The sequence below is a fragment of the Rousettus aegyptiacus genome, unplaced genomic scaffold, assembly GCF_014176215.1.
Source record: "Rousettus aegyptiacus isolate mRouAeg1 unplaced genomic scaffold, mRouAeg1.p scaffold_m13_p_5, whole genome shotgun sequence".
Taxonomy (NCBI): domain Eukaryota; kingdom Metazoa; phylum Chordata; class Mammalia; order Chiroptera; family Pteropodidae; genus Rousettus; species Rousettus aegyptiacus.
The window spans coordinates 28,886,728-29,015,612 of NW_023416308.1; the positions used below are offsets into that span (position 1 = coordinate 28,886,728).

Here is a 128,885-nt window from a genome sequence, read left to right on the forward strand (position 1 = left end):
TTTTAAAAGAAGTGAGATTACAAGGGTAAGAAAGATAATTCAAATATGGTTGAATATAACTCGAATTATAGAATCAAGTTGACAAATAAAATATAAGACACAAATATAAATATATTTATTTGATTGAATTTAGTATCAATTATTTGGTTTAAAAAAGCAACGTAATCTATTAGACAAAATAAACACTATTAAAATAATGTAATTTTAATAGTATTGGTTCTATAGGTTTTGTTTTACAATTAGATCATTTTTATTTTATTACTGCAGAAAGTTTATAAGCAAAAGTTTATATCTAGTTTCCTATTTGAGATATAATAATACATAATAAAATGTATGTCAACATGTGTATGTGTATATATATAGGTTGCAAGACTATAAATATATATACATATAAACAAAAAATGGAAAAAACCTATGTATTCATAAACTAGCAAATGGATAAACAAAATGTGTTGTATTTATACAGTAAAAGGAAATGAAGTACTGATAGATGCTATGATATAGTTGAATCTTAAAAAAACATTATACTAAATGAAAGAAGCCAGACACGAAAAGCTACCTAGGACATGATTTTATTTACATGAGGAGTCCAGAAAACATAAATTCATATAGACAGAAAAGTAGATTAGTGGCTTCCTGGAGCTCGGGATGGGAATAAGCAGTGACTATAATAGGAATAAGAGATCTTTCTGAAGTGATGGAAATGTTCTAAAATCGCATCATGGTATTAGTTGCAAACTCTCTAAATTTGCTATAAAACATTGAACTGTATACTATAAGAGAATGAATTTTATAGTATTTGAATTATTTCTCAATAAACCTTTTATTAAAAATGTCAATAGTCTAGGTTTCTTCAAGATATTATACTAGCCATTTGAAATAGTATATTTATTAAATTAAAAATAATTAAAATAGTATTATTCATATTTACAGAGAAATTTGCATTTCAAAAACTGCTTTGCACACATAGTATCTCATTTGAAATTCATAAAAACATAATGTGAGAGGTATAATCATCTCAATTTTATAGATAAAGAAATCTGGTGGTCATAAAATAATTTAAGTAACTTGTTCATTCTCATGCATTAGTCATTGCATGGTCAGGATTCGAACTCATCTTATGATTGAAATTCTTATGCTCTGGCTCTCGTGCAGCATTCACAAATCCTGTAATTGGTTTGGGGAAGAATCAAACCTTGAGAGTTTTATCAAAGTGTCAGGAATGAAAACTTTAAGTAGCATTATCTCAGAGATAATAAGTTAATATTCTCAAGGTATCTGGTAGCTCTTTAAGATGGTCCTGGGCAAAAGTTTCATTGTCTTGTATACAAGGACCAGCTGGATTTGTTTTATTTAAAAAAAAAAAAAAAGTTTCTCCAAACTAATTAGTGAGATAATAATGTTACCTTTAAGTCTTAGGAACTCAAAACAGACTTCAGGGAATCTGGTTCCTTAGGGATGCCAGCTCTGTTTAAGCCTCTGATATCTACTCTTGGGGGGAGGCTATAGCGCCTACAGGAAGTTTCGTAGAATAATGTGGTCTTGTTTGGGAATTTATTTGCACAAACTATGCCTAGTTCAAGGGTAGAAAGTTAGAAACACCACAAGGCTAAAGACTCCAGGACTAAGCCAGTCTGTAGAATTCTTTTTTATTTAGCAATCCAGAAAAGCATTCATAAATGATATAAAAGAGAAAAGAAAAAGCCTGCATTTGACTTGGATCAGAACATTGTTTATAAAACAGTGATAAAACTACATTTTTATTACAATCTTTGCTTTCTCTCTCTCCCTTTATCTTTCCCATCATTCTCTTTCCTCTTTTCCCTTTCTGCTGCAACTCCCCCCCCCCCCCCGCCATTTGTGCTAAGCGGACGAGTTACAAAATTTTCAATATTTCTTTATAAAAAATAAACAAAAATATTGCTTAACCTGCTCAACCACAGACATCATCTATCATTTTTTCTAGTTCATTCTGTTAACTACTGATTCTTCACCACTTTGATGGTTGTGAATCCTTTTAAGGACACAAGATTACAATTGTATATTTCACCAGAAAAATGTATGTGTGTGTGCGTCTTTCTCCCACTTCATAACATGTTGAAAACGATGACAGGGATTAGGTAGAATTGATTCAGAATCATTTAGAACGTACATTGGACCTAAATTTTGATTCCAAATCTATGATCCTTTACCTTCATCTCTTCAAATAATATTTGAGGCACAAACTGAGATCACCTTTTTCGGTTCTCTTCAGATTTAATTATCTATAATTTATTTTTCATTACTTCTAATATATAAATTTGCTCTATGTCCCTCTTTTGTCTAATGACAATAAAGGCACATCTATTGTTAAGGAATTGTGCCATAGGATTACCCATTGGTACCTTAAGATTTGGGATGTCCCCTGGCATAAATGGTCTTATAGATCTTGTTGAAGAGAAAAATTTAAAGTCACCATCTTAGAAAACTTACAGTGGTGTTTTGTCCCTGGAGAGTCATTCCAATGATTAGCATTGCTTGATGTGTCATTTTCTGGTATTCACTTCAGTACTATCTCATACATCAAGTGAACACTCATCACTCATCCTGATAGTCTTCTCCATATCCAGTTAAGTGTTTGACTTACCCTTCGAAGCTTCAGCCGCACAACTGTTTGTTGTTTTTTTTTTTTGTTTTTTTTTTTTTTTTGTTTTTTTTTTTTTTTTTTTTTTTTTTACCATCAACATGAAACCTTGGCTGAGACTTTGAAAAACTCTATTCTAAAACTACCCAACTGTAATCATGTGACTCAGGCTTAGCCTAAGACCTCAGCAGATCTCTATTATTATTTTTATTATTGTTTTGGTGAGGTCTCCGGAAATTACTGTTTGGTAATCTTAAGTGATCTGGAAAATTACTTAATCTTCTATGACTCAGTTTACTCTTTGTAAATTAGAATAATAATAATAGTACCCTCTATAGATTGTTAAGAAGGTTAAAAGGCTTAAATAGTATCTTCTAGGTCAGAGTGAATGCTATTTAAGTATGTTATTATTATTTATTTAAATGTATTCATTTCAACAGTGAATCTGATAAATATCTAGAGAATAGTGAAGCAAAGGGTGGGGTGGAATTCAGAAAGCCCCAGACTTCTTAAGTGCTCCCACCTCTTTTCTTGTGTCCTCTCTCCAGAACACTTCTACCTCTATATACACTCAATAAGTAATCCTCCATTATTTAGTTACATGCCTAGTCTTGAACTTCTCTTTGGTTTCAGAGTCATGCAACCACTGCATTTTAGATATCACCAATTAGTTGATCCAGAGGCTCTTCAGAGTCAACAGATGAAAAGTGATCCTGTTATTTATGTTGAAAAAGCTAGATTTTTATTCAATTATTCACTTAATTCTATAACTCATTTAATAGCACTATGATTCAACTAGTCTTTCTGTTATTGACTAGGACTTTAATTCTACTTTATAAGTGTTTATGAATTTATCATTTATATCAACCTTGCTTGAATGGTTACTTCAGATTCTTATTTTGTTTCTCTAGCTCTAACTCTTCACCCTATAAAGCATAATTTCGCATCACTGATTAAACCTAAATATTTTATTCCTTTGTAAAGGATCTTTAAGAGTACAGACCTCAGATACTTTCTCCTTTGTGAAGACTTCTCTCAAAATCCCAAACGTTAATCATTTTATAACTATCATCCATACACCTTTAATGCTTTAATTATTACATGGTATCATGTATTTATTTGTATTCATTTTCCCTTTAGCTTGTGCAATTCATTTTTTTTATTTTTTCAAATATTTTCCCATACCCCAGGTTGCTATTTTTACTCTGTTGATTGTTTCCTTTGCTGTACAGAAGATTTTTTCACTTGATGTAGTCCCATTTTTCTAATTTTGCTTTTGTTGTCTATGCTTTTGGTATTATATCCATGAAATCTCTGTCAAGGCCGATATCATAAAGATTTCCCTTATGTTTTCTTCTAGGTTTTACATTTTCAGGTCTTACATTTAAATCTTCAATCCATTTGAGTTTATTTTTGTGTATGATTCAAGATGGGAGTCAGCTTCATACTTTTGTAAGTGGTCATACAGTTTTTCCAACACCATACATTGAAGAGGCTATCTTTCCTTATTGTGCATTCTTGGCACTTTTGTAAAAGATCAATGGAATGTATGTTTGAATTTGTTTCTGGGCTCTGTATTTATTCCACTGATTTATATGCCTGTTTTTATGCCTGTATTGTACTGTTTTGATTACTGTAATTTTGTAATATATTTTGAAATAAAGAAGTGTGATGCTTTGATTTTATTTCTCAATATTGATTTGTTTTTTAATGTTTTTTGTGTGCGTGTGTTTCCCTATGAACTTTAAAATTGTTATTTATTTCTATAAGTAATACTATTGTGATTTTTATATGGATTGCACTGACTCTGTAGCTAACTGGGTTATATGGACATATTAACAGTATTAAGGCTTCCAATCCATGGGCATAGAATACCTTGCTGTCCCGGCCCGCGGGACAGTCAAGAGGGACCCTAAGACAGAACGGGGAGGGGAGGGAGACAAGACGACGCAAAGAATGGAGACAAGACAGGCTTTCTGATCAAGTCTCGTTTATTAAGGCTCGCTGCAGGCTTATATAGGGCATGATTGGGTGATGTTGCGTTAGCGGGGCTGATTGGCCAGAGGCATTCAGGATATACGGTGTAACACAAAGGGGCCAGGCGAAAAGACCCGCGAAAAGTCCCTTCGGCGGGAAGCGAGGCAGATACATCCAGGAGGCTTACGTGGCCTTGGTGGGAAGCCCTGCTGAGCAGCCATTTTCGGCCTGGCAGCCATCTTAGTCAAAACAGCCCCCGACACCTTGCCATTTGCTTGGGTCTTCTTTAATTTTTTTCACCAGCATTTTGTAGTTTTCAATATACAACTTTCCTCTCAGATAAGTTTGTTTCTAAGTATTTCATTCATTTTGGTGTTATTGTAAAAAAAAATGGGATTGCTCTCCTAATTTTCTTTTCAGATAGTTCATTGTTAATATATAAAAATGTGACTGATTTTTGTATGTTGATTTTGTATACTGCAACTTAATAAAGTTTATTGATTAATTCTAACAGGTTTTTTTGTGTGGAATGTTTATAGTTTTCTGTATAAGATCATGTTGGCTACAAGCATGACATTTTTACTTATTCTTTTTCCAATTTGTATGTTTTTCTTTGTATATGTGTATGTATGTATGTATGTATGTATGTATGTATGTGTATTTATGTCTAATTGTTCTAGCTAAAAGTGGTAAGACATGGCATTCTTGCTTTGTTTCTGATCTTAGAGGAAAACTTGCAGATTTTCACTATTGTGTATGAGATTAGCTGTGGGCTTTTCATGTATGGCGTTTACTCTTTTGAAGTACTTTTCTTCTATTCCTAATTTGTTGAGTTTTTCTCATGAAAAGTAATTAAATTTTGTCAAATAATTTTCCACATCAATTGAGATAATCACATACTTTTACCCTTTATTCTGTTAGTGTGGTGTGTCATGTTAATTGATTTCCATATGTTGAAGTATTCTTACATCCCAGGGGTAACTCCTACTTGGCCATTGTGCATGATCCTTTTAATGTGTCAGTAGATTCAGTTTTCTAGTATTTTGTTAAACATTTTTGCCTCTATAGTCATCAAGAATATTGGTCTATAGTTTTCTTTTCTTTGGTGTCTTTGGTATCAGAGAAATGTTCTCATAAGTGAATTTGGAACTGTTTTCCCCTCTTTAATTTTTTGGAAGAGTTTGAGAAGGATAGGCATTAATTTGTCTTTAAATGTTTGGTAAAATTCAGCGGTGACATTATATAATTTTGGGCTTTTGTTTGTTAGGAGATTCCCCTATCCCAGCTTTATTGAGATAAAATTGATATATATAACATTGTATAATTATAAAGTGTACAACATGATAATTTGATATATGTCTATATTGTAAAATGATTACCACAATAATAGTAGTTAGTACATTCATCATCTCACATAGTCACATATTTTTTTTTATATGTGGTGAGATCATTTAAAGTCCGCTCTTTTTGCAACTTTCGATTATGTGACAAAGTATTCATTATTCATTCATCCATCTATGGACACTTAGTTTTTTCTATATTGGCTATTGTGAATAATGCTGCAAATTAATATGGAGGTGCAGATATCCCTTCAAGATACTGATTTTGTTTCTTTTGGATATTGTCGGAGCCAGCAGGCTAAAGTCAAACAGCACCTGAAAGAGGGGGGTGAAGCCTAAGGAAAAAAAAGAAGACAGGAAAGTTCTTTGGGAGGGCACACAGTCACTGCTGTAGTCCCAAGTTTATTTAGTACAGGATATTTATACCCTACAGAGTGTGTAAGAAGCAAAGACCTCTAAGTATACAAACAATCGCTGGTAATTACTTAGGAAACTTTGTAGCTATCTTATCATACTCTTTCCCATGATCAAAGAACACTCAGTTTATCTCCCCCAAAGCCAGGTGCACCTCATCCCAAGCCAGCAGACTACACAGCTTGCCAACTCTGCAAAACTCCCAGCTTTACTGGCAGTTAATTTTGCCTCAAAACGGCTCCCGACATCTCCCCCTTTTTTATTTTATAAAAGCCAAAGCTTTCCCAGCTATGGCGCAGAAAGACGGTGCCTGTCTTAGGTGATCCTCCACTAGGCATGAGCCTTACCCATCATTGGCACATGAAAGTCTTGCAATCATGCCCTGTCTTAGGTTGGTCCCAGCCCTGAAGTATTCTTACCCGTCTTTGACTACCAGCCTCTGCAAATGGAAGATGCAACATATAACTGGTTCAAGCCTGAGCCTGGAGACTGAGACCATCTCTCTGCCCGAATCTTTAGCAGGGAATTGAAGAAGTATTTCATCAAAGGAAGAAGCAGACATAGGCCTATAGTTATGCAAAGGCCCAAGGCTAAAACCGAAATAAGCAAATGACCCAAAGGAGACAAGGATGGTAAAAAGCTTTTTAGATGTTGTAAAAATCTTGAAGCCTCTTCAGCTGCATCCAACTGAAGGGGTCCAGCCTCTCTCAGACCCTGTTTCCATGGCCTTTTATTAAGTTCTATAAAAATGCTGGCTTTGTAGTTATTATTAGTTACTATCAGGTTAGTAATTACAAACCACAGCCAATTCCCAGATTCAGCCTCAAGGCCACCACCATCCTGTTATCAGCTATTTCTTCCCTTTTTCTTATCCTGGTCCCTAGAGCAAGAAGTCCCAGAATAGGTCAGGTGTCTGTGCTCTCCCTGCAATGTGTCCTTGTGTGCAAGTCCACACCTACTTCTGATGACTTGTAGCTCCAAACACCAGGCATCCCACTAGGACTGTAGGTGTTTCTCACAACATATCCCCCTTTTCTTTGTGCTGAATATTATTCAGCATCACTGAGAACACAACAGCCCTAGTCTTTTTTAGTCTTTGGCTTTTCGAGAATCTTTTTTAGATTAAACAAAAAAAAAAAAAAAACAAGTAACAAACAAATTACAATCTAAGAAATGACAGATGAGTAAATAACCTATGAATTTGTGGAATAGGATGTAAGTCTTTAATACTATTGACCATGTTTTGTAGCACTGTAATTTTCTGTAATTTAGGAAGCTGTTTTTGAAAAGTGTCAGCAATATGTGTTTGTAAATCTGTAATTAAACCTGAAGCATTACCATACCCTAAAATATGCTATCTTACTTTATCTTATTCAAACATATTTTTATTATATGATATAGGAGTTATACAAAAAGAAGTAGCATTTCAATTGTATTTAAGTTGAACACGTTTTTGTAAATTAACAATTTGATCTCCTAACAATATAACTGTTCGCTGTAATTTTGTTACTTGACTTTGTAATACAGAGTCAATTTGTCTTTGAGAATCCTATAACTGTTTAGCATCCCAGTGTTAGGTTTTAACATGATCAGCAGTCTGTACAGATTGATGTAGAGCCACTCTAGCCACAGCAGCAGCAGCAGTAACAGCGATGATACCCACAACAGCAGCAATCAGCATGTCAGGGAATCTTTTAGCTCTTTTTTTAACAAGGTCTATCAGTTGTTGTAATATCATAGCGGCAGGAGAGTCTTGTCAGGGTCGAGACAATCTAACCGGCATCTATACTCTAGTTTTAGTTTTGAGAATATATAAACTTTCATATGACTTGTTAAAAGGAATAGAAGAGTTAATACAAGTGTAAAAAGAATAATATTTACATGAAACATAACCTAAAGTTTCATTTTACCCCACTTTGTCTTTTATAATGATATAGGCTTGAGCAAAGTGAGTAACGTTTTAAAATCTTTTTATACTTAATAAAAACAAGTGACCTATCCTAGCATTTTGTTCAGAAGTCTGTAAAATTGTCAACCATGTTTGAGCACCCTGTAGTAAACAGTGGTCTCTAGTTTCCATGTAAATTGGCATCCCTTTTGTTCTCACCGTATATATATATATATATATATATATATATATATATAAGTTTTCAATCACTCTCTCTTTTTTTTTTAGGCCTGAGAGGCCATTTAGTATCATAAGATCTAAGTATCTAATCAGAATCATGAACATAAACTACCACTGAAGCATCTTTTTATTCTACTGTCTTATTTAAAGGAGGATTGGGCACATACGCCCAATAATTTTTGAAAATCATCAAGAGTATTGAGAGCATCTGGCCTAATTTCTATTTTTTGAGGAGTAATTTTCTGTTGCAAAATTTTATATCGCAAATATTGATAAGGAACAGAATTTTGTATTTTCTCAGGAGCTATCTTGAGCCTATACTTTTCCAGAATAGTCTTTCCAAATGAAAAAATATTTTCTAATATTTCTTTTCAAGCTTAAAAAGAATATCATCCATGTAGTGATACACAAGTCCCTGAGGGAACTTTTCCCTTACTTCTTGCAAAGGCATATTCACAAATGTTAGGCACATTAAGGTTTTCTTCCCGGCCTCCCAGCCGTAAGGTTAATTGTTGTACAGCAGTTTGCAAACCCTGAACAACTTTCTCGAATTCCTTAGATGTATGATCAGAGCTAACAGCCGACAAATGGGAAATAGCCTCCATTGTTATGGAACCGTGCGGCTTCTTCCTCCAACTGTTTTGCATTTCCGGGGCTTAAAGGCTCCTCTCTATCTTTAGTTAGCATTAGATCAAAAGGTTTCCCGCTGGTCTCCTCAGGTGGTGCAGTAGGTCTAGTCTCATTCTTCTTTTCAAATGGCGGGACATCTCCTATTTTGTCCCGTTTTTCTTCCCCTTTCTGGCTTTCCCAAGCCTTATCCCTCTCATGCCTGGGATCTAAACTATCTCTAATTAAAGTCCACAGACCAAAGGTATCTACAAACACTTTGCCAGGTCCGTGAACATCATAATAATCTTGTAGTTTTTATCCTACTTTTTTTTTTTATGTTTCTAAATTCACTGTTCCCTCCTCAGAGAACCAGGGACAAACTTTCTCTATAAATTCTAAAAACTTACACAATTGTTGATGCCCTACCTTAGCTCCTCTAGCCCGGAGCATACTCTTAAGCATATGTACAAAAAGCATGCGGCCGTTTCCATTTCCCATTTTTCTTTATTTAAGTCGACTTTTCTCTCTTTCTATGTATTTACAAACACCGCAACCCTTACTTTTCTGAGCGTTCACTTCATGCGGTGTCTTTCTTGCTCCCTGACTGTTCCACTGCACTCTCCTCTGCCGTTTACTCGGCTTTATACTGGGCGGGGGGGGGGGGGGGGGGGGGGGGGGGGAGGGGCCTTTCTCCTGTGGTGGCGGCCTTCACCTCAACGTTCCTTCAACGTTCTGTCCCAAGCTTTCAGGTCCCTGTTCAGGCGCCAATTGTCGGAGCCCACCAGCAGAGATCGAACAGCACCTGAAAGAGAGGGGTGAAGCCTAAGAGAAAAAAAAAAGAAGACAGGAAAGCTCTTTGGGAGGGCACACAGTCACTGCTGTAGTCCCAAGTTTATTTAGTACAGCATATTTATATTCTACAGAGTGTGTAATAAGCAAAGACCTCTAAGTATACAAACAATCGCTGGTAATTACTTAGGAAACTTTGTAGCTATCTTATCATACTCTTTCCCATGATCAAAGAACATCCAGTTTATCTCCCCCAAAGTCAGGTGCACCTCATCCCGAGCCAGCAGACTACACAGCTTGCCAACTCTGCAGAACTCCCAGCTTTACTGGCAGTTAATTTTGCTTCAAAATGGCTTCCGACAGGATATATATCCAGGAATTAGATTGCTGGATCTAATAGTAGTTCAAGTTTTAATTTTTTGAGGAACCTACATACTGTTTTCGGTAGCGGATGTATCAAATCACATTCCTACCAGCAATGCACAAGGGAGTTCCCTTTCCTCTTTATCCTTGCCAGCACTTGTCTCTTATTTTATTGATAGTAGCCATTCTAACAGATGTGAAGTGATATTTCACTTTGGTTTTGATTTGCATTAATGATCCTGAGCACGTTTCATGTACTTGGAGGCCATTTGAATGTCCTTTCAGTTGCTGACTTTATCTATAAAATCTGAAAATTTTTTTGTATATACATTTGTGCAATGCCAAATAAACATGCCCATTCAATCAGTTAGAGTGAAAGATCTCTCTCTTTCTCAGATCAGAAAAACAATGTACAATATCTCCAACTCTTTCAGTAAAGGAGAATTTATTACTATTTTAGATTGTTTTACCAATTTCTTCTGAACGAAAATAGACTGATGCTCCTATATAAGCAAGGACCTAAAGGTAAATACAAGGGATTAAAGGAAAGTCATGCAGGAAAAACTACAGGCTATATTGTATGACATAGTTAAAATTAACAAAGATACTTCGATAGGCTTGCACGATAGGTGAATGGTAAAATTCAGTGTTCAGTTGTAAAACTGAACACTTATGAACTACATATGTAAGGACCTGTGTTTTTGTAGAAATGAAATAAAACAAACAAAAAAGAATGGCTCCAGTACTGAATAGCAGAAACCAGTGTGAAAGCTTCTTTACAGTTTTACATATGAAAAAGTTCAATTTCAGATCACAGTATTCTCCATGTAGCTTTGAAGGTTCACGACATGTTTAAGTGCACTGACAAATAGAATAAGAAATGCATTGGCAACATTCCTCATTGTATAACTGTTTGGAGTGCTGAACAATAATAGACAAAAAAGATAGAGTTACTAACAGAATTATCAAGAAGGAACTAAATGACAAGTTAGCAAGAATGTTTATGAGAAAATTAAAATTAAAAAATGAATGATTGAGCTACATTTGTTTAAGGACCTTTTAGTTCAGGGAATATATTAATTTTTCTCTTATCTATATTTCCATAGTTTTTCTCCATTTCCAATAATAGTATAATGGATTTAGAATCCTTGGGTTATAATGCTAGATCTGCCATGAACTATATGTGAGAAATTGAACAAGTTATTTAACTTCCTTGAATCATCATTTGTTCACCATCTACGAAGTGAAAATAGTTTGCCTATCTTACAGAACTCTATTCAGGCTTAACTAAACTTGATTTTGAAAATTCTATATAAACTGTAAATATGTCTCATCTTTTTCCTTCTCTATTTTGATTTCCTTTCCTTTCTTTGTCTTTTCCTTCCTTTCTCAGTTCTCAATACTTTTACTCTTTTTGTCATTTGTTCTTCTCTATCTAATAATAGTAAAATAATACTTGTCCACACACTAGTCAAGTTGCCTGCATTTAGTTCTCACTGCAGAGACTAAACCTCCTTCTGTGGTATTTGTTCCTTTTACAGTCTGAGGTACAATAAGCATTATCCTTTCACTAATATAGTTTGTGATTGTCTTTCTTTTTGTGACTTTTCTGAGCAAGCAGTGGATTTTGGTGCATTAGGTCATTAATCTACTGTCATTTTTTCCTCCTTTTCAGGGTAAAATCTAACTTCTATGGGGATGAAGAATTACACTTTGATTTCAGAGTTCATCCTGTTGGGCATCCCACACACAGGGGGGCAGGAAACTGTGCTCTTTGTTGTGTACTTGATCTTCTACCTCTGCACTCTACTAGGAAATCTACTCACCCTTTTAGCTGTGTTGTCTGATTCCCGCCTCCACACTCTCATGTATTTCTTTCTTTGGCTTCTCTTCTGTGAGCACCCCAAAGATGTTGGCCAACCTGTTACTGAGGAACCGACTCTTTTCCCTGAGTGGTTGCACGCCCCAGGTCTTTTTTTTCTTCACCACTTCTTAAGTAGCACTGAGTGCCTGCTCTGCACAGTGATGGCATATGACCTATTTGCTACCACCTGCGATTCACTGAGGTATAACATCAACCTGAACCACCTGGTGTGTGCTCTGCTGGCTGCTGTCACCTAATTTACTAGCCCTTTTCATGCCGCAATTCTCACTATGCTGATCTTCCAACTGCCGTATTGTGGGCCTAATGAGGTAGACTGTTTCTTTTGTGACATCTTTGCTGTAGACAAATTGGCCTGTGATATCACTTTCAATTGGGACAGTGAGCTTCACCAACATTGTGCCCATGACACGTTTCCTTCCCATCCTAACCTACTACATCTGCATCATCCTTGCAATCCTAAAGATGCACTCTGCTGAAGGAAGCCACAAGGCAGCATCTACCTGTATTTCCCACTTCTCAGTGGTCACATTGTTTTATAGACCCAGTGCCTTCATCTACACCCAACCATCTTTGAATGAGATGTTGGTAACTCCACCGAAAATCTTTGGCAACGTAGTCACCCCCGTGCTGAACCTATCTATACACTGAGAAACAAAGATGTCAAGGGAGCCATGATGAAATTGGCTGGGGGAAAAATCGTTTCAGAAGGAGGTCATTAGTCTACTTGTGGGTAGAGCTGATTTTTTTCTTCCCTATTTGTGTATTAAATTAATTTAAAAAAATGTATCCATGACAGTTGTAAAGATTTTTCTGCCATAAAGACAGCTGAGAAGCAATTCTAACTAATAAAAACGTGTGATATATTCCCCATTTCATAGACCAGGGATCATAAAACATTTTCTCTGAATATCCAGACAGTAAATATTTTAGGCTTTGAGGACCATGCTCTTTCTGTTGCAAATACTGAACTCTGTTATGGTACTATGAAAATAGTCATAGAAAATATGTAAACAAACAGAAGAGGCTTGTTTCAATAAAATTTCATTTACATAAATAGACAGCTGGTAGGATATTCCCCATAGGCCATACTTTGCTGGCCTCTGTCATAGAGGCTACTTGAATTTGAAAACACTTTTTTCAAGGCTATGTCGATAATAGTTTAAGAGTGAACTTGGATGTGGGCTGGGTCCCAGTAGGGCACAAGTTGAATTATTGATCAAAGAGAGTTGGTAAAGAGATAGATGTTAAAAACAGAGTGCATATACTCTAAGAAAAAATTTGAGTACCTCAAGTACACCGAGGAAAAACTACTCATTGAAGCAGATTTATCTGCATATAATCCATGCTAATGCCTAGAAATATATTGATGCCTCCGATCCTTGTACTAGAGATAGTTTCAGGGCTAACTTTCTTAGGCCTGAGGTAAATGGTCATTACTCTTGCCCATAAAAACAATCTCTTCAGAAGTTGCTCATCTTCCTTTAGGTTAGTATCAATTACTCCCTTAACATTTCATTCATAAAACAGCAAACGTGGTTGGCTAGGCATCTTGGAATACTTTTTTTGACAAAATTACTGAGCTCAGTCACAAGATACAGTTATTTTATCTGAGCTTAGCAGAATGTTAGAGAGAGTGACTCTTCTTTTTTTGCCTTTAGTTTGACTGCTTAGTGGTTTGGTGTGTGTATGCATGTGTTATCATGGCTTATTCAGTGGTGGGACCAGGCCCTCTGAGAGGGCTGAGAGGGCAAAAGAATAGTACTAGAAGTCATGGTGTGTTATGCCCTTATTTTCACAGGGGAACAAACTCTGATAGTGTTAGTTCTCTAGTAAGGACCATGCATCTTGAATGTTTTAGTCATGCTCTATGTATTCTGGAAATCTACTTAGTTCTTGTTTAACTATCTGGGATAACTGGACTATTAAGTTAGTATTGGCAACTAGAGTTTATCTTGGCCTGACAGGATAAATAGATATAGGTATAGCTATAGATATATACATATATAGCCTTCTTTCTATCTGTATCGGACTAAATTCTCCTCTCTTATAACCCCCATTAAAAAAAAAAAAAAACCATGATGCCAAACACACAGAACTTTCAAAGGGCATAGTATACTAGAGTTCTTCTTTTGCTATTCCTAATTCTCTGGAAGAATATAAAATATACATTTATTCCAAAGACAGAAGGCAAGTGTTATAGGACACTCGCATAATCATACCAACTACTCATTTTGACCTTTTCTAGAAAGGTTATCATTAACCATGGCTCTTTTGGGCTTGGGTAGAAGGCTGAAAGATATCAATGTCTTATTGTCATTAAACTCAGAGTATGCAAAGTCAGTCACGGGAAGGAAAATCTTCAGTACTTCTACAAAATGATTTCAAATCTCAGTGTGTCTCAATTTTTCCTTCTGGCTCTTATACTTTGATTATACTTATGTTAGACTAATAGTTAAAAAGAAGCATGACAAATAATGATATTGAGATTCAAGTTAATAAAAATGATAGATTGGCATTAATAATACATAGTTGGCTCATCTCGAAATTAAGAAATTATATTTATGTAATCAAATTCTGGTATTTTAAAACAATGTTAAAATACATAGTGACAATTATATCCAAATTTTTATTTCTTTTTCTGAGGATATAGGTTATACACCTGCTTCTGAGAGAGAGAGAACGAGAGAGAGACAGAGAGACAGAGAGACAGAGACAGAGAATGTTTACTAATAGAAGCCTGAATCTTTCACTTTTTAACATTATTTAAAAATTTTTAAAAATATAAAGCATGAAGTGATAAAATTCTAAACAATAGGTTTTGAGAACTGTTTTCATCCATTTGTATGTCCTAACATGTAACGAAAATTTAATCTGTAGTTAAATATATATTTGGTGAACAAACAAGACATAATATTTAAAAAATTATGTGACAATTAATGATACATTATTTTCCATAATCAATTCAAGATAAATTAAATAGGGTGCATCCTTTACTGACTAAGAACATATATGTATGTATATTTTCTATGTTATTTATATTACTAAAGTATTTAAAATAAATATAATATATTTTCATTTATCATTTTAAAAATTATTTTATTGTGAAATACCCTTTGCATATTTTAAAATATTATAAACTTTAAAGAATGTTAATAAATGCGTGTGTACTTTTCTGCCAATACAAGAAATAGAATGTAAGCTACAAATTCCCTTCTTGTACTCCTGTCATCCTTATTCTATCAGAAATCATTAGCAAGGAAATAACTTTCCTTTATTTATGGATTTACCACTATGTATACATTCCTAAACAATACATTATTTATTTATTTTTTTCGGGTTTTGAAATTTGTTTAAATTGACTCATACAGTATTGTTTTTATTCCCCTCAAACTGGGATTCATCGATTTTCATGCTTCGGCTGTACTTTACATCTTACTATTTCTTTATTCATTCTATTGTTGTAAAGCATGTACGTGGTTTTTACTTACTTGTTAAATGACCATTTGCCTGCATGTCTCAAGGACACAGGTTCAAGAGTTTCTCTAGAAGATGCATTAAGGAGTGCAATGGCTAAATCGAAGGGTGTACAAATAGCAAATTTACTAGGTGGTGTCAAACTGCTTTCTGAAGTGACTGTAACAACTATAACCCACCGTTGGTGGATGAGCAATCGTAGGACCAGTGCGGCATGCTTTAATTTATACCTCGAGAAGTAAAGGAAGTAAAAACAGTCCTGAAATAAATACCACACAGGACAAAACACATTCCTGAGAGTTAGTAAAGTACATAGATGGGTCAATGATATGGAATTCTTTCTGCCTCAAAATGTGAAATTTTATCCTGGAATTCTCACATATGGCTTGTTGGCTAAATGATATGGACCACTATATCATAATACTTCATCTTTTCATCTACTTTGTTTTCTTGTATTACCTAAGTACCCTCCCCCAAGCTTCAGAATCATGTAGTCTTGGTTGTTATTTTGCCTTTCTTCTGTGGAGAACCTCTTGCCACTAAAAGGAAGGTGGTCTTTGCCATTGCACAATTTTGTACACCTTTCTGAGGTTATTTTCCTTTATCCAGTGGTTCCCAACCTTTTTTGGCACCATGGACCAGTGCTCCTATGAGAATCTAATGCCTGATGATCTGAGGTGGAGCTGAGGCAGTGATGTTAGTGCTGGGGAGAGGCTACAAATACAGATGAAGCTTCTCCTGCTCCACCGCTCACCTCCTGTGGTGTGGCCCAGTTCCCAACAGGCTATGGACTGGTCCCAGTCCATGGCCCAAGAATTGGGGACCCCTGCTCTAACTATGGTGAGACCAAGCTTATAAGTAGAAGACAGATATTTTAAATAACTGATTAAGAGCATGATCAAATCTTTTCTCTTTTAATATAAGCTAAATTTCAAGGCAAAATAAAGTGAGTTTTTTTGTTGTTTTATTTTTGTCTCCTCAACTGTATAGAAATGGTATAACAGAATTGTCAGCAATGATGTTCTCTTCAACCCATAATTGTTCTCATGCCTGATTTCTCCATCTGAAGGTCCTTAAGCAAATAAAATTAGCTCCAACTACGTAAGGAAAGTAAAAAGCTTTGTGATTATATCCCAGACTCAATATTTCTACTTCACTACTAGCTAATATTGTGATTATTAATGTGATTAAATAGTGGTTTTATCAGGTCAGATTATTCGACTGAACTAGTGGTTTTCCAAGCATAGTTGAAGGAGCCCTAGGGCTCCAGTAAATTTATCATAAGGCTTTCATGGTAAGTCTCATAACAACTTATATTTTATCCAGTTTATGTGTTAGACTTCTGGCCAAGATCCCATTAGAAAAATTTTGAAAGACTCCAGAGTATGTGATTTTCGTGGTCTCTTCCAGAATTTAAAAACATGATGTATATTATTTTCTTCTGCCCATAACTTTAAAGGTGCTGCTGCCTTTTCTTCAGCATCTTTGCCTTAACCTTGCCTCTTCAAAATTCTCTTGAGCTCGCTACACTTGTTAAAAATCCAAGGTACATTTCATTACCTGCCAATCAATTGTGCTCTTCCAATAAAAAGAATTATCAAGAAAATATTTATTATTATATTCGGTCTCATGTGACCTCTTCTCTAGTTGATATATTTCAAAGATATCTACTTTGCTTTACAAATGGCTACACAAAAACTTTGTTGAAATCACTGATTAGATTTGAAATAATATAGAAGGCAAAAGAAAAGTAGATTTTACTGGATGCATTTTATTAACTGCATTGAGTACACATAATTTTATCTCAACCCTTTCTATCTATGACCAAAATATAAGCACTGTACTATTAATATTTCAACTAGAAAATCTCCTGATTCACTGCAATACAACACAAGCTTGGCTCCACAATCTCCTTACAAGAATTTCTAGACATGACTCCTAATAGCAAAGTCTCCTTCCAGAATGTACTGAATCCTTAGAAACACCAGGTATATAGACCTTTTCTCTCTCCTGGATTACCACTACAAGAGGTTTGGCCCATATTTCACTGCTCCATTATTTCCCCAATACATTCATTTAATAGAGTGACTTTAAAATAAGTTAATCAATTAGATTTGAGTTGTTATATAAGGATTAAGATAAGGGCAGATTTCTATAGTTAATGAATTCTTCGAATCTTCGTTTAACTTTCTGAATGATCTTTTAGTGCTCTTAAATTTAATATTTCTTACCTATATTTGATAAGCTCCTATATTACATTTGGTTTTTAATTGTATTTCAGTCATCTTTTATAATTAAGCTATGGGTAACTAATGTAGTATTCTCTATTTTAGCCATATTTTCTATTTGATATTTAAGACATTTTGTTCCTTGACTTATTTCTAATGTTTGGATTTCTGGATACTCAGCAAAACTTCTGTGGATGGATGCTAGTTGATGTGTGCCACATATGTCAAGATCTCCCAGAGAAGGTGAAGATCACCGGATGTGATTCCTGAAACACTCTCTCATTCTGTTTTCTTGGTAATAAACCCAATGGTTTGATCTCCTAAAGTTCAGAAAAGAAGGTAAATTGGTAGAGAACTGCAAAATTTGCTACACTGTGGAGAGGGGGATTTGTTTTTATAAACTATTTGGCAAATATAATAACAACTTATATTTTATCCAGTTTATGTGTTAGACTTCTGACCAAGATCCCATTGGAAAAGTTCAAAAGACTCCAGTTTTTCTATCTATTTATTTATTTATTTATTTATTTATTTATTTTGGAGCTGGATTTGAAGTACTACATAAGTTTTTTCTATTTATTTATTTGTTTGTTTATTTTGGAGCTGGATTTGAAGTATTACATTAGTTTTTTCAATGATGCAAAATCTGTTTCAAGTTCTCTTAAGGCTATTAAGTATATAATGATTTTTATCTTTGTTATCTCTGTCTTTGTTAGTATGCTCAAGCTACTACAAGAGAAGCTCATTTGTGGAGTGATAATGTATTAAAGTTTAGACATTTATTAAGCATATTGAATTCTAATATTCTAACAAGATGAAGAATCAATTTAATTTGATTGCAAAAACCTGAGCAGAGAAAAAAGAGTGATTTCTTCAGCCAAGTGTACATTCTACATTCTATGTTCTCTTTACAACTGTAACTCAGTTGGATTGCTCTAATCCACATTACTCCTGTGTTCCAGGAGTTTTGCAGTGATCTCTCTGATTGGTTTTAGGCCTGGCTCCTGAGTCACTGCACTATGTGAAAGTCCAGAATTGAGGGCTCACTTGATAGTTTAATAGTGACAGGAGAAACTAGGCCTAGACACTTAGGTTATTTGATCACTTGGCACAGGTTGCCTTGGACTATCTCCCCCTCAGACTCCATGGCTTCCAAAGGCACCGATTTCCCATTATTGAAAAGGACAGAATGAAACTGAGTCAGGAAGTCAGATAAGTGTTCAGAAGGCTTTCCCTATATATTATCTGAAAAATTCTTGAGACTCCCTCCCAAGTGATGTTTACTCGCCAAGGAGCTATGATACTTATTGTAGTAATTTCTATCAAAGACTCACTGAATCACAGCTCTGACTCCAAGAAAGACAAGGGGATAGGCAGCATATTTCAGAAAGCAGCGTATCTCAACCTTGCATTATTACTCTAACACAAGTCAACACACCTGGACCAGGCTGGAGAAAGTAGCTGATGCTCATCAAGTTAACTAGGTTGAAATTGCTCTTTTTATGATGCTCAACTATGACACAGTCACTGCTCATTTCTCCTTGAGCTCATGGGCAGAGTCTCCTGATAAATTATAGATTTTATGAAGAAAAATGCCTAGATTCAAATTCTACTCCCTTATGGAAAAAATGAGGACAATAATTCTACTTCCCTCATAGGATTATTGTAAAGATTACATGAGCAATGGCTTTAAATTAATTATTAGGGTGTCTGGAACATATTAAATACTTAAGCAATATCAGCTATATTTTTTATCATTGAAATCTTAAAAATCTTCAGGACTACCTAAAAAACTTTACCACCTTTCAAATGAGGAATTTGAGACCTAGAGAGAGGGAATTATAAGCCCAAATAATTATTACATCAATATTAATTAAACTATACATCTATTAAATTTATTGTATGATCGCTTATTCTATTTTATAAACTGTAATTTTAAATTTATGATTCAAAGAAAGATTATAGATTTTATATAAAAAAATTAAGTTGAAGTTTACACAAGCATCCTTTTCTGAAGTTCTTATTTGCGCTTTTAGGAAAAATGATATCTATTAATGAAAAATTTAACCTCTGTAATATAAAAAAATAGAGAGAGATGAAGAGCAACATGTAGAAATAGAAGAAATATTAAAAGCTAGAAGACTTTGTGTATCTTATATTTATATTTGTATAGATGTTTTAATTTATAATGTACAAGTTTAATCAACATGGCTGTTACTTTAACCACATTAATAGGCTAGTAAATTAAGATACAAAGTGATTGAAACATCCTAAGACACCTCCCCAAAAAATAGAGGTACAAGAAAGATTAGGGGAACACTTACTCTTAAAAACTATTGTGTTTTTCCAGTATAGAATCCTATTTTCTGAGTCTAATAATTTTAAGTCAATTCAATCTCAATGAATAAATACATATTACCAAGGTCTTAAAATATATATCATGGAAAAGATGAAAAGAAAATTTATCCTAGTCCTGTAAAAACATACAATCCAGGGAAACATAAACACACCACACATCTATATATACAGATATGTAACTTGGGTGAGAAATAAACAAGTACTACAAAGGGAGGGCATGGGAGTTCTCTTGACTTTTTCAATTCCTCTTTAAATTCCTCACGTATATGTGTAAAACTTCTTGGAATGGTAGTGCCTAGATTAGTCTTTGTTCTTCATGGGATCACCTGTTTAAGATCCTTTTCTCCCCATGTGTTAGTGATACACCCTACACCTTCCTTTCCTATATTGGTAGACTGTTGCCTTATCATGACATAAAAGTAGTTAATGTAGGAGATAATGAAAGGGCTTTGAAAGGATCATATGAGCCAGGATAGAGGAACTAGGAGTTAGAAGTTAAATAATGAACTAAATGAGTTCAAGTCAGCTTATCACAGAATATCAAATTCTGTCTAATAAAGTTTCTAATTTAAATCAAAGATATGCCCATAACTGGTATCTCTGGCCCTTGTTACAAATGATGTTAATAAACCTGAATATGAGCTTAGATATTTGTGCAATATTATTCTACACAAACTACTTAATTTTATTCTTAAATCAAACCTGTAAAGTTGGTGAAGTGTAAAGTAGGTATTATTATTTGCCCTTAAAACCAGATGCCAAAGAGAGATATTTACAAATAACTTGTGAAGGTAATATTTTCAAATCAATGTACACTGTGTCTGAGAAATGAACTTCAGGAAACTTAATGTATTCTGGTCCAGCCAGACTCTACTATAATCAAAATAAATGTATTTATCCAAAATATAATTTATTATTTAGTGTCTTAGTCCATTCAGGGTGTTATAACAAAAATACCATAGACTGGGTGGCTTAAACAACAAAGATTATTTGGGGTGTCCAAGATCAAGGTGCTAGCAGATCTGTTTTCTCATGAGAGCCTGCTTCCTGGTTCTCAGGTGACCATTTTATTGTTGTGTTCTTACACGGTAGAAAAGACAAGAAAGCTCTTTGGGGTCTTTTTGTAACACTAATTCTATTATTAAGGGTATTTTCCTCATGACCTAATTATCTACCAAAGGCCCTACCTCCTAATAACATCACATTAGAAGGAACAAAAATTTAGCTCAAAGCAGATGGACAGTGTACAGGGTAGGTAAAAAATGTTCCACTACAGAACTATAAAAAAGTCTGTAAGACAAATATTTACAGATAAAATAAGCCCAAGAGATAAGAAACGTAAACAAATAAATTGACAAACTCTAAATATTCTAGTCTCAAGGTTAAACATACCCTCATGTAGGAAGGAATAAAGGAAATGATAGGCAATTGATTTAAAACATTGCTAACCCTCAGGAATACTGTATTGAGAAATGAATGTACTAGCTATTTTTAAAGGTCTGATTTGGTGATTTACTAACTCTGGTCTAGTGAATAGTGTGAAAATATGATAAAACTTCCACCATTCAATGGAAAAAATAAAAATTTAATGTTGGTACTGTCAGTGCCGAGCTGATCAAGAAGGGAAGTTTTCGGTGGTGAGATGTCCATTTGGAAGAATGCACAAGGGGCTGACATGAGAATGAAAAGGCAGGCACCAGCTTTACTGCTGGGAGTGCGCCTCTGTTTCTGCTCTTCTTCTGCTCCCCTTCTTGTGCTCCCCTTATGCTCCCTAGGGGACTGCGTGGTTCCACATATATCAGAGTACAATAGTGACATTCAGTCACACATGCGTGATACAATACCCTGAATTATGTTTACATATTTTAGGCACAGACGCCCTACTACACTAATGTATCATTCTAAATCCAGAGTACTATTTCTAGCTGAGAGCCTGGATCACAGCCAGATCTGTGACCAGCCAGGCATGGGACCCACACGTATCTCCTTTTATTGGAAGAAATTTATTTTTCCTTCTGAAATTATTTTCCTCTTCCTTTTTAATGAAAGCACTAATGTTATATTTTTAATGTTTTATTTGTCAAAATAAGAAGTAGGTAACTCCATATATGTCTAATTGAATATTTTCTTTTATTTGATGACTAATAAAATCCAAACTCTGAGAAAAACTGATTCTGTTCAGCTTGATCCAATTTACCAGTTTTCCTTCTAATTTAGCTTCTTGTTAAGATCTTACTAGAGAGAAACTGTAGCCTGCAGATTTGGCTAGTTAGTATGACTATTATGACTCAGATTTTAAATAGAACTTTTGGCATTTATACTTCCCATGTGTAGAACGATATTTTTCTTAACAATTGTATGTATTTTGGGTTCATGGAAAACTAATAAATTAGGATACTGGTTTTATGCCTTAATTTTATGTGCTTGGTTAATATAAAATGTATCCCTTGGAAGATCAATTCCCTTTCTGTCTGCAGAGGAAATTAAGTTTCCAAGACTACAAAAACAAAGGTCAGATGTCTAGACTGTGATAAATTCACTAAGGTGATACGTATTAGTCTATGTTGTCTCTTGGAATAGTTGTTAGTTTTTTCCTGGTGATGCATCAATACATATTGATGAATTCTATACTCTTATTCTTATTGTACTAATGAATATAAATAACTCAAAGACATTCAAGCTAAGGTATATGTCTAGGAAATGGAATCATTTGGGTAGAATTGGTTTTCAAACCCAAGTCTTTTGATTATTATTTCTATTCACATGCTCCTAGCTAATGTTTTTTTAAATTATTTCATTGAAACACCTTTGAAGACTATGAAGAGAAAATACTACGGAATAGAATGAAGCTGGAAGGAAACGGGATAATGAGGGAAAGATAGTTAACTCAAAATTTGATAAATGTTTATATTTTTAAAGGAAATGGTAAAATACAAGGAAATGACATTTTTAAAGTGCTGAACAGAATAACAGCCTACCTAAAATTCCACACCCAGTGACAATACACTTCAAAAGTAAATATCAAACAAAAAAAATCCAGAAAAACTAATGTAAATAGATAGATAGATTGATAAATAAATAAATAAATAAATAAATAAATAAATAAATAAATGAAATTGTTTCTGGCTGACACACACTACACAAAATTTCTTTAAAAAGGTTTCAGGTTCAAAAATCCATAGTGTTTCTATACTCCAATAATGAAATGTCAGAAAAAGAAGTGAAAAAAGTAATTCCTTTTGCAATTACAACAACAGCAAAAAAAAAATACCTAAGAATACAAAACATGTGAAGGACCTATATAATGAAAACTATAAGACCTTATTAAAAGAAACTAAAGAAAATACAAAGAAATGGAAAGATATTTCATGTTTTTGGATTAGAAGAATCAACATAATTAAAATGACCGTATTATCTAAAGCAGTATACAGATTTAATGCAATCCCCATCAAAATCCCATCAGCATTTTTTAAAAAAAAAAATAGAACAAAAAATCATCAGGCTTGTATGGAAGCACAAAAGACCTTGAATTGCAAAAGCCATCCTGAGAAAAAAAATGAGGCCAGAAGCATCATTCTGCCCGACTTCAAGTTATACTACAAAGTGATAGTAATCAAAATAGTATGGTATTGGCAGAAAAATATGGACCAGTGGAACAGAATCGTGAGTCCATAAGTAAATACATATTTATATGAGCAAATAATTTTCAACAAAAAGAGTCAAAAATATACAGTGGAGAAAGGAAAGCCTCTTCAATAAGTGGTACTGAGAAAACTGGAAAGCTGCCTGCAAAACAATGAAGCTAGACTGTTGTCTATCACCACACACCAAAATTAACTCAAAATGGATTAAGGACCGGAATATAAGACCTGAAACAACAAAATGCATAGAAGAAAGATCTTGGGCTGAAAGAGGATTTTATAAATTTGACCTCAAAGGCAAGGGAAGCAAGAGCACAAATAAATGTATGGGACTACATCAAACTAAAAAGCTTCTGCTCAGCAAAAGTGACCATCAACAATGTAAAGAGACAGCCATCCAAATGGGAAAATATATTTGCAAGCAATGCTTCTAATTAGGGCCTAATATCCAAAATATACAAAGAACTCATGTGAATCAATAACAACAAAAAAACCAAACAATCCAATTAAAAAATGGGCAGAGGACCTGAATAGACACTTCTCCCTAGAGGATATACAAATGGCCAACACATATATGAAAAGATGCTCAACATCTCTAGCTATTAGGAAAGTGCAAAGCAAAACCACAATGAGATACCATCTCACACCTGTTAGAAAGGCTATATTCAACAAGACAAGTAATAACAAATGTTGGAGAGGATGCAGAGTAAAACAACAACCCTCATACACTACTGGTGGGACTACAAACTGGTACGGCCACTATGGAAAGTGGTATGGAGGTTCCTCAAAAAACTAATAATTGAACTACCACATGATCCAGCAATCCCTTTACTGGGTATTTACCCCAAAGACTTGAAAACTCATATTTGAAAAGATATTCGCACACCAATGTTCATAGCAGTGTTATTCACAGTGGTGAGGACATGGAAGCAACCAAAGTTTCCTATGATAAATGACTGGCTAAAGAAGCTGTGGTACCAATGGAATATTACTCAGCCATAAGAATAGATGAAATACTGCCATTTGCGACGACATGGTTGGACCTTGAAATAATTATATTAAGCAAAATAACCCAGATAGAAAAGGTTGAAAAATCACATGATATCACATATGTGGGACATAACCTAAAAGCAACAAATGAACAGGACAGGACAAACAGAGACTCATGAACATGAACAATGGGCTAGTGGTTACCAGAAGGGAGGTAGGGAGGGAGAGAGGAAAAATAAGAAAATAAAGTGTTAAAAATATATGTATATAGAGTATGAAAAAAATAATAAATAAACTGACATTTAAAAATAAAAAAATATATTTTGGCTCCTTAATAATAAATAAATAAATAAGAAAATGTTTTCAGGACAAAGGAAAATGGACCAAAAATAATATCAGTGAAAACATAATAACATTGTATGGTAGAGTTTATAACATATGTAGAAGTAAATGGATGACAACAGTAGGACAAAAGATCAGAGGAGGAAGAAGGATATATATTGTTACATGTTTACTACCTATTATTAAATAATATAATATCATTTGAAGATATAGACTGGATAAGTTAAAGTGCTAAAACTTTTATTAACCACCAAAAGTTGAAAACAAAGAGGAACGTATATGCCAACCATGGAGATAAAATGAAATATAAGAAAAGAATTACATTTCAAAAGGAGGTAGGAATTGGAGAAAAATAAAGAAATAATGGGTGTGACAAATAGAAAGCTACAGAAATATAGTAAATTTGAACTTACCACACCAAAAATAACTTTAAATATAATCTGACCATTCCAACTGAAAGGTAGAAAATGTTTAGGAGAAATAAAACACAAATCAGAAGGGAATGGCTACAAAAACTTATAGAGAAAATGAATTTATCTTTGAGGAGATAAAAGACCCACTCCTTTGTTCTGTTCCCCTTTAACTACATGACTTCAATGGTGACAAATATGGCCTTAATCTTTTTTAGTTTATTTGTTTATAAAATTTGACAAATGCACAAGATCTACTCTGCAATTTTCAAGTATACAATATTATGTTATCAACCATACTTACTGTGCTTTACATTAGATCCTCGGAACTATTCTTGCAACTGAAAATTTATATCCTTTCACCTGCATCACCCCGTTTCACCTTCTCTCCAGCTCTGATCCTACTATTCTCTGTTTCTATAATTTTTTTTTTTTCTTTAGAGACCACAGGTAAACGATACATATAGCTATTTGTCTTTCTCTGTCTGGCTTATTCTACTTAGCATACTGCCTTCCAGATTCACATGTAATTGTTGCAAATAGCAGGATTCTCTCCTTTTTGTTTCTGAATAACATTTTGTTGCATATATATTACAATGAGATCACTTTTGGTAAACACCTAAGGATTGAGGCTGGTTGCCAAGGGAGTCAACCATGAATAGAGGGTTGGAATTTTTAGTCCCACACTTTTGATTTCTGGGGAAGAGAAAAAGGCTAGAGGTGAAATCAATCACCAAAGCCAATTATTTAACCAACTGTGGCTGCATAACAAAGTCTCCTTAAAAACCCAAAAGGACAGTGTTAGGCAAGCTTCCAGGATGTTGAACACAAGCAGGGAGAGTTGTGCTCCTGGAGAGGACATGGAAGCTCTACACCCTTTCCCCATCTGACTGTTCCTGAGTTATATCTTTTTTTATAATAAACGAGTAATCTAGTAAATAAAATATTTTCTGAGTGTTTTTTTAGCTGTTCTAGCAAATTAATCAAAACCGAGGAAGGAGCCATGGGAACCTCCAATCTGTAGCTGGTTGGTCAGAAGCACAGGTAACAACCTGAACTTTACTTTCCATTGGCATCTTAAATTAGGGTGGGAGGCTTACCTTGTAGAATCTGGCACTATCTCGAGGTATATAGTATCAGAATTGAGTTGAATTGTAAGACACCAACTGGTGTCAGATAACAACCTAAATATGTGAGGAAACCCCTCCTCATTGGAAATTGGGTTCAGAACAATGATTACAAGACTAACAGCAGACATTTAATGCTATTTATGTCAAACAACATAGCTCCATTTCTACTTGCTATAACACTATTCACACTCTATTTTTGTCATCACCTAGCTCCTGGCTTTTAGTCCCTGTTCTACCAATACTTAAATTCTCTTGGAATTAGTTTTTTTGTTTGTTCTCCCTGTGTGGCATTTAGAATAACCCTAAGGACTTGACTCACATCTGTCTTACTAGAGATTATTGTTCTGTGTTCTCTTGAGCAAAATGTTTAGTACAGAAGTACATAAGGCTTTCTGCTTGGCTCAAAGTGGCATAAGAGCAGAATCTATTTAGCTATCTTTTAAAAAATTAGTCTATCCCTAGGGCCTGGTGAAGGCCCAGTCACAGAGTAGGAAGTCAAGATAATTTGTTGATTTTGTTTGATTAAATAGACATCTTTGTTGTTAGTTTTGTTTTGTTTATTTGTTTTTTAAAAATCTATTTTCTGGGATGATATCTGTCATGGCAACATGCTCAGGTGTCAATTTTATGTACTTATGAAACAGAAATGGTTGTCTGATTCAGAATAAGCAGGAAAGTGAGGCTTACACTGTCAGTCTCTATATTCTCATGTCTCTTCTTCACCTCTACTGATATTTAACTATCAATTTTTGAAATAAAAATGGAGTACTTTCTAATCTAATGTAATATTTTTGAGCAGGTAAATAAAATTATTGACTTTCAGATCCCTCAATTGCGAATGAATAGCTGAGGTGATATTTTTGATAATGTACTCTTGGTGGATATAATGAATTATGTGGGTGTACTTATAAATTCCAAAAACCTTGCTTGAGCAGATTTATTGAGTGTTTCTGATGATCCTTGGGAGTGTGTTTTAGCATTACCATCCAGGAAGATATGACTAATGCTGGAACCTGCTAGATCGGCAATGGTGAAAGCAGTCAGTTGGTGTGATAATCAGTGTAATGCTCCCCAAATGTGTTCTTGTCCTAATCCCCAGAACCTGTGAATATGTTAGTTTACTAGCAAAGAATAAAGGATGCAGGTGAGTTAAGGTTGCTAATCAGCTGACTTTGAGATGAGGAGATTATTCTAGATGATCTGGGTGTGTCTAATGTAATTACAAAGATTATTATAAATGGAAGAGGGAGGTAGAAGAGAAAACCAGAAAAATGGAACCTGAGATAGAACTCAGTCCTACCAATACCTTGATTTTGGGACAATGAGACTCATTTTGGACTTGTAACCTCCAGAACTGTACGTCAATAAATTGGCATTGTTTAAGCCACTACATTTGTGGGGATTTGTTACAGCAACTATAGGAAACTAATACAGCTGGGATGTCTCTGAGCTTTATTACTGATTCAGATGCCATCCTGGGACTCTCCTGCTCAGCAAGGTTCTGAGAGCTAGGGCCAGAGGGACTAAAATTCCTGTGAACTTGTCAGCTTTGTAGAAAAGATTGGCCTATCAGACTAGAAGTGAACAACAACAACAAAGAAGACAAAGACTTTAGATGCTCACTGGGACAGGGCCTAGAAAGACACCGCAGTGAAGACTCACCTCTCACCTGCTCTAGGAGTGCAACTGAATATTGATTGATCTTGGTCAAATATTCCTTGGCCTCACAAAATAAATATATTTACAGTGCCATAGGTCCAGCCTCTCACAGAATATGAAGATAAAATTTTAACTAAGAATTATTGCACCCTCAACATGCTCCAAGAGATCACAAGTATTTTTGCTAAAACCAGGAATAATTATTTACTAATTGAAAGTCAGCAGACCAATTACTTAAAAGGGATTTGGAGTAATTAAAAAAGAAATATATATATACATATATATATAATATTAAAATTTAGCATTTAAAAATATTTATCGTAAACCAATAAAAAAGAAAGGGAATGGGAGCAGTGTTATATCTTTTCAAAAAATGATTTTTTTTTTTTTTAGGAAAACATCTTAACTCACGATATATGCCAACACGACTGTCAGATGGATGAAGGATTAAACAATAAAATAAAGGCAAACATAACCCAATAATCTAATTAAGAAAATTATTCTATTAAATTGGTTTTCTTCCTATTAATCTAGTCTCATGTCATTTTAATTACTATTAGAATTTAAAAAGGGGGGCACTCTCCTTCCTTACTACACACACACACACACACACACACACAGTGACTGACATATAAATATATGACATATGTCTCTTTCTACACACACACACACACACACATAAATATATATATATAATCTTTCAGTCACTACATAGTCCATATGTACAGTTTTCAGTCTCTCTCTCTCCACCAGTGGAATGTGCTTATATTCACTATGGATAAACCAAATGTCTAATTTTAGAGAATGATAATCCTTCATAAGTTTTCCTAAATTTGTAATTGTATTCTTAGGTAAAACAGAAGTAATAAGCACACAGGGTATGTTAAACAGTACAGTTTAAAATTATAATGGGTCCAAGATATATTTATACCAATTTACAAACCCTAGTCATAAGATGTTTTTTTATGTTTTGATTCTCGGCAACCCTAGGAGCTGGAGAACTTAAAACTTCCCTTTGAACAATATATTAGTATGTAATCTTTCCCTTTTGGGTTTTGAGTTACTATAATGTGAGCGAAGGGCAAGCTGCACTGAGCTGTGTGTCTCCAGATTGTATTAGATAGTCTGCTTTGTCACATCTGGGGAATGCAAAATGCAAAAAAGAGGGTTGTCCAAGGTCACAATGATCCCACTTGTGAACTACCTTACCAAACTGAAAGTAAATCAGTGGGTGCAATATCTATTGCAAGCCCAGAGGGTGGAACGATTAGTGACTCATTTATGTCCTTTTTTTTTTTTTTTTTTTTTTTTTTTTTTTTTTTTTTTTTTTTTTTTACTATTTCTTTACTTGTGATTCAAAAGACTGGGGCATATGGCTTTCTTCTAGCTCTTTAAGTCATCTATGAATCTCTTCCCTATTATTTGTTCCTGTTTGAGAATGGCAGCTATGGTCACTTTCTCCTTTTCAACATGTGTTTGCTTTACAGATAATAGGGATTCTGTTAGTATCTGCAATCTGTGATGCAGTCTGATGAGTCAGTGTTAACTCTACACATAAATTGCTCCAGTTTGGGCAGCTTCATGCATTTGTGTTCTGCAAACTGTGCTCTGTCACCCTCTGGTGGATGTAGAAATATCTACAATTTTAGGATTAAAGGTTCTCCCTGGCTTTAGAAGTCATGAGGGTGTTTGTGTTTGGAGGGGCAGGGATAGAGGAGGAAACTTGGTTTACAAGTTACTTGATAATTTGGAAGAGATGGCAATTTCTACATAAGTATTTATGCACAAATATGTTCACTACTATATTATTTAAGATTTGAAAAAATGGAAATAATTGATATATAAAACAACGGTATTAAAAATAATTATATCCAAGTTAATTGAATTATGTGCATTTCCTTTGAAAAAGATAGGGTGTGTAAACTGCTCTAAGATCAGTAACCAGAAGAGAATATCCAGCTGTTCAAATTCCTTACTGGGGAACACTTCGTGGGGATGTTCATATATACTTTTCAACAGTTTCAACAGGAGAGATAAATCGTTATAGAAAGCAGTGCCTGTTCTTTCTACATCCTGGTAAAAGCATGTCTTGAAGACTTAAACTGGTTAATTGTTTTCAGGTGCTGTTCCCAGACTCCCTGATGCCAAGGAGTATGGCAACCCAACCTTATCTGTCCATTATTTCCACGTATGTAAAACTTAGTCATTGAAATGTGTGTACCCTATTTGTAACTTGTTGACTACAAGAACAAATGTCCTGTTGAGAAGGGCTCCTGATGGTTAACTGAGCTCAAATTTATAAACAGAGCCTAAGAGCCATTGCTAACCAGGGGCCTCTCACACAAGCCTCGCTTTAGAGAGAAGCCTTCAATAAACTGCCTGCTGCTTGCACTGAGCTGCCTGCCTCCTGCGCTGAACTGCCTGTCTGGACTGTGTTCCTGCCATCTGAGCCAACCCTCACAAAGGAGTTCCTGAAATCATATTCCAACAAATAGGACTGAGATTTTCCCTATTCAATATAGGAGCTGCCCAGCTATACCCCTATTAGCATCTTTACTGACCAATCAGAGCAGCTCCACTCTGACCAATCATGACAGTACTTTTTAGATCGAACTGTGAAGTCCTCATCAATCAGGGACCAAGGCCAGGGACTTCTTTCTATATGTCAGCTCCCACTTGGCTCCAATCGCACTTTCCTTTTCCACCAAATACTGAAGAGTGTGTTTCCCCAGCAACACTGAAGATATCTCACAGGAGCAGACTGGAGCAGAGTAGAGCCGTCTAGACGGAGAGAGGCATCTTCCCAGGGCTGCCTCACTCTAGGGTTGCCTCACAGCCATGCTGTTCCACAGCAATGCTATTTCATAACTGAGCTGTAAAACTATGGAGCTAATGATAGCAGCATCTCTATGTGTTTCAGCTCTCTCCATTAAATAGCTCCTCAGCCTCCTAGGTAACAGATATTTCAGTTTTGTTTCAAAACCACTTCTCGATGACAAGTTATGGTTGTGTTGTTTCTGATGCCTCTGAATTTTAAAGCCTCCCCAAAGAGTTGCATTAAGAAGACAAGCCTAGACATCTCTATGTATGTAATACCATGTTCTTGTCTGTTTTTCTCTATTATGCGGAAGCAGAGGCAGGGCACAGAAATACTGTTTCTTTGACTCAGCATAAGCACTTATACCTAGTTAAAATCTTTTAAAAACAGTATGTCTTGTCTAACAGGTATAAAAATGTTTGCTTGGTTATCAGCTTGCCTTTAAATATGTGACATTAACACCTCATTGACATATCACTTTTATCTTAATCCCATAAAACCAAAATTTATAATGAATGAAAGAAAATTACTCATCTTTGAAAATTAGAGAAAACTTTCTTCTTAGCTTTCTATGTACTAATTAGTCTTATTCTTGATACTTCATTTTTTAATTCTGTAAAAACCTATCTCTATATGTATGTGTATCTATCCATATATGTGCTTATGTGTATGTATATATGTATATGTTTATGTATAACTTATATGTACATGTATTTATTATATATTAATATGCATTTTTATTGCTAGGGTTTTACTGGCTTATGTGTATGTAAATTTTATTTTATTACTTTGGGCATTAAACAAAAAAAATCTAGTAATTTTTTTTTATATTGGTGGCTGATATAAATGACTATGGAAAATTTTTTGTGTGTCTTTCCAAGCATTTATCTGTGCATTATAATTGTTAAAAAGTATTAAGAAGGATAAAAATATCTGCATTGACTCTAGTTATCTGAGAATTGGTGGAAGACATGCTGTTAAAATATTAGAATAGATATCAGATAGATTCCAAAATGGAGATAGAACTCTACGACTCGAAAGAGAGATAAAAGACCTGAAGAAGAAGACCCACTATGAGAAAGAAAAAATTAACAAAATATAAGATTTATTAGTGCCATTACAGAAAGATATAAGTTATCAAATGCTTTAAAGATTAAAAAAAGCATGGTAATGTATTTTAACACTAGGCACTATGATAGACTTAAAAAAAATGTTCTCCAACAGAGTTCATCTTTCATTAACTCTGATATAAGCATGTATGAATTTCTAAAGGAAAATAGTTTCTCATATACAATTAGAATTTTCAGAGATCATCAGTTAGTTATAGGAATGGACTTCAAACAATAATTTTTTATCTTTTGTATTAATTACAATTAGGTTTGAGTGTATAACACACACACACACACACACACACACACACACACACACACCCCACAACACATTACCTTAAATCAGAAGATGACTCAAAGCTTGAACAATGGTTCCTCAAGGATGAAAGCTTATTTTAAATTTCTTGGCAGCCACAACATGCAGCTTCCATCTTCTAGTCTTAGATAATGGCTCCATTCAATTCTCCCTCTACATCACCCAGCCATCAGAAAGCTATAAAAGGAGAAGGAATTGAATCCTAACTCAAAGAATACTACCTTAAAGTGACATATCTCACCTCTACTTATCTCTCTGGTAAGGACTTAGTCAAAAAGCCAAAAGTAGCTGCGACAGTAACTAAGAAATACTATATCGCCATTTGCCAAACTAATATTCAGGACCTTTAATATTGAGAAAGAAAGGGATAATAAAATTAGAAATGATAGCAGTTTCTCCCACTCTTTCAAGTATTTGTATTTAGTCATAGACAACTCTGTGCTGTTCTCTCTAGATCTTAAATTTAGAATTTGAATGTAGCATTATATCAAAGAAGAATAACATATTAAATATAATTAAAGTAAAATACATAAGGCATAAAGAAAATATATTTATATTTTAATAACTATGTGGATCTGCTAAAAGCTGTATGTCATGCTGAGTGGGGTTGTTATGTAACATCTTAGCAATGCTGATTCACTCCCATGGCTTTGTCTTCATCTACGATGCTTTCTCATCCTGAGATGACTTTTTGACTCCATTCCCTCTTTCTAAATTTCGCATACCATTTAATTTTACACAACTTTCAATGACAAACAGAATTGTTTAATTCTCTGCATTTCTGGTAATTATTTGGCACACTTCTGGTTCATCACCCATACTATAATAATGATGTTTTCTGGTTATTGTTTACTGTTATGAATGCTGCGAATATTATCTGTCAAAATTGTCAAATTCTTGAGAAAGACAATTGTGTCTTTCATTGTATCATATTTCTTGTTCTAAGGTTTGACAATTATTGATGAAGAACAATTTCTGTTGAGTTACAAAATATTTTGTTCTAGGTTTTTACCCTTTTCAAGCAATTTGCAAAAATACCTTTAAGAAACAAATTAAAGTCTAACATCTAACGATGCTTTAAAATATTTTAAAGTAAATATGATTATCTAGATTTGGAAACAACCTTAGCAATGTGAATACATGAAATGTATGTACACAATGAAATACAATTAAGACACGAGGAAAAAGGAAATACTGCCATTTGCAATAACATGGATAGACCATGAGAACTCAGCATTAGTCTAAGTAAAATGAGTCAGAGAAAGACAAATACGGTATACTCTCACTGTTATGTAAAATCAAAAAATGTTAAACTCATAGAAACAGAGAGTACAATGTTGACTACCAGATAGTCAGGAAATGAGGAGATGCTGTTTCAAGGGTACAAACCTTCAGTTATGACATGAGTAAGTTCTGGGGATCTAATGTGTAGCATGGCAATTATAGTTAATAATTAAAACATATAATAATATTATATACTTAAAAGTTTCAAAGAGAGTAGATTTTAAATGTTCTCATCACATATACAAAAAAGTAAGTATGTGACATATGGCAGGCAGTGTTAGCCAATGTTACCATGGTAATTATTTTGCAATATATAAATGTATCAAATCAACGTGTACAACTAAAGCTTATACAATGTTACATGCCAATTATATCTCAAAGCTGGAAAAAGTAAATTTGATTAACAAATATTTTATTGTAATTATTGTCTCAAAAATGATATAAAATTCAGTAAATATTTTGAATAAAAACATTAAATACAATTTTACTTCTAAACAAGTAAAGTAATTTCACATAACACATGTCTTTATTGTTTCTCAATATTTCTCTTTTAATTTTAGAAAATAAAGCATCTTTTCTTGTTGGGCTTGTAAGGAACTTCCCATAAGTTTATGGCAATATTTAGCAGATGCTTTCATTCATTCTATGTTAAAATATTCCAAATATTACTGTTTTATGAGTACACTATGATACCTAAATACAGCATAAGTCAATGATAATAAAATCTTTCAAATTTTATGTAGAAGTTTGTTTCCACTGATTTTCTACTTTTTCCTCTTGTGAGAAATCACTTTAGAAAATTCTTTTAGTATGGTCTTAAAAACTTCCTAAAATTTTAAACTTCTAATAACTTGACAAGAAATTCACTAAACCTCTAACAAAATCTAGTACATGCTTTATTTCAATCAATAGTACGAACGAAACAATGAATTATGCCTACGTGATACTATCAAAGATTGAGTGCTAATGGCAGGGGTAAGGAAAATTTTAATTGTCTCTTTTCCCAAGAGTTGATACTATGAGATTAGATTCTAGTGGGAGGACATTATTATTATTTGTTCTTAACCATACTCTTAGCATAAATGCACAGAGTATAAACTCATCAAATCACATTAACCAGCCTTTACAGAAGGTCATTGGCTTCATCAGAAATCAAACCAGTGCCTAAAATTACTGCCATGAAGACTTTTAGGCTACGGTCCCTTCAGCACCAAGTAGTCTTGCAAGGTTAGTGCACAGAACTATTCACTAGCATCATCAGAATTATTTTTTTCCTTCAGAGAAATGGAGGAGAAAAATACGCAGCACTGAAATTTAAGGGAAGAGGAATGGTATGTCTTAGTCCTAGTACTTGACTTCTAAATTTTTAGAGTGTGCTACTTAAGCTCCCTCCTAATGCATTTAGACATACATGTAGTTGTTTATCTATTTCTACCTTTTCTCATCTAATACTCACACTTCATGATGAGCACAGTTTTTTTTTTTTTTCTATCATCTCCCCGTCCCCTGCTGAATAAAATTGTGGTGAGCACTTCTTTGTCACTCACTTCAACTCAAGGTGTGTAAGGGCTTTATTCACTCATATTGAATCTATCTTAACTTATCTCTACACTTTTTTCAATAATTTTATTTAAAAAAAAAAAAACATTTATTGAGATGTGCTGTATGGAAGCTACTATGCCAAACACTTTTTTCAATAATTTTATTAAAAAAAAAAAACATTTATTGAGATGTGCTGTATGGAAGCTACTATGCCAAACACAGTCTAGTACAGAAGAAAAACCAGTCATAACTCATAATAATTAATACAGAATTAAGAAGATGCTAAATGTAAACACAAGAAATATATTTATGGACATGCAAAAAATAGTCTCTTTAACTGGAGCTTTCATTACTGAAGCCCTTAACTAAAGTTCCCTAACTACTACATAGATTCCATAGGACAGAGAGGATAGAATACGAGAAAAGCTAAGAGAATATGGTGAGTCAAAAAATAGCTTACCAAATGCTCTTTTGTGAAATAATTAAATCATATGATACTTGTTGGGACACGAAAAAAAAATCCTTGTTGTTGTTGTTGTTGTTGTTGTTGTTGTTGTTGTTGCCAGATAGCATAAATCTTTGAATGATAGAAAATGTGTTCGGTACTTTATTTGGAGACCGTGAAAAACATTGATGATTTTAGGAGGTAAATTTTCAGTAGAAAATGTCAAATTATTTATTGTATTATCTTGTGTATTCATGTAGAAAGGAGGAAGAATAAAACAAGAAAAAAAAATTAAAGCTCCAAAATGAAAATGCTGGTTAAATAAAAGATACGTCAGAGAAAAACTCAATAGATTAAAATTAAAACAACATAGACATTTATTAAGTTCTGATGAAAGCCAGAAACTGCGCTAAACACATTATATCATTTAACTTAATCTAACTTAATATCAGGACCTATTAGAATTATAAAATCTTGAATATTGAAATATTGAAACTGGAAGAGATGTTAAAGATAATTTAATCCACCCACCACCTGGTGTTTGTGTCCTTAAATAAATAATATCTGCTAAGTGATTTGGTACTCAGCCTGTGTTTAAACATTTCTAACTATAAGTTCAGAGTATGTCTGATTGTCGGAATGTTCATCTTTGCTGTAAAATCAAATATTTCTCCTCATAGTTTAAAATAGTTGGTTTTACTTCACTCTTTTCAGGACACATATAATAAGGCTGATATTTCTTAAATAAAACAGTATTATGAAAATTGAAATAATGTCATGTGACAGAATTTTTGCTTTGAAATTTCCTGTTATTTCTGCCATTTCTCAAATAAGAAATTTCTAGATCATTTTTTTCTGAAATTTTCCAGTTTTTCTATATCACATATTGCATCCCAAACTGAATACACTAATCCAATTACTACTTAACTGTTGACTAATAATATAAATCTACATTTTCTGGAATCTACTCATGTTCTTTGCAAATCTAAACATACATGTGGTTATTTTTTAAGAAAACTCATCACACTGTATATTAGTATGAATTTAAATTAAAATTTATGATTATATTTGGCATGTGTTCTGTTTCGCATCTCCGCCATCTTTGAATTCTATAGAGAATATATGTAAAATACATGATTATTAAAATAAACAGCATAAATAACACCTAGTGCCTTTTTACACTAACTGGTCTCATATTTTGGGAAGATGACCAATATTCTGAACTCTACAACTTTAATCATGAAGTCCACTGCTCTTCTGATCACACCGGTGGAATGGTTCGTTGTTTTGGGAAAAACTATTGAAATATAAGCATGGTCCCTGCCAAGCAGTTATGTTTCTGCCTCCTGGGGTAGTAGGCCTGGGGGAAGGAAGCTAGGATGTATATGGCAGCAGAATCTCAGGCTGAAAAATACTGGTAGTCATCCATTCCTTCTGCTGTTTTGACTTGGGATTATAGTAAGGAAAATTGTTCAGATCAATACTCTCCTTTTCACAGGCTTAAGAATCCTATGCTTATAAATTATAAAAAGCACACACTAATATTACTTATTCAGAGTTAAAAGAAAATATTATGCCATTTCAGATGCATGATAATAATATATACATATAGAATATGGAAGGAATTTTAAAAAGTCCTCAGAAACAAGAGTATTAATGTTTCTTCTAACTGTCTTTAAAAATGAAAAATTGGTGTTTTCTCTTAACAAGTTATGAAGTATTTTAATTATAAGTTTCTTGAAGTCTGTAATTCCTTCTCTGGTCAACTGGAATCACTGGTTGTCTCTGAGTTGCAAAATAAATTCAAGAGATCCTTGCATTAGGAATTTCCTCTGATGAGATAAAATAATGTTTTCCACATAAGCATGCTCCCCTTCATGTATACTCACAGATATACATGTGCGCACACACACACACACACACACACCAGTACATTCATTTTCCTTTTTTAAACTTAGAACCTGTTGAGAAGATATAGACCTGGAAATCATTCCACAGTGACTGAATTCACCCTTACTGGTATGACAGAACAGCCAGAGCTCCAGCTGCCCTTTTTCTTATTCTTCCTAGGAATCTATGTGGTCACAGTGGCCGGGAACCTTGGCATGATCACACTGATTAGGCTCAGTTCTCACCTACACACCCCTATGTACTATTTCCTCAGCAGCTTGTCCTTAATTGATCTCTGCCATTCTGCTGTCATACCCCAACAGATGCTGGAAAACTTTGTGACAGAGAAGAACACCATCTTCTACCTTGAATGCATGATTCAGCTCTATTTCTTCCTTCTTTTTGTTATCTCGGAGTGTTATAAGTTGGCTGCAAAGGCATATGACCGATATGTTGATATCTGCAGCCCCTTGCTTTATAATGTCATTATGTCCCATAAAACCTATTTCTCCCTGAACAACAGAAAACATAGCAATATCATGACTGCTGTACTCTAGCTTTTGCACATCTACAGTCTGGAAAAGTCTTTCCCACCATATGTCACCTTGTGCCCTCTTTTTCTGAATTATTTCCTCTATTTCTTGCTTGAGAAACCTAATCAAAACTTTAAAATATGAGTCACAGTCCAATGCATGTGTTGTTATTGTGCCCAATCTAATACTTCCTTTTCAACATCTATTATTTTAGTTTGTAATTGTCTGTTTATTGTTCAAACCCACACTGTAATCTCCATAAGACAGACCCCTGTATGATCTGCTGCTTTATTTCTAGGTAGCAGGATATCTGCTAACTAGCAAGTCCTTGATAATTTCTTGATATTTATTTTACCCTTACAATATTTATATCAAATATATGTATCCAATGTAGTCTTCTCCCTTTGAAGCACTATGTAAGGCATTTTTGGTTTTACAAATCAATTAAATGTGAGTTTGGAGAATTCTTCAAGGATCTTTAAATAATAATTAATTTTCTTAGTTGCTCCTATACAAGGATTAAGAAATACTAGTCCTGAGATCTTTCTGGGCAAATCCCAACAAAGTGTGGTAACTTGGGAATACCACTTTTCTTAAATTATTAGATCCTGTCAACAACCTAGAATTTCCTGAAGCAAGTCTAATTTATTCTTGGATTCACATATGTAACATTAAAGACTCCAAACGATTTAAGTAGATTTGAAACCTAATGGGTCAATATGGCAAATCATGTAGTAGAGTGATGTCTGGGGCCCAAACAACCCCATCTAGGCCACCACACACAGATCAGAAAATCATTTCACCAGTGCTGGCAGAAAGGAAATCGTTTGCTATTTAGACTTAGGAAAAGGGGCAATTAAATATTTAAATATAAAGCTTTGGTTACTGCTTCCAGCAGATACATTTTACTTATCCTTTGGGGTTTTTTTTTCCATTTTTGGTTTTCAATATTTTGGTGTAAGTGGTTAAGTTTCTCTGCCTGACTTTCATTTTATGAAGCCTGCTTTATCTAGGCATCTTACTCTACATAACAAATGCATAGTTCATCTAAATCTTTAGCTGGAGGGAAAGTAGAAGAATGAATCATAGCTCTCAAGGGCTATCCTCTGGGAATTCTAACAATGGTTAATACATTACACTAAGCATACCAATTATATGTGATCTAAGCCAGCAAAAATCCTAATGTGAATCCATTTCTTCTGCTTGAGGTCGGGTTAAATAATTTCTCTAAGCTAAACCAAACAATTGGCTTATTTGGTTTTACCAGTGTACCTCTGGACAACCGACGTAAAATGTGCCAAATTTGACTTAGAAAAATACATTGACAAAGGCTGTAAGAACATAAATATCATTTTCTCAGAGAACTGTTCTAAACTGCATCTACACTACTTATATCAGTCCTGCCAATAGTGCATGATGGTTTTCTTTGCCAATAGTCCATGAGAGTTTCCTTTGTCAATAGTGCATGAGCGTTTCCTTTACTCCACATCCTCGCTAATATTTGTTGCTTGTTGATTTATTGATGGTAGTCATTCTCACAGGTGTGAGGTGATATCTCATTGTGGTTTTAATTTGCATTTCTTTGATGATTAATAATGTTGAGCATCCTTTCATATGTCTATTGGACATCTGTAAGTCCTCTTTGGAGAAATATCTATTCAGATCTTCTGCCTATTTTTTAATAAGATTGTTTTGTTTTGTTTTGTTTTGTTTGGCGTTAAGTTGTATGAGTTTTTCATATGTTTTATATATTAACAACTTATTGTATGTATCATTAGCAAATATCTTCTCTCATTTAGTATATTGTCTTATTGTTTTGTTGATGATTTCCTTCACTATGCAAAAATTCTTTAGTTTGCTATCCATAAATAGATAAATGGATAAAGAAGATGTGGTATATATAAATAATGGAATATTACTAATTTGTAAAAAGAATTGAATCTTCTCATTTACAACAACAAGGATAGACCTAGAGAGTATTACGCTAAGTGAAATAAGTCATACATAGAAAAATGCCATATGATTTCACTTACATGTGAAATATAAAAAACAAAATAAATAAAACAGAAATAAAAAAGGGAAAGAAATTAAGATGTACAAGTTACCAGTTATAAAAATAGTCACGGGATGTAAAGTACGGCATACAAAATATAATCAATAATATGGTAATAACTACATATGTTGTCAGATGGGTACTAGACTATTCAGAGTAATCACTTCGTAAGTTATATAAATGTCTAAACAAAATGTTGTACACCTGAAACTAACATAATATTGTGTGTTAATTGTAATTGAAACAATTTTTTTAGTTTTTAAAGATGTTACAGCTACTTCGGAAGACAGTTTGGCAGTTATTTATAAAATTAAGCATGTTCTTGCAGTAGAATATAGTAATTGCACTCTTTGGTACTTACCCAAATGAATTGAAAAAATTGTCCACAAAAAAATCTGAACACAATGTTAATCCAAATTTATTTATAATTGCCCAAACTTTGAGGCAACCAAGGTGTTCTTAATAGGTGAATGGATAACAAAATTGTAGTACATACATACTATTTGGATCTAAAAACAATGAACTATCAAGTCACAAAAAGACACAGAAGAAACTTAAATACATATTACTAACTTGAATAAAAAAAAAACTGAAAAGCCTACACACTGTATGATTTAAACTGTATGATATAATGGAAAAGGCAATACTTCGGAGATGGTAAAAAGATGGTTGACAGAGGTTAGAGGGGAGGAAGGGTAAACAGGTCGAACACAGAGGATATCTATAGCAGGAAAACTGCTTTTTACTATACTATAATGGTGAATGCATGCCATTACACATTTGTCAAATCTTACAGAATGAACACCACCAAGAGTAAACCCAATTGTAAACTATAGATTTTGGGTGATAATTATGTGTCAATTGAGGTTCATTGATTGCAACAAATGGTCCACTCTGGTGCAGCATGATGACAGTGGGAAAGGCTATGCATGTGTGGGGCAGGGAATACGTGAGAACTCTACTTTCTGCTTAATTTTCCTGTGAACCTAAAACTGTTCTAAAAAAATAGTCTAAAAAATGCAATATTCCTTTTAAGACTATGAACTAATATGCACAACTAAATAGACCATAAAACCAAAGTTTTAATTTGGTTTTATATTTTAATCAAAGGTCAAATAACTAGGAGGAAACAAATGGCCTTTTGTAAGTTTACAATTCCACCTTGTAGCTCCCATGTTTAAAAAAGACATTCATGTCTTAAAACCTATGGGATTGCCACAGGCAGCATTCTAAAACAGTACCCCCACCACAAGCAGTATATAAACCTTGTGTACACTCCACTGAGTATGGGAAGGACCTATGAATATGATGGGACTTTACTCCTATGAGTATGTGATTATGATATGTTTTTAATATGATATAGGTGAAGGGATTTTGCAGATGTTATTAAGGTCTCTATTAAATTCACTTTAGGTTAATCAAAAGACAACTTTTCCTGGGTGGACCTGACCTAATCAGGTGAAACATTTAAAACTCCGATTAGAGTTCAGGGATCAAACAAACAGAAGCAGACACTCTTCTGTTTCTCTTGAAGAGACGAGCTACTGTAAATGTATAGGATCAGATGGCAGAGAATGATGAACAGACTAGAAATGCTGAGTGCCACCGTTCTATAGTCACAAGAAACTAAATTCTGGCAATTGCCAACAATCTTGAAAGAGAACCTCAAGCCTCAGATGAGACCACGGTCTTGGCCAACACTTTGATTACAACCTTGGGAGACCCTGAGTAGAGAACTCAACTAAGTCATGCCTGGACTTCTGAGCCATGTAAACTTCGAGATAATACATGTATGTTTTTTATTATTTTTTATTTTATTTTATTACTTTCAAGTAGACAGTACATTGGTTAAACATTTATATGGTTTATAAAAAGATCTCCCTAATTTCCCTTTCTCTCCTTTTTAGTTTGATGTAGTTCCATTTTTTTTCTTTTGTTTACCTTGATTGAGGAGATATATCTGAAAAAAAGTTACTGTTAGCAATATCAGAGAGTTCACTACCTATGTTTTTTTCTAGAAGTTTTATGATTTTAGGTCTTACATTTAAGACTTTAATCCATTTTGAGTCTATTCTTGTATATGGTGTAAAAAGGTGGTCCAGTTTCTTTCTTGCTTGCTCTTTCTTTCTCTCTCTCTCTCTCTCTCTCTCTCTCTCTCTCTCTCTCTCTGTCTCTCTGTCTCTCTGTCTCTCTGTCTCTCTCTCCCTCTCTTTCTCTCTCTTCCTTCCTTCCTTCCTTCCTTCCTTCCTTCCTTCCTTCCTTCCTTCCTTCCTTCCTTCCTTCTCTCTCTCTCTCTCTCTCTCTCTCTCTTCCTTTCTTTCCTTTTGTATGTATCTGTCCAATTTTCCCAGTACCATTTGTTGAAGAGACTGTCTTTACTCCATTGTATATTCTTGTCTCCTTTGTCATATATTAATTGAGCATATTAGGTGTGGATTTATTTCTGGCATTTCTATTCTGCTCCATTGAACACTATATCTGTTTTTATGTCAGTACCATGCTGTTTTGATTACTGTAGGCTTGTAGTACAGTTTGATATCAGGTAATGTGATGCCTCCAACTTTATTCTTCTTTCTCAAGATTGCTGTGACTATTTGAGGTCTTTTATGGTTCCATATAAATTTTAGGATTATTTATTCTAGGTCTCTGAAAAATGTCATTGGTATTTTGATAGAGTTTACATTAAATCTATAGATTGCTTTGAGTAGATGGCCATTTTAATGATATTGAGTCTTCCTATACTTGAGCATGATATGTGCTTCCATTTGTATCTTCTTTAATTTCTTTTTTTAATGACATAATTTTCTGAGAACAAGTCTTTTATCTCTTTGGTTAATTTGATCTCCAGATATTTAATTGTTTTCGATGCAATTGTAAATGAGATCGTTTTCTTAATTTCTCTTTCCTAAACTTCATTATTGGTGTATAAAAATGCCACTGACTTCTTAATATTTATTTTGTAACCTGCTACTTTACTGAATTCATCGATCGGTTCTAACAATTTTGGGGTGGAATCTTTAGGGTTCTCCCTATATGGTATTTCTTGAGGTAAGTCTTCATTGCTATGAATTTTCCTCATAGGATCGCTTTTGCTGTGTCCCGTAGATTTTGAATCACTGTGTTTCCATTTTCATTTGTCCCTAGGTATCTTTTGATTTCTTCCTTGATCTCATTGATAACCCATTCATTGTTTAGTAGCATGTTATTTAGCCTCCATGTGTTTGTATATTTTCTGTTTTTTTCTTGTGGATTTCTAGTTTCATACCATTGTGATTAAAAAACATGATTGATATGATTTCAATCTTCTTAAATTTATTGAGATTTGTTCTGTGTCCTAACATGTGGTCTGCCCTGGAAAATGTTTCATGTACACTTGAAAAGAATGTACATTTTGCTGTTCTGGGGTAAAATGCTCTGAAAATATCTGTTAAATCCATCTGGCCTAGTGCATCTTTTAGGTCCATTGTTTTCTTGTTGACTTTTTGCCTGGAAGATCCACTCATTGGTGTTAATAGATACCACTGTGTTAAAGTCTCCTGCTGTGAGTGTTTTCCTTTTGATCTCTCCTTTTACATTAGTCGGTAATTTATGTATAAAGATGCTCCTATGTTGGGTGTGTATATGTTTAGTAGAGTTATGTCCTCTTGATTTACCAATCCCTTTATCATTATGTAATGCCCTTCTTTGTCTCAAAGTCTATTTTATCCGATGTAAAGTATCACTACCCCAGCTTTGTTTTCATTTCCATTTGCATGAAATATATTTTTACATCACTTTACTTTCAGTCTGTGAGTGTCATTTGATCTGAAGTGGGTCTCTTGTAGACAGCATATGCATGGGTTTTGTTTTCTTATCCATTTGGATACCCTATGTCTTTTGATTGGAGCTTTTAATCCACTTACATTTAAAGTGATTACTGATCGGTATGTAGTTACTGCCATTTTATTATTCATATTTGTTTTTTCTATTTTGTTTTTCACCCCTTCTCTTTTTACAGAAGTCCCTTTAACATTTTTTGTCATACTGGCTTGTTGGTAATGAATTCCTTAAGCTTTTCCCTGTCTTGGAAGCTCTTTATCTCACCTTCCATTTCAATTAAAAGCCTTTCCGGGTAGAGTATTTGTGGTTGTAGACTCTTGTTTTTCATAACTTTGAATATTTTTTTTGTCAATCCCTGCTGGACTGCAAAGTTTCCATTGAAAAATAAGCCAACATTCTTATGAGAATACTTATGAGGGTATCCTTGTAAGTAACTAGTTGCCTTTTTCTTATTGCTTTTAAGATTCTTTCTTTGTCTTTGAACTTTAGCATGTTAATTATGATGTGTCTTGATGTGGATCTGTTTGAATTCCTCTTGTTTGGGACTTTTTGTGCTTCGTGAACTTGTATATCTAATTCCTTTTCCCAGTTAGGAAAGTTTTCTGTTATTTCTTTGAATAGATTCCTAATCCCTTGCCTCTCTCTTCTCCTTCAGGTACTCCTATGATATAAATATTGTTACACTTCACGTTGTTCCAGAGGTCTCTTAAACTATTTTCATTTTTTTTTTAATTCTTTTTTCTTTTTGTTGTTCTAATTGTGTGTATTCTGTTACCTTGTCTTCCAGTTTGCTGATTCTGTCTTTTGCTTTGTCCAATCTACTGTTGGATCCTTCTAGTATATTCTTCATTTCAGTTATTGTATTCTTCATTTCTGTCTGTTTTTTTTAATGGTTTATTCATTCTTTTTTTATGCTTACTATCTCTCTGTTGAGGTTCTCGTTCTGCTCATCCATTCTCCCCCTAAGTTTGTTGACCATCCTTATAACCATTATTTTGAACTTTGTCTTTGATAGGTTGCTTGCCTCCATTTCATTTAGCTTATTTTCTGGAGTTTTCTCCTATTATTTCATTTGTGGCATGTTTCTTTGTTTTATCATTTTAATTAGCCTCTCTGTGTTTGTTTCTATGTGTCAGGAATATTTGTTTCATCTCTCAGCCTTGGCCAGGTGGCCTAATGTAGGTGTCCTGTGTGCCCCAGTCATGCACTCTCCCTGATCCCCTGTGCCGAGGGCTCTAGATGTGATCTTTGTATAGGTCATGTGTGATCTTCTGTTGTAGCTAAAACTTTATTGCTGTTAGTACATCAGTGGATGGGATTATGCTCAGGCTAATTGTGGGAACTAGCTACTTCCACAGGGTAAGAGTTTCTATGTGGGGTCTGATCCCACTGAGTGAGATTTGCCCTAGCAAGTTTGTGTACTTGTTGAGACCATCCCTTGTGTGTATTGCTAATGGGTTTCTGTTGTGATCTAGTGCCAGCCTCTAGATGCATTGGTTTTGAGGCCCCTTGGTAGGGGGTCCCCAATAGGCCAAGGTCAGCTGCTATCTTCGATGCTCAGGGCTACCTGGTGGGAGCTACAAAGTGATCCACAGATGGTTGTTGCCCGTGCTGGATCTGTAGGTACGTAGAAGAGACAACTCTGTAGGCAGTAGTTCGGTTATTTCCTTTTCCGACCTAGGTCAGTTTAGCAGAGGAACCAGTGCTTCTCAAGGGCTGACACTTCCTATCAGTTGTCCCTAAGTCTCTAAAACTGGAAGAATCCCTAACTGATATGTGTGTTGGGTGGTGCAGGGACTCTGGGGGTCTCTTTGTTCTATTGAGCAAATTTCCCCTGCCACTTCAGTGTCAGTTCACATGCCAGCACTGTTTCTGAGGCTCCCTGCACAAATTTCCAATTGTAGCAAGTTCAGCTGCTGCCCACCTCAGGCCTGAATGCACCACCTCAGGGCAGGGGCAGCTTTCTATCAATGTGTGGCAAGCATTTTGTGGATTGGATGGTGCAGGAGCTCAGGAGTAAAGGGCTGTCAGGCAAATAGCCTTAGTTTTCTGCAGTTTCTGTGTCTGCATGTTCCCTCAGTAGTCATAGATCAAATGAAGATAAGCTGCTGTCTGGGGAAGTTTCACAGACTCCTGCAATACCAAGAGATATTACAGCTCATACAGGCAGCAGTGGTCTGCCCACAATTGTTTTCCCCAAATGGACTCATTGTGCTAGCTGAGATCTGTTACTCACACAGACTATGCAACCCCACAGCCAAGCAGGGTAGGGGAGGCTTGGGTGAAGTGGGTTCTTAGAAAGACAAGGGCCATCAAGCCAATACAGCCTCACTTTTGTTGTAACTTCTGTGCCTGGGTGTTCCCACTGTATTCACAGATCATAGTGAGACCAGCTGACATCTGGGGAAGTTCCACAGACCTCTGTGCTCCCTGGACGGATGCAACATTGCAACTCTTTCAGGCAGCAGAGAACTGCCTGCAACTGGTTTCCCTGCAGTGCCCACCCTGTGGTAACCAAAGTTTGTTGCCTATGTGGATTGGGAGACCCAAGGGGGAGAGGCAGGGCAGTGGCGTTCACTGTCAATGGGTTGCCTTGGGCAATTTGTGGATTAGTTGGGGTGGGGTCTCAGGGAGACAATGGCCTTCAGATCAACACAGCCTCAGTCTTATATCAACTTTAGTAACTGTTTGCACATTTCCTAAGAAGTTCAAGATCATAGCAAGATCAGCTGCTGTCTGGAACTGGCCCACAGCTCTGAGATCCACCCGGGTTCATGTTGGCAGCAGGAATCTGCCTGAAACTGCCTCCAAAATGCACACTCAGTGCTGGCTGCCAGCTGTGAATGCTTGGCCATGAATCAGTGTTGGGCGTGACAACCATCCAGCAACAAAACCCCAGACAATCTACAGTTTGGTTGTGGCAGGCTGATCTCTTCCGGCCAGCTCTTCCTAATGGCCCTGTGGGAGGGGTCTACATAGTCAAGCTGGCTCAGTCTATAGATTGCCCCATGGGGCAGAGGTGGGGGAATAAGAAATAAAGGTGGTTGCCCTTCCAGCCCTTATTCTGGTGCCAGGTAATGTGATTTTCTCAGTACGAATCCCATGCAAGCCATTGACCCACCAACAGTGTTGGCAAGTCAGAAGACCTGTGCATGGGCCCTTCAAAGGGGTATCTAGGATTTCAGTCTCCTTCCATCTCATCCATGTGTCTGGAATCACTTCTGGTTTTTATAGTCAGTGTTATTGGAAACTCCCCTTCCCTGGTCTGGAGAGCCCCTAAATGAGGCCAGGACCACACTCTCCTTTAGGGGAGCCTCTGAAGCTGTTGCAGAAAGTGACACAAGATGGAGGAAATTGGATAGATACTCAGACAACTTTGTAGGAAGGAGGACAATTTATTGCTGGCAGAGTGTGTGGGGCTTAACAGAATCAAAGCATGAGCTCCTCTTGGTTAGATTTCTTACAGCTTATATACCCCTGAAGTGTCCATGCAAGGGGCGCATGGTTCCTGTGTCTGAGGTTCTACGTGTGCCCATTGACTCAGGATGGGGATGGGGGAGTTTCGGGTGGGGGTGCAAGGGGGAAGGACTACTGGTCCTATCTATTTTCAGATCCTGGGTCTTGTAGGTGTAGCATGAGTTTCTAGAAGGCCATTTAAAGATCTATAAGGTATGGTTAATCTATAACTAGCTGAGTTGGTCATTTCTGCAAGCCTTTTCCTTTGCACTTTTCAGATGCCTCCTCTCCTCTCTTATTGCTCCCTTTGAGATCCTAGACATTCTATTTTTATACTGAAGTCTCACATTCTCTAACTAAACCATCCTGGGGAATCTCCTGATAGTGGTGGGTAAAGTATATGTAGGCTGTGGCTCGTTGCTGTACTATGACTTCTACCATGCCTTTTTATTGGCAGAGGCAGCAGCCACGGACCATTCAGGAAGATTCCTAGGAGTAGCAAAACTGCTCTTATTAAAGTTTTAAACCCACCAAAGGCTGAAAACCCTGCCCCCAAAAGGCTACTGGGGTTCTATCCGTGCCATACTTGCACAGGCACATGTTCCAGTTTTGTCATCTTTTCGACCAGGTCCTCAACTGCCTGACTGTGATCATCTATCTGTAGGCAACAGTTGGTGGGATTGAATTTTCCAAACACACCTCCTTCTGCTGCTAACAGAGAGTCCAGTGCTAATCTGTTTTGGTAGATGGCATTTCTCATCTGAGTTTGTTGATGTGCAAGGAGGGTCAGGGCTCTCCTAGTCTCATTGATAATGATTTGCTAAGATTGCCTGCATCGGATAATCCAGTTTAACATGTAAATGGGGGTATGATATCCCCAAGATCTGTCTTCTGCTCAAGTGACAGTCCTATAGTATTGGATTATCCACACTGGGGGCTACTCATCATCTTTCTTGATCCCTATTTGGAGTTCTCTTTTTACCCATTGTAAGTGTTGTGGGACTGGGTAACCAAGCAGTTCCCTCCTTTTCAGAGGTAAGAGGAAAAAGGATGACTTTATCATGCCAGTTATACAGCTCCCTTCCCCGTCTCTGGGGAGACAGATGTAGGTCTTGTTTCTGAAAATCCAGTAAAGCCCATAGGGGGCGATCCAGTCTCGGACCCCTTCTAGGATAGGATGACCTCAGTGTCTTTGCAGGCAGACTCAGAAACCCCCTAATGTATTTTCCTGCCTAATTCTTTTCTAAGAGCCATGAAGCCCCTTATTATTAGTATGGATGTTGAGGGATGGGAGGTCTCTTCTTCCATATCTGCTTCCTGCAGAGAAGGGTCCCTGCATACTGGCACTTCACAGAGCTCTTTCTCTTTCTGCCTTACTCAGGGTGGGGTCTTGGGTTTCCTAATGAAGTGCCACCTCAGTCACTAGACAAGGAAAAGAAGATTCAAACTGGTTATTTAAATTATATACCTATTAATTGTCATTATTGATTTGCCTATTAAGTGAGTAAAGGGAAACAGACTTGATTGATATATTTCTTAAAGGGTAAAAAGACCTTTGGCCTAAAATACCCTCCCCTCTCAGATTCTAAGGGCTCTGTCTGGCCTAACACCATTTCTGCTTATGATGACCTGATGATTCTTGTCAATAGCCAGAGGACTTGAGTCTTCAGTTTTGGACAATTATCAGAATTTGAGGGAAAGGGCCTTCACCTCCCTCCCTCCCTCCCACCGCAAGAAAGGAGAAAAGAAAACTTAACTAGGTTTACTAAAATGATTAAGAACTCTGCAAGAAATATCCCTTATTATTTCCTCCCTCTTTTGATTGGTCTCATATCTATGAGACCAGCTTAAGATGAAATTACTCTCTTTGTTGCTGTAAGAAAATTCTTCCCTGGGTTTTGGTTTTGTCTTCGGTATCCAGCTGGCAAAGAACCTACAGGTGGGAGTACATCGGATGCAACAACAAGCAATAACTTCTACAAAGATGAGCAAAATGAAAATAAGAAATGCTTCCTTTAGCCCAGTGAAACTGGGCAGCCAGGAAGCAAGGGGGCAGAGATCAAGACCAAAAATTTCTGTCCTCTGTTCAATATTGAACACAATGTCATGAATTTATTTCACTTTTTCCTCAAAGAGTTGTCAGAGAAGTTAAAACAACATAGTCTTAAATTCTTTACATCTATGGTATGTCTGTGTAATAAGTTGTCTATAGTGGCCCTGTTTTCAAGGATAGCTTCTCTGACTTGTCCTAATTCTTATCCCATGGCATGGATGGCCTGAGAGGTTATATTTAAGGCTTTTGCCATAAAGTAGGCTATTCTATTGACTACTATATTTAGGGCAATAGTCATAGCTGGTATAATAAATAAAACAAAGCAATATATATTCATCTGGACTAAATGAGTGTAGTTTACTATTACAGTGGAGTCAAGGGTGAGTTCCCTGTGGCCCCTAGTTGGAGACTTTTGAAAAATAAATACTGTTAGTCTTCCCAGAGAACATAAGAATAAATAGTTTTTCCACAAATAAGAAACCATCCAGCAGGTAATTTAACATGTGCATTTGCATAGCTTACAGAAGTCTTGGAGCTGCAGTTCAAGGTCTTACTATCTGAGATGTTAAAACGTTAGTTAGTACACTTAGTAAATGTTATACATTTTTTTTTGCTGGTATTATAGTAGAATTTTTTTTTAAAGAACGCATAGCCTTATCCTTCCTGAGTTTCAGGTGGGCCTTTTCTGTTTGCATTGTGGGCTGACTTTCAACAGATTGTGGGGAGATAGTTGCTCTGCTAGTAGGAAACTCTGACATAAAAGTGGGTTGTCTACAAATGGTTTAGCCTTAAGTTCCCCACAAATGTGCTTTGTGTGGTGGGCAAGGGGGCTGTCTCCCTTTTTGGCTGTGTCCCAGTTTTCCAGGTGGTCTCCGCCCTGGACCCTGGTCCTGATGTGTGGCAGAGGATTAAATTGCTAGTCCTGGTCTCACAATGGGAAGAATAAATTACATTAGGCTGACTATTCCTGTCACTGTGCAGTTAGCATTGGAGAGAGGCCCATGGGATGGGTCAGGACAGAGTAGGTAGCTCTAGTATCTAGTAAAAATTCAATGTTGTTGTTGTTTTTTTTTCCTTTCTGCCATGTCGAGGGTGACCTGAGGCTTTACTGTTGTGATTATGGTGGATTTATCTATGACTAGAGCTTGCAAACACCTGGGTGTCTGTTGTTGGAGGACAGAGCAGCCCCTTTGTGAGAGGCTTGCTATATAGGGGATGGGACCTTGTGAGGTCTACCCCTCCCTGGCTTCCCAGGGCTGGATGGACACTCACCCTTCTAGTGTCCTTCTTTCTGCAGTATGTGCATTGATTATGCCTCAGTCTCGATGATGTCACTAACGGCCAACCAAGATTGAGGCCCCTCCAAGCCTGCAAGGTTTTTATTGCCTAGGGTCACCTTGAGATGGTCCCTATGGCAGCTAAAATTTGCACGCTTTTTGTACTCTACTTCCTTCTCTGCCCAGTCTCATTTATTGGACACCTTAAAGGCCTTAGTACCAAGGCAGCTTGTGGGATTGGGGTCTAGGCCCCAAATTTTGGAGCTTCCTTTGAACATTGGGCACAGACCGAGTTATGAAATGTATAGCTAGAAGTGTCTGGCCCTCAGACTTCGGGCTAATGTTAGAATATGCTCTAAAAGCCTCAGAAAACTGATGAAGGCAACATAAGACACAGAAATCATTTTGATTAAGTACAAAATTCTTGTTTTCTACTCAGAAAACTTTCCCATAACATTAGTAGCAGACCCAATAGTCTAAGAAACATTAAAACATAACTTTAATTTTGCATTAGCTTATTTTTGGCATTTAAATTTCCAATCTTGTTTAGGTCATTCCTTCAGGGTCATGCACATACTCATATTTCCCCATCATCAGTATTTGCAACTTCCCTGGGGATGCTTATGTAGTTTCCTCAGGGAGCAATGAAATAGACGGGGTCCCCAGAGAGCTTGTACTCCCTCAGAGTCCGAGGGTGAAGAGGGAGGAGAAAACTCCTGCTTATTTTGAGACCCCCAAGAAGGTCACTCTTATAATTGGGCTATCTAATAAGTCTGGGTCTTGGTAAAGGAGCATAGAAGCTTGTACATAGAGGACTTCTTTGTATTTTCTAGTTTCTTGATGTGCAAGGAGGGTAGTATTGTAATTCAGTAAACTGTTTACAGGCCAGACTTTTTGATCGGCCCTCTCATCATAAGTTCGGAAGGAGGAGGGTACCCTATGGGTCCTTGCTGCCACTGTATTTCACTGACAACTGGGCTGTGGGGTTGCAGTTCCTGCCTTCCTTCCCTGCGGGGTACGAGCCGGGAAGTGCTCCTGCTGCTGGTGAGGAAGGAGGAAAGAATAATCCTCCCTAATCAGGAGTCGAACCTGGGCCCCTGGGCTGTGGCAGTGAGAGCGCTGAATCCTAGCCACTCGACTAACAGGGAACACAAGACTATCTGTGTCTGAATCTGAAAGTATGTTATTTACCCAGAGAGGATTGCGCATGTGCCCTGTGGCACAGTGCTGGTGCTGCCTGGAAAGGCAGAAGGGGTATGGATGGCAGTTGATAGCATGGGTCTGTGAGTTCTCTCCAAAGTATAAGTGAGTGCCTGTTTGATTTTTTTTTTCCAAAGGCTTTCTGTTGCGTATATTCCTAAAGTAGGGGCTCCTGTTTTTTCCCCTTTGTGGAATGCCCTGACCTTGTCTTCCCTTCCCTCTCCACAGGAGACCTTGATGTCTTCCCCCTCTGGGAAGATCCTGACCTGTATCTTCTAACTGAAGACTAGGAGCTCCCTTTACCAAATATCCAATACCATAAAAGGGCCAGTTTATCTCACAAAAGGTGTGGAGTTTCTGTGCGGTGAGTTCAACTCCATAATCTCCTAAATAACACTTTCTTCAAGTTTTTGACCATCATGGCCAGGGGAGTAGGCTTTCCCTGTGTACTCACCATGCCTCCTATGACACGTCAATCATACCACATGGAGGGTTTGGGGATAAGGTTGGGGAAAATTTGGAGGGGATGTCACTCGCTTCGCCTGTCTCTGCCGCTCCCCTCACGGGGATCTTTTAGGCTCCTCTTAGCAATTTGTGCATAGATATAAATCCCTGAACCAGATCTCTGGAGTAGACTCCTTACAGAGATCCAGTGACACCACCCTAAGCCATATGAGGTTCATCACAGAACTGTGGATAGGGGCTCAACTCTCACTTCGTGGCAAGGCCACGTCTCAATCACTCAGCACTCACTCTCTTTCACATGACCTCCTACCATTACTTAACCTGTCCTGTGGAGAGCAAGCAGTCGCTCCTCTTAACCTGTGGAGGGTGCTTGGTCACTCTCTGAACGGGTATCAAGTTTTCCTTTTGTCTGGTGTTAACCAAACACATTCTACCCTTTGCCCCGTGTACCTGTGAGGTCACAGTTTCCCCTAACAAATGTAGAGTACTCAAGTGACTTTAGGAGATGATCAGTCTTCCCTTCTGCCTTATGGGGCAGGACCTGAGCTAGCTTCCCTTTGCCTGGCTTTTCCTTACTGTGTCTCTGACGTGTCCTAGTTTTTTCATTCCTCCGTTGTCTGATCCTTGCAGGGACTGGAAGATGGGATTTCTCCTTCTGTCCTGTGAGGCATCCACATGGGATAATCGCTGATGCACACTCAGCCAGTGTGTCTACAGGGCGGGTCGGGGTTTCCTCAGTGGCATACTTGAAGTCTGCCAAACACGTGCACTGTCCCTCCATGCTTCCCGGCCAATGCACAAGACATCTGTTGTGGAAAGCGACGCGCAATGGAGGAAATTGGATGCTCAGACAACTTTGTTAGAAGAAGAAGAATGTATTGCCGGCAGAGTGCGTGGGGCTTAACAGCACCAAAGCACAAGCTCCTCTTAGTTAGATTTCTTACAGCTTATACACCCCTGCAGTGTCCATGCAAGGGGCACATGATTACTATATCTGACGTTGTAGGTGTGCCCACTGACTCAGGATGGGGAAGGGGAGTTTAGTTTAGGGTGGGGCTGCAAGGGGGAAGGAATTCCCGGACTACTGGTCCTATCTATTTACAGATCCTTGGTCTTATAGGTCTGGCATGAGTTTCCAGAAAATCATTTAAAGATCTATAGGGTATGGTTAATCTATAACCAGCTGAGTTGGTCATTTCTGCAAGCACTTTTCAGATGCCTCCTCTCATCTATTACCAGCTTCGATGTGGCTCTTTCTTTATATTATGAGAAGCAGGTGTTATGATCAGCTGGACTTCAGGTGATTCTCCACATTGATTATTTTATAATTCAGTTGCAATTTCAATGTGGGCCTGGGAGGCGACCAATCCTGCATTTTACCTAGTCCACCATCTTCCCCCCTCTAACACATGTATGTTTTAAATCACTAATTTTGTGATAATTTGTTACACAGCAGGAAAAACCTAATGCTAGAATTAAGTCTAGTTTCCTGTGCAGCATACCAAAAAAAAAAAAAAAAAAATTCCTGTCCCTACTATCATAATCAACACATAAAAAATTTTTATTACTCTACCAAGTTTCTTCATGTCTATTGATATCAGTCTCCTTCTCTATATTTTGCACCTTTCTACCACTAATCTGCTTTCTGTCACAGTGTATTAGTTTTGATAGTCTAGATATTATATAAGTACGATCATATGTTATATAGCTTTCTGTTTAATACTGAGTAATAATCCATTATATAAGCATATCACAATTTTCTTATCAATTTACATGTGGATAGACATTTAGACTCTTCTGAGTTTTATAAATAAAGTTGATATGAACATTCCTATAAGTCTTTGTGTCAAACATATTTTAATTTCTTATGGATTGGAATGACTGGGTAAGAAATAAATGAATGTGTAACTTTATAAGTAGCTGTCAAACTGTATTCTAAAGTTTTGTACTGTAGTACATATCTACCAGCAATGTATGTGAGCTCATTCACTTCACATCTTCAATATCTGGTATCGTTAGACTGTTTAATCATAGCTACTACTAGATTTCTCTGTTTGTCTTTGCTTTCAGCAGTTTGACTGATGTGTCTAGGAGTGGGTTTCCAGTTTATCTTAGTATTTTTGAGCTTCTTGGGTAATTAAATTTATATTTTTCATCAAATTTAGGAAGTTTTTTAGCCATTATATTTCTTCATTTATTCTTCTCACTTTTCTTTCTGCTTTCTTTCCCAAACTCTCATCATGCATACATTGGTATGCCTGATGATAGATTTCATTTCTCTGAGGCTCTGTTCATTCTTGTTAATTCTTGTTAATTTTTCGTTCTGTTCTTCAGACTAGATAATGTCAAACAACCTGTATTCAAGTTTGCTGTTTCTTTTATTGCCTGGTCAAATCCGTTGTTGAGCCCACTGAGTACGTTTTTTGGTTTGGTTATTATACTTTGAACTTCAGAATATCTATTTGATTCATTTGTATGCTTCCTCTCTCTTTATGTTATTCTCTATTTGGTGAGATGGTGTCTTCATGTTTTTCTTTAATTCTTTAAACATGGCTTCCTTTGATTCTTTCAACATATTTTAAATAACTTATTTTTTTTCTAGTAAGCCAAACAACTAGACATCCTTAGAGACAGTTTCTATTGATTGTTTTTTTCACTCCTGTCTATGAATTATAGTATAAAAGAGGCTTCTTGTGTTGTTCTACTGTAACCTTTTTGCCAAACTTTCAATATCCATTATGAAGATACATGAGGTTCTTGTAGTGCTTCATATGTACTTACTACTGGCCCAGAATTTCTTTTTGTAGCTGACTGTACTTGTTATATGCCATATGTACTGTTTATGTTATAGTTTTAATTAATTGATGAAGCTATACTAAATAATAGGAGCTAATTTTTTATCTTAATAGGGTCACCATGACAAGTGGAGTATTTAAACTTAGAGACTCTAGATCAGTGGTTTCCTGTGATGATATGAATTTCAATTGTATAATTATCCTGTAATATCTGTAAGAAGATAAAAACATATCTTGTCTGGTTACTGGAGATTTAGGAAGCTCTGTTTGAATGTCCCCAAGGCTAGTGTCCTGATCTGAGGCAATACAATAAGAAAGAAAAAAATGAGAGACTTATGAATTTTAAATGAAGAAGTAAAAATGATTCTGAAAATTATATCATTGCTAACATAAAAAAATTCACAAAAAGCATCCTGAACATTCCAGTCCCAGCAGATGCAATTTAGAGGACAAAGATAGTAAGGATGCGGACATATGGACCCAGCCACATTGAGATAACACTACACAATCATCAGAGTGGCAAAAATTAAAAGGTCTGTCAACTCTGGATGTTAAAGAGAATGTGGAACAGAGGGTGCATTTATCTGTTGCTAGTGGGAATGTAAATTATCTAAAACCATATTGGAAGGTTTAAATTTTTATAAAGCTAAACATATGCTTATCCTTTGCTCGAAAGTTTCACTCCTAGGTATCTTCCTCAAGAGAAATTAGAACATATTGGACAACAAAAAAGACTTATATAATAATGTTTATAGCAGCCAAAAAGTGGAAATATCCTTCAACTGGTAGATGGATAAATTATGGTGTATTACCATCATAAAATATAATATATTTATGTTATTCTATTATATTGTATAAAATATAAAATATACTAATTATAATATAATATACAAATGTTATATACTTATCTCAATTAACTTTTGGATATACTATTTATTATATCATGATTAACATACTTTCTGTTATATAAGACAAAAATATATATTATATTTTAATATTACATTGAAATCATATAATTATATTGCAAATTATGTAATTATAGTGATATATATGACAATATAACAGCTATGTAATTATCAATATAGAAATAATTATTATATATGTAAATATATATGAAATAATGAAAAGGAGCTAGTGTTACACACAAAAACAAAAAGCTCACAAAAATTATTCTGAGCTTAGGAAGCTGAGATCAAAATAATATTCCCTATATGGGTACATTTGTATTGAAGTGCTTAAACAGACAAAACTAATCTAATATTAAACAACTAGAACAAAAGTTGCTTTGGAGGAATGAGGGGACTGACTGAGAAAGGGCATGGGGGAAACTTCTGGGGAAACAAATATTCTGCATTGTGATAGGGTTGTGATTTACACTAGTGTGTTTGTCAACATTGTATAGCCAAGACTTGGCATTTTGCTATGTGTAAAGTTTATTTTTTACAACGTTTAGAGAATTCTATATTTGAAGTACACAAAATGGACTTTTTCAGAGTGTGAAGGTAGAGAGGAAGAAAGGTCAAGGTTTGAGGGTCTCAAGCTGTTCCTTATGCAAGTATCTGCTTAACGATCTTGTCTCCTTTTACCCTCATTTACTACATGAATTGGCCTTCCCTGCTTGTTAGCGCTGAGCTGATTGAGAAGGGAAGGTTTTGATGGTGAGATGCCCAATTGGAAGAATGTACAAGGGGCTGACATGAGAATGAAGGAGCAGGCACCAACTTTATTGTGGGGAGCATACTTCTGTTGTGGGGAGTGCAGTTCTATTGCGGAGAGTATGTTCCTGCTTCTGCTCTTCTGCTCCCCTTCTGCTCCCCAGGGGACCACATGGGCTCCACACATGTCAGAGTATAATAGTGGCATTTAGCCACACATATGTGATAAAATAAGCTGAACTGTTTACATATTTTAGGTGTAGGCACTCTACTACACTAAGGTAACATTCTAAATCTGGTGTCCTATTCCTAGCCGTGAGCCTGGATCACAGCCAGACCTGAGACCATCCAGGTCTGTGAGTCCGGGGGGTTGGGGCACTACCTTGGGCCTACAATCTACTTGCCATTCCTAGAGTGGCTTAGCACAAAGGGGCATCACCCCGAGGGTCCTCTTTACCCATAGTCTTCCTTGGTGCTGCTCAGCACACTAGGGGCCTTATGACATGGCAACTTGTGTTTGTGCCCAGGTCAACGATAGCCACCATCATTTCACTACCTGTTCCTTGGTACAAACTGTGTACCAGGCATCCTCAGGGATGGGAGCCTGACTCTCTACATAGGGACTTGGCACATCTCCCATTTCAGCAGGCTCCACCAGGAGCTCTGCTTGAAACTGTACTGGTCCCAATAGGGAGTGCAGTTGATCTGATGGGGGCTCACAGAGAACTGCGCCCGCTGTTCCAGGTACTTCCCTCTACTTGGACAGTGTGAGGATCTGTGCAATTCCCATACAGGGAGTCTTCCCTAAGACTGTATAAAACAAGATTTTCTCTTTCTCTTTTCCTTTACGACTTCATATGTTCACTTATGTTCTTGTCCTTTATTTTCCTCTCAGGATTTCTCTTCACAAACTTTCTACCACTTTCCTCATTCCTTCAGTTTGCCTCTTCTCAATCACTCAGAAATAACCAACTTTAAGACAAACACTTTTCTTTCAATTCCCTTCAAAATAAATCTCTATACTTTATACCTTCTATTACTAAAACCATATTTTCTTTTTCCATCATTATTAGAATTCTTAACTGAACTACCATATTATATATAACACAGACAAATATAGATCAGAGGCCATGCACACACTCATATTTCCCTGACATCGGTATTTGTAACCTCACTGGGTGTGCACATTTCAGGGAGCGATGAAATAGGTTGGGTCCCAAGAGAACTCATTTCCCCCTCAGAGTCCAAGGGTGAAGCAGAAGAAAATTCCTGATTACGGAGAACATGAGAGAGGAAGGATTTTAGGTGGGCATGAGGCTGTGCTGTCAATCCCCATAACTGAAATAGGTGAGGGGACTGTAGGACCCGAGTGAGATGGCAAGACGGAAAAGGTAGCCCCCGTGTCCACCAGGAAAAAGATGGACTTACCCGCCACTTGGAGCATTACCCTGGGCTTGGCTGGGGTAATGGGGGTCCCCAAGTCCAGGCATCTTCAGTCGCCGGTGAGGCCAAGTAGCTGGAGGGCAGGGTGGGTGTCTGCTGCTTGTGGGGTTAGGCCGCTGTGTGGAGGTGCAGGAGCCAGGCTCCGCTGTGGGAAGTCAACTTTCCAGTGGCCCATTTGGGCGCACAATGGGCAAGGCTGGGTGGGCTGTTGTGGCTTTATTTGGGCATTGGTGAGCCCAGTGGCTCTCCTTTCCGCACTTGGAGCAAACTCCAGGCGGAGCCTCAGTCTTCTGGGGACCTCCTTTTTGAGGAGGACAATTTTCAAGAGCCGGCCTCAGGGCAGCCACAAGGGCTTGGGTTTGGAGATCTACCTTTTGTTTTAGTTTGAGCTTGTGGTCAGCCTCGGCTGTCCCCTCTCGGGCATTATAAACTTTAAAGGTCATTTTAACCAGATCTCGGAGGGGGTCTGGGGTCCGTCTTCGGCCTTGGAAAGTTTCTTTCTAGTATCTGGGGCCGATTGGGAGATGAATCGGTTAGCCAAGGTGGCGGCTCCTGCTGGGGATTCGGGGGTCAGTCTCGTATGGAGAACAAAAGCCTCCGTCAGTCTATTAAGAAACATGGCTGGGTTTTCACCTGGGCTTTGCATAATGCTATCTAGTTTGAGCAAATTGACGACCTTATGGGCCGCAGTATCCATGCCTTCTAAGAGGCGCTCGACCACGTATTTTACTTGGTCTCGTCCCTGTTGTTCTTCTTGGTAATTCCAGCCTGGGTCTGTGTCGGGAACTGCCATGGGGTCCGGGGGTGCTCAGGCGCGGGGTTGGCAAAATGGTGGTCAGCAAGGGTTCTTGGTACCGACCAAATGGCCTGTCGTTCATCAGCGGTGGTGGTAAAGCCTATAATAAACGAAATGTCTTGGAAGGTGAGAGCATAAGCCCGGGTGAGCCTGGTAAAGTGCTTGATATAGTTTGAAGGGTTGGTGGCAAAGGAACCCAATTTTTGTTCTATGTGTGTGAGATCTTGAAGAGAAAAAGGAACATGAATGTGTGCTAGGCCTTCAGCGCCCGCCACCTGGCAGAGGGGGACGATAGAAGCCGAGGGAGGGGCTTTGGGGAAGGAGGGGCACGTGGAGGGGGCGGTAATTTGGGTGGTGTCATGAGAGCGGGTATGGGCACTGACAGGTGACTCATGGGCGGGAGGGGAAGATAGGAGTAGGTGGGGAGTATGAGGTGGGGGAGGGGAGTAAAGGAGGAGACTGGGCTGGGGTAGATGGTGGAGGAGCAGGAGACTGCGTGGAGATGGAGAAGGATGATGAGGCTGGAGAAGCTGGGGGAGGAGGAGGATAGCCCCGGGGAGGTCGGTTGGGAGGAGCAACTAACTCTTCAAGAGCAATGGTAAGAGAGGATGAAGAGTCTTCCGGCTCTGGAGGTGCGGAGGGTTCTGGGGAGGCAGCGGAGGGTGGCGGGGGCTTGGAGGAAGCCATGGTCAACAGGATTTGGGAAGAGGAACAGCAGGTACAGAGGGTAGGGCGGGACCGCAGAGTAAGAACGCCTGAACATAGGGGACCTCAGACCACTTTCCCGTCCTACGACAGTAATTATCTAAATCATGGAGGATATTAAAATAAAACGTCCCAGTAGATGGCCATTTGGAATCATTATCGAGGGGATATTGCGGCCTGGCCTCTGCACAGAAGCAAATGAGCCATTTAGGGTGGATGTCCTGATCTAAGCGTAAGGTTTTCAAGTTATACAAAGACATTGTATGGGAGAGGTCGCCTTGGATTTGGAGGGAGCGTTCCCCATGGCTGAATGGGCCTCTCCCTCCTGGAAACTTGTTTTCCAACAGCCACAGGCGTCCCCGTGACTGAGGGAAACATCAGAACGAACGGGGGTGGGATCGAGTGGTGCGGACGTCTCTGATCCACCCGACCCCGATAGGCCTGGCCTACCGAAGGAGCGCCTCTGATGCAGCCGCGTTTTCAACAGAGGACTCAGAGAGACGGAGAGAGCATTATCCAGCCAAGGAGAGCGAAACGGATGGAGTCTGGGACGACTTACCCCGTTTCCTGTCGGACAGGTGGTGTGGTGGCTGGAGGTTTTCTGGGAGTGGCGGGATGGGCCCCTCGTCTCCGGGAGGAGAGAGGGCACTCTTTCCCGCCCCATATTGGGTGCCAAGAATGTAAGGTTCAGCCTCTCAACAGACAGAGTCTGACTCACGATTAACAAGCATCCTTTATTGAAAAGCAAGGGGTTCCAGGCGAGGTTCTCAGGTCAAGCACGTTGGCCAGAGAAGTCGCACCTGGGCGGGGTCAGGGCAGGGTTTTAAGGGTTGCGTCCAGGAAAGGGAAGATTCAAAAAAGGCAAAAGTATAGCATGGGGCTCTTTCATTGGTGCAGCAGTTTGGTGCCAGCAGTGTAGCCCTGGCACCCGTGGATTGGTCCATGGGCCTCAGGTGGCTAGCAGGCGGGAGCTAGGGACAGGGACCTGCCCCTGGGGCCTTTTCACGGAGTACTGGCCTTACAGTAGTCTGTTTGGATATCCAATCTTTTTAAGGAACAGACAGGAACTCAGCTCTCTTGAGCCTGTATGAGGCCTCCACAGCAGTCCCATTGTGACTCCTTATATCGAGGTATGTACCTCCCCTTTGGCTCCTCTGAAGCCTTGGATCAGGCACATCCACGCCTTGAGTACGATTCAGACAGTGCTATTGGGTGGGCAGGGGGATGTAACCCAACTAAGCGTCCATAATGTGGGAGGAGCTTGTTTTCTCAGTGTTTTTACAGCATGCATGGGGTTTTATCTTTTGTATTCTATAAGAGGAACCCAGGACATGTGACAGAGAAGGAGAACCTTCCACTGACTGGAGAATTATTATTGAAGGGAGACCTTCTAGTTGGTTTTATTATTACTATTGTTATTCACCAGTACCTGTCTTTGTTTTTGACTTGCATCTTTGTCTGAGTTAAATGAGCTCATTGTGACATCTTGTGGCCATTCAATGTAATTGCAGTTTGTATTTTTTCTACGGAGACCAATGCTTTGTGTTGGTAACTGCTTAAGGGTGGGCTTTCCACTCCAAAGACCAGAGGCATTTGCTCCCCTTGACCTTCAGGTACTCCCAAGAAACTTGGAACCTTGCAAGGGTGTCTGGACTCATCGTCCAAGATGTACAGCAGCCTCATAGAGAAAGGGGAACTGAAGTTTTTGATGGTGATTTTTCACTCTGAATAAAGGATACTTTAGGTCCCTTTGGGGAAATTTCCAGGCTACTGGAAATCTTTGGAAGTGGCTGGACTCATCGTCCAAGATGTGTAGTGAACTCATAGAGCCTCCAACAGAAGAACACATCCCCAGTTCCTGGGGTCAGAAGAAACATTTCCGGCTTGTCTTGGAGGTACATGTAAGAACTTGGCGATTTCAGTACCTCAGGCCTCTTGAAACACCACCTGGTACTCAGGCCTCTCAGAGACAGGTGTGAGAGTAGCTGCCCACCCACTGGGGAAGGACACTCACAAACCAGCACTCTTCCTACTGGGAAAAAAGTTTCCATTTTTGATAGGTTGAGAACAAATCTTTTTAAGTTATAGAAAGTCAAAACTCCAGAACTTTCCCTTCCCCTCCTCCAAAACACTGACAAGTGCTATGAATAACAAATACTGTGCTGAATCAGGCACATTTTTTATCTAAATAAGTTAACCTTACTACAATGACATTTCTCTACAATTTTCCAAATGGGGCATTTTGATTTGGAAAAATTAGTCTTTTACAATCTAAATTAGAAATAATTATACTAAGCAATTAGAATGGGAAGTTAATTTTAATTGGTACTCCGAAGCTAGCCAGTGAGCTGCAGTATCTTAGATTTCCTACCTGATTCCCATTCTAGGTTGACTTAGACTTGTAATAAATTAAAACAAGAAGAGAAAACTTTGGAGAGCTCTAGAGAGAGACTTTCCCTAGTTCTTGTCCTTGTTCCCCCATTTAACCTATTTACCCAATCTTCCCTTTTGTCCTAGAAACTTTTCTTTCTCCTGATCCACTTCTTTATCCTCTCCACAAACTCCTCCTGACTCCCCAGAACCCATCTTAATAAATCTTTTTGAAATTAAAACCCGACCATCAGGTATAATTCTCCTAGAACCTCCTCTCATGGGTTTGGAGGCCGCCCTGCTGCCCCTGTGCTGCTGCTGTCCTAGTGACATGGCACAGGCTGCTGCTAGATGCGGGTGGATAAGGGCAGCCCTGGGACAGCTCCTCAGACCCAGGTATAATGTGCATCCCTGGTCTGAGGCACAAATAACAACTACATAAGACCAGACCCACATAAGACCTCCTATCACCTTCCCCCCAGTTAATTTAAACGAGGGTTTAATGCCATCCAGCAATCCTCACTGATATTCTGTGAGGAAGTAAGTTTTTCACTATTGTTGATTTACGCAATTCTTCCTTCAGCATTCCTGTGAATCCAGAAAGCCAACTCTTATTTGCTGTTACCTGGAACGATCAGCAATTCACCTGGACTCTAATACCACAGGGATTTATTGAAAGTTCAACATACTTTTCGCGAACTTTGAAGTGAGATTTAAGTGACTTAACAATGTCTAAGGAAATTGTCATTATAATATGTTGATGGCTTATTGCTCTGTGTTAATTCTTTTGAGTCCTGGAAAAACAGAACAAATAGCTACAAACTGTTACAAGCTCTGGCTGTCAAAGAACACAGGTTTCTAAGGAGAAACTTCAGTATGTTGGTAAGTCACATTATATTTTCTGAAAGACTTAAGTTGGATGGTGAGCATTTGGCAAGTATACGAAGATATCCTGAACCAATTACTAAGAGTCAATTAAGAGTTTTTTGGGGGGACGAACAGGGTACTCTCACATTTGGGTTCCTAATTTTTCTTTGATTGCTAAAGCATTATGTAAAATGTTGCATGCTTGCATACTGGAACCATTAATTTGGTCAGTAGAGAACAATGACAGGTTTTTAAGACTCATCCAAACTATGAGTCATCCAAACTGGGTCATCCAAACTGTGACTTTTCCTTTTGTTTATTTGTGTATGAATGAGAAGGCACTGCATTGGGGGTACTTGCACAAAAGCATAGAGGATTTCATTGGCCTTTGGAATATTACAGTCAATAGTCGGACCGTGCAGCACAGGGAATGCCTCCTTGCCTATGGGCAATCCCTGCTACTGCCCTTTTAGTAAAAACTGCTGAACTATTGATGTTCCCCGTTCACTAGAAGCCTTACTTACCTCACATTATACACCTATTGCCAGCAGGCTACTTCATATGAGATAACCCTCCTTTTGGCAGCCTATATGACTTTAATGAAATACAGTATACTCAGTCAAGCGAACTTGCTGCCCATAGAATTAGATGACCCCTTCCCCCCTCCCACGACTGCATATTGCTAACCGACACTCTTTTACTTACTAGGAAAGACTTAAAAAAAAAAAGAAATAAAGAAAGAAAGACTTAAAAGAAACTCCAAATACCTAATACTGATGAATAGTGTTATACTGATAGTTCATATTAAAAAAAAAAAGAAAATGAAAAATGTTTCTGCTGGTTACACAGTAACTAATTTCTCTGAAGTTATTTGAAGCTGGTCACTTAGCTCATGCTACTTCAGCCCAACAAGCCAGACTTTATGCACTAACATGGCCTGCATCCAAGCTATAGGACTGATAGCCAATATGCACACAGATTTTTGTTATGCAGATGACATAAGCCATGGTTTGGGATGCTTTGGAAACAGAGGGGATTCATTACTACCAGTGAGATTAAAATTAGGAACAGTTCTTTCACACGAACTGTTAGATGCTATTTTACTCCCTGGTAAGTTGACTACTACTAAGGGTGAAGGATATTCTTGATTATAAAATGAACATGCTAAAATGAATCAACTAGATGATGCTGCCACAAAAAAAGTGTAGCCCCAAATAAAGATATTATAGAAAATAAAATCTTTACTTTTTGACACTTTATATCCAAAGGGATCTAAGAGTCAGCATGTTTGATGAAGACTTACTAGAATCTTTGATTAGGGCTCAATTCAATGCCACTAATGATCAGAGACTTTATTGGCAAACTCAGAAAATTTTCCTAGACACCAAAAACACCTTTAATATGGACTTAACAAACGCTTTATATTACCTGACTTTATGGTGATAAGGATGTTTCAAGCTATACATGAATTAACCCAATGATCTACAAAGAAAATATTAGAGATCACCAAGCAATATTGATGGGGCCACCAAATTTCTGCAGCTGCTGCTGTAGCATCTACAAGATGCCCTGCCTGTCCAAAATATAATCCGGGGAAATCTACAAAGTTTTCACCTGGGAAATTTGAATTAACTATAAATTTATTTGAAGTATAGTAAATAGATTTTATACAATCACCTCCCTAGAGTGGGTATCAAAATAATTAATAATGATTTTATGCTTTCTCTATTTGAAGCTTTCCCTGTTTACCATACCACTACTGCCTCTGTAACTAAGATGTTAATAGAGAAAATTATACCAACTTGAGGAACTCCTTCTGCCATATACAGCGATAGAGGAACCCATTTTACTGGACCAATTGCCCAGTAACTGTGTGCCACTGGGTGATACTGTGGTATTTTCACTGTGCCTACCACCATCAGTTCTTTGGATTAGTGAAAAGAACAAGTAGAATTGTGAAAACTCAGATACTTTATAGAAATCTTGAAAATTCCTTGGTCAAAATCTTTACCTATAGTTCTCTTAAATCAGAGGTCTACCCCTTTTGGGAAACAAAATTCTCCCTTTTTAAATTATAACAGGGAGACCTATGCATCTCTCCCTTGTAACACTAGATTCTTTAATTATACAAGGGGAATTCTTACATATTGTCAATAATTTATTAAAGCTGTTAATAAAAATCACTCTTCACTAAAACAATCTTTTTACAGCGACACAAAGAGAGGCCTTCCACCTCATGGGATCCAGTCTGGAGAATTTGTGTACAGGAAAAGACATCTCTACAAGAATTCATTACAACCTCACTGGAAAGGTCCTTCCCAGGTACTTCTCGTGAATCCCTGTGCAGCAACGATCAAGAGACTGACTCCTGGATTCAAGTTTCCCACCTTAATAAGGCTAATCCACATAAATGGCCCAGCACACTTGTCTCTGATCTCAAACTTCCTTTGACCAGCAAGAGGAGCCACCGACATCTTGAAAATTACTACTTCTACCCAGGAGTCCAGACCAGGCCAGTATAAACCTTAAATACTAAATTTTGCTATGCATAATTTTTATACTTTACAACTGGCATAGCAATCTTGTTCTTAAGAATACTAATACTTCTGATGATTCTATGCCAAGTCACTATTACCTTTAGAAAGATAAGGAGATATATATATATATAGAGAGAGAGAGAGAGAGAGAAAACAGTTACCTTTACATAGGCAAGGAAAGATAATCCCTTAATCAGAATTTCCGGATTCCTCACAATTGCTACAAATCTAACAAAATGTTGGTCATGCCATCCTAAACCTTGTACCACCCATGGTCATGCTGGCCTACACATACACCCTATTTCTTACTTTAGTTTCATTACTAATTATGACTCCAAACATCATTAGCTATTGTGTTTATGTTACCCACTCTAACCAACACTTACCATGTTTCTTCTTTGCCCCTGTGCCACTGTTTAGATAAATGCGGCACTTGATTGTATCAAAGTCATTGTTAATGAACTAAAATAGTTTTCTGGCTCCAATAACTTAACTAACACAGACCAAGGTTTACCTGGTTATTCTAATTTTTATATTGCCCATGGCTCAATAAAATACAGTGACAAATTAACTAAAATATTGATATTTGTCTTTGTCCGTAGAGGAGAAGATCATCATGGGCCCTTCAGTGCTTAAAGAGATGTGTCATGCAGGGGCTATGTTCTTGAGAAATCTAGTCACTCCTTTATCTGGACATAGTTCTGAAGATGCCCAACACAGGGATAGTTACCTAAACTTTTTTTTCCCCCTAGAATCAACGGATCCATTTTAGACAGAGACTCTTTGTGCCAAAATCCTCCAACTATCACCTGGAAGCCAAGAGGATACATCCCATGGTGGGGTGTTGCATTTCATAAGCACATGATTAGGAATCTCTCTATTATTTTAGGTAATATTGTTAGTGATGTTACAGCCTCCTTTAAGCACAGCAAAGGCAAGTAATTCTTCAGCCAGTTATATTAGATAATAGAATTGCTCTAGACTATACATTAGCAGAATAAAGAGGGAAATGCATGGCAATTATTATATCTTGTTGTATTTACATGAACACATTTCATGAAGTAGAAACCCATTTAGAAAGTCTTAGGAAAAAAGCTATTTGGCTTCAACAAGTTTCTACAGAGGAACCAGGATTTAATCTGGTTCGTTGACCTTTTTAGTTTGTTGCCAGCATGAATAAGCTCATTATTTGGAAAAAAATATTGCAAGTTGGCTTAACGATTGTACTTTGCCATTTTTTATTGTTACAACCTTTAAGTGTTGTACCTGTTGCTTCTCTCAATTATGTAAATCCATAAACCAAGTCCCAGCTAACATATGCTTGCTCAACAGATTGAACTATGCACTTATACCTTTCCAGAAGTTATTTTTCAAAGTAATTAAAAATTCTCATCGTCAGCTGACTGATGACTTCCTCCCTCTCTTACCTTCTTATTGCCCATAATTGGCCTAAGATATCTCATTAGCTGACATAATCCTTATACTTCTGTACTCCTTGGGACAAGACCTCCCAGGGATAAGCTTTCCTCGCAATATGGGACAATGCCTGAACATAAAAGGGCCAGTTGAGCATAACTAAAATCATGCAGACATTTATTAACAATGTTTTTTATAAAAGGTCTTGATGAAAAGAGGAAAATAATAAGCTAAAAATTCTTAAATTTTATAAATTAAATTATAGCAGGCTGGAAAGAGACAGAAGGAAACAAGAGTAGTTAACTAGGAGTTAGCTGTGTGAGCTAACTAACAAAAGAGTGTATATATTATTCCTGAATGTATGTTGGAGCTTTGAATCAACTTTGTAGCAACCACAGATACCACTGAATTATGCATATATATACATTTTCAGGATTATTGCCTGTAATCGATCAAAAGTAGCAAATATTTTTTACCTACAAACTATGCACCTATGAGAGAATTGCCTCTGCTTCATTTTTTTCTGCCTCATTTATCTGTAGCTGATGGAATCTCTTTCAAAAAAACTTACATTTGCTTCCTAAAAATATAATGTGTAATGTATAATGCCAAACCTTTGAAATCAAGTTCATGTTCATATTTTATTTTATCACAGGAATCCCTATATCTGGTGCTGCCAATCTTTCTGTTTTCATTTAATAAAATTGATCATAATGATCTAAACACTAAATTCTACTCTCTGCCTCTCAGACTCACTAAAAGATTTCTATCTTTTGCACCCACTGTCCCCATAGCTTTAAAATAATACTCTCTGCCAAGAACCTCGCATGCCTAGAATCTTCTTGATAGTGAAATTCTAACTTAAATACCACCTATTCAGAAAAGTTTTAATTAAAAAACACCTATTTCTTGACTATTCAATCTAAGTAGCCTCAGAGTCATATCATCCTGTTTTCATTCTTACTATGCAGTGTATCTCTACCATATATTTTCTTGTTAATTTGTTTTATTGTTGGTTTTATTTTTTTAGGTGGAAAACTCCATGAAAGTAGAGATATTGCTTGTCTTCTTCATTACTCCATCTACAATGCATTGGATAGTGCCTTCAACTAGTTCAACTAATATTAGTGGAGAAAATTAAAGTATAAGAGGAAGAAAATTTTGTTGAAAGCAAGATTCATTACACAAACCTCAGTGATTCAAACAGGAGAATAAATGCATTCTCTACAAATAAGAATGACTCTGGAAAGCTGCAACTGAAAGTTTCTTGGGCTCCTGATAACCTGCCTGCATCTTCTTTCTCCTTTGCCTTTGTTAAAAGTCTTACATGAAAAGATTCTCTGCAGTCTTGGACTTCTTCCAGCTCTCTGACCTGTTGCAATATTTGCAATCTCCAGAACAGAAAGAAGAGTGTTTTACTAAGGAAGTAGATAATAATGTCAAATATACAGAGATTTCTTAGAAAATAAGAATATATAAAATGTTATTTAAAAAAAAAATTCAATTAGGTGGCCATAGGTGATTAGGAAAATAGATTATTTTAAAAAAATTTACCCTGCAAGTATTCTTAGTATAAACTTTTCAAATTAACCTTACAGAAATCCAGTAATGCCGAAGAGAAAACACTAATAATAGGTGTTTTTTTTGGTTTGTTTTTTGTTTTTTTGAAGAAACAAAAACGTGAACCTGACTTGCCAGTAAGGATGATGAAGTAAATACAAATTACAGAATCACTGATCTGACATATGCAAAAAAATTTTTTTAAGTCTTAAAAATTTCTATGTAGCAGGCACCAACATATTGTAGTGATAAAAATTCTTGTATTCATTAAAGTCTGGAAATTCTTACTAATGCCATCACTTTGGAGATAAACAGACTAATGCTGAGAACAAATCCTCCCCCTCTCCACCTCCTATGACCAAGGAGACTGTAAATCACCATTGGGAAGCACTATTACATATATGGAAGATATTACACACAACCAGTACTAACTCTCTCTAATATAAAGATTCTTAATCTCTTTTTTAGATCAGAGATTCTTTAGGTGGTCATATTAAGAATTAGACTTTTTCGTAGAATAATGTTTCTAGCTGTATAAAAAATGTAAAAATTATAATAAGCTACAATTATCAAAATATTTAAATAAATTTATAAGAGTTATATATTTATTAGTGAGTTAAATCACAAGATCTAGTGGCAGATTTAATAAGCACCATAATTTGAAGTAGGGATGAATATGTTCCATTTCATCCTAAGAACCCGTTCTGGAAATATGTATAGTAACTTTAATGTGATAGAAAAATATATGCGATTGTATTGGTGACAAAGTCATAGATATTACATATTTTAGCATGATCTTTCTTTAATGAGAGTAATATTAAGTTTTAATCAGGGATTCATGAATATAAACTTCATCTCTAAGATTTTGACCTGTAAACTTCAATTTAAGGAATTCTTTTCTAATGGAAACAAAGTCTTCATGGCACCTACTGAATTTTAGCTGTGAGCTAAAGTCCAAGACTATCTCAATGGGCATAAGTTCCACTCTTAAATAGGTGGTGAACCCTGATTCAACACATAAAACAAAATCTCACAAAAAGCATAAGATCCTATTCATCCAGTACAAAATACGCACAATATTCTTTCCTTCACTCTGCCCCAACACTCCCACTTAAAGAAGAGTGGATAAAAACATAGCAAGTCTTTAAATTATACCTCAAAGGGGAGAACAAAGAGCTCTCAGATATACCGAAAAGGGATTTCAAGTGAATTTACACTTTATGTATATCAGAGATACACAGAACTGACTACATTAGGAATCAGCAAGTAATAAGATACCACATGACAACTCCAAGCCACTGTATAGAAAATGAAGGAAGAAAAAAAAGTGTGAACAAAACAGATAAATCCACCAGTTTTTGTCTAGAGACTACTAGGCTGGCCCAAGGACACCTCTTCTCTTTCTAAAGGAATAATAGCTTATTCAGCAGAGAGGAAACTGTGATAACTCCATAACACCAGGGATATATATCACATGGGATACAATAGCCTGAAGCTAAGCAATTTTTTCCATTTAAAATCAGGTTATTTTACTTCCACGATGATTAAAATTTATACAGTATTTTTGTTCATGAAAGCCTGTGTAGTGCAAAACCATTTTAATAAAATGATTTTTATTCATTCTTTTGTTTATCTCTGTGTATATTTGTCTCTATATATGATTATTTACTGGTATTGTACTTTATGTGTATATGTGTGTGTGTCTGTGTGTAATCAAATGTGAAATGACTTTTATTGTTCTTCTATTTTATTTTTTATCTTATCTGAATTTCTTTTATATTAGTATAAATTATTTTCATATAAAGTGATTCTAAAAATAAAATATTGATAGATTTAACCAAAGAAAACAAAATGCTGTCATCTGTTCTTTGTGCATTATGTAAATATTGAGGATTTTACTTTTCAGTAATTATTGTTTTGCTTTTCAGATTGTTGAGCCAGAAAATGGGTTGGGCTGGGAAATGCAACAAGATATCACTCTACATTGTCTCTTTAACTTTCACTACACTGACGATTAAGTGCACCATCAAAAAACAACTGGAGGAATTAAAACAATTGGTAGATAAATTGAAGAAAATAGTTACTACTGAGATGTTTATTAGTGACCTGGAAGAACAAGTGAAAGAAACATCAAAGCACAAAAAAGTAATATAATTTTGAGTAGATTTTTTTTTTTGAGCAGCTTTAGGTTTACAGAAAAATTGAGCAGAAAGTACAGATTTTCCATTTACCCATTCTTATCTCCATCCCCAGTGCAATTTTCCCTATTATTAGTGTCTTGCATTAATGTGGTTTATTTTTGCAATTGATGAGCCAATATTGTTATATTTTAAACTAAATATCATTGTTTATTTTTGGGTTCATCTTTGTTCTACACATTCTATGGGTAATGACAAGTACATAATGATGTGTATCACCATTGCCTGCTTCAGCTTATGGTATAGACTTTCTAAAATCTTTCCAAGATCCACAAACCATAAAAAAGCAGCAGTGGGCCTCATCATGCCCTATATCTCTTCTTAAGTGGCCCCACGCCTGGCATTAGTGACAGCTAAACTCAGTTCACAGCATGGCCTTTTCCAGGCATGTCCAAGCCAAGCACAGTGGCTACCAACCACAGATTATTTTGTAGTTCCTTCAAGGTGACTGGACCAAGCACAGCAGCATCTGACCTTGGCCTGTACCAGAGTCCCTCCCAGGAGGCTCCAAAACCACACACCTGGTAGCCAGCTTAGACCACATCAGAGCACCACCAAATCAGCTCCACAAATGACACACACAAAAGACAGACTCAGCAGGCACCAGAGTCCCACTAAAGTGAGTCCTGCTCTGTAGGGTCAGCCTTACAACAGCTTGTCTGCTGTAGTCACAGGCAGTTCTCACAGACAGTCAGCCTGAGGGTTAATTCTGATGCAGAGCAGAGCAAATTTCCCTGAGTGGGGTTGGGAGTGGGTGAGATCAAGCCTTGTACTGAGAAAAGAAGAGGGTCTGTTGGGTAAGGGAACTGACAAACAGAGTAGATGCAGTCAGACTCTCTCTCAACAAGCCGTAAGGTTTCCAGATGGCCTAGGCTAGAGTACCAGGTGACTTTAGATATACCATCTTGTGTAACCTTAGATACAGGGTCTTATACAACCTGTAGATTGTGATAGATTATAGTACCTGGCCTTACACCACTATTATGCACCTTGTTATAAGAACAACCCCACCTATGCTGGCTAGGGGAGGAGCTGGAACTGTGCCTATGCCTTGCTATGTTCTGCTATGCCTGAATAAAGCTGTGTCACATCTGCCCACGAATCCTCACATATTCTTCCAGGTGCCAGAACTGCACACTGCAAGCTTTGGTACATCGAAGATGCAGAACAAGGTCCTTTGGCAGAGAGTGTAGAAAGAATTCAACACACATGCCAATGTTAGAGTCAAATGAAAGTTTATTAGAAAAGGAATAACACTCCACAGACAGAGTGTGGTCTCCTCTCAGAGGCAGAGAGTGAGGGGGACAGTGAGAAAGACAGAGTAAAGGCACTGAGAGGGACCTGAGTGTTCAGGGAATTTAGTTTATACATCATTCTCTAGTTCCCATCTCCTTTGATATAGACATACAGCAAGGAAGGGGAAGAGTATGTAGTGTGAAAAGGTAAGAATATGTAGAGTGAAAGGCCTGCTGGCAGTTCCCAGCCTTTAATCCTTAGGTACCCCATGGTTTTAGCCATAGGGAATGACTCTTAGTTCCCCTTGCTCCTTTACAGGTGTGGGGAATGGGTTGTTAGCAATCCAAGTAGAAATCTTCCTTTGTTCTGAAGGTGTCCTCCTAGCCTGGCTGCAGGGCTGATCAACATATTGTAGTCTCTGAATGTGGCTTTATTAAGATTTTCGTTCTCTTGCTTCCTCCTTACATTAATTCCACCCACTGACATGCCAACTGTAGTCAGGGTTCAACAACAACAAAAGGGCACACATAAACCCCACAAGAGACATCCCTGGAGCATGCAGTTCAGGTAACCAGGGAGACTGTGTCACTGGGCCACACAGGACATCTTCTCCAAAAGCTACTATGTAAAAAGTGGAAGATGTAGCAGAGCTACCTAATACTTAGAACCAAACACGACGAGTCAGCCTAAATGAGGAGACAAAGACATATGTCCAAATGAAAGAACAGGACAAAACTCTCAAAAAAAGAACTAAGTAAAATGGAGGCAAGTAATCTATCAGATGCAGAGTTCAAAATACAGGTTACAAGGATGCTCAACAAAGTTATGAGAAGAATAAACAAACTCAATGAGAACTTACACAGAAAAAAATATTAAAAAAACTAGTCAGAAATTTTTTTAAAAATACAGTAATGAAATGAAGAATACATTGGATGGACTCAATATCAGATTAGATGAAGCAGAGGATCGAATCAGTAATCTGGAAGACAAGTTAGCAAAAAGAAAAAATAAATAAATCTGGATAATATAAGAAACCACTGGGACAATATGAAGCATTAGACATTTACATCATAGGAGTGCCATAAAAAGAAGAGAGGAAGCAAGGGATTGAAAACATATTTGAAGAAATAACGACAGAAAACTTCCTCAACTTGGCAAAAGTAATAGACATACAATTCCAGGAAATGCAGAGGGTATCAAACAAGAAGTACCAAAGAGACCCATACCAAGACAAATCATAATTAAAATAGCAAAGTTTAAAGACCAATAGAGAATCTTAAAAATAACAAGAGAAAAGCAATTAGTGATGTACAAGGGAATTCCCATTAGACTGTCAGCTATTTTATCAACAGAAACTTTGTAGACCAGAGGGGATTGGCATGAAATATACAAAGTGATGAAAAGCAAAGAACTACAACCAAGATTACTCTACCCAGAAAAGCCATCCTTTCAAATTGAAGGAGAAATAAAGGAATGTTCAGACACACACACACACACACACACACACACACACACACACAAAATGAAGAAATTTATCACCACTAAGCCAGCTTTACAAGAAATGTTAAAGAAACTTATTTAAGAAGAAAAGAAAAGATCAAAAATATAAATAGAAAAATACAGGAAAAAATGCACCCTGACAAAGACAAATACAAAATTAAAAAAGTATATCAACCACCTATAAAGGTAGTACAAAGGTAAAAAGGCAAAATTAAGATAATCAAGTTTAATTTTAACAATAAATTAAGGAATACACACAAGGACACAATGTACACAGAAGAAGAAAAAAATTACAAAAACATAAACATGGAAGGGGTGAGTAAAAACACATTTTAGAATGTGTTGTGGCCATCAACTTAAAACGGATTCTATACACATAGCTTGGTATATAGGAAGCACATGGAAACCACAAACCAAAAATCTAGATGATAGATACAAAGAAATAAAGAGAAGGAAATCCAAATGCAATACTATATGAAGTCATCAATATACAAGAGAAGAGAACAAGAAAATAAAGGAACTGAGAAACCTATAAAAATAATCATAAAATTATTAATTAAGTGGCAATAACTACATACCTATCAATAATCACTTTAAAAGTAAATAGATTAAATGTTTCAAGTAAAAAAACATAAATGGCAGAATGAATAAAATAATAAGATCTGTATATATACTGCCTACAAGAGACCAACTTCAGATCAAAAGACACACAGAGTAAAACCAAAGGAATGAAAAAGAATATTTCATGCAAATGGAAATTTTAAAAAAGCTAGAGTAATGATACTTATATTAAAAAATAGATTTTAAAACAAAGCCTGTAGCAAGAGACGAAGAACACCATTTCATGCCAATAAAGCTATTAATCCAAACAAGAGGTCTTAACTCTCATAAGTATCTCTATGTCTAACATAGAAGCAACCATTTAGACAGAAAATTAGCAAGGAAACAGTGACCTTAAAGGACATCTTAGCCCAGATGGACTTAACTGATTTTTTAAGGACATTTCACCCCAAAGCAGCAGAATATACATTTTTCTTAAGTGTACAGGGAACATTTTCCAAGATAGATCACATGTTAGGCTGTAAAACAAGTCTCAATAAATATGAAGATTGAAATCATATCAAGCATCTTCTCCAATTATGATAGTATGAAAATATAAATTAATTATGAGAAGAAAACTGAAAAACACAAAAACATTTGGGGACTAAATAACACGTTACTAAACAATGAGTGGGTCAACAGTGAGACCGAGGATAAAATAAAAAAATATGTTGAGATCAATAAAAATGAAACACAATGACTTCAAATTTATGGGACACATTAAAAGCAGTTCTAAGAAGAAACTGTATAGTAATACAGGTGTAACTCAAGAAACGAGAGAAATCTCAGTTAAACAATCTAAACTTACAACTGAAGGAGCTATAAAATTAAGAGCAAGCAAAGCCCAAATTGAATAGAAGAAAGAAAAAAATAAAGAAAATAAATGAATAAAATAGTCTAAAATAACCAATAGTAAAGGTCAATTAAACTGAGCTACTTCTTCGAAAGGATAAATAAAATTGATAAACGTTTAGCCAGACTCATTGAGGGAGAGAGGGAGGGAGAGAGAGAGAGAGAGAGAGAGAGAGAGAGAGAGAGAGAGAGAGAGAAGAGAGGGCTCAAATAAATAAAATCAGAAATAAAGAGGAGAAGTGAGAATCAACACCACATAAATACAAATACAAATAATTATAAGGAAATACTACAAACAATTATTTAACAACAAATTTGACAACCTGAAATAAATATTAGATAAGTTCCTAGGAACATAGACTCCTCCATGGCTGAATCAGGGAGAAACAGAAAATCTGAACAGTTTAATAACTACTAACAAATTTGAATTAGTAATAAAAAAAATGCCCAACAAACAAAAAGCCATGTATCAGATGGCCTTACAAGTGGATTTTAACAAAAATTCATAGGAAAATTAATACTATCTTTCTCAAAACTATTGCAAAAAATTAAAAAGAAAAAAAAACAGTAAAAAACACCTAAGCCATAAAAATAATTAAAGAGGAAGGAAGGCTCAAAAATTAATTTAAGAGACCAGCATTATGCTGATGACCAAGCCAAAACAAAAATATTCAAAAAAGAAAATTATAAGCAAATCTCCTTGATGAATATAGTTGGAAAAATTCTCAACAAAATATTAATAAACCAAATTTAGCAATGCATTAAAAAGTTCATAGACCATGATCAAGTGGGATTTATCATTCTGCAAGATGCAAGCCTAGATCTTCAATATCTGCAAATCAATTAAAGTAATAACCCACATAAACAAAATAAAAAAATAAAAATCATATGATTATATCAATAGATACCGAAGAAAGCATTTGACAAAATTCAGCATCTGTTTATAATAGTGAGAATAGAAAGAACATAACTCAACATAAGAAACTTGTGGGTATATAACAAACCCACAGTTAAAGTTTTATTGAATGAGGGAAAGCTAAAGGCATTTCCTTAAGGTCTGGAACAAAATTAGGATGTCTTGTTCACTTCTATTTAACATAATATTGAAAGTCCTAGCCACAACAATCAGACAAGAAAAACAAGTAAAAGACATTCAAATTGGTAAGAAAGGAAAAAAAAAAACCTACCATTATTTTTAGATAAAATACTGAGTGGAAAAAAAAACAACTGTTCAGAAATTGGTTGCATTTTATACACCAATAATAAAATATCAGAGAGAGAGAAATTAAGAAAACCATCCATTTACAATTTCATCAAAAAAGTACATAGGAATCAATTTAATGAAGCCAGTAATATACTTTTACTCAGAAAATTATAAGACATTGAAGAAAAAATTGAAGAAGGTACAGATAAATGAAAGAATATACCATGTTCATGAGTAGGGAGAATTAACCATAGTTAATATGTCTATACTATCCAATTCAATTACAGATTGGTGCAATTCATGTCAAATATCAATGGCAATTTTCAGAGAACTAGAATAAATAGTCCTAAAATTTATATGGAACCACGAAAGACCCCAAATAGCCAAAGCAATTCGGAGAAAGAATTGAGTTGAAGGATCATGCCACCTGGTATCAAACTATACTGCAAGCCTATAGTAATCAAAAGAGCATGGTGCTGGCCTTAAAAACAAACACATAGATCAATGGAAAAGAATAGTGAACCCAGAAATAAATCCACTCTTATATGATCAATTAACCTATGATAAAGGAGACAAGAATATACAATGAGGTAAAAACAGTCTTTTTAATAAGTGATCTTGTGGAATCTGGATAGATAACATACAACGAATGAAACTACATCACTTTCTTATACTGTATACATGAATACACTCAACATGGATTAAAGACTTAAACCTAAGGCCCACAATCATAAAACTCTTAGAAGAAATCATAGGCAGTAAATTGTGTGACATCACTCTCAGTAATATTTTTTTGAATATGTTTCCTCAGGCAAGTGAAAAAAAGAAAAACAATTAACAAATGGGATTTTATCAGAGTACAGTTTTTGCCCAGTGAAGGAAACCACCAATGAAAAGAAAAGACAGCCTACCAAATGCAAGAAGATATTCATAAATAATATCTCTAATTAGGGGTTAATATCCAAAGTATATAAGGAACTCATAAACTTAAGAGCAAAAAAACAAATAATCAGATAAATAAATGGGCAGGGGACCTGAATAGACATTTCTTCAAAGAGAACATAGAGATGGACAATAGACATAAGATGCTTAACATCACTAATCATCAGGGAAATGCAAATTAAACCACAATGAACCACCTTACACCATCAGAATGTCTGTCTATTATTGATAATTGAACAAACAAGTCTTGGTAAGGATGTGGAGAAAAGGGAAACCTCATGCACTATTGATGGTGATATAGAGAAGAAGCATGAGATTTAAATATTAAATGCAGTTGTATTCAGAGCCTGCTTCATGCTGCCTGACACAGGAAACTGGCTGTTTCAGCAAAGGCCAGAAAATGAGGAACCTATAGAAAAATTCCTGCTGAGATTACTAACTACTTCCCCTTGAAATTCCTTGAAAATTTGGGGTCTCTCTCAATCTCTGCCTTTGAGAGGAGCCCACATCTCTATCTGTGAAGTATTATTCCTTCTCTAATAAACTTCCCTTTTGTCTCTAATTCTGGCATGCACTTGAATTCTTTCCTGCAGGTAGTCAATGACTCCTTCTTGGTGCAGAACTTGGATCTCCACTTGGGAAATTTGCCCTCTCCTGAATCAAAGGAATTGTAAATTGGTGCCGCCACTATGGAAAACAATATGAAATGTACTAAAAAAAAAATTAAAAATAGAACTAGTAATTCCACTTCTGGGTATTTATCCAGAGAAATCCAAAAACCTAATTCAAAAATACACATGTACCCCTATATTCATTGCAGTGCTATTTGCATAACCAAGACATGGAAACAGTCTAAGTGTTCATCAATCGATGAATGGATAAAGAAATTGTACATATATACAATGTAATTGTACATATATACAATATTATTCAGCCATAAAAAATAATGAAATCTTGTCATTTGCAATAACATGGATGGACCTAGATGTTATTATGTTAGATAAAATAAATCAAACAGAGAAAGACAAATACCATATGATTTCACTTATATGTGAAATATTAAAAAAACACAATAAATAAATAACAAAATAGAAACAAATTCATAAATACAGAGAACAAACTAATAGTTGCCAGATGGGATGGGGTTTGGGAGAAAGGGTAAAAAAGAGAAAGGGATTAATATGTACAAATTGCCACAGTTATAAAGCAGTCATGGGGATGTAAAGTATAGCAAAAGGAATATAGTCAATAATTTTATAATAACTATGTATGATGTCAGATGGGTACTAGACATATTGAGGTGATCACTTCATAACTTATATAAATGTCTAATCACTATGTTGTATCCCTGAAAATAATATAATATTGTATGTAAATGGTAATCGAAAAGAAAAAAGATTAAATTTTAAAAAATTACTGCCAAATTCATGTTTACCTCATTTTCATTCTATACAATCCTCTAGGAGTTTATGAATTTGTGTTTTGCATTTAGATCTAAAATCCACTTTCAGTTAATTTTTGTGAAGGATACAAAGTCTGTGTCTAGATTCATTTTCTGATTTTATATATATATATAGTGCATGTGGATGTCTCATTGTCCCAGAACCATTTGGAGAAAAGACTATTCTTTCTCAAATAAATAACCTTTGTTCCTTTGTCAAAGATTAGTTGACTATGTTTTTGTGGGTTTATTTCTGGACCTTCTATTCTGTTTTATTGGTATATTTGTTTATTCTTTTGCTAATACTACTCTGTCTTGATTACTGTAGCTTTATAGCAACCTTGAAGTTGAGTAGTGTCAGTCCTTTCATTCAATATTGAGTTGATTATCCTGGTTTTATGTCTTTCTATATTAACTTTCCAATTGGTTTATAGACATTCACAAAATAACTTGCTAGATTTTGAGTGAGACTGAATTGGATTCTATAGATCAAGTTGGAAAAAAATGATACATTAACAATATTTACTCTTTGTATCCACTTTCATGGAATCTCTTTCTATTTAATTTCATTTCTTTCATCAGAGTGGTGTATTTTTCTTCATATAGAACTTGTACATATTTTGATAGATTTATGCTAAAGTATTTCTTTTTTGTTGGTGCTAATATAATGATGTTGTGTTTTAAATTTCAAATTCCCAGTGTTCATTTCTGGAATACAAGAAAAAGTAGATTTTTGTATATTAGCCTTGTAACCTCACTGTATATTCACCTTGCTGTAATTGCTTATTTGTTCTAGGAGTATTTTTATATTGACATTTGGAATTTTATACATAGATGATCATATTATTTGTCAACAGGAATGATCTTATTTCTTCCCTTCAATTTGTATATTTTTATTTTTTTTTTTATCATATTGGATTAGGATTTCCCATAGAATGTTTTCCTGGAGTGGAGAGAACAGACATCCTTGCCTTGCTCTTAATGTAAAAAAAAAAAAAAAAAAAAAGGACCTAGTTTCTTACTGTTAAAGAAGATGTGGCCAACAGGAGGCTTCTGATAAACTCTGGTGAGAACCTTCCTATATATCTGCCTCAAAATCAATAATGACTGTATTTAGGAGGGATCTTATCTAATTTTACTATATTTAAGGATTTTTCTCTGGATCATCATTGCTGCTAATAGGATGTTTATTATTCTATTTTAGAATAGATCTTAATTGATCTTACTTATAGCACAAAGAGTTAAAAATCTAAAAGTAGGAGTTAACTAAGATGTTTTTGGAACATAAGTATGAGGACTTCAACCTATGCTCATTGAAGTGAGGGAACCAATCCACTAAACTGCTGCTTATCTGTTTGTGATAATCCTACAATCATTTCAAATGGAAGTCATTCTTGTTTTCTGCAAAGAATTTTCTTTCCAAGAAGTAGTATCAAAAACCTAATTGTGTACATTGGGAATGCCAATACTTTGTGCATGTCATTATTATGGGTGCAAAATAACTTATTAATTGCTTTCCTTCTTCTCAGGAGAATTTTGCCTCTGAGAATCTCCCTTGGATCTTTTGGCCCTAGGAGAATATTGTACTTATCCATCTCCTTGGAGATCAAAAATCTTCAAACAACAAGTCAAAATAGTCCCTTGTTTTGAAAGGGCAGCTCAGGATATAGAGTGAGAAGAGATCTTATTATTGCTCACTCGGTGTCATTAAATCTTAGAGCTGTTATAGGCCTTAGAGATTATCCATTTAACTCAATCTTTTTGTAGAAGCAGAAAGATAAAGTGTCTTTCTTATTGTTATATAGTGAATTAGGGACACAGCTGGAGCAGAAACCTGGAGATAATAAAAACAGGGCTTTATTTCTTCATTTCCAATAGTTAACATTTGATTTTTTTTTTTAATGTTAAGTGCTGGTAACATGACACTCTAAACTAGATTAGCAAGGCACTAGACAGGTAATGCGTGCTTTCTAACTGTGTGAATTTATTTCACATTACAAGAGAGAAATCATAAAATTTATTCAGCTTTCAAGCAAGTACACAAATTCTTAACATCCTTTTCCTGAAGCATTCTCTGTGAAATAAAATTACTTAAGGGGAGCCACAAATTTATTTTGCAATGAAACTAGAGTTGGCCTAAATATATGTGGCTATTACTTAGCCCAATGCAACTAAAGTTGAAAGAGAAGAAAAATTTCTGTTGCTTTTGTGTGTATAGTATGTAGAACAATTGGGAAGGTACCTCCTCTTCCTCCTTATTTCATTGATTTTTTAAGATGCACCCACAATATATCCTAAAGCTCTTCCTAGAAAGAAAAATATATAGCAGAATACCCACTTATTTAAATCACCAGCACTCCATAATTAAGCTGAAGAACTCCTTCACTGAGAACATCAAGGCCTCTGAGCTTCCTTCCCTCTGTGGCTATGAATCCTCACCCCGATATATGTATTTCCAGTTCCTGTTTGAAGATTACTGTGTTGCATAGTAAATATCGACCCAGTGCACATAAAATGTCCAACACTAACACTGAAATTACCTTCTTAACACTTAACAAAACCTTGATGTCACCAATACTGAGGTTTCCAGCAATGGAAGATATTGTTCCAGTTGAATTGCTGAGTGCCTGTTTATTCCATATACTATGTTATCTTTGAAGGTACAAAAATTATTGACAGTTTCGACCTATTGAGATATTTTCCAATAATTCATAAAATCACATTGCATTGATGTTTTGTTTCTGCATACCTTATGATGCTCTTGGGCTAAATATAACATAATCCTGATATCAAAAATATAATCATAATTTTAAATAAAATTACATTATAATAGAATTATATAATTATAATTTACTAGCTTTTTAACAACCGGTTTTAATTCAATGACTTTTTTTTCTGTCACAACAGTAATAAAACAATTACCAATCATAGCTTTTCTCACCTCCTGTGATTTTCCTTTTTTTAGTTTCGCATCCCTTGTTTCCTGAAGGAAATGCTCAGCTGAAAGTATTCCACCATGACTGAGATTGTCTTCGAAGAATTAACAAACCAATCAGAACTCAAGGTGGCCCTCTTTTTCCTATTTCTAGGGATCTGTTGGGGTCACTGTAGTGGGAAATGTGGGTGTGAGCCTCCTAATCACTTTCAACCTCAAGCTCCAATCTCTCATGTACTTTTTTTCTTGGTAATTTGTCATTTTAAAATCTCTTTTATTCCTCAGTTACTACCCATAAACTCCTGGGAAATTTTTTAAGGTTACAAAATGTTATCTCCTATTCTGGTGTATGACACAGCTTGTGTGTGTGTGTGTGTGTGTGTGTGTGTGTGTGTGTGTGTGTGTGTGTGTTTGAAATTGCTGAGTGCTTTATGCTGCCTGACATGGCATATGATAGATATGTAGCTATCTGTAGTCCACTGGTCTAAAATGTCATCAAGTCTCAAAAGGTATACAAAATGTTTAGTTATTTAGTTATTTAGTTATACCATGGCAACATTTGAAGCCGCAGTCTTCACAATCTCCATGATTAAGCTTTTCTTCTGTTGGGGCAACAGCATTCACCATTACTTCCGTGACATATTTCCTCTCCTAAAACTCTCTTGCTCCAGCATCTATGAAAATGAGCTCCTGGTGATACTTGTAGGTAGATTCAATCTCTTGGCAACTGTAGAATCATCATCAACTCTTGTGATTTCATATTCACTAACATTCTTCAAATGCCCTCATTTGATGGAAGGTTCAAAGCTTTTATTACCTACCTCCCATTTTATAGCTGTTGCGGTATTTTATGGATCTGCCATATATATGTATTTTAAACCAACCTCCAGTAGCAGTGATGTGGACCAGCAGAGGGTGGCTTCTGTTTTCTATACCATGATGATCCCCATGCTGAATCTCTTGATCTACAGCTTGAGAAATAAGGATGTAGAAAATGTGCTGAGAAAAGTTATGGGGTGAGGTATGAGTCACTCTAGCATAGTAGTCAGAGCTATTAACGACCATGCTAATAGTGTTCTCCTGTCTTTTCCTTAAAACTAACTTCCCTTTCATCTTCTTAAAAGTAACATGCCGTTATCATTCCCTCCACCATAGTTGCCATATGTTACTCTTTTATTACTAAAGTTTGCGCAAGCATACACACATATTTTTGAGCAAACTATCATATAATATTATAATTTAGTGGGTCCTTAATTCTTAGGTAACTTTTCTTGGTCCTTCTTTCTTCTCTATTAAGTAAAATTAGGATAGAATATTTATTTTTCTTTTAGGTGAATTACAATGGCACCCATCTCTTTCTGACTCACAGAACAATCTATTTAACACTCAGGGTAAATAGTATCAAACTAAGCTGTGACAAAAAAATAATAATCTTAATCCTTTATCAAAAGTGAGTTAAAAAATTTATACTTGGCTCATTTCATGGTTCCGTCATAAGTCTTCCTACTTTTTGGTTCTGCCATATATCCTTCTCCTGAAAAGTATAATTCCCAAGTTAATGAACCCTCATGAAAATAAATACATGATTAATGGCAAGGTGTCTACTACATGGTAGGCCAGTGAAGCCTTCTAGAAGGAAGATTTATCCTAGCAGAACTCACAGACAATTGGCAATTATGCCTTTTCAGAAATTCAATTTTATAAATGATAGGTTTCCCTTAGAAAACTCAGGATACTGAGGTCATGGACATATTCCTAAGAGATAGCCCTAACTTATTCTCTTCTACACTCTGTTTCCTCCTGTTCCATTTCCAGACTGCATTTCCCAAGAAATTCTTTCTTCCCATAAGCACACCAGCTAGAGCTATGATGGGCCCTGAGTTCCTTTTCCCCAACTCTGACTTGGACATCAGTTATCTTCTACTCATTATCTGACATTCTCTGTACCTGCTTTCTCAATGGGTAAAAAAGACAGTGACAATTTATACTACAAGTGGCTCTTAGTTGCTCTGACTTTTTTTGTTATTTCAAAGTTACCATTTTTCTTACCTAAAGAGTAAAATAAATTTCAGTTTGGAATTTGAAATTTCTTTCTTTCTATTAAATCCTTTTAATACAGCTCGGGGCCGTCTGATAACATTAACTGTGCTTACCTGGAGAAACCATTCTACTCTCCAGAAAAGTGCATGCACAGATAAATGCCTATCACAAAGTATCAGATTGCCTTTGTGAATCACTTTTCATGTCTATATTGTGAAGAAAAGAAAAAAAAAAACTAAAACTAAATCAGGTAAAAGTCAAGTGACAAATACCTGTGATATGCATTGTATTCAAATTTTGCATTGAAGTGGTCAAACAAGATTGAATTACCTGCAGTTCCATACATTTTTGTCCCCTCTTAAGGAATTCTAGGTTCCCATGGACCTGATAAATCAATGCTTTTTGTTGTAGACCAAACAGATATATGAAGATTAGATTTAAGGACAATATTAGCTACCCTAGACAAATAATCTGTACAAAAGGGACATATTTATGCTAATATCTGAAATATGTATAGGTAAAAACAAAAGAGGGGCATCAACTAAATTAAACAACTCAAAGTTATAACTCTTTTGAAAGAAACATTAAAAAAAAATTTAACTGTATAACTATAGGGCACTTGTCTTCTCTCATGATAAAGCACCATAATAAAAAAGGAATAAAAATTGGAATTAAAGAAAAAAACCTATAATATATTTTAAAGATTATGTTAATAAGAAAATATTTATATTGTCAAATGACTACAAATTTCTGTGTATTACTTGGTCTTTGCAAAATAACCATAAATATCTCTCTCTCTCTCTCTCACACACACACACCCACCCACACACACACACACACACACTCATATGTTTCTATATTCTTAAAGAAATTAGATTATTTTTTTAAATGACAAAAAGTATTTTCCTGTGTAAGGAAGAATAAATTTTAAAAATTCAAACCTTGGAAAAACTGCATACTTTGGAAGCCCAGATTTCCGTTACAAACACCAGAAAGGAAACTCAAGGAAATAGCCTCCTGTTTAAAGATTGTTTTCTTCCAGGAATGATTAACCAAATAGTGATCCTATTGAAAATTCTCATGCACTTAAGGTGTACATTTCCAACTGTTCCTTTTCCAGCCTCCAGGGCCATATGTTTTCTTGTGGAGAGACTTGTAGGGTAACATCTCTGTCTGTTCATCCCACCCAACTCTCAGTACTTTCTATAAAAACATGAGCAACTATGTATTCAAAAACTGAGTTTGGTAGAAGGAATCGACCAAGCTCAGCACTTACCTCCCCATTACTTTATCTCTTATTTTTAACAGTTTTATTGAAGCATAATTATCACACAAAAAATGTACTTACTTAAAGTGCATAATTTAATTAGTGTTGACGTATACCTACAAGTATCACCAGGAGTACCACAATAAATATAATGACTACATCTATTACTCTTAAATGTTTCCCCATACCCCTTAGTAAACCTTTCCTCCCTCATTGCCATGCTTTCTGTCACTATAGATTAGCTTTCATTTTCAAGAATTTTATATGAAGTAAGTCATATAGTAAGTGTGCTTTTATATGGGCTTATTTTTTGTGTGTAATTACTTTGAGTTTCATCCATATTATTGTGTGTATCAATACACCATTCCTTTTTTATTTTTCAAGTAGTATTCTATTGTATAGCTATATCATAGTATGTTTGTCTGTTTACATAATAATGAAAATTGGGCTGTGCCCAGTTTGGGGCTATCAAGAATAAAGAGACTATAAGCATTTGTGTGTGAGGCTTTGCGTGAGCAGATTATTTCATTTCACTTGGGTAAATACATGAATGAAATGTCTGGATCATAATCTAGGTGTACATTTAATTTTTAGAAACTGAAAAACTGTTCTTTAAAGTGGCTGCACCATTTTACATTCTCCCTGTCAGTTTGTGATAAAGTCAGTTCCTCCATTGCTTTACCAGCACTTGACATCTTCACTCTTTGAATTTTAACCCTTTAAAAAGGTGTGTAATGATGTTTTGTTGTGATTTAGCTTGTATTTCCCTAAAGGTTAATTATGTTGAGCACCTTTTGTGTGTGTGTAACAGTCATCTGTATGTCCTCTTTAATGAATATTTGTTTAATATTTTGCTCTTTTTTCTTTTAGTTTTCTCTTACTAGTGAGTTTTATAAGAACTGTATATATTCTGGAAATAACACATCAGACAACTGATTTACAAATATGTTCTCTAAGACCGTGGTTCACTTTCACTTTTTTTTTTTTTTTTTAGAAACGAAAGTTTTTGTTTATTTTAATAAAGTCCAGTTTGTCCACTGTGTTTCCTTTTCTTTCCAGGTTTATTGAGATGTAATCAACATACAATATTGTGTAGTTTAGAGTGTGCAATGCGATAATTTGATACACATATATATTGCAAAATATTTACTGCAATAAGGATGGTAACACATACTTTACCTCACATATTTAACATAATGTTACTGCTATGGTGAGAACATTAAAGCTCTGCCCTCATAGCAACTTTCAAGTAAACAGTACAGTTTTAACTATAGCTACCATGTTGTACATTAGATCCTTGGAACTTATCTTACAATTAAAAGTTTGTACTCTTTAGCCAACATCTCCATTCCCCACCTTTCAGCACCTTACAACCACCTTTCTTTTATGGATCATTCCTTCAGTGTTATATGTAAAACTCCTTTACTTAAAACAATGTCATGATTTTATAAAAATTAAATGTACACCTAGATTATGATCCAGACATTTCACTCATGTATTTACCCAAGTGAAATTATATAATTTTATATATATATATATATATATATATATATATATATATATATAAAGTTTTCTTCTAGAAGTTGAACAAGTTAAGGTTTACATTTAGATCTATGACCCATTACATATATGGCATGAAGTATGTATCAAAATTTATTGTTTTCTTGTGTAATTATACCCAATTGTTTCAACACTATTTGTTGAAAAGACTATTTTTTTTATCAGTACATTGCTTTTGTACTATTCTAAAAAAGCAATTGTCCATATAAATGTTGGTCTATTTCTCCATTCTTTTCCTTTAGTCTACTTGTTAATCTCAGTGCCAATATCACACTGCCTTTATTGTAATAACTTTCTAAGTCTTGATATTAAGTAATGTTAGTCCTCTAATTTTGTTTTTTTTTCAATGTTTCTATGATTTTTTTCAGGTCTTTTGTATTTCCATACAAATTTTAGAATTAGTATGTCAACTTTTACACACACACAAAAAGTCTGCTAATACTTTTTTTGTGATCATATTGAATATAAAGCTCAATTTGGGAAGTATCATCATCCTAACAATACTGAGATTTCTCATCCAGTGACATGGTATACCATATCATGCATTTAGTTCTTCTCTCAGCAATCTTTTGTAATGTTTTGTAGAGAGGTTTTGTACATATTTTGTCAGATTTATCTCTAAGTATTTTCTGCTTGCACAATGCTATATTAAACAGTATTATTTTTCACTTAAAGTTCTGTTTTTTAATTAGTATATAGAAGTACAATGGATTTGTATATTAATATTTTATTCTGAAATTTTGCTAATTATACATATTAGTTATAGTAACTGTTTTGAGAATTTCGTTAGATTTTTCTATGGATAGTTTTTTTTCTTTTTTTCCAACGTGATGCCTTAGATTTGGTTTTCTTGACTTACTGCAGTGCTTGGAGTTACCAGTAAAATGTTGAATAGAAGTGGTGAGAATAGACATCATTGTCTTGTTACTGATCTTAGGGAAAAATTATTTAGTCTTTCACAATTAAGTATGCTGTTTAGCTGTAAGTTTTTCATAAGTAATCTTTATCACATTGAAAAACTTCTCTTTATTCCTGATTTGCTAAGAGTTTTTTTGTTAATTAGAAAATAGTGTTAGATTTTCGTCAACACTTTTTCTAAAACTATTGAAATAATATTTTTTATTTTTAAAAATATAGTTGATTATATTGATTAATTATCAAGTGTAAGTCAATCTTGAATTTCTGGACTAAACTATACTTTTACATAATATATTATCTTTTTAACATATTGCTTTTTTTTTTTGTTTTAGAATTTTGCATCTATCTGAAGTGATATTAGTTTGTAGCTTTCTTATCATGTAATATCTTTGTCAGGTTTTTGTATTAGGGTATTTTTGGCCTCATAGAATAAGTTAGAGAGTATTTCCTCTTTTTCAAGTTTCCAGAAATGTTGGTATAAAGTTGGCATTTTTTTCCTTCCTTAAATGATTGATAGAATTTACCATAAAGCAGTCCGTGTTTGGGGTTTTCTTTATGTGAACATTCTCTATTTAAATTTTTTTATCTATTTTTCTCTTGAGTGTACTTCGGTAGCTTGTATCTTTCAAGGTATTAAGCAATATTGTCTAAATTGTGGATTTTTTTCCATTTATATTTATTCGTATTTTATAATTATTTATAATATTTATATTATTTAGTTATTTAAATATGTTTAGAATTTATTAATGTCACTTCACCCATTGCTTATATTGATAATTTGTGTCTTTTTTTTTCTCCTGATTTGTCTGATTGGAGGTTTGTAGATTTTATTATTTTCAGAGAAAAAGCTTTCAGTTTTATTGATCATTCTCTTGACTTATGAATACATGTTTTATTTATTTCTGCTCTGCTATTTATTGTATTATTGTTTCTGCTTTTTGGCTTTATTTGCTTTTATTTTTCTAGTTTTTAAAGCTTAATTTAAAATCTTTATTAACCTGTAACATGAAAATAAAAAAAACTTTAGAATTTGATATTTGTTGGTAATTTTTTTTTTTTGGTCTGAGAGTTTAAAGTCAAAATAAGGTTTTTAATGTTACCTTCCAAAGCTATTACCCTTGTGATTATATTATTAATTTAAACTACTTGTAGGTTAATTTGTTTATCTTACGTTACATTTTTAAATTTAGTGTTAAAGTTTATTTTTGCATAGAGTCTAGGTATAGATTTCATTTATTTATTTTTTCCCAAATGGGTCTTTCAGGTTTCTAACATTTTTTCTTGATAATAATGTCCACCTCTCTCCAGTTACCTTAGATGCTGCTCAGTTGTATTTCTAGATATTCTATTTTGTGTTCCTTGTCTTTTTATGCAGCAGTAGCTCACTTTTATTATAGAACTTTTATAGTATCTTTTAATATCAGGTAGATCTATTTTCCCTTGTAGCTTTTCATTTTTAATAGTCTTTTAGCTATATAAACTCTATTATTAAATTGTCTAGCTTTGCTACTGCCTTTTTATAGCTCACTATAGTCTACCCTGCCTAGTAATTACACACAAAAATCTGACAAAATACAAAAATTACAACCACCTGAGCACTCTAAAAAGTAAACATAGCAAGTACAAAAATTTACTTAAAATACATGATAGATCAAAATTATAACTTAAGACTACGAACATTTTAGAGGAAAATCCAGAAGGTCTTTTCAGTGCTAAGGTAGGCAAAAATTTCTTAGATACACACACACACACACACATGCCTGCATACACATACTATAAAAGAAAACAATGATAAATTGAATTTTATTTAAATCAAATACATTTTTTTCGAAGACAACATAGAGAATATGAAAAGTAAGTCACAGACTGGGATAAAATATTTGCAAAACATGTATCTGATAAAAGACTTGGATCAAGAATATGTCCAGAATAAATATGTACAAGAGTTCAATAAGAACTCAAAAAAAAAAAGATAAAACGATAAAAAATGGGTAAAAGATTTAACAGAACACTTCATAAATAAGATAAATGAATGACCAATGAATGTGGAAAAGTGTTTAGCATCATTATTCATTACCAGGAAAAACAAATAAAAACCATTAAATACTAATACAAACACATTAAAATGACTAAAATTAAAACAAAACAAAACAAAAATGTATGAAACCAAGTGTTGGCTAGAATATAGACCAACTAGAACTCTCATTATAGCTGTTGAAAATTTTAAATTTAAAGTCACATTACCATATGACTTCACTTATACGTGTAATCTTAAAAAAATGAACAAATGAAATAAAAAACAAAGATACAGAAAACAAATGGTTGTCTGAGGAGAGAGTAGTGAGGAAAGCGTGCAAAGGTTAGGGGTAATAAGAGGTACGAACTTCTAGTTATAAACTAAATAAGTCACAGGGATGTAATATACAGCACAAGGAATATAGTCGATATATTGTAATAACTTTGTATGGTGACAGAAGTATCAGTTTACCTATGCCCTCTTCTGTTAGTACAGGTGAGTGATGTTTCTTTAACAAATATCTATTTTTTGTAGGAGAGCCAAAGAGGAAGAGATTATGTGTACATTTTTGTTGTTGTTGCTTTCTTTCATATTTTAGGATTTTGCTTTTCCCTTCTTGCATTTATTTTTCCTTTTCCATCCAGACTCTAAAAGTTTTTTCTCCCTTCATTCAATCTTCTTCTCCCCCAAAAGTATTGCCTTTCTAAGATTATATCCTTGAGTCTTGTGTGCACTTCTTAGGTTTCTTTCCTATAATCAATGTTCTGATATATTAAGACAGTGTGCTCTCAGTATTTTTGCATTTAAGATAGATTTTTTTTTATTTTGTGGGTTCAAAATTAGGAGTGCTTTCTATTATCTAGCTATCCTAAAGATGCAGGTGTTATATGGTTTTACTTGTTCTTCCAGTGGATTGATAAAGCTTTTAGGAGAGTGCATTGAGAGATTTTGATTTAAGCAGTTGCCATTACCTCACATAACAAAAAGTTTTGGACAAAATACTTTATAATAAAAAATGTAGCCAAGTAGCCAAATAATATATGGTGAAAATTTCAACATGATTAGATATCATGGGATTACATACAATGAGATACTAAAAAGACTAAAGTTAAAAAGACTCACATACCAAGAATCTGGAGTAGCTAGAACTCTCATGCTATTGGCAGTATAGCATAGCCAACTACCTCAGAAGACAGTTTGACATTATTTTTTTAAGCTGAATATTAATCTAATTTACAACTTAGTAAGCATATACTCAGGAGTGAAGATACACCCAAAAGAAATGAGACTCTATATCAACCAAAAAACAGGTAAAAACATATTCATAGAAGCTTTAATTATAATAGTTCCCCATTGAATACATTTTCAAATGTAAATCAAATAGGTGAATGGATACACAAACTGTATTATATTCATATAAACATGTCACAACATGTATTAGTCTTATAGATATACTTTTGAATAATATAAGCTAAACATAGAAGTTTATATACCATAATATTCCATTTATATGAAATTCAAAATAAAACCAAACTATGCAATTGTACCAGTGAGGTAGATATTGACCAGGAAGGAGCATGAGAAAGCCTTCTGGGAAGATGCTAACGTTCTCTCTCTCTCCCACTCTCTCTCTCTCTTTCTCTCTCTCTCTCTCTCTCTCTCTCTCTCTCTCTCTATATATATATATATATATATATATACACACACACACACACACATATATATGTATGTGTATATATACATATATATGTGTATATATATGTATATATATATATTTCTTTATCCGGATACTCACAAGTATAAACAAAATTAAAAATTAAAGAGCTATATTCTTAGTATGTTTTGTACATATGTAAAAATTCATTGAGATGCAATGAAGGAAAGTCTTGAAAAATGCTTGGAGTAGAAAATTAGACTCCTTTAATCTTCCTGCACTCAATAAAGACACACATAAAAATAATTTTTAAATTATCACCATAATATTATTTTCATTAATTTCCATACTATATGATTATTACACCTGGTAATTGAAAAGCAAGAATATCAGTTAATGAACTAGGGATCTTTTTATCTTAGTGAGTTGTGTGTGTTGTGTGATTTGCTAAGCACACCTTTTAAATTCTTTATACCTTGAATATAGTCCCCGTCACTAAACATTATTTTACAAAATTATTTTAATGACTGTTCTTTATTCTATCGTATATTAGTACCATATTTTATTTAAAATTATACCTTTGAGAGACATGTAATTCAATTTGTTTTGACAATTGTCAATAGCACTACAATAAAAATTACTGTAGCTCTCCAACATCATTTTTTTACTTAAGTATACATGCATAAAATTAAATGACTTGGTAAAAGCTAATATAGAATTCACAACACAATACATTTAATATATATTATCAAACTATTTTATAAAAATAAATACAGATGTGTAAGTAAGCATGTCACTATTGTTATATTTGAATTTTTACTCTATTATTATTTTCTAATAAAATCGAACAAGTTTAATTTGCATATATACATTATTTTTATATTTGTTCATTAAATGATTTTTGGCTACTTTCTATGGGGTATTAATCTCTTTGTACTAACTTATGAGGAATTTTACATATTTTTATTTTAGTGAGCTAAAATATTTTTGCTTTTCTTCATTGATTTTGATATTCCCCTCTGGAGAAAACAGAAGCATCCTAATAAATTTACTAATGAATGTTTTTAAGCATAAGGAAGGTCTTGTGCCACTTTTTGCAAGACTTACTTAGAATTTCTCAATTATAATTTTAATTTTGAAGCTTCTATCCTTTTTGAGTCTACTTTTATTAGCATAGCCTTGCAATTATTTTTTTTTCTGAATTGATTAGACTCTCTTTTTTCTAAATTTTATGAGTACATGAAGGGGAATGAAACATCTTTCCCTCATTCTTGATTTTTCCTTTCATGTGGAGGAACATTCATTATTCTAACACTCCAGTGCTGCTCTATATCCTTAGTCACTTTTCTTGAGAAGGTGGAATGATGTCTCTTATTGATCAGTTTCAAAAGAGAGACTCTCGCCTTCTTTTTTATTTAGTTTTTGGGAGTTAGAATATTTTCACAAAGAATATATTCTCAGTTGTTCTTTCCCATGCGGTCCTGCCTCTATCAGTAGACACTTGCAGGAATCCAGCATTTCATGTAATTAGAGTAGCAAGTTTTCTCAATTCTAGAGCTTGGTATTAAGAAGTTCACTTATCCCAAAATATACCTTTATAAACAATAAAGATGTAATAAAGATATTTTGATTTTCACTTAAAAAATCATTTATTTACTTTCTCTATTAGTGCAGAATAAGGGCTCTGTATTTCACTTCCTCACCCAACTAACACCTTGTGCATTGGACCAGGGTTATAAAGAAGTTACCAGTAGTAGATTTAGTAGCAAAAATGCACCTAAGAATTCTGGGCTTTAAATGAGAAAAAAAGATTTTGACCTCAGTGGCATGAAGTAACATTTATTTTGCAACATTTTTATAGTTTTAGTTTATGCATAACTTTTAACTAATGAAATCCCAAGGCATCTATGAGTCTAAACCTCTGAGAATGTGGAATTTTAACTTCCACAGATGCAATACACAGGTGAGTGAATAATTTTAGTCGGGTGGACATTTATTTCTCCAGAAGTCATACTGCTTGTTTTGGGCCTTAAGAAAAGGTGAATACTTCAGTAGAGGCTAAGTTCCTTGAAAAAATTGATCTAAGTGAACCTCCGCAATGCAATGCATCCTATGGCTCTCAGCAAATGTAGTTTGGGTAAGTAGAGCCATCTTTGGAAACTGCATGAGCAAATATTCCTGCAGCTTAAATTTGGACATATAAGAAAGCTTTTCCCAAGTAGGCAATGACTTGATTATAGGGAATAGAGAATCTTTTCATATAAAGGTGTTTTAAACAATAAGAGGTGAAACAATCATTTGTTGTTTTCACTCTATTTTTCAGCCATGTCTTCAAGAAATAGTTTCAAGATTAGTATGTCAGGATGGTTAGGCTTCTCTAAATTGTCACTTTTTATGTTGCTTTAATCTGCCTTTGTGATCCAGACATAGAACTGTGGAGAGTCGAACTTTGAATTCTTGTGATTTGTGCACAGGTTCAAGAGTTAGCATGCACCAAATGGGCTCAACTGGTCTCTGGATTTGGCTTCAGAGTTCCATCTTCTAATCTGGAGCTTCCCTTTAAATAGGTAGATTTCACTAATGAACCAATAAGATTGAGTTGGGCAGGGGGAGGGGAGGCAGTTACTATAAAATATTATATCTAATTTTATTGAGATAGAGAACAACTTAATTAAATTATTGCAAAACCTGTAGAAAGTAGCTTAACTATTTGAACTTGAAATCTTCTGTTTATAAAAATTTAGTTTGTTTTGGAAATCAAGTGATTTATAAGGATTGTGTTTTGGAAATCAAGTGATTTATAAGGATTGTTTCAGTTTTATAATTTTAATAGGAGCAGTAGAAAAAAACATAAAGTAAAACAAGTTAATTAAACTGGAATAAAAGAGAGAGAAGACAGATTAAAAATCTATGTGATAACAAATGTTAATTTGAAGGCCAGGATCCCAGATCCAGGAAACTATTTATTTCAATATTAAAGCCACTGACAAAGAGTAAATAAATAGTACATGCTATTTATGTATAAAGACTGAAAAAACTTAAGGAATGGGAAAGCTTGTGAAGATAGAAACATTATGTTGACCCTGGAAAAACATGAAAGAAATATATATAGCAAGGCATGGAGAAGAAAAAATATATTAAAAGACAGATGAGCCAGGTCATGATAAAAGTCCAGGACCTGGTTAAACAAGCTGGTGGGAAGATGTATTATTGGTGGGATAATCAGAAGGAGGGAGCTAAAGATAGATTAGCTTTGTTAGAATAGTGGGATTTTGGCAGACCCAGACCTACTGATTTCATAGTTCTCAATTAAAATAATTTCCCAATATAAAATATAAAGAATATTGTTACAAGACAAACAAACAAGCAAAAAATAAATAAAGGAAGGAAAACAACTAATTTCAACAAACTGCTAATTTAATGTATAACATTGAGTGAAGAGAAGCAACTTGAAATGAAAGATAAAATTCTAGAAATTCAAGAGAAGATTTCTTGGAGGAAGAGTAAAAAACAGTTGAAGGATACAAAACAGTAAAGTATATTTCATTACATCCCCCAAACAACAACAACAAACAAACAAATAAAAGCAGAAGAAATGTTACAGGAGATTTTGGATGTCTACAGAGTGTATGGTACTTATATAATAAGATCATATGCTTAGAAACATCAACTACAGCCTCAATTCAGTAATTTACTGACAGCAATCTCCAGCTGAAACAAATGTGGAGGCTATACCTTTCTTGATTGCAAATTTCATAAACTTCATTACAACAGGCAGTAGAAATCCCAACTGTGACAATAGCCCTGAAAATGCCTGTTCAGAGATCCCTTAGTGCAGAACCATGTTATCAAAAAAAGAAGTCAACAAGGGAATAGAAATGAAGAGATTTTGAATATGCTGAATAGAAAAAAAAGGTAAGACCTACTTTTTTGGGGTAAGAAAGACCTACTGACTAGAATTGCTATCCTTGTTCTATAATTTTTTTTTTATTTCTTCTCCCCCTCTCCTCCACCTTGTATATATGTGTCATTTCCCTCAAGGATTAATGGAGATCTGCGATGGAGTCACATATCTCTTAACATTCCTATCAATAGGCAACTCAGTGCTTTCTACAAAGCAGGTATTTGATAAACAAACATGGAATATTAAGAAGAGAAGATTAATGTTGGAGGAAATATATATTTTTGTTTCTTGTCTATCACAGTAAGTTAGGAAGAAATAGAATTACCTAAACCTCAGTTTTTTTTTCAAAAAATAAGAACACTAATACTTGCTTTACTAAATGCCTTTTAATTTCATTCAGAAAATTGAAACAATTATAAATGAGAATGTAGTCTTTAAATCCAGATTATATCTATTACAACAGAATAACGAGGAAAAATGAACATGTTTTCATTGAAATCATTCATTTCTCTAGTCTATAAATTTCCAAAAGCAATGCTCATTTCTTCACTGAAACCTTCCTCAATGCTTTCTTTAAAAAATGTAGTATATAGTCTATAGTATGTAATATGCAGTCTGTTTCTCAGACTACATATTAAAGGATTCAGCATGGGAATCACTGTAGTGTTAAACCCCGAGGACACCATCTCCTGTTCCAGGGAGTTACTGGAAGGAGGCTTAAAATAAGATTTACACAGCCATGAGATGAGCTGCCAGTTTCAAAAGCTTTGGACCAGCCTTCCGAGGATTGGATGCAAAGGATGCTGTAGAAGATGAAGTCATAAAAAACAAAGACAACAGGGGTGGGCATCAAGGTGTTAAATCCCACAATGATAAAAGTCAGAAGCTGGGGATGGATGTGAAGGGGCTGGAAGAAAGGGGTGATAGATGGTCATGGGAATGGGAAGCACCGCATAGGGAATGCGGTTAGCATTAATGTAATGGCTAGGTAGAGAGTCAGAGAAGAGAAAAAGCAATTAGTAGGATCGTTTTATAAACTATATAACTTTTTAACTAATGTACTGTATACTTGAAACAATGACAACAAAAAAGCAGAAGCTCATTGAGGTGAGTATTGGAACAGGAGAGATCGAGGAGGGGAATGACATCACAGAAGTAATGGCTGATGATGCGGGATTTGCAGGACAGTTTCATCACAACACTTGTATGGACAAGGCAGAAAGAAAGCCCAAGATAACGGCAACTAGCGTGAGCATTTGCCTCTCAACAGATTGAGAGGACATAATCATATTATATAGCAGCGGGTTGCAGATGGCAGTGTAGTGATTGTATGCCATCATAGTCAGGAGGTAACCCTAAACCACTACAAAGACTATGAAGAAAAAAATTGTGCCATACATTCAGTATAAAGAACCACATTCTTCTTCCCTATGAAAATCACCAGGATTTGGGGGCAATTACAAAGGAGTAGCAGATACTGATGAAAGAAAAGCTGCTGAGGACACAGTACATGAGGGTGTGAAGCAGAGGGCTAACTGCAATCAGGAGGATCAAGCCCAAGTTATCCATTACTGTCACCACATAGATTTCTAGGAAGAGAAGTGAGAGAGGCAGCTGGAGCTCTGGCTGTTGTGTTAAACCCACTAAGACAAACATAGTTGCTATGAAATGATCTCCTGTGATGATTTTTCTTTAGAGATTTCTGTGGAACTAGAAAATAAGAATTATATTAAAATGGATCTTCATTCTCTTTTCAAACAAAACCAGATCTGCATGAGGGAGGTGAAGAGGAACAGAGAGACTGAATCATAGCTCTCATCTGCAATTTCATCTCCATAAAGAAACTTTGTTTTGCAAGTTGGTCCCAGAATTTCTATCACAAAAAGCATTCCATTACCTGAATTTGGCAGTGAAACCAAAGCCCTCTTTATAATGAAGATTTCTATCAGCCAAGAGCCATTCACTAATAGTTAAACAGAAGAAAAAATTCATTACTTTATTCACTTTGTTTATTCCATAAAGAGTCTAATTACTCTTTTAATTTCCCTAGCTTTCTTATACTCTAAGGCCTGTGGGCATCTCCCACAGCATCTTCAAAAAAAGAAGAGAATGATACCTGGGGTGCTGACAATGGCTTCTTATTTCCAGTTGGAATGGTGGTGGACATGGGGTTGGGTGTAAGGCATACATCATCATTCTACCAATAAAAATGTCTCTAGTAGTAAATAGCACTGCAAGATGCAAAATTACTCATACTGATAGAAGGAAGAGGCATGGGAACTGCACTAATTGGCTAAATAGTAAACCAGATTGTATTCAGAGCCCACATTGTGCTGATCAGCCCTTGACCAGACCTTGAGGAACCTACAGAACAAAGAAAGATTCCTGCAGAGATTACTAACAACTGTTTACCCACACCATTAACACTATATGACGATGAAAGGAAAATAGGAAAAGAAAGTCTTTAAACTGTACCCTGCACAAAATAAAACCAAACGTTCACTCCCTATGGCCAGACCACAGGGAGCCTATAGAACAAAGGTTGATGTTACTAATATGCCTTTAACACCGCATGCCCATACCTTGAAAGGAAAACACATATAAACTGAATTCCTATGGCGTCTCTCTCATTTTCTGTCTCTAAGAGGAGACCACACTCTGTCTATGGAACATCATTCCTTCTCTCTAATAAACTATCCTTTTTTCTCTAGCTCTGGTATGTGCTTGAATTCTTTCCTGCATGGAGTCAAGGACCCTCCCTTTCTTGGTGTAGGACTTGAGTTCCTGCTCGGGGGGATTCACCCATCTTGCATTGGCATAACACCCCTGGTTCTTCACTAATCTGGGTGAGGATGAGGGAGTTTACTATTAAAATCACTAATACAGTATAATTTCTCACAACTCAGGGGCCAGCTAGCTCTAAAGTTTACAATGAAAATCTCAGAACTCAACCATTCTCAGAGATGGCTGGCTTGAACCCTAGTGGCAAACTACTATCTTCTTACTTATGAGACCCCCAAACCCTACTGAATAGCTCTTACTTGAAAGGAAGAGGTATTTTTGAGCATGTCTAAGATGAATGTTGATATTGGTTACAAACCCTGAACTTCCCCCCACAAGCTTTATTAAAAAATAATAATTAGTTGCTTGTATTTACATTGTAAAATTCAATGAGGTTTTCTTTCAATTATAGTTGCCTATAATAATATGTTAGATTCAGTTATACAGCATAGTGATTAGATCTATATAACTCACAAGGTGATCATCCCACTAAATCTTTCCCTCTTACATATTTATTACAACATCGTTAACTATTTTCCTTATGTTACATGTCTATCTCCATGTCTATTTTGTAACTACCCATTTGTATTTAATCTTTTTGACCTTTTCCACAACCCTCACAATCTCCTTCCCATCTAGTAGCCCTTAAAATATTCTTTGTATCTATGAGTTTGTTTCCATTTTGTTGTTGTGTTGTTTATTTTGTTTTTTAGATTCCACATGTATGTGAAATCATGTGATATTTTCCTTTTTCTGACTTACTTCATTCACCGCAATACCCTCCAGGTCCATCAAGGCAATATCTTTTTTCATCCCCTTCCTTTTAGTCTGTGTGTGTCTTTTGATCTGAAGCGAGTCTCCTGTAGGAAGTACATGTAGGGGTCTTGTTTTCTTATCCATTCAGCTTTCCTATCTTTTGGTTGGAGATCTAAATTCTTTTTCATTTGAGGTACTTGTCGATAAATACATGGTTATTACCATTTTTTTTTTCATGATTTTGATACATTTTTTTTTTCCTTAAAGGAGTCTCTCCAACATTTCCTGTAATACTGGCTTAATGGTTATAAATTCCTTTAGCTTATTTTTGCCTGGGAAGCTTTTTATCTCTCCTTTGACTCAAAATGATAGCTTTGCTGAATAAAGAATTCTTGGTCGTAGCTCCTGGGTCTTCATCACATCGAATATTTTGTGCCAAGTCCTTCTGCCCTGCATAATTTCTTTTGAGAAATCAGCTTCTAGTTTTATGGGTGTTCCCTTATAAGTAACTATTTGCTTTTTTCTTACTGCTTTTAATATTCTTTCTTTGTAGTTAATCTTTGGCATTTTAATTATGATGTGTCTTGGTGTGGGCCTCTTTGGATCCCTGATCATTATTTCTTCAAATAGCTCTTCAATTTCTTGTTTTCCTTCAGTACCCCTATGACCTGGACGTTTTTGCATTTAACCTTGTCCTATAGTCTTCTTAAATTATTTTTATAGTCTTGGCTTATTTTTTCTTGCCATTGCGTTTGAGCGTCTTTGGTTTTCCCATCCTCTATATAGGCCATTTGATCCTCTTCTTTATGCACTTTGTTTATTCCATTTAATATACTTATCTTCTTAGATAATGTGTTCTTAATTTCTGACTGGTTCCCTTTTATAATTTCCATTTCAGTTTCCATTTTTATGTTTTTTATCTCTTTGTTAAAGATCACTGAATTGATCTATATCGCTCATAAGTTCATTGAGCATCTTTATAACAAGTGTTTTGAACTCTGCATCTGTTAGATTGCTTGCTTGCGTTATTCCTAGATCTCTTTTCTGTTCTCTCATACAGTTTCTGCTTCTTTGTCTTCCCATTTTGGCTACCATTCTGTGTGTGTGTGTGTGTGTGTGTGTGTGTGTGTGTGTGTGTGTTTTCCCTATTCCCTAAGCAAAGCTCATAAGTCTCCCAATCTTATTAGCATGGCTTTGTATAATAGGTGTCCAGTGGCACAGTCCTGAGAGGGGTTCTGTTGCAGGCCAAGTTTAGGCCCAGCCTGTGTCCCTCCAGGGCCACCTGTTAAGATTCAGCAAGTAATCTACAGATGCTTTACTTACAGTTACCTTGAGAGGCCACCCCAGAAACCAATGCCAGCTGTCACCAGTGTGGGGTTTAGGACTGGCTCAGTAAGGAGAACCGAACTCACTGAGGATACAACTGGATGTGGCTTGGGTGGGGCTGCGAGTTGGGGAGGCAGAGTTTTAAGAAATCCTTTGGATAGAGTGACCTCTGTTATCCAGTTTGATGATGTCTCAGCTATGGCAGCACTACGTCTGCACACTGGGGTGGGGGTGGGGGTTCAACAGAACAACAATGGATACTACCAGCACTTCTGCCTAGGAGAAAACCTCACCTCCGGCTCTCACTCCAACAATTCAATGTCACCTCATAAGTCTCTGGTGCCCCCTGAGCAGCCAACCAGGTACTGGTGCTCAAAGCCAGCAAGTCTATTAGCATGAAAGTCTGCTTGCGGACATGGCCTCTTTAAGAGGCATCTGCAGCTGCCGTAGCCTCTGTCTTACTCAGCCACTTAGGACTGGGCAGCCTCGCATTTTTGCCCCCTCTTACCTTCTCTTGCTGCAGGCTTATGTCTTCTTTTTCTCCCTAGTTGCAGTGTTTCTGTTCATCTAGACCCCAGGTGACTCTGCTTGCTATTTGCTCTGTGTTTCCATCACAACTTTGATGTGATAGCAAGAGGGATGAACGAAGCCTCTATCATCTACACCTATTTTTTTTTGTTTGTTTGTAAACACTGAACTTTCAGAAGCTAGTGTCCTTGGTAGTTTGGCTTCTGGATCTGAAGAAATAAAAGAATACAGTATTCTATATTTTTGCCAGAAGAAATGACAAAACTCAATCAGTCCATCCTCTTGCAGGATGAACTGGTTTCCAATGCATGTGTATTTTGGTAGTATTCTAGTTATCCTTTTCTCCCATTTATGAAAATTCAATGGTTCCTCACTGTCTTCATGAAAAAAATCCAAATTTTTAACCTAACATTTAAGGTTTATAATAATGATGCCTCAATTTAAATTTAAAACTTCTATTTCCAATACATACATCTAAGCATGCTGCACTCCATCACATAAAATAATTTACATATCATTCCACTATACTAGAAGGTTTTCATGCCTATATATTGTTTAAATATTTCTTTTGCCTCTCTTGATTGTATGTCATTATTCATCCTTCTTAGTTAAACTTCTACACCACTTCATTTTGAAATTACACCCCCATAATGTTATATATACCTTCATTTTAACCTGAAATGTATATATGATGTATATACTGTTTTCCTCTAAAACTCCATGCACTAAGGTTTAAGCTCCTAAAGGACAGAGACAGTATATATTCATCTTTGTGCCTCTAACGCCTAATCATAGTGGGCACTTCATAGATATTTGTAGTAGAAATGTTTGATACTCATGGCTATTCCTCAAAGATAATGAAGTTATTGGAGGCAGTGGGGAAACTGCCTGTCACATTCTTGTTTTTTCATGTCATTTGCCATCATTTTTAAGTTGTTAAGATCTAATGAAATGAAAGATTTTTTCTCTTTATTTAGATGACGGAGTTTAAATTGTTACATATCAAAAATGAGCATATAACTTACACATAAATTAATAAATATAACTTGTGTAATATTTTAATTTTAATATAGATTTTTTTCCTTTGTTGCTTGTTCTCCCAATCATAGAGGCTTTAACTTCTTTCCGGTAAACTTTCTATGTGCTCACATAATTTTACACACACATACACATACAGTTTTGTTATTTGCTTAGAATCTAAGATGGTCTTATTATTACATACAACTAACTTATTTTTTCAGCTTTTCTCGTCATTCGAAAATATCCTTTAGAATATTTCTCCAAGCCAAACGTGGAGCTCTAATTCATTGTTTTTAAAGGTGACATGATAGTGACATGATAGTGACATGATAGTGAGTGATGTAGATATACCTCAGTATATTTACATCTTTTTAGTGATAAGCATTAACCATTCTTTCTAGAATAAAAAATATACTATTAAATATAATTTGGTTTGTTCTTAAATTGCCTATTGTGTTGTTTATTTCTTTCTTTTTAATTTATAAATACTCTTTGTCATTAAAAAATTAACTTTCTGTCTGTCCTCTGCACTGTGATTTTTTTCAACTATATTATTTATGCTTTGATTTTATTTATAGTATCTTTGCTATAAAAAATGTAAAATATTTAAATAGCTGACTTGGCTTTTTAATTTATAAATTCTAGACTTTCAGTCTTGGTTAAAAAGTTTTCTAGAAATAAAAATTTAGAGAAATCTTGATGAGAAAATGAAGTTCCAAAGGTAGCTTGAGAAAATGCAGATGTGGAAGAAATTTACATGAGGTATAGGATGGTTAGAGCCTGATTATATGCACAAAATCATCTTGCCTCTTTTAGACTTCTTAGTGAAAGCACCAGAGATCTAAGTCTTTTTTGTCATGGTAAAAAAATCAAATCCAAAAACTTGAATAAGTATTACCATTCTAATATGGTCCCTGGAACATAGCAGGTTTTCACTAAATGCAAATGTTTATAATAAAATATCTTTTAGGATATATTATCCTGTTGATTTCCCTTCCCAACTTGAGGACAAAAAATTTCTCCGTGAAGGAAAATAGGTAGTGTTGAGGAAATAAAAGCAAGCCAGTCATCTGAGAGGCAAAGAATGTGAATATTTTAATAAGAAAAGTAAGAAAAGAGCCCAGGCTTGGGGTCATAGGGTTTATTGGTGGGAAATTTCTGAGAGGAGTTTGAAAGGGGCTAAGGCTGATATTCACTAGTTATTACTGAACAGCAAGGCAGGACTGTGTTTGCTTACACGGCAAGACAGAAAATGACTCTCTTTAAACACTTTGGTGCCACTTCTTTAAAGCTAATAAAGAAGGTTTCCACTAAAACCTTCTGAGGTATACGTTTTAATTTTTGTATGGCCTTTATAATACCTAAAGGAGGTAATCTACCTATATAAAATGTGACCAGAGATGAAAATGATTTTTTCTTTTCTTCATCGCTTATTACTTCTAGATACTTTATGTGTCTTGTTTAATTCTTCAAAAACCCTTGAAATAGTAGGTATTATTTTCATCACTATTTTATGTAAGGTAAACATGTGATATGCTGAGAGAAGTTTTAAAAGCAAGCCTTTATTGGGAGAGCACTCCCGGGTGAGGTTCACTGGTCCCTGAGAGGAGAGGGGCCAGAAAAGTTGCACCCTAGGACAGAAGGGCATAGTTTTTATAGGATTATGTGGGAGTAGGGTATAGAATGAGGAATGTCAGTTGAGCATCTGGATTAGGGTGGTGGTGCCAGGGCATTAAGGTGGGTCTTGTCCTGATTCTGATATCAGGCTAGGAGGTCTGGATTCTGATATCAAGCTGGGAAGCCTCCAGGTAGGTATCGGGCTGGTCCTTCCCTCAACCGACCTAACATTGTACACATGAAGAAACTGAGGCACAGAGAATTTAAGAGTAGAGTCAGGATTTGGACCTAGAGAATATAATCCCAGAATCCCTGTTTTTTTCAATGAGACCTTCTGTTTTTACTTAAATGATGGATTAATATCTATTTTTGACATCTCTTGCCTTCTAACTTAATACAAAACCCCGAGAGACTGAGAGACTAAAGGAATTCAGACATTGTAAAATTTTATAGAATGGTTCAGATTTCAAAACATTTCAAGGGAAGGATAAACCTAGATGATGTGCAACTACAGGAACCTGGAGTTCATGAATTGTGAGCAACTTGAGGACACTACACATCCTGAAGTGGTTTAAAACAGAGCTAATAGAGATCTAAATAAACTTTTTGATCTCAGAATTTTACCTAACGTTAACTCTGTCTTAGAGGAAATACAAATTAGATAGGTAGGTAGATAGATAGATAGATAGATAGATAGATAGATAGATAGATAGATAGATAGATGATGGATAGAGACAGATGATAGAGAGATATATAGATATTTATGTATATATAGATATAAAAATTTATATTTATATCTACCAATCTCTGTCTACACATACACACACACAGCATTTGAAGAGACTGTTATCTAATAGAATATTAAATGCACACAAAATTACTTAAAGAACATCTTTCATGGCATCCTTAAAGGTGCACACTGAGCACTGTTTTTTCATAGCTGAGAACTGCATGTCCCAGACAATGCTCATGATGTTCTGGGAAGAAAAAGAACAGAAAAAAACAAATAGATGTGCTTCCATTTCCAAGTGAGTATTTTTATGAGCCTTCCTTAGAATAGTGAACATTTGTGCATTAAAGGTTTTAAATAGTCCAGCTAGAAAAAAATGTTTTCAACCTTATGAACTCAGTACTTCTTAATTGTTAATAAAAATATTAAATGAGCTTAACAAGAGAAAAAGGACTTATATTTAGCAAACCAGCAGAAAAGCTTTGTTGTCAAAGAAGGCTTATTTCAATTGCTGACTTCACTGCAAACCTGTTTGCAACATTGGGCACATTATTTAACATAAATGTCAGTGTTCTAATCTATCAAATAAAAATGACAATACCTATTTCAAAGGTTTGTTGTGATCACCTAAAATAATGAACTTAAAGTTTCATTATCTAAAAATGCAAATAAAAATTTAATACATTTAAAATTATGATTGACTATAGAAAAAAACACAATATGGAGAGATGGAAGTACTTTACCTTGGTAGGAAGTAAAGACAGATGTGTACTTCTTCTTCACCTTAGATCCTTCACCTTGATATGAATGGTGAAAATATTTTAAGCATTTAGGGTGGTTAGGTTTTCAAACATTTGTGTTTCTAGATTTACAAATTTTGAGAGGAGTTGGAGATATTGAGCCTTTTTTGGAGAAGTTGAAGAATGGAAAGTTTTTTTTTTATCCCAAAGGGTACCTTTGCCAAGTACTTCTGAGGCCAGGAAGAAACAAAGCAGGGCTAAGCAGGGTGAATGGAGTCTTAATTTACCTCATATTTGCCTGAAAATATTGCTCCAAGAAAGATGAAAGGTAGGAATTTCTGTTTACTATTCTGTTTAATAATTAATAATCTACCTGGGATTTTATTTGATCTTGTATCTTTACTTCTTAGAGACTTCTTTGCCTATACTTATGTATAAGAAGGCAAGAAAAACTAATAAATATAAAAACTAATAAATATAAAAACCAGAAGCACTTCAGGGGAACAAAATCTTCAGAACCATGTGGAAACCTCAGTGACACTCTTTGTACTAAGACTGGATAAACTTAGACTAGGAATCAGTCTTGAAGGAGGTTGTGACCTGAGCTATAAAGAAGTGACAAGGCAAGATTAATATGAGAGGATATACCAAGTGTATAGAATAATGGGACAAATACTTCTGAGTAAAGCCAAAACATTACACATGGTGAAGTGCTTAGTAATGTTGCAAATCACCAATGGCTCTTCTAATAAAGTACAATTGCCATAAATGAAACTGGACACTAACGTTGATCCTGCAAAGAGATTGAAGTTATTAGAAACTGCTCATTTTGTTACTATCACAGACTTTTGTTATGGCTAAGAAAGATCAAAGTCTCTTCTACTTCCTGATGTGCGTGTTTTTATGTCAATGGTTGAATTATTTGGTTAGCTAAAAGTAAAACAGCAAAATTCATCTGATAATGTAAACTCTCTAGGTCTTGAAGCAAATCATGACATCTTGCTTCCATGATCTTAAAGGCAAGAAGGTAATGTGACATTGTAACTTTTATATGGGGCTTGTTGAACTTAGGAATAACACTAGAAATACTTAATTCCCCTGCACACCCAGATCCCCCAAGGCCTATTGAATCTAGAATTGCCAAAGTGCTCAGTATTTAAGAACTCTTTGCAAAAATAATTATATCATATTCTGGGACCCCTTAATGCTATATTTCCCAAGAATAGTAAATGTCTTAAAAGGAGTTTCTTATTTTATATTATTGTGTGACCGATGAGAATTCTGAGACAGAGAGAAATTAGATCAATGATTTCCCAAAGCAAGTCTCTAGTCAGTTACTGGTTCTTAACTCTGATTTCACCAGTCAGTAGAAAGAAACAAAGAGGAGAAAGTAAAGAAATGTAAATTTTTCCTAACATTAAATTTGTTAATGTAAATATTGTCTTTTCTTTTTCTTTTTTTTATTGTAGTATGTGTGTGTGTGTGTGTATAAAACATTAAATTTACTATTTTAATCATTTTAAGTGTACAGTTCTGAACATGAAATACATTTACATTGCTATTCAATCACCATCAACGTCTACCTCCAGAACTTTTTTATCTGTCTCAATTGAAACTCTGTAATCATTAAACAATAATTGCCCATTCTCTCTCCTCCAGTCCCTGGCAACCAACCACCTTTCTCCTATCTGTCTCTATGAATTTGATTACTCTGAGTACAGCGTATGAGTGAAAGCAAACAATATTTCTCTTTTTGTGTCTGGCTTATTTTACTAAGCATGGCGTCTTTAATATTCATGCACATTGTAGGAAGTATCAGAATGTCCTCTTTTTAAAGGCTAAATACTTTTTATTCTATGTATATACCAGGTTTTGTTTATCCATCAATGGAAATCTGATCGCTTCTACATTTTGGCTATTGTGAATAATGTTGCAATGAGCATGGGAGTGTTGACTAAAATTTTGATAACTCCGTGGTAGTCCATTATTGGAATTTTAGTGTCCCAAAAAATCCAAAGCCTGAGAATTGTACAGTGTTATATTGTAGAAAAAGTCTCATTTCCGTTCCTGTACTCAGTGCCTTTAACAGGTCAGAAATCTACTGAAACAAATTTTCCATGAATTCTTTGCTGCTGAATCACTCTTTAATTACCAGAATTTAGTGACTATTCTACCTCTACTCCTATATAGTTTTCTATGACAGCAGTTTATATCATTCAATGGCTTGAGCAGCAGCTTAAATTCATTTTTTAAATCATTCCGTCTTTCCAAGCTACTTTCTATTCCAAGATAATTGAGGAGTGTGCTCTCTTGACTTAAAATCACCGCCAAAGTGAGAGTGTCAAAAAAATAATTTTTTTCCCATCTTTTAAGTTCTTCTGACTGGACTAATAATAAAATTAACATGAGACAGATTGACAGAAGAAAATGTTCAAAATTTATTATAAGTGTATATGAGAGTGGGGTGCCAGATGAGAATATGATACTGGATCACACATTGGGCTATTAAAGCTTTATGTCATTATAAAGCTAAGGAGAAGGGCGGTCGTGGTTTGGGACTTTGAAGCACAGGAAAGCAATTCACATAGAGATGGAAAAGCAAATGTTTGGTCAATAAATGTTTTCTTGGCCATCTTTAACAACCGGACAAAGAAAGGACTTTGAACAAATGGGCTTTGCTAAGTGTCTCTCAGTTTATATTAAACTATAATCTTCTGTGATGATATCTCTCTTCCTGGAGCAGGTACTCTATCTAAATTCCTTGTAGGCAGTTAAGGGGAAGGTCAAAGCCTTTTCCTGAATCTTTTGTTTTTTTTAAAATAAGCAACTTAAATTCAATATCCCCAGTAAAAAATATTTCGAGGTGACAAACTCTGCTTCCCTTCAAAAGGAATCGTAGCTCTTAAGGGTGACCTTGGCTTTCCTGTGCTGGGCCTGTTGGAAATACCAGGGTTTCCCCAGTGACTCCCTTCTTTAATGAATTAAATTTATAAAACTTCCAAGTATATCTAATAAAGTTTACAACAAAAAGTGTATTACTACTGTTGATTCAGAGCTCGATTTGCTCAGTAGCGTGTTTTAGTTCCAAACCTACTCTACTCATAAAAAAAACACTGACTATAATAACTACTCTGTGTACTATTATAATTAGTAATACTATTATAGATACTTAGTGTGTATAGTAGACATAGGACTAGGCACTTTACATATGTGATATATATATTTTTTGATTAAAATAACTGTGTGACTCTGAGAAAGTCATTGAAGCTCTCTGAGACTCAGTTTCTCATCTAAAAAGTAACAGGTCTCAAATAAATTATTGTTCAAATATCTTAGTATTGTAAATTTTATAATAAGAAAGACCTATACCAAAGCAGAAGGGCACTCTTTGTGGTCCAGCTAGTCTTTAATAAAGAAGTTGTGTTAAACATTCTTCGGATTTCATTCTAATAATTGTTAATGATGAGGCAGAAGGGGCTCTGGGTTGACATTCAAGAGACTCCAACTTCAGTTTTGGCTCATTATTTGTGCTCAGGTCACTTTAAATTTATTAGATGTTAATTTTCTCATCTGTATAATAGCCCTATTTGTTTCACAGAGAAGTCATAAGATAATATATAATATAAAATTGATTTTGTAATTATGATGTGCTATAATAAGTGAGGGACTAATAAACTCCAAAACCTACCTTGAAGACAGCCCAGGAAATACAAACAATTACTGCTCTGCCATTCATATGTGTTCCTTTTTCTCTCTCATGCAGATATATTCTTAGGCAAGATTATTCTGTATGTAGGTAATGGTGGAAGTGGATTTATTTGCTAAATATGACATATAGGACATATTTCTGACAGCTTAGAAACTATACGACTAAAACAGAGAAGGTCAGATAAAGTGGAAGAGACTCTACTTTTAATCAGTGCAAGGAATCGAACAGTTCCATAAGCAGAAAAAATGAGATCATTATGGCTGACACTTGTTAGAACCTACAAATGCATCTAATGAGCCTCTAGGATGTAGAATATAAAACAAAGGTGTCATTTTTATGTATTGACAGACCTTGCTGATAACTCAGACTCAATGAATAATCCTCTTCAGGCATTTAAACAGGTATCCTAAAGGAATAACAGTAACATTTTATGGCTTTATGAGTAATAAAGTTTTAAAATCATTTTTTTCATGTTATAGTTAGCTCTCTAAGAACCCCAGAAAGAATACACAATTTTAAATTAATCTCATAGGCTCTTGTTTCCCTGGGGTCCTGTGGCAGGCTCAGAAATATCTCCCAAAGAATATTTACATTTTAATCACTGGAACCTGAGAATATTATCTTACAAGGCAAAACAAACAAACAAAACACTTTGCAGATATGACTAAATTAAGAACTTGAGACATGGAGAGAATATCCTAGATGATCCAGATGGGTCCTAAATTTAATCAAATATGTGCTTATAAGAGGAAAGCAGAGGAATATTTCATACAGAAGAGGAGAAACAATGTGACCATGGAGGTAGAAATTGGAGTGCTATGGCCACAAGACAAAGAATGCACTAGAAGCTGAAGAGGCAAGGAACACATTCTCCCCTAGAGCTTCCAGAAGGAACTGGGCTCTGCCAGCACCTTGATTTTCATTATTGACACTATTTTTGGATGTCTAACCTCCAGAACCGTGAGAGAATAAATTTGTGTTGTGATAATGTATTCCAGTAGCCACAGGAAACTAATATAGGTCTCAAAAGAAAGGTTTATTATCATTGCCTTGCAAGAAGGATTTTCCCACACATTCTACACCCCTAGGTATGAGCTTTGTGCTGACCAAGAAATTAGCAAATTAAGGCTGGCCCTGAATAAATTACATTCAAATGAAAGTTGTCTAATCAATATAGTGCAAATGATACCTAGATTGGTTCTCATTCTAAATACTAAAATGTAGCTAATGCAGACAAGTTAACATTAATTTTTTAGATAGCTATATAATTTCCTTATATTGACTGTATGGTCATCAAAAATTCTTAATTCTCTGCAATTAATCAGTGTCTCTCCCACTTTATTTTTGTAGAAGTATAAAATCTCATATTATTCACATACACTTTAATCTCATTAAGTACATCTATCACTCCAGGTTCTAGAGTTATTTTAAAATGATGATTCTGTTGTCCATTAAATTAACTCTTCTGAAAAATACTCATTATCTGCAAATCTGATGAAAATTGCTTCAATATTCTCATTCAAGTCATTGACAAAAATCAAAACTGCTCAATCACATACCTTGATTTTTAGCTACCTCATGCACATACTTCTAAGAGAGAGCTCTGTTCTTAAGAGTAATATAATCTGGAGGTGATGCACTGATGCCTGGAATGGTGTTTCGGTGTAAGGGATCACCAGTAAGATTGTGTTTCTGTTCTCCAAGAAGGTTAAGTCCCTGTACCAAAGAGAAATGGTAAATATAGACAAAATCACAGGGTGATCAAAAACTTGGAGTCATACAGAGGGTAAAAAATAAAAGCTATACAATTTATGGAGAAGAGAAATATCATTGTCATAATTAAATAATTATTCTAATAAAATAAGAATGAATTCAATTTTCCAAATTAGAGCCACAGTCTAATAGACCTTGTGGTGGATAATCATAGACTAAATGATGGCCTAAGAGAGGCAGTGTGGGACTTGATAGTTATTGTTGCTCTTTACTGAATGTATGTAAGTTGTCGATGAAACTAGGCTAACTTTGACATGTTTTATCTTAACCATCACCCTAAACCTAGTGTTCTCTCTCTCTCTCTCTCTCTCTCTCTCTCTCTCTCTCTCTCTCTCTCTCTCTCTCCCTCACACACACACACATACACACATCAATCCACCTACAGTTGTTCTTTACTGCAAGTACTTCATTCCTCACAGCCCTTTCTTGAGATTCTTAATATCTCAATATAAAGAGTTGGCACTGAAAACAATCCTTTGTCTCAGTAAGTTTAAAGACACCTCTTTTCCTGTCCTCCAGGAATTTTGAATTAATTAACATCACTTTCAAATACAAGCTTAAACTCACTTTCTAGTTATCAAGTACTTTCAAAAATTAATTTCTTCAAGATATTTTTTGTTTGTTTGTTTATTTGTTCTCCCTTTTCTGGCAACTTCTGTTTCATTTGTTTTATTTTTTCTTGCTCCCTATGAGAATTTCCTTTGTCGAGACAACCATATTCCCCCAAACATCTTCTTCAGGACATTATTTATATTCTTGTTCAGGATATAGATCAGGGTATTCAGTATAGAGATTACCATTGTGTAGACCACTAAAGCCACTTTCTATTCCATGTTATTGCTAGAAGGAGAATTGAAATACACGAATATTAAGGATTCAAAAATAATACTCATAGCAATAAGACGGAAACCAGAAATGCCAAAAGCCTTGGACCATTTCTCAGTGGAGCAAATACATAGGATACTAGAGAAGATCAAAACATAGAGATAAGTACAGCCAATGTAAGTGCTAAGGTATTAACTCCTTTAATAACAAACAATAGTATCTCACTGATATGGATGCTAGAGCAAGAGAGAATCGACAAGGAGAGAATATCTTGAAAATAATGACTGATAGTATGAGACCCACAGAAGGACAACACTGACATACAGGTAGTGTAGACCATGGTCCTGAACAAACCCAGTGCATATATTATGACCATTATATGAAACAGACCCTATGGGACATAATAATATGGTAAAGCAGTGGGCAATAAGCAGAATAACATACTCTGTCTTAATTGGTTCTATTTTTCATCTTTCCCATGAATCAGTCATTTCCAGAGACCTATTAAAAGCTCAAAGACAAAAACCAGGAGTGTAATGTAGAGCCTTGGTTCCACCCAGCACTCTTGAAGGATCCTCTTCAAGTCAGAGCTCTTTCATTTTGCTTCCAGATTTAATTACCTAACTACCTCATTTTGAAAGAAAGCACAAACTTTCAAGACTTAATTAGTTTTTATTAATATCATTAAAAGAAGATTGCTTATTCTTTTTATCTGGGCATACACAAATGGAACTTTCAGAATTGGTTGCAACATGGCTTCTGAACTGTCTCTAATAACATAAAAGTAGTTCATTTCAATTTTTTAATCCACCTACATGGGTCAACATAATTAATATTCTCCAAAACTAGGAACTCAGAAACATAAAACCTTTCTATAAAAAGACTGAGAGTACAAAAAATAAAATTACAGGAAAGGCTCTAATAAATTCAAACTCTCACTTCCCACTTCTGTCCTTTGGATGGGAAACCAGTGTAGATGTGGTTTACAGACATTTGGTCTCAAAGCTATTCTTAGTCTATATTTTAAACCTTTCTTGTGTAAGAAACAGCAAAAAAGGTTAGTTTCATATGTAATACCTGAAGCACCAGTAAATCATTGCTTCCTTCCCTGACCTTTTACTGCTGTGTATAATTAGAGGCCAAACTCTCACTGGCCTCTCAAAATTGTTAGATCAGAACTGGAGAATTTCTCAAGGAAAAAGCATTGCTGCTTTAGTTGTTACATTATGTATTACATAAGGAATGAAGTTTGATAAATTTTCATTGAGTCATGTTGAATATTACAAACTGTTCTTTCGATTTGGGATATTTAAGATAGAACATTCGTATTATCTGGATGTTGATATGACTTTAAATTTCATTTTTCAAAATGAAAAAATATATCACGAGTAAAAATCTTGTATGTAGAGTGATACAGTTTGTTTTTATTTTGCATGAAAAATATGCAACATGTGATCATTTATCATCACCACAAACAAAAAATTATGAAAATTTGCTGTAATCTATTTTCTCTCTCTACCTTCTACAATATATTATGAGTGCTCAATAGATGTGTTGATGTAAAGGCTTAATTATATAAGGTGTTATTATTTCCAAGAACACATGAGAAGAGAGATATGTTTCTGAATTTAGAAAATTAGATAATACTCTAAGAGAAAGAGAATCAGAGTTGCCAGGATACAGCTTTAAGTAACGTGATTAAAATGATCATGAGACCATCTTCACATAGACGCTCTGAACTTGTTCAATGACCATGAGAATAAGATGGTCTGATGTTTTCATTATTTATATAAAAGCCAACAATCCATGAAAGTCAATAGGAAGACAGGTGGGGCATTGGTTAAGATGCACTTAGTGGGTATTACAGTTTTTTAATAGGCTCACACATAAACTGCCTGAAATTTCTTTTATAATTCCAAATAATATTGAAATTATTATCCACTAAACAGAGTTGTCCAGAGGTCAGAACCAAAATAGATCTATCTCTTTGAGACTGTAGAGATATTTCTGCTAATATTGAGACTAAAATTACTAATCTATATCAAGGTAAAGAAACCCATTAGGTTATGCTTTGATGGAACCCGACAGATTGAAGGAAAGCAACAAATATGCAGAAATATTTCACATATCAGGAGATATTATGTAGTGTCTTAAAATTTTTAATGCTATCAAGAAACTGAATGTAAATACAATTCCCTTTAAGATATCGATATGTTGAAATGTTTATAATAGTTTATTCACTTATCGATCCACATTAACTCTCTCTTAGTGCCATGTTATTTTTTTCCTTAAGAAATAATTTAGACAAACCTGCAGGAAATAAGAATGAAGGCAGCTAATTTAAAAGGGAAAGAAAGATATAAAGAGCTATTAAAAAGTTTAGGATACCAAGAAGAGCAGTTTAACAACAAGAAAATATGCCTCCAGAAAACTACTTTAAAAAAGGAGCAGGGGCGGGTGGGGGGGGGGGGTGGCGGGATGGGACTCACCTTCAAACTGCATAATTATCTAGGAATTCAGAAAATTTGAACACATGAAAACACAGATACATACACAAAATAGCTCATTTGCATGAACATGATTGTCCGGAATCACCAAAAGAACATTTATTTATTTTCAACATCTTTAACTCAAAAAAGAAGGGTAGTGTAAATTGCAATATTTAAATTTCCAAAGTAATTCAGGAAATATGACTTAAATTTTCTAGTGAAAATTTAAAGTTAGGCATGAATAATAAGGTATTTATGTATGTGAGATTTCACTGAAAATAAAATGTTATTACACTAAATGAAAGTAAAAGTGATAAACTATTATTTACATAGGCAATAATATGCTTTTCCTTCAGAAGAAAGCAAAAAACACTATTTTGTTTCCCTCTCAATTTTTCCTTCCCCCATGGCTGGTGGCCTACAATGCTAGTGTTTTTAAAGTTATTATATAACCATAATGTAACCAGAAAAGTGACAGCTTACATCCTTGAAGAAGCATAAATTGATATCTAAGGAAAGCAGCTAGTTGTTTGCACCATCCCGTACTCAAGAATGTAAAAATACTGCTCATGAGATTCTTCACTAAGTTACCCATAAAACATTCAGAAAAATCCAGAATTACTATTTGTACACATGTATACACATATGTGTTTCTGTCTTTGTGTGTAGGTATCTGTGTGTCTGTGTGTTTGTATCTGTGTGCTAATTAAAATAAAAAATAAAATGCTAGGGGTTTTCTTCTTTTAATTTTATAGCTCTGTTATGAAACAGCATTGTTGTAGAACACTGTTCTACAACAGTGACTGTGAGGCGGCCCTTGGGCAAGACCCCTGTCCGACTAAACAGCTCTACTCTGCTCTGCTCCACTGTACTTTGCTTTGCCTGCTCTGCTCTGCTCCCAGGAGCTGTTATCACAATCACCAGAAAGGGAAAGTGTGCTTCCCCAAGCCGGATGGGAGCTGACTTATAGATTTCCCTGCTTCTGGTCCCTGATTGGTCCATCTTCATGCAACTGAAGACTCCAAATCCTCACAGTTTAATTGGTCCAAAAGGCATTGCTCCGATTGGTCAGAATGGAGCCTCTCTGATTGGTCGGTGTAGATGCTGATGGGGGAATATGGTTGCATGCCTCCTATTGGACAAGGAATGTCTCAATTCTATTGATTGGAATACAATTCCAGAAACTCCTTCATAACAGCCGACTCAGAGAGAACACAATGCAAAACACAATGCAGGCAAGCAGTTCTTTGTGTGAGGCAGGCATTTTAGTGCAAGGAGGCAGACAACTTAGTGCCAGCTTCTCCCCGAAGTGTGGCTTGTATGGGGCCCCTGCTTAGCTATAACGCAATAACTGCTAGGCTCTATTTATAAATTTGAGCCTAGTCAGCCATCAGTAGCCCGTCTTTTTTTTTTTTTTTTTTTTTTTTAGGCAAAGCAACCCTTGGTTGACCTCACAGATTGCAAGGACCTTGTCAGTTTACAATTCCTCATTTTTCTTTCTTTTCTTTTCTTTTTTTTTTTTACTCATAGAGCTCCTGGTCTTCCATCTAAGTACTAACAAGGCTCGACCCTGCTTAGCTTCTGAGATCAGACAGGATTGGGCTTGTTCAAGGTAGCATGGCTGTAAACATCATCAGTAGCCCTTCTCAACAGGTAAATTTATTCTTGGCGTCAACACCTTTCTATGATTTAACTTCATTCAAGAGGCAAAAATAAAATTAGCTAGATGTCAGAATCTCAGATATAGGCAATGCAGCTATCCCTTTGGGATCCAATAAAGAAAGTACTTTGTCAAGAAAATGTAATTCATTAATTTTAGTCTTTTGAGTACAAAATGAAGTTTAGTTTTTTTTTATTGGATTCAAATATTGTGAGAATTAGATATTCTTATGTTTGTTACTTTATCCAAAGTAAATGTTACAAGAATCTGTATGACTTTCATAGAAACAAAGTCTTTGTTAATCTCAAATCTTATGCCCTATGTTTGTATAATGTCATAGGTAGAAAGGCATCTTATCTGGAGTCAGAATAGCCTAAAAACACTTAATATAGAGTCTGACTAGAGCAAGTCATTTACTTGAGTCTTTATTTCCTCATCTACAAAAAAGAGTAGTTAGATCTGGACTGAGATTTGAAAACTTTAAACCACTATGTAATTATCAATTACCATTTTTAATTTCTTTTTTAACATTTATAAAATACTTTCTAGGTTTACTTACTATTACTCCAAAAGACTGCCAAAACAGCAGACACTCTTTTCCAGGGGGACTAAATGGGAAAATGAGTGAGTAAAGTAGTGTTTGTTTCTGGATCTCATTAAGAAGAGCACTCTCATTCAACTAGAAAAACAAAATACAAAACAAAACCAAAAAAAATTATAATTCATAAAAAAAGAATTCAGGAGATCCTTGTTGTTCCTACAGTGGCTTTGGAAGAATTTTCAAGTTGAGAGTGTATTAGACATTATAAATAATAGAACATTATGATTTAGACTTAAGAAGAAACTGTATTAGCAATTATGCCAACTCTGTTTTTGAATCCTTGGGAACAACTATTACAGTAAACTGTCCAGCCAATACCAGGGAGTAACATGAGATCGAAGCCATTAAATGTTGTTAATATAACTGAGCATGTTGACCTTTCCAAATCTAAATATTCTCAATAATTCCTTAAACTTTAGCAATTATGGTTAATAGCTCCTCAATCTAAGTGACAGTTTAGTGTTACATTTGACAATAGTAGCTTGGATTGGACACTGTTTAACTAGTAAAGCAATCTGCATAAAAAAGATGTTTCATTTAATCCAATATAACAGATTTCAGAACAAGGGAGAATTAAATTTTGGGCTCTGAAAATCATCTGGCTCATAAGAGTTTCATTTTTTAATTTACTTATAAATTAATTAATTTATTTTTATGGTGGGATTGATTAAGTTTCAGCTGTCATCGGAGGTTCTGATAGGAAATACAGAAACGAATGTAGATACTGAGCAGCAAATGAAGGAAATTAAGTCCTCTAGTTACATATCTACAAAATTTGAATTAAATAGTACATGTAGAAGTCAGGATTACCTATCTCCAGGATTGCTTTTCAGAATAGTTGGCTTGTCTTGCAATGTTTTTATTTCGCAGTCATTTAAAAAACAAATACATACGATCTCAATATAAATAAATGAATACAATAATATAGTAATTAGAACTTTTATGTCACTGGAGCTATTAATTTAATGCCTTAAATAAATAATTAGAACATTTAAATAGAATCAATCCAAACATCATATAAAGACCTACTGAGAAAATGATGTCCACTTAAGACATTTACCTTCAAAAACTGAATCTTCTAAAGAAGCTGTGGTACATATATACAATGGAATATTACTCAGCCATAAGAAGAGTTGAAATACTGCCATTTCCTACAACCTGGATGGACCTCGAGATAATCATGCTAAGCAAAATAAGCCAGACTGAAAAAGTCAAAAATCACATGATACCACTTATATGTGAGATATAAATCTAAAAGCAACAAATGAACAAGACAAACAGAGACTCAGGGACATGGACAATGGACTAGTGGTTACCAGAGGTAAGGGTGGGGGAGGAGGGAAAAGTTAGACAGGGTAAAGGGGGTCAAATACAGGAGGGTTGGGGGAGGGCAAAGCAGGTAAAGGGGATCAAATATATGGTAGCTGAAGGAAACTAGACACTGGGTGGTAATCACACAATAAAATATATAGATATCAAATTATAATGTACACCTGAAAATTATATAATTGTATTAACCAATGTTATCTCAATAAACTTAAAAAATAAAATAAAATACGTTAAAATTTTTTAAAAAATACTGAATCCGGATACTATTTACAAATGTTGAAATAGAGTTTAAAAATATACAACTGATTCCCAGTGTGTATGTTACATAATGGGGAAAAAATAAAGACAACAACAACAAATTAGAGCTCCGTATAATCTTAAAAACACCTCATCACTGTAGGAATTTGTCTCGGTTAGTAAAAGTCAATAATAAAATATACTTTGTCCTCCATAACACCTTAGAATTTACAAAGTGTTTTGCCAAATATTATTTATTCTAGCAAAATTTTAGTCTGTATCTCTACTCTAGTTGTACTCAGACAGCTACTGTCTGTGAAAGCTCCTAATTTTTTTCTGTTTAATATTCCATTGGCTTTCTGTCATAACATTAATAAAGAAACAGGGCTTATATACGGTTGTTTCTGGAACAAATCTAATTAAAAATATTTTTGTGTGACTTCAAAATGCATGAATTCAATAACTTAATTTAGATCACCCATTAAGATCCAAACTTTATGCTATTTGACAAATTGTCAGGTAATGAAAATATTTCTGTAGCATAACAATAAGAATAAATTTCCTGACCCTTCTTAACAAGTGAGATCACCTTATTTATGTTTTTTTTTCCTCATACTACTAAAACTACATGTAAACTTTATTTCTTTAATATAGGGTTTTTCTCTGATTCAAGCTAATTTTGCCCAGATGATGGCATTGTGACTCACTTGCCCCTTTGGGCCTTTATCTTCTGTATGCCTGTTCCTTTCATTATTAATCCTCAGGCCATAAGCTTAATGGAGCCTCAGGACTATAATCTTGAGGATGACAGGTTTTGATTGGACTTTAGATTAAGGATACATCTTGATTTTAGATGTGTTTCCACCCCAGGCTCTTTGAGGCAGGACAATAACCCTATTGGCTACAGGACCAGACAGGATGGTGCCATGGCTAGTTCTAGAACTAAACACAATGATCAATAACCTCATCCATCTCCAATAGTACAATTGGTAGCACTCATAACTCCAACTCCCTTAGTTTCCATGACTACTGATCTTTTCCTTATAAAATCTGTACTTCCAAACTACCTCAGGAGCCAGGCCTTTGAGGATAGCTAGCCTGTATCTCAGGGACTTGTAACTCTCCAATAAACCTAACTGTTGCAAAACATGCATGTATCTTTTCCTTGGATTAGACATGTGCAGGCAGACAGACCTCTTTTTTCATCCCAATAACATTATCCTCTTTTGCTTGAGAAATCAATTTTTTTATAACAATTTGAGAGAGCTAGCTCTCTGTTTCATACAAATGGTCACATAACTTAGACACACTTTATTTTTGCAGTACAGTAGAACTTACATGTAAAACTATCTTAGCATTTTTTTGAGGGGATAGATATTTCACACTCCTGATTTGATTTCTTTATTGATTATAGGTTTACTGAGACAAATTTTTAAATGAGCTTTTGATAAGTTATATTTTTACACAAAGTTACCAATTACATCTAAATTTTCCAATTTCTTATCTAAAATCAATCATTCATGGTATTCTCAGCATGATTTTTTATTATATCTGACATTTTAAGTTATGTCCCCATTTTCCATTCCTAATATTTATTTGTCTTCTCATATATTGCTTGTCTCGCTGTAATGTTTTTTTCTTCTTATTCATTTAAATAGCCAGCATTTGATTTTGTTCTACTCTGTATTCATTTCTTATTATATTATTATCATTTCTGATATTTATTATTAAAATATATCATTATAATATTGTTATTATTGTCATTTTTTGCATTTCTCTTGATGTTTACATTTTAATTTACTGCATTAATTTCAAAATTGCTTTTTAAAACAAGATTAATTTAAAGCCCTAATGTCCCTCTATCTCTATCTACTTCAGCAGTTGTCTTACACGTTTTGATGTATTTCAGTTGTCATTCAGTTCTAAATATTTTACAATTTTCATTTTTATTTGTTTTTTGTCCTATGAAATATTTGGAAATATTTCATAAAATTCCAAACTTAAGAGAAGTAAATATATGTTTTTTAAAATTTCTAATTTTACTACATTTTAATAAGGGAATGTAGTCTTAATAATACTGGTTTGTTTGTATTTGAGACTGACACTGATGACTAATCCTTAAACAAATTTTGAAACATATTCTACATATGCTTAAAATAATAATGTATGTTTTATTGCTAAATGGATGGTCTTATGTGTAATATCTAGAGTCTAGTTTATTAATTTTATTGTTCAAAATATTTTCTTTTTACTTTTTGTTGGCTTCATCTATCAATTTCTGAGAGGCATTTAAAAATCCTACACTATGATTCTTGATTTTTTATTTATTCTTAAAATTATGGTGTATTTCATATACAGTTTAAGGCTATGTGCACTTCTATACAAATTTAAAACTTGTAATTCCTTATTTGTGATATTTAATGGCTCCTTTATCTCTATTAATCATTTTAAAGTCTAGTTTGCATTCCATTAATTTAGTTATGCCATATGCTTTATTAGATTTTTGCCTATTTCATGTTCAGTCCTTTATTTTAACTTTTTCTTCATCTTTACATGTATATAATTGTCTTTTCTAAACAGTACATAGCTATATTGAGGTAAGGGTTGGGAATTGTATAAGTTTTTGCCCCTCTAATCTGGGTCTTATTCATTTGAATAGCAGGCTTATTTCATTTACAATGTAATCATTATGTATATATTTGAATTCTATTACTATTTTGTTATCTGTTTATTGTGCTTTTATTTGCTCCTTTCCCCTCTTTCCTCCCTTTTATTGCATTAAACACGTCTTCTTTACCCCCTTTTTCCTCTTCTCATTAAAAATTATGTATTTTATTTCTACTTATTTAGATGTAGTAACCTTCATATTTTAACACATGTTCTTGAATTAGCAAAGTCTAAGATAATCAGCATGCACACCTTGCTCTCAAACAACTAAAATATAATAACTATTTAGCTCTAATATTCTCTTTCCTATTTTGCATGTTATTGTTGTTTGGTAAGTTAGTTTCACCTTGTTAGTAAATAATCCCAATGTAGTTAAGAGAGAAAAAGGAGGCATCTGAAAAATGCAAAGGAAAGGGCTTGCAGAAATGACCGACTCAGCCAATTAAAGCCCATTCCTGACTCTCTCCCCCTTCCAGGGTTCTCCAGCTAACATATTTTCCCATAACTACCTCCTCCACCTCAAGGACTCTCGAGCTCACATCTGTTGATTCATGGCTTGCCAAACAACTAATGTCCTTCCTTATCTATGTAGCTGTGTAGCAATAACAATACTGTATAAATCTGATTGTTATGTTACAGTTGGTTCTCGGCCTTTGGATAGGAATCCACTGAGCAATTGCTGGCATCAATAAGTACTACTTTCTGCTTATGTGTCCCATTTCTCAAAGAATCCTATAACAGTGCTGATAATGCCAAGGTCTCAAGTTCTACAAGGCAAAATGACCTAGAAATAGATAAGACCAGAGGTCTGGAATTCCTCCTGCTCTTGCAGCTCCCCACCATAGCTATAGAACCTCAGACAAAGGAATCACATGCTCCTTGCATGGACACTGCAGAGATATATAAGCTGTAATAAATCTAAACTAAGGGGAGCTTGTGCTTCGGGTCAGTTAAATGCCCCATGCTCTCCGCCAGCATTAAATTCTCCTTCCTCTATCAAAGTTGTCTGAGCATCCAAATTCCTCCATTGAATATCACTTCCTGAAACATAGTTACCTTTTTATTTGTATATACTCAATGTTTATTTAAATCTATCATTATCATCAGTTTAAATCTATTACTAATTTCTTTCCACACCATTTTTTTGTATCTATGTCTTTATTTTTCACTCCACATCCTTCACTCTAGAGTTCATCTGTTGAGAGTTCTTTCAGTGACAATCTCATAGTGTAAAAATCCCAGGTCTACCTGAAATTGTCATTATTTCACCATCACTCATGAATGGAAGGTTGACTACATATAGAATTCTAGATCGACATGTATTTTTTTTTCTTCAGCATTGTGAATATGTTATTCTATAGCCTGTAGACTCTATTTTTGCCATTACTTTTTTTTTTTATTTTTGTTATAGGTAGGTAATTCATTCTCTTTCTCCCATTTTTATTTGTAATTTTCTGATTTTACTACACTATTTCTAGGTGTTTAGTTTTATTCTATGTATAAGAATTCATGCCATTTAAAAAATTCTGAATAATTCTCAGCTATTATATATTCAGATATGGTCTCTTTTCAATTTTTTTTCTAGAGTTCCTATTAGACCTGCGTCAGAATTCTATCTCTTTTTTGTGTGTCATTTAGGTTCGCTTTCATATTATTTATCTTTATCCTCTGCTGCATGTTACGTAATTTACTCAGATCGATCTTTTATTTACCAATTCTTTCAACTATGTCTCATTTGCCACTTTATTTAAATATCTATTTTTTAATTTCAATGATTACAAATTTCATTCTTAGAAGTTTCATTTATATCTAATTCAAATTTATGTCACCTTTTATAGTATATTTTTAATGTTTTATTTCTTCTTTCATAGCCCTCATTATTTTATACAGATACTTTTGTATTCCCTAGATGTTTCAGAACATAACACTTAACATCACTTTCTTCCACTAAATTCTAAACTCATATATAAAGATATATTGAAATAGAATGTCAATATATCAAAATATCTCTTGTTAGCACATACATTCGGTGTTGAAAATTCTAACATATCTTAAAAACAAATTGGCTTTCTAATATTTTCTAATACATGATAGAATAATTCCGTATCTGGTCACTAGATTCACCTTTCCCTACAGTAGCAGGATTGTTAGGGCTAGAAAATCACAACAGAGCACATGCTTCCTGTAGGCAGGCTAGCTTTCTAAAAGGAAAAAAAGGAGAGGAAGGCAAACATTATCTCCAATCATGTAAGGACTAGAGAATGGCCAGGTGATTGCACTGTCTTTCCACATTGAAAAAAAAAGTTCGTGGCAAGGGATCGGTACCCTTTCCATATCCCCAAGAGTCTTTTACAGAGTGATATTCTAGTAACACAAATTCTTAAGGTTCTCTTTTTATTGTATTTGCTTCTTCCCAGTCATAATGGATCATTTTCTATTTCTGTTTGCTAAATGTTTCTTTTTTCCAGAGGAATTCCTCTGAGCCTGACTTATGAAAAATTTCCATTCAGAGCAGTTTTGCATTTCCTTTCAGGTGTCTCAGGATTATTATCCAGGATGAAGGTACAGAAAATTGCAAAAAAAAAGAAAAAAGAAAAAAAAAGAAAAAAAAAAGAAAAAGGGAAAAACATTAAGCAAAGTTACAAAGGTAGGATATATTGGGTATATTTGGGGAAAAAATGTTTTTAGGGGACTAGAAAGAGGTAGAATGTTGGAATTGTGATAAAGGTCAAATTATAAAAGGCAGTATTTATCATGGCATTTACTTCAAATATACATGTACATTTGCTGTCATTTTAAATTTTTCCCATATCTTATACTGCCAGCTTAATGAATCTTTACATAATATTTATAGATTTTCTGTTGCATTAATATAAGACTTAGATTTAGTGAGAAAAGTAAATAACATTTAAATAACCTATATGATGAATTAATAAGTTTTGGGACTTCTAGGCTAGGTTTTTAAAATAATTTTCTTCCATTCAGTGAAATATAGCATATATTTTAAAGCAAGCAACTTACCTTTATGCTAGAGAGATATCTCCTGGAAATTGCTACCAGTGTTAATAAAATATCTCTTGCTGTTAAAATACTCTTTTAATTCCTTTCACCTTTCTCTTTACCTTTAATAGAGTTCTCTGCTCTCTATTCTGCTGCATAATTTCTCTTGGGAATGAGAAAAGAAATATGCTTATTATGTGTTAATATTCCAAAATATGCTTTTTATTTCAAACCAACTTATAAGATAAATATTATTCACCTAATATATTGCCAAAACTAAATGGAGAATGATTCCTAATGAATTCATGCTCTAAATCAACAAAAACAGAATATATAATCATAATTCATTTTGACTTTCTAAAATTTTAAAATAAAAAATGACTAATATTAGCTGCAAGGATAGATATTGTAGGAATTTTGTAGACATTTTAATCATTTCTTAAATTTTTATATTAAGCAATTTGGTTTTCTTCATCATACTGAACTTTGCGAATAGAAGAACACCAACTTTTATGTTTTAGAAATGAAAATTTTTACAACTTGTTACACTACAACATTAATAACATCAAAATTCAAACACCTCAAAACAAAAACTATGTCAAACACAAGGAATACAAAGGTAAAAAGAGTTTGTGCTCCAGGAGCTCATGATCTATCAAGGGCAATAAAGAAATAATTCTATTCAAGATGATCGTGTCAAATTCTATAAGAGTTAATTAAAAATACTTAGAACTATGAAGGAAAAGTAGATTGATGCTAGAGAAGTGGTACAAATCAAACTGTGAAAGGCAGTACTCATTACAGTATTTATTTTCAATACACATATGTGTTGACTACCATTTTATAATTTTCCCTCTAGTAATTTCTAAAGACTATTGGAAGTTAGTAAAAATTTTGCAGCTGTTAGCAAAACAAAGGAAAAATGAAAGTAGTACATAAAAAAAGCCATGTTCACTGTTTTTGTTTTGTGAGCAAATTTCAAACCATCTGTGTCATATGAATTCTGCTACTGAACTGAAGACATGTTTAGCAAAGCAAGGTTCCCAGGCTATTAAACATACCACTTTAATGTGTAGATAGATATTTTATAATGTTATTCAATCAACTAATTGTAGAACCTACGATATTTATCTCCAAGATAGATGTCATTCCATGTAGAAAAAGACAGAGTAATAATGATTTCTTTTCTTCCTTACACTTATAAAAGCTAAGAGAAGGAGGAAGAGGAAATGTTGAGACAAGAAAGAAAGAAAGAAAGAAAGAAAGAAAGAAAGAAAGAAAGAAAGAAAGAAAGAAAGAAAGAAAGAAAGAAAGAAAGAAAGAGGGAGGGAGGAAAGAAGGAAGGAAGGAAGGAAGGAAGGAAGGAAGGAAGGAAGGAAGGAAGGAAGGAAGGACGGAAGGAAGGACGGAAGGAAGAAGGGAGGCAAGAGGCAAGGAAAGGAGAGAGAAAACACTCTGAAATAAGGTTTAAAGTGTATTCTATTTTATTAAGGTAAAAATCCAGCCATGAAGGAACTGCTCAAAATCATTTAGATTTAATTTTCTTTAAAAGTGGAACTAATTCGATAATATATTTTATTTACCCAGTGTATCAAAAATATTTTACTTCAATATGTGTTATAAATATATTAATGAGATATTTAAAATTATTCATACATATTTAATCTGCAAACTCTGGAATATGTTTTAGGCTTACAGAGCATCTCTGTTTGGACTAGCAACATTTCAAGTGCTCAGTGCTAAGTAAAGTGGTTACTACATTAAACACCACCCACAACTCTGGAGTTAGCATGTTAAAATGGAAGGAATTACAGTAACTTTTTATATATTAAAGAAATGAGTGTCTATTATAGTATGTCTAACATTTACAAAACAGTACACAGAATGCTTTATTTAAGTGTTAATTTTAAAAATGTGTTAATTTTTTCCCCCAGTTTTATTGAGGTGAAGTTGGTATACAAAAAATTGTACAAAATCGATATATACAATTTGGCAAGTCTGAATATAAGTATACATGTTACCATCAGGCATGTTACCATCACCACAATCAAAGTAATAAACATATCCGTCACCTCCAAATTTTCCTTTTTTATCATTTTTTAAATAAGAAAACAGCATTTGATCTACCCTCTTAACAAATTTTTAAGCATACCACTCCATATTATTAACCATAAGCACTATGTTACATAGCAGATCTCTGAAATTTATTCATCTGTGTAACTATAACTTTATACTAATTAAAATACAACTACTTTATTCTCCTTCCTTTATCCTCTAGTAACCACCATTCTAATTTTTACTTCTATGCATTTGACTATTTTAGATGCTGATGTAAGTAGGATCATGAAGTATTTGTTCTTCTGCAACTGACTAATGTATTGAACTTAGCATAAGACCTTCAAAGTCCATCCATGATTTTGCAAATGGTAGGATCCAGTTCTATTTTCAGATCTAAATGCTATTACACTGTATGTATACATGACATTTTCTTTACTCATTCATCTTTTGATAGACATTTGGATTGTTTCCATATCTTGGCTATTGTGAATAGTGCTACAGTGAACATGAGAGTGCAGATATCTCTTTGATCCTGAACTGGGATTACTAGATCATAAGGTGATTAAAATAAATTTTTAATTTTTTGAGAAACTTCCATACTGTTTGCCATGTATTCATTATTGCATTTATTCAAGAAATATCTAACACAGGCCTATAATGTGCATACCTCTATGCAGGCATTGCAGTGTCATGCACTGAGAATACAAAAAAGCATATCTTTGCCTTAGAAGTAAACTTTATGAATGAATTGAAAAATCTGAAAAGAGAAATCTGCAAGTTGGCGATTGAGCAGAAGAGTTGTCAGAAGAAAAGTATTATTAGAACTAAAGTGATATGAGGAAAGGGATGAATGCAGAACTATACAGACAGTGTATCGGGGATAGAATGACCACTCCATTTTAATTGAGGCCAAGAGTACATGTAAGGAAAGCTAAATATCAGTTCATAAAACAATGTCAGAGTAAATTCTTTCAAAGATTTAGATGATTTTTTTTAATTTGGGTTTTAAGGTTATAAGAAGCTATTAAAGGGTGTTGAATAGCAAACTGACATTATTAAGCCATTTTTGTAAAAAAAGAAAAAAAAAGAACCTAGAAGTGAATAAGATATAAGTGTGAGTTGAGAGACACAAGAAGACTTCACATAACACGGATAATGTGAGATATATAGAGTATGAAAAAGTAGCTCGAACTGATCATATTTTCGGATCTCAGAAACTAAGAGAATAGCATTGCCATTAAAAAACTGAGAAGATACTAATATAAACTAGTTTGGGGGAATTTTGATGAATTCACTACATTTAATGTGAAGAATCAGGACACAACTCATTCTGGTACCAACTCTCATTTGTACCAACAGGCGCATGAAAATTCAAGTCTAGATTACTCCACCATCACCACCACCACTGTGCAGACTGTTCTCTTCATAAGTAGACAAGTTCTTACTTTTATTAGATCTCCACTTACCATTATCTTCTCAAAAAAGCCTTCACTGACACTTCTCCCTGTACTTCCAAGTGGTTTTACCCAATTGTAGAATTTAACAAAGTATATTGAATTTACGTCTGTGTTTACTTTACTGTTTCTCCTTTCAGCTTGTATGTTCCTTAAATGAAAGAAATGTTTTCTTCAAAGAACTTTACAAAGTATTCATCACACCATAAAAACGTATTTAATTATATGATACTGTTAGTTGTAGTGACAGCATGGTAGTCCTGGTGAATCGGAGAGAATAGATTCAGCAAAATAAAGGGAAAAGTTACCTTAATAGAAATGATTGTTGAAGTTATATGAGGTGAATGAGATCATTACAAAGAGTAGAGAGAAAAGGACAAATGGCAAGAGGAGGTTTGGATCACACCTACGTTAATATGGGACTATCACTATAGCCCAGTGAAGAACCTGTCCCTTCATCTTCCCTTTGCCTGTCAATCTTCCAAGTGCAATTCCTCTCCCTCATGTGTAATCTATCAGTTGTGTTGTTGTCAGATCTATTTTAGATACTCTATCTTTGATATTATATTTAAGAGATAGAAAAAGATCCTTAACACAGGAAGTGAACCAATCACAACTATTATAAATTAAACAAAATAAGTAAATTACATATTCACTAAATATTGTTCCTAACTAGAAAGTAGGATTGGCAGGAATTATACATAAATTATGTGCAGTTTGAAAATACATATTTAATAGACTTTTTTAAAAAATTAGTATTTATGCCTACAGCACCTGGTGTTTCTAGGTGGTCTCTCATCCAAATACAAACCAGGCCTGACTCTGCTTAGCTTCTGAGATCAGACATCAAGCTTGTTCAGGGTACCATACCCATAGATCATGGACTATAGCTCCATTGGGACACAAACCCAAGACCTTCTGTGTGTAAAGCAGAAGTGTAACTGCCATACTATGAACCACGTCCTAGATATTGTTTTTATATTAAAGGTTACAAAAATCTAAATTCTATGAAATCTATCTTCTGGGTACAAACAGAAGAGTTAAAGGTATATTAAGGAGACATAGAATTGAAAAGTTTGTAAAACACTGACAGGATAGTAAACATGAAGGCTAGGACCCTGTATTTTCCTTATTTACCTTTTTATCTCAGACCTTAGAACACCAAGGTAATGTAACATAGTTATACATGGTGAGGAGAGTTAAATAATTATTTTTGCCTGAATAAAAAATATATTTTATATGCTAATCTAGTTGTATAGGTTGCTATTAATCTTTTTCTCTAAATGTAATGATTGTTTTTAATTATTCCTATGTCTATTTATTTGGCCAAAGAACTCACTTTTTATCTAATATACGATAGAGATTCATAGTCATAAAATTCCAGGAGTAATTAACATGCATCCTGGTTACAGCTTGCTACAGTTCAAGATTACTTACTAAGGGGAAAGACATGATGAGTTATAACTATGAAATAAACATTAGGCAATAACAAGATTTAAAAACATGATGGAGAAAGGGCAAGAAAGACTAGTGTGTTCTCTGATACTCAATCCTTAGTTGTATAACTTTCATTTAGAATTCCCTTCTTAATTGCACTTAATCTAATGAGTCCCTATGTTCTTCTCAGTCCCCTTGCATGCAAAAGAAAATCGATAATTCCTCAGCAAAAAAAAAAAAAAAAAAATTAGATTAGAATGCTAAGTTTTAGAATGAATATGCATTAAGAGCAAGTGTTCCTCTGAAACAAAGTACTAAAGTACTATTACACAAAAATAGCACTTATAATACAATGAGAGCTGTACATTAGTGCTGCAATATTGTTTAAGTGCACTAATGTCTATTGAGCATTGAGCTCATTTTAGGTTTTACAGCGTAATGTTTATACCTGAAATGCTTGAGGAAATGTATAATAGCTATACATTTAATTTTATGGCATACTCCTTATCTACTCTTTGATTTTGATTTTTAGCAAAAAATCTTTAATAATAATTTATTTAACAAAATAGAGGGTCCTCTTGAAGACTTAATTTCCAAGCATACACTGTTAGAAAAATGCCAAGCACTCTGTATGTGTGTGTGTGTGTGTGTGTGTGTGTGTGTGTGTGTGTGTGAAGAGAGAGAGTCACAGGCAATTCAAACTCATGATTAAATACAGTATTAAATTGCACAAAATCGACTTAATATAAAGAACATTTATTAAATATATCAGTGAATTAAGACATATTTACTGTCAACCAAGATTGCATGAATGTGTAGAATTATTAAATGACTTAAGAAAACTAAGTATCAAAAAAAAAGTAAGTATCGTTTCAGGAAAAATGTCCAAAATGAATTATCATTGAGTTATACATATTATTAGTATGTGAATGGGATCCAAGTTTGGCAGAGTTACAGTCTTAGCTACAGGCTTCTAGCTTCTGCCTTCCTTTCCTCTCCTGATTCCTCTAAAAGCCCCTTGTTCCTTTTCCCTCTGCTGTTTTCCTGCAACAAAAGTGAAGCTGACTGCACCTGTAAGTTTTCCAGTCATTCATCCCAACTGCTGAGCATTACAAC

At 35.0% G+C, this 128,885-nt stretch overlaps 1 protein-coding gene and 1 pseudogene across 1 annotated transcript; both read left to right on the plus strand.

Moving 5' to 3' along the window:
• The first annotated feature begins 10,976 nt into the window (after nucleotides 1-10,976).
• Nucleotides 10,977-12,776, plus strand: LOC107505986 (annotated as a pseudogene).
• Nucleotides 12,777-15,595: 2,819 nt separating this feature from the next.
• On the plus strand, nucleotides 15,596-82,692 carry LOC107505987. The gene is given in 6 exon segments (XM_036221550.1): nucleotides 15,596-15,840; nucleotides 37,847-38,263; nucleotides 51,909-51,935; nucleotides 82,215-82,402; nucleotides 82,405-82,489; nucleotides 82,491-82,692. Coding segments are annotated over 6 exon segments (1,164 nt in total).
• The last annotated feature ends 46,193 nt before the right edge of the window (nucleotides 82,693-128,885 follow it).